The 144,179-nt window shown below is 37.0% G+C and overlaps 2 protein-coding genes and 1 pseudogene across 8 annotated transcripts; 2 read left to right on the forward strand and 1 right to left on the reverse strand.

Moving 5' to 3' along the window:
* Positions 1–6,046: 6,046 nt before the first annotated feature.
* On the reverse strand, positions 6,047–38,262 carry GLIPR1L1 (GLIPR1 like 1). Its single transcript, XM_070506603.1, has 5 exons — positions 38,086–38,262; positions 21,237–21,482; positions 17,587–17,687; positions 11,640–11,728; positions 6,047–6,120 (listed from the first exon to the last, which is right to left on the reverse strand). Exons 1-5 carry the CDS (start codon positions 38,260–38,262, stop codon positions 6,047–6,049), a joined length of 687 nt encoding a protein of 228 aa, XP_070362704.1.
* Positions 38,263–44,536: 6,274 nt separating this feature from the next.
* Positions 44,537–97,163, forward strand: CAPS2 (calcyphosine 2). Of its 7 annotated transcripts, XM_070507314.1 has the most exons (18): positions 44,537–44,755; positions 48,529–48,635; positions 52,721–52,770; positions 54,467–54,512; positions 54,599–54,721; positions 55,965–56,141; positions 67,924–68,046; positions 70,853–70,920; positions 73,735–73,854; positions 78,519–78,593; positions 79,388–79,483; positions 79,572–79,665; positions 82,423–82,541; positions 83,817–83,893; positions 85,461–85,615; positions 88,700–88,819; positions 91,003–91,099; positions 95,192–97,163. In XM_070507314.1, the coding sequence occupies exons 2-18, from the start codon at positions 48,558–48,560 to the stop codon at positions 95,365–95,367; spliced, it is 1,794 nt and encodes a 597-aa protein (XP_070363415.1). In that variant the 5' UTR covers positions 44,537–44,755; positions 48,529–48,557; the 3' UTR covers positions 95,368–97,163. The 7 variants fall into 7 exon arrangements, with proteins under 7 accessions (XP_070363415.1, XP_070363416.1, XP_070363418.1 ...); XM_070507315.1 differs by lacking the exon at positions 78,519–78,593; XM_070507317.1 differs by lacking the exon at positions 67,924–68,046.
* A 16,400-nt stretch (positions 97,164–113,563) lies between these two features.
* Positions 113,564–115,499, forward strand: LOC106831268 (cyclin-G2 pseudogene; annotated as a pseudogene).
* The last annotated feature ends 28,680 nt before the right edge of the window (positions 115,500–144,179 follow it).

The following is a 144,179-nucleotide window of genomic DNA, read 5'->3' on the forward strand; positions in this document are numbered from 1 at the left end:
TTTCTCTCCAAAAGGAATTTCTGCCCCTTCTGCCTTAGTCAGGACTGTCCCTTGTTGTGGGGGTTCTTTTTATCCAGTTTTCTATTTTCTATCCAGGGTAATTTTTCCAAAAATAGTTGTAACCTGGTTGTGTTCATGGGAGGAGATGAGTTCACAGTTTGCCTACACCACCATCTTGATGGGATCTCTAAATTTTCTTTTTAAATTTTTAAATTGAGTTCATAATAGTTTACATCACTGTGAGATTTCAGTTGTACATTATTTGTTGTCTGCCACCACAAAAGTGCTCCGCTTCATTTCCTGTGTGCCCACCCTGACTCCCCTTCTCCTGGCAACCACTGAATTGTTTTCTTTGTCCATGTATTTGTTTACATTCCACATATAAGTGAAATCATATGGTGTTTGTCTGTCTCAGTCTGGTTTATTTTGCTTAGCATAATACTCTCCAGGACTATCCATGTTGTTGCAAATGGGATGATTTTGTCTTTTTTATGGCTGAGTAGTATTCCATTGTGTGTATGTACCACATCTTCTTTATCCATTCATTAGGTTAATGGCCACATGAATTGTTTCCATGTCTTCGCTATTGTGAGTAGTGCTGCAATGAACATAGGGGTACATACGTTACTTTGGATTGTTGATTTCAGATTGTTTGGGTAGATAGCCAGTAGTGGGATAGCTGGGTCATATGGTATTTCTATTTCCAGAGTTTTGAGGAATTCCATACTGTTTTCCATAGTAGCTGCACCAGGTAGCATTCCCACCAGCAGTGTATGAGGGTTCCTTCTTTCCACACCCTTTCCAACATTTGCTATTTTTAGTCTTAGTGATTATAGCCATTTTAATGGATGTTAAGTGGTAGTTTTGATTTGCATTTCCCTGATGATTAGTGTTGTTGAACATCTTTTCATGTGTTTATTGGCCATTTGTATATCTTCTTTGGAAAAATGTCTGTTCATATCCTCAGCCCATTTTTTGATTGGGCTGTTTGTTTGTTTGTTGTTCAGTTGTGTGAGTTCCTTGTATATTATGGAGATTACCCCTTTGTCAAATATATGCTTTGCAAATACTTTCTCCCAATTGGTGGGTTGTCTTTTTGTTTTGATCCTAGTTTCTTTTGCCTTGCAAAAACTCTTTAGTCTGATGACGTCCCAATTGTTTATTTTTTCTTTTGTTTCCCTTGTCCAAGAAGACATGGTAGTCGAAAAGATCCTTTTAAGTTTGACGTCACAGAGTGCACTATGTATATTATCTTCCAGGAGTGTTGTCGTTTTAGGGTGCATCTTCAAGTCTTTTATCCATTTTGAGTTTATTTTTGCATATGGCATGAGATAATGGCCTAGCTTCATTCTTTTGCAAGTGGTTGTCCAGATTTCCCAACATCATTTATTGAAGAGATTATCTTTTCTCCATTGTATATTCTTGGCACCTTTGTCAAAGAATAGCTGTGTGTAGATGTCCAGTTTTATTTTTGGGTTTTCAGTTCTGTTCCACTGATCTGTGTGCCTGTTTTTGTACCAGTACCATGCTGTTTTGGTTACTATGACTTTGTAGTACATTTTGAAATCAGGGAGTGTGATGCCTCCAGCTTTGTTCTTTTTTCTCAGTATTGCTTTAGCACTTCGGAGTCTTTGGTTGCCCCATATGAATTTTAGGATTCTTTGTTCTATTTCAGTGAAGAATGTCATTGGGATTCTGATTGGGATTGCATTGAATCTGCAGGTTGCTTTGGGTAGTATGAACATTTTAAATATGTTTGTTCTTCCAATCCATGTGCATGGAATCTCTTTCCATCTATTTATGTCATCATTTATTTCTTTCAATAATGTCTTATAGTTTTCATTGTACAAGTCCTTCAGCTCCTTGGTTAAATTTATTCCTAGATATTTTATTCTTTTTGTTGAGATGTAAATGGAATTGTATTCTTGAGTTCTCTTTCTGTAAGTTCGCTATTACAGTATAGAAATGAAACTGATTTTTATAAGTTGATTTTGTACCCTGCAACTTTACTGTAGTTGTTAATTATTTCTAACAGTTTTCCAATGGATTCTTTAGGGTTTTTTATACATAAGATGATGTGGTCTGCAAACCGAGAGTTTCGCTTCTTCTCTTTCTATCTGGATTCCTTTTCTTTCTTTCTCTTGCCTAATTGCTCTGGCCAAAACCTCCAGTACTATGTAGAATAACAGTGGTGATAGTGGGCATCCTTGTCTTCTTCCTGTTCTCAGAGGGATAGCTTTCATTCTTCTTAAATTTATTGAGGCTTGCCTTGTTTCCCAAGATATGGTCTGTCCTTGAGAATGTTCTGTACACACTTAAGAAGAATGTGAATTCTGCTATTTTTGGAGGGAGTGTTCTATATATGTCTGTTAAGTCTAACTGGTCTAGCTTTTCACGTAATTCCACTGTTTCCTTGTTGATGTTCTGTCTGGATGATCTATCCACTGATGTGAGTGGAGTGTTGGGGTCCCCTACTATTATTGTATTATTATTAATATCTTATTTAGGCTTGTTAACAGTTGTTTTACATACTTTGGTGCTTCTGTGTTGGGTGGATAGATATGTATAAGTGTTATGTCTTGTTGGTGGAGTGGCCCTTTGATCATTATATACTGCCCCTCTTTTTCTCTCTTTACCCATCTTATCTTGAAGTCTATTTTGTCTGATATAAGTATTGTGATACCGGCTTTCTTTTGTTTGCCATTATCTTGGAGTATCATCTTCCATCCCTTCACTCTGAGCCTGTATCTGTCATTAGAGCTGCTATGTGTTTCCTGGAGGCAGCATATTGTTGAATCTTGTTTTTTAATCCATCTTGCCATTCTACGTCTTTTTATTGGAGAATTCAAACCATTTACATTTAGGGTGATTATCAATATATGAGGGCTTAATGCTTCCATTTTATCATTTGTTTTCCAGTTCTCCTGCATTTCCTTCTCATTTTATGGTTACAGGTCTTACAGTCAAGTCTCTAATCCATTTTGAGTTAATTCTTGTGTATGATATAAGATAGTGGTCTACTTTCAGTCTTTTGCATGTGGCTGTCCAGTTCTCCCAACACCATTTATTGAAGAGACTTTCCTTTCTCCATTATCTGTTTTTGGCTCCCTTGTCAAAAATTGGCTGTCCATAGATATGTGGGTTTATTTCTGGGATCTCAACTCTGGTCCACTGATCTGTGTGTCTGTTTTTGTGCCAGTACCATGCTATTTTGATTACTATAGCTTCATAGTATATTTTGAAATCAAGGAGTGTGATACCTCCAACTTTGTTCTTTTTACTCAAGATTGCTTTGGGTATTCAGAGTCTTTTACTGTTCTATGTAAATTTTAGGATTCTTTGTTCTATTTCCAGTAAAAATATCATTGGGATTCTGATAAGGATAGCATTGAATCTATAGATTGCTTTAGCGAATATGGACATTTTAACTATGTTGATTCTTCAAATCCACGGACACAAAATATCTTTCCATTTCTTTGTGTTTTCTTTTATTTCTTTCAATAACGTCTTACAATTTTCAGTGTACAGTTCTCTCACCTCCTTAGTTAAATTATTCCTAGATATTTTATTCTTTTTGTTGTGATTGTAAATGGGATTGTATTCTTGATTTCTCTTTCTGCTAATTCGTTGTTAGTGTATAGAAATACAACTGATTTTTGTATGTTGATTGTGTACCCTGCAACTTCACTATATTTGTTAACTATTTCTAATAGATTTTTGGTGGGTTCTTAGGGTTTTTGATACATACAATCATGTCATCCACAAATAGTGAAAATTTTACTTCTTCTTTTCCAATCTGGATACATTTTATTTCTTTTTCTTGCCTAATGGCTCTGGCTAGACCTTCCAATACTATGTTAAATAAGAGTGGCAAGAGTAGGCATGCTTGTCTTGTTCCTGTTCTCAGAAGGATAGCTTTCAGTTTTTCCCCATTGAGTATGATGTTATCTCTCAATTTCTCATATATGGCCTTTATTATGTTGAGGTGCTTTCCTTCCATACACATTTTATTGAGAGCTTTTGTAATAAATGGATGCTGTATCTTGTTGAATGCTTTCTCTGCATCTATTGAGATGCTTATGTGATTTTTTCCTTCATTTTGTTAATCTGGTGTATCACATTGACTGATTTGCAGATGTCGAACCATCCTTACATCCCTGGAATAAATCCCACTTGATTATGGTGTATGATCCTTTTAATGTATTGTTGTATTCAATTTGCTAATATTTTGCTGAGGAATTTTGCATCTATAGTTATGAGCGATATTGGTTTGTAATTTTCCTTCTTTGTGTTGTCCTTGTCTGGCTTTCGTATCAGGGTAATGGTGGCATTGTAAAATGAGTTAGGAAGTGTCATATCCTCTTCAATTTTTTGAAAGACTTTGAGAAGGATAGCTATTAATTCTTCTTTGAATGTCCGGTAGAATACATCAGAGAAGCCATCTGGTCCTGGACTTCTGTTTTTGGGGAGATTTTTGGTTACTGTTTCAATCTCTTTAACATCAGTCTGAGCAGCATCTTTTTGAATATGTCTCCTCAGGCAAGGAAAACAGAAGAAAATATAAGCAAATGGGATTACATCAAACTAAAAAGCTTCTGCATAGCAAGGGAAACCATCAACAAATCGAAAAGACAACCTACCAGTTGGGAGAAGATAATTGCAAATCATCTATTTGATCTGGGGTTAATATTCAAAATCTATAAAGAAGTCATACAACACAACAACAACCCAACTAAAAAATGGGCAGAGGATCTGAACATTTTTCCAGAGATGACATATAGATGGCCAACAGGCACATGAAAAGATGTTTAACATCTCTAATTATTAGGGAAATGCAAATCAAAACCATAATGAAATATCACCTCATGCCTTTTAGAATGGCTTTCATTAAGAAGACAAGAAGGAACAAGTGTTGGAGAAGATGTGGAGAAAAGGGAACTCTTATACACTGCTGTTGGGAATGTAAATTGGTTCAGCCACAATGGAGATTCCTCAAAAAATTAGAAATAGAACTACCATATTCTACTATTCTACTTCTGGGTATTTATCCAAAGTAAACAAAAACACTAATTTGAAAAGTTATTTGCACCCCTATGTTCATGTCAGCATTATTCACAATAGCCAAGACTTGGAAACAACCTAAGTGCCCATCAATGGATGAATGAATAGATGAATAGCTATAGCATATATATACAATGGAATACTACTCAGCCTTAAAAACAATGAGATATTGTCATTTGCAACAACATGGATGGACCTTGAAGGTATTATGCTAAGTGAAATAAGTCAGATGGAGAAAGTCAAATACCATATGATTTCACTTGTATGTGGAAGATAAGCAAACAAAGAAACTAGCTAACACACAGATACAGAGAACAGATTGGTGGTTACCAGAGGGGAAGGGGGGTGGGGAGAGGGCAAAAGGGGTACAGGGGCACATTTGTGCAGTGATGGATGGCAACTAGAATTTTGGTGGTGAACACACTGTAATCTATGCAGAAGTTGAAATATAATGATGTACACCCGAAATTAACATATTATTATAAAGCAATGTTACCTCAAAAAAAGGCATTACATTTAGATGAGACAGGAGTTCAGAAGTCTTAATAATTAAACCGATGAGAGTTACATTGAGCCATTTAGTTCCTTTATTGTTGTGTCTTTCGAATTTCTCTTGTATGTAAATAACAGTTAAACTATTCTTGGAAGAACAATAACTAGGTACAATAGTTTATACGCTGTCTGAGGAGGTGCTTCCCCAGGTGGTTTCCAGTTGGGATACTCTGTCGGTAAAACACAATAGTTAAGAGCTCAACGTAGTTTCAAGGAGAGAAAGTAACTGAATCAACACTGAAATATTTTGATACATACTTTGAAGTTTGTCACGTTCTTTATTATCTAAAATAGAAAAAATAATATAAAATTAAAAGCATTTACTTGCTTGTCTGACTTTTTGAACAAGATAATCAGCTTAGGAAACTTTGTTTGGCTTTTTACCTTAAGTAAGTGAAAGCTTCCTCCTCAAATCCCACAGGACTTAAAAATCTCAGATGCCCACTGCCAGCAATGTCATGCCCACAAATATTTCTAGAGTGCCTCTCCTATTGAAGGCACAAAGGCCTAAAAGAGGCAGAAGTATACACAGTAGTTAACTCTATTTTTGGCCCTCTGCCATGCCCATTTAAAGTTTTTGAAAAAGAACATAATTCTTTCTTGTTGAGTTTTGGATATGCAGAGTCCTTCATTAAACGTCTTGTTCATTTCTGCAGTGGCCCTTGCTCCACACTTTGCTTTACATCTTTCTCCCATCATATTTTTCTCCCTTATTTGCCATTTTAACAGGACCCTGAGATTTGTTAGAAATTCATTTATTTCATTTTTTTTCATTCATGTACTCATTTTTTGAGTGACTACTATGTCTGTATGGTTATCAGGAAATAATAAAGTTCTTTTCCTTAAAGAAAAGTGAAGGAAGAAAATCTATCATCAATTTAAAACTCAGATACATAAATAAAAATGATCATTTCAGAGAGTGATTCATGCTATGAAAAAAATAAACTGGGTCAATGATAGAAAATAATGAGGAACTTAACTATAATAATAGCTAAAATTTACTGAGCACTTACTTTATTTGGGGCTCAAATCACTTTGTATGATTTATCATACTAATTCTCTTAGTCACCTCCTGAGTTAAGCAATCTGACTCCAGGTCTAAACATTTAACCATTATGTTACATCTCCTCAAAAAAGAAGTTAACAGGGGCCAGCCAGGTGGTGCAGTGGTTAAGTTTGCAAGCCCTGCTTCAGCGGCCCAGGGTTCACTGGTTCAGATCCCAGGTTCAGATCTACGCACCGTTTTCTAGGCCATGCTGTGGTAGGCATCCCACACATAAAGTAGAGGAAGATGGGCACGGATGTTAGCACAGGGCCAGGCTTCCTCAGCAAAAAGAGGAGGATTGGCAGCAGATGTTAGCTCAGGGCTAACCTTCCTCAAAAAAACAAAACAAAACAAAAAGAAAAAAAAGAAGTTAACACAGTTAAAAGTTGGCTTTCTATAGAAAATGATGGACAAAAAAGAGGAAAGGCACAAACCAAAAGTCATAGGACTTAAACAAATGGAACATAGATAGAACAGAGATAAAAAGATAAGAGAATTTCATTAAAACTTGAATAAAACAGAAATTTGCCAATTTTCACTCAGAACCTGAATTTCACATAACATTTATTTATTTATTTTTGCTTGAGAAAGTTTGGCCCTGAGCTAACATCTGTGCCAATCCTCCTCTATTTTCTATGTGGATTTCCACCACAGCATGGCTAGATGAACAGTGTAGGTCTGGGATCTGAACCCTCAAACTTTAGGCTGCCGAAGCGGAGCATGCCGAACTAACCACTACACCACCGTGCCAGCCCCTCATAGAACATTTAAAGAAATTAAATTGGTAATTAAAAATCTACAAACACATGCACATACAAACCAGAGCAAAATCATTTTACAGAAAACTTCTCCCAGACATTAAAAAAATAAATAATCGGAATCTTACAAAAATTGTAACCAAAATGTTAAAAGAAGTAATGTTGCCAACTTTCAACTTCTTTTATGAGACAACTTCAATCTTGCAGTCAAAATCATATTAGGAGAAATGAAGAAGGAAAATTACAGACCAGTCATAATTTTAAAATTAAATGCAAAAATTATAAGTAAAATGTTAACAGGAATCTAGCAATCTATAAAAGAAACCTCATGACCAAATTGGATTTATCATGGTAATGAAAGAACAGTTTAAATTTGGATTACTGAGCCATCACTTGACTCCTGATACCTATATGAAAGTATAAATCTCACTGGTTAAGTTGTATACATTAAACACATGTACAGCTTTTTATAAGTCAATTATACTTCAATAAAGTGGTTTAAAATAATAACAAGGGAAGTTATAAATAAAAAATGGAAACAGGAAATAGAATATGATAAAAGACAGATTTTAAAAATTAAAAAACCAGCATGTACCTACCTCTTTACAATATTATTTATTTGTATACAATATTATTTGTAATACAATAATTTGAAAATATTAGTGAAATGGACCAATATTGAAAAAAAAATGTATTTACTCAATGTGGGATTTAAAGCACAAGTAAATTTTTAAAAATTAAAGTCGCACAGTATTACTTCCAAAATGGTTTCCAAAAAAAGGGAAATCTTTTGATGTAGTTTAAAACATTAAAACACTAAAGGAAAAAAAATTGGGGATCATTTCAAGAGAGGCAGAAAAAAAATCTGATAAACTTTCATTCAAGATAAAAGCTCATAGAAAAACAAGGAAAAGAGAAAACTTCCATAACCTGGCAGTGAGGATTCATTAAAAACTATCTAAAGCAAATATGCATAATGGTGAAACACTATTTTTAAAGTCAGGAACAAGAGATTGGTATCTACTATTATAGCTCATGTTCAACATTGCACTGGAAGATTCACTATTAATATTAGTAAAATAAATAACTGACAAAGATCAGAAGAAAGAACAAGACTTGCATTTTTTACAAATAACATGATTGTCATTATAGAAAATCCATGAGAATCAACAAATCATTAGAAATAATAAGAGAATTCAGTAAGATTCCTGGATAGTAGACTGATATAAAAATAATGTATATTTCTATAAATCAGCAGAAACCAATTAGGAAACATAATTTTAAAACATCATTTATAATAGCAACAAATACCTGTTACCAAGGAATCTAATTTGATGTCTAAGACCTTTACTGAGAACATTTCAAAACTTAACTGAAAATGTTTAAAAAGCCAGAATAAAGCATCTTTATTAATGGAAATAGTCAATGTGCTAAAGATGCTAATTCTTCCCAAATTTATCTATAAATTCAATGTAATTCCAACCAAAATTTCCAGGTCTTCTGTGGAATTGATAAGTTTACCTTAACATTAATATGCAAAAGCAAAGGGCCAAGATTAGCCAAATAATTTGGGAAAGGAACAAGTCAGGGAAACACCTGCTACCAGGTATCAAAGCTTTATTGCAGCCTCTGCAGCTTGTGGGTACTGTCTGGGAGACCCACTGTCAACAGCTGCTTCAGTCTCCAGGATGGAGTCTTTTATGACAGATAAAAGCTCTCATCAAGCACAGCTAGAAAATCCATATAACATAAAACAAAACAATGTTTAAGAGTGCTAAAGCAACAAAGACTAGAGGATCAAGATTTCAGATTAGGAGATCCTTGGAGAGGTGGGCTGATGTTATGAAAGCTATTCTTTTCCTGGGGCCATTTGTTTTTTCTGGGCCCAGGACTAGAGCTGAAAATCTGGTCTTTGCCTAGGCAGAGGTCAATTTCCAGGAAACAGAGAAATCAGCAGAGCTTTTGCTGGCCTTGCAGGGCTAGAGAGATATAATTGGAGAATTGCATAGTTCAAGATCCGGCTGAGGGGTAGAGGTGGAAGAAATGAGCCCAAGAGATGCCCATTTTGCACTCAAGCTGTGTGTTTAATTTTGAAGCTGTCGGGGGCAGGAGGCTAAAACACTAGGCTGAAAACCTCTGGAAATCAAAGCAGATTTTTCAGTAATTTCTGCATGCTAAAGCAGTAAGGATTTGGGTTCAGAACCCACCAGGGAAAGGCAACAATGAACACACCAGTCTTTCCGTGGTAAGCCCCAGAAGTCTACACCTGTGGAACAGGGGCGAACAGAGGTAGACGGAACCTTACATAAATTCTAACCAGCCTCAACTGAATTCCGTTTGGATTAAGGTGAACACCCCTGACTCTACTGTTCAGCAGAGGAAAAGGCAGAACGCTCTACATTTTTGTTTTACACATGTTGTTAAGCGTTTAATAAAAACTTACTAGGCACACCAAGTATTTCCAAAATCTACTGCTGTGAAACAAATCCAAGACTTAGTGGCTTAAAAGAATAAAAATTATTATTTCTCACAATGACCTGGGTTGGCTGGCTCTACTAGGCGATTCCTCTGCTATATGTAGTGTCATCAGGGTTCAAGGACATGGCTGCACTTAGCCAGAACTCATTCGGGGTTGAAACAGAAAAATGACCTCTCCTCTCCATGGCTTTTCTCAGTGTGACATCTCCAGCAGGAGAGCATGGATTTCTTAACGTGCTGGGGGGCTTCTAACAGCAAAAGCCAGAGCTGCCAGGTCTCTTAAAGGCCAGGCCCAGAACCGACACAATTATCAGGTCCTTATTCCAGGGGAGGAGAAACAGTGTCCCTTCCTGATGGGAGGAGGGGCTTGTGTGTAAAGGAGGGGAGAAATTGTTGGCAGCTGTCTTTAAACACAATTCACCACACGAAGAAACAGAGCATATTACCAAAACCAAGGGAAAACAAAACAGTCCTGAAACTAGAAACAGACCCACAGGTGATCTGCATGCTGGACTTTTTAGAAGGAGGTTGGAATGTTGGGAGGTAGAGATGATGGAGCTTACTATGTCAAAGAGTGGATAACAAAAAATACAATAGGAGAGAGAGACCAGAGACAGAGACGCTGGGCTTGTCAGCCACGGGGTGTAGAGTCAGGCGTGTCTTCAACTGCAGTAAGAAGCAAGTGATGAATTTTAAGAAAAGAAGTTATTTGATCTGATTTTCTTTATGTAAAACAGTTTTAAGTAGAAAGAGAAGTGGGAGACCACTAGTTCAGGTGGAAAATGATGGTGGTTTAGATACCAGGCAGGAAGGCGAGGTGAAAAAATAGTGCACCATTGTTGTCTTTATATCCCTTGACTGGAAAACATTAGTTTGCAAATACAAGATAGACAACAAATTTATTTTTAAAAATTCTTTGAAATCTGAAATTAGAGGGACCATACTTACAATTCATTCCGTAATTGAAATGTATGAATATAGAAGCATGCATACCTCATAAATGGAAAGATTGATGAATTACTACAAAGTGAGCACACCTGGGGAACTACAGCATAGGTCCAGAAAGTCCTTGGCATCCTCATCTAATTACTAACTCCTCTTTCCTCTCTAAAGGTAACCAGTATCCTGGCTCCAGATGTAGATGCCTTTTCATGATTTTGAACTTTGCAGAAATGGAATTATTTAATACGCATTTTTTGTGTCTGTCTTCTTTCAAGGCACCACCTTTTTTTTGAACAATTTTCAAATCATCTCCACTCTTCACCCATCTCACTCTGTCCTCAATCAAGAATTTACACACTTATCCTTAAAAAGTAACTCTGTTCTGAAAACTAAAGGCTGGTGATGAAAGAGAAGCATATTAGTTATAAATCACAATTAATTTGGACACTAATGTATTGCTTCTGAATGAGTCACTATTTTAGTAACAAGAAATAAAAGCAAGTGGATGGAAGAAAATACAGATAAGAAACACTTCAACTGATCGCTGTTTTGAGTGCAGCAGCAAACTCCATCAGTTCTGCCTGCCTCCTTCCTGTCCTTTAGCCTGAGAGGGGAAATAATCAGGGAAGAAGGGAGGGGCCATCTGAGTTTAAATATGATAATTTATGACAAATAATTTGTATCATATAGCAGCAATCAAATCTTGCCCGTAAATTCTCTATAAGCTTACGTAGCCAAATTTTAAAATATAGTGAATTTGTTCTCCAAACAGAATGTGATGATTATTTTTCCCTTTGGCTTACGGCAGAGCTTCTTTGCACAAGTGTCTCCTGCTGCACACATAGAGCAGGAGGCTCCTTTAGTGTAAGGGATGACATTTCGAATATTTCCACTGTAAAAAAGAGAAAGATTGATTAGCCAAATGGTTATTAATTTCTCTAATTTTGTGCATGCATTTAAGCAAGTTTTGGTCACTCACCAAGTTATGAATGTTGAAAAGGAAAAAATAACTTTTACCCCAATTTTATGTTCATTTCTTTTGTAAAAAGAAACTACTGAGACTGTCCTTTACAGGATGTCCCTGATCCATGTGGCAGTTATATTCTTGAATATTCTTTAGAACACAAATTAGATGTAAACCCAATATAATTATGCATGTGACCGTCACAACGTTTTTGTTGTAAACACTGTGATTACCTCTTGATTTTGTAAATGGAATAAGCAAGATTTAAATTGCAGATGGAAACATGCTTTATGGTTTAATTTAAAAGTACAATATCACAGTCCTTATCTAGTTCTACTTGATGATGTGCCAAAAAGATTTGGCAGCTATTATGCCTACTTTTCAATAATATAAGTTGATACATTTTGAAAAATCTCTTTTTTCCATCTCTGTGACAGTGGAAGACTTAAAAAAGTGTTATTTACCTAGAGCACACAAAGAAAAACGTTGATAACAGGAGCGGTATTCCACTAAAGAAGATGGCACAATTGGTTTATCCATTCATCCACTGACGGACATTTGAGTTGTTCTAGTTTTTGGCTAGTACAAATAAAAGTTACTATGCACATTTTGAACATTCGCATACAAGTCTTTATATGGACATACATTTGCTTGGATAAATACCTAGGATTGGAATGAATAGATCACATGATAGGTGCATATTTAACTTTTTAAGAAATTGCTGCACTGTTTTTACAAAGTAGTTGTAACACTTTATATTCCTACTAGCAGTGTGTGAGAATTCTAGCCTTAGGATCTGGAGCCACCTGTCTTTAGCCATTCTAATTGTTGTGTAGTGGTATTCATTGTGATTTTAATTTGTATTTCTCTAATGGTTAATTATTTTGAGTATCGTTTCATGTGCTTATTTTCCATCTGCATATCTTGTTAATCTTTTGTCCTTTTTGTTCTTGTTGAGTTTTAAGTTTTCCTAATATTGATTGTGGGAGTTCTTCCTATATTCTTGTCATAAATCCTTTATCATATGTTTTGCAAAGACTTTCTTCCAATCTGTGGCTTATCTTTTCATTGTCTTACCAGTGTCTGAATAGCAGTAATTTTTAATTTTAATGAAATCCAATTAATCTATTTATTCTCTTATGGATCATGCTTTCGGTGTGGTAGCTAAAAAATCTTTGTCTATCATAAGGTCACAGAAGTTTCATCTATGTTTTCTTCTGAAAGTTTTATAGTTTTAGGTTTTACGTTTTAGGTCTATGATCCATTTTGAGTTAGTTTTTAAAGGTTGTACGTTGTGCGCATCCTAGTCTACTTTGTTTTTATATGTGGATGATAAATTGCTCTGGCACCATTAGTTGAAAAATCTTTTTTCACTGCATTGCTTTTGTGCATTTGTGAAAAATCAGTTGAACATATGTGGTCAATCATGTATGGGTTTATTTCTAAACTCTGTTTTCTGTTCCACTGATCTTTTTGTCTAACTTTATATCAATATCACAATGTTGTAACTATTCTAGCTTTAATAATTCTTGAAAACAGTAGTGTTAGCCCTTCAAATTTGTTTTGTTTTCCACAGTTCTTTTGGCTATTCTAAGTCCTGTGCATTTCCATATGAATTTTATTATCAGTTTGTCAATTTCTACAATAAAATCCTGCTGGGATTTTTATTGGGATTATATTGAATCTGTAGATCAATTCAATGAAAAATTACATCTTAACAATAATGAGTCCTTTAACCCATTAATAAGGTGTATCTCTCTAATTATTTGTGTCATTGTTAATTTCTGTCATGAACATTATGTAGTTTTTCAGTGTACATGTCTTTCAAGTTTTCTGCCAGATTTATCCCTAGATAATTTATATATATATTTTTTTCTGATTCTTTTTTTATTAATTAATGTTATGATAGATTACAACCTTGTGAGATTTCAGTTGTACATTATTGTTAGTCATGTTGTGGGTACACCTCTTCCCCCTCTGTGCCCTCCCCCCACCCCCCCTTTTCCCTGGTAACCACCGATCAGATCTCCTTGTCAATATGTTAACTTCCACCTATGAGTGGAGTCATATAGAGTTCGTCTTTCTCTGACTGGCTTATTTCACTTAACATAATACCCTCGAGGTCCATCCATGTTGATGCAAATGGGCCAATTTTGTCTTTTTTTATGGCTGAGTAGTATTCCATTGTCTATATATACCATATCTTCTTTATCCAATCATCAGTTTCTGGGCATGTAGGTTGGTTCCACGTCTTGGCTATTGTAAATAATGCTTCGATGAACATAGGGGTGCAAGGGACTCTTGGGATTTCTGATTTCAGGTTCTTAGGATAGATACCCAGTAATGGAATGGCTGGGTCATAGGGTATTTCTATTTTTAACTTTTTGAGAAATCTCCATACTGTTTTCCATAGTGGCTGTACTAGTTTGCATTCCCACCAACAGTGTATGAGGGTTCCTTTTTCTCCATAACCTCTCCAACATTTGTCGCTCTTGGTTTTGGATGTTTTTGCCAATCTAACGGGTGTAAGGTGATATCTTAGTGTAGTTTTGATTTGCATTTCCCTGATGATTAGCAATGATGAACATCTTTTCATGTGTCTATTGGCCATATTTATATCTTCTTTTGAGAAATGTCTGTTCATGTCCTCTGCCCATTTTTTGATCGGGTTGTTTGTTTTTTTGTTGTTAAGCCGTGTGAGTTCTTTGTATATTATGGAGATTAACCCTTTTAGATAATTTATATCTTTGATGCTACTATGAATGGTATTGTTATTTTAATTCAATTTATGGTTGTTCATTGCTAGTATATGGACATGTAATTGAGTTTTGTATACTGATTTTGTATCCTTAAAAATTGCTAAACTTCCTTATTAGTTCTCCAAGAGTTTTCATAGATTCTGTTGGCTTTTTATATAGACCTATGGACCAGTAGTCAGCACAGTATGGCTCATAGGTCAAATAGGGTCTGTGGTCTGTTTTTATGGAGTCTGTGAGCTATGAATTGTTTTTTTTAATGTTTTTAATGAGTTATATAAAACAAAACAAAAACAAAGATGCATATGTAACAGAACGTATGTGGCATGCAAAGTCTAGCATATTTACTGTCTGGTACTTTACAGAAAAAGTACAGCAAAAGTACTGTAAAGTTTTTTCCTATTGATATAATGCTACATATAGGCTTTTTGTAGATGCCCTCTATTAGGTTTAAATAGTTCCCTTCTATTTCTAGTTTGCTGAGCACTTTTATCAAGAATGAATGTTTTGAGGGCTGGCCCCATGGCATAGTGGCAAAGTCCTATGTGCTCCACTTTGGTGGACCAGGTTTGTGGGTTCAGTTCCAAGATGCAGACATACACCACTCATCATGTCATGCTGTGGTGGTGCTCTACATACGAAAAATAGAGCAAGATTGGCACAGATGTTAGCTCAGGGCATATCTTTGTCACCAAAAAAGAAGAATGAATGGCTTTTTCTCTATTGAGATGATCATATGATCATATGATCTTTATTTTTAGGTTGATTAATTAATATAGTGAATTACATTGATGGATTTTAGAATGTTAAACCAGCCCTGTATTCCTGGAATAAACTCCATTTGGACAAGGCATATTATGCTTTTACTATATTGTTGGATTCAATGGCTAAATTTTGTTTAGAATTTTTGTACCTGTGTTCATAAGAGATATTGCTTTGTAATTTTCTTTAGATTTCATTTATCCTTTGTAATTTGTGTGTTTTGAGGAATTTTTCCATTTCATCCAAGTTGACTCATGATCAGTTAACTCCATTATTATTTTGAAGTGATCTTCTTTACCTCAGGTAATATTCTTTGCTCTAAAATCCACATTATCTGATTTTACTATAGACCCTGCAGCTTTATTTTGACTAATGTTAGCATAGTAAACATTTTTCCATTCTTTTACTTTTAATCTATTTGTGTCATTATATTTAAAATATGCTTTTTGTAGACAGAATATAATTGGTTCTCAATTTCTTAGCCAATCTTGCCATCTCTGCCTTTTCGTTTGGGTGTTTGTACCATTTACATTTGATGTGATAGTGACATAGTTAGGTTTGAGGCTGTCATATTCTTATTTATTCTGTTTGTCTCATCTACCCTTTGTTCCCCCTTTCCTCTTTTTCTGCATTCCTTTCGATTAGTTAAATATATTTTAAAATTTAATTGTACCTGCTTTGTTCGCTTATTTGCTATTACTCTTTGTTTTGTTATTTTAGTAGTTACTTTATGGTTTATAGTATGCATCTTTTACTTATCACAGTCAAGTTAAATTACTTCACTTAACATAGAGTAGAATAACCTTAAGGTAATACACTTCCATTTTCCCCTCCCAACCTTTATGCTATAGTTATCACAGATTTTAATTTTACATATGTTATAACTCTCATGATACATCACTATTATCTTTGATTAAACAATTCTCTTTGAAAGATAATTAAATAAGAAAAATATCCTATATATTTACCCATGTAGTTACCATTTCCAATGGTCTGCAAATATCCTTATTTCACTTTTATTTTTGAAAGATATTTTTATAGGATATAGAATTCTCAGTTGACAGTTCTTTTTCTTCCAGTATTTAAAGATATTGCTGTCTTCTCTCTTGCACTGCTTGCAAGGAGAAATCTGCCATCATCCTTAGCTTTGTTCCTCTGTATGTAGCATGTTCTCTGGCTGCTTTTAAGTTTTCCTCTTTATTACTGATTTTGAAAATTTGATTATAAGGTGAGTTGATATAGTTTTCTTCATGTTCCTTGTGATTGCGGTTTGTTAAGCTCCTTAGTTCTTCAAGTTTATAATTTTTCTTAAGCTTGAAAAGTTTAGGGCCATATTTCTTCAAATATTTTTATGTCCCCTCTTTCAGGAAATCAGTTCCCACTAAAGTTATCTCATAGCTAACTGATGCTCTTTTTATCTTTCTTGGATTCTTTTTTCTCTGTGTATTCTATTTTTGATGACAATAAATAAGTGTTCAGTAGTTCTGCAATTTCTCTGGTATTTATAAAAATTGTACTCTGCCCAAGCTTTAAGGCTATGTATTTGTCATTCTTGTTTTTGCTTCTAATTGAGAGGGAATGGAAAAAAACACAGAAAGAGATATATAGATTAGTACCTTTTCGTAGAAATTTTGGCATATCTCAGCTCCTTTTTGTCAATCCTGTATATTTATTCTTTACCTATGTTTTCATCTTTTGTACATTTTATTTTGAAATTTTTGTTTGTTAGAGAGTTGGATTATTAACTGATTTTATCTCTTTCCTTGTACAGACCTAGAGTTCCAGAATTTCATTTTGGAGACTCCCATTAGGTTAATATTATATTTCCATTTAGATATGCAAGTATCAGTGAGACAATTAAAAATTATGTATTCTTTTCTTAGACGAATGTGCTTTTCACCATCTTTCTCAATCATTTACTCATTCCAGTTACGTTATATTATATTAGAGGACCACTTGCCAACCTATTTTGTGTTCCAGTATTTAGATATTACTATGGCAATGCATTTTATGTTATCTTTTTTTTACCTAACAATCTCCATCATTTTCACTCTCAAGTTTAAATATTTCATGATAGATATAACTTTTTACACAAGGTAACATTCTCTCACCACTTTCTATTTTCATATATTTCTTTTGGTTAGCAGTATAGAGGGAGACTTCACTGATCAAAAATATACTTGTCTCTTTAGTATAAGATCCTATTTTTGGAAACAATTCTCAACATGTATTTCAATTTAAAGTATTTTTAACAACAAAATAACTTACGCAGGTCCATAGTTGCATACAAATACTGCAGTTTCAGCTCCCCCAAGGTTAGGACAAATTCTAACTGCACAACCAACTTTATATGAATTGGCCCAAACTACCTATAAGGAAAGGAATTTAAAAATAAAATATGTGAAAAAACTCTACACAAACAATGCATTGTGGGAACAGGTATAATCTTTGTCATGCTACAAAAAATGAATGTGCATAAATACTTATTGGCTATTCTTCCCTTAATTTCTAATATTTAGTTTAAAACAATTATTTTGTTAAGGCTGCTTTCATGAGTGCTACCTATTTTTCCCTCACTGATAATTCTCACAAATAAAAATATAATATATAGCAAAAAGCATAATTTCTCCCAGATGATTTATGAAACATATTTTTATTTTCTTCATGGTCATGTCATACAAACAATATTAAAATCAGATTATAAATGAAAACAATAATTAACTTTTATTTCTTTTTCTCAAAAAAATTCTACCTAGTTTATGATCACATTTTAAATTTTATGGTCTTAACTATATTCTTACTTTTGTCAAGTCATAAGAGACAGATAGAGATTAAAAACATATTGACTTTATTGCAAAACAATGCCTGCCATAGGGATGGTGAATCTTTATTTTTATCTAGTTGCAAAGAATAGAAAAGTTATTCAAAAGGAAGAAGATTCCTGTGGAAAACTAGCCATGGGGAGAGAGAAGGAAGTGAAGAATGTTACTACTCCTTTGTGACAAGGATAGAATAAAATTTTCCTCCTTTCTCCAAATGAACAAAGGGAAAATACTGATTTACTCCATTTGGAAAACAAAAATAATCCAAGGAAAAATGATAAAGATTTTGACAACATAAGTGAATTTTCTGAAACTTATTTTACAATTCTACTAACAAAATGTATTAACATTTTTTATAAATGATATATTAGTCACTATTTCCCATGGCCTGGGTGTAGCCAGAATCAATAGTTTTGCAAAGTATATTTTAATGGCTCTTTAATGTCTGGCAGTCAGCAAAGTGCAGTAAAATCACAATAAATCGAGAAGTAAGAGAGTTTTGCTTCTAACCATTTGTGTGATTTGGGAGAATGACAGATCAATGATAAGCTAGTTTCCACTTAATAAAATGAGATTAAGCTAGATCTTTAAAAGATCTCTTTCCTTTTGAATACTTTAGAAAGTTAATAAATTATATGACTACAAGTGTATATATTTTCAAGAAACCATGTTTGAAAATTTGGTTCATGAATAACTATGCCATGAAATTCTATTTGCTTATTATATCTAAATTGTGAATTTTTTTTGCTTTGAGAATGGTAAAAATAAATATTGACTATATGTAAGTTAAAAATGTATTGCTTTCACTAAAGGGACTAGATGTAACATTAATATGAACACTGGTTGTAATTTCAATATGAATATCTGCAGAAGACAAATGAAGAAATTTTTAGCTCATTTTGTTTAGAACATTGAACAATATAGAATTCTTGAACCAATATGAAGAATGTACCCATTCCTAATTATTTAAGCATATATGTAAATTAGCCAGTGAGGAATGAGCTCCCGTTTCTGATGTAGCAATGTTAAGGGAGAAGGGTTATCTGGGAATAGGTTCCTTTTTCCTTGCAACAATAGAGGAAACAAAGGATAACACAAAGGCTGTGATTCAGCCTTGATGTCATATTAAGGATATTGCTTTCTGCTTATTATCAGGATACCTGACGTTTGATTCCATTCTCTCAATTTTCCCAGCAGTAACCAAACCATATTTTTTGCTAACAACCTATATCCTGAGAAGGGTTTCCAGTCTTATTGCAAACTGTTATTGGACAAAGAGTCAATAGACAGGGAGCATGGAAGCTGCTAATTTCTTTGTTTGGTGCACTTCTGGTAAAAATGACTTGCTTTAAGACACTCTATCTTAATTCAACTTATACAGATGAATAAGTTTGGAAAACAAAGTTAGCTCTTTCTGTTGCTTAAATGGGCCTTTCTAGGAGCTCAGTGCCATCTCTAGGATTAGCTTGGATAAAAAGTGACTATTACTTCTCACCAAACCTCCCATCTGAAACAACAAAAAGAATTGGAAAATTATAGGAAATAATATTTTTCAAGATACTGGACATCAGACAACAAAGAATAATGCCCCCTGAGAGTTGGGGAGGAAAGATGTGAGCTGTACAATTGTCCCAGCTTATTGCTTTGAGAGAGTTTCTAGGCCATGGCTGGGGGTGTGGAGTGATGGGGAAATCAGAAGAAGCTTGATGGATTCATATAGTTGAGAGACAGAGCTGAGAGTATGGGGAGACCAAGGAGGCAGGAACTCAAAGAGGATAGCATAGGAGAGGAGAAAATCTTACAGTGACACAACTGTGCATATCTACAGGGAGTCCTCATCATCATTTCAGCAGAGCAGTGATCAGAGCATGCACGTGAAGACTCACCTATAAAAACTAGAGGTTCCACAGGGCCAGGAATAGGGCCTGTTCCCACTAGCCAGACTGGAAAATTTCATAATTTCTGGGGCATTGGGTACAGTATGCATAGGAACCATGCCTCACTGGTGAGAGATAATTAGCCCTAGACTAAACTCTGCTTTCATTCCACCCAACATATTTTGAAAGCAGAAGCCAAAAGGATCAAATAAATTCCAGATAACTGTATCCCAGAAGACAGTTCAGAAATATTTACAGGTATATAAATGATTCCAGCATCCAATAAGGCAAAATTTACAAAGATGGGAATGCAACAAAATTTACCTAACATGATAGGAAGCAGGAAAATTTGACCCATAAGGAAGACGAAAAATCAATCCATTGAAACTAACCCAGAACATAGATGCTAGAATTAACAGGGAAAACATTAAAATAATTATAATTGTATCCCATATGGTTAAAAAGCTAGATGAAAGATTAAACATACTAGGTATAGTCACTGATGATATAAAAAAGAGAAAAATAAAACTTTTAGAGATGTAGACTTTAATGTTTAAGATGAAAAACAAACAAAATATCATTAATAGTAGATTAACATTACAAAGGAAAAGATTAGTGAATTTAAAGATATAACAATAAGACTATCAGGAATTAATTACAGAGAGAAAAAATTCAAGAAAAAAGAGAAGAGATCATCAATCAACTGTGGGGAAACTTCGAGCGGCTTCTACATAAGTAACTGGACTCTGGGAAGAGAGGAGTGAGGGAGAGTAACAGAAATAGTTCAAGAAACAATGGACAACATTTTCCCAAATTTGACTTAAACTGTAGACCTACAGTTCCAAGAAGCTCGGTAAACGGCAACACAAAACACGTGAAGAAAACTGTGGTACATTATTATGAAATTGCTCAATACCTGTAACAAAGAAAAAATTGCAAAGGCAGTCCAGAGGAGAAAAGATATGTTAGCGCAGAGGAACAAATAAAAGGATTACAGAAGATTTCTTGTTGGAAACAATGCAAGTGAGACGACAGTGGAGTAAGGTTTTTAATGTTCAGGAAAAAGAAAAACCTCACTGCGTAGGGTTGTATTCCCAGTAAAAGTATCTTCCAAATGAAGGTGAGTTTTCCATAAACTCAAAAGAAAATGCTAAGAAAGTTGTCTTATGATTGAAATGTGCATGAATAAGAACTAGTCAATAAAATGTCAAATATTTACCTGTGTATAGTGGCCACAAACTCTGGAACATGACGGACTATTAATATCATAAAATTTATTTTCATTATACCAGGCAACAACAGCAGATTTTGGTGTAAATATTCTGAATCCACCTAACCACATGTTTTCTCCAACAAATTGAAAAGCTGGATGGCATTCATATGATTTTGATAAACAGGTGTTGTGTTGGAATTTGCACTTCTTTGTCCATGCCTCAGCAATCTGCGCTAAACCTTCATCCCAAGTCTGAAAGATAAAAATCATTTAAATTGAATTGTGCATATTTGTTTGGATTAAAGTTATTTTAATGATTGTAATCAATTGATTTTTGTTTAAATTTTTATTTTAATAAAATATAGTTTTTATTTTGTATTTATTATGTTCATAGTTAGTCATTTCTTTTTAGTTCTGCTTCAAAACCACTCATTTAGTGCCCACCCTATCACAGTTCATCTTTGTATTTCCAGGACCCAGTTGATGGCCTGGTACAGTAAAGGCACTCAACAAATATATTTGAATGTGATTTAAATCAGTCAGAGTTCACAGATTAGTAATTCAGAAGGTCATGCAAATGTCATAAGTAAAGGATGAGTGTCCATTTATAATTTAAAAGAGAAAAAGCCTCTCAGTCCTCTAAGAATAAAATTCTCTTAATTTGATCAAGGGTATCTATAAAAAAAACCCTGCCACAAGCATCAGTATATAATGGTGAAATGTTGAAAGCTTTCCCCCAAGATTGGGAATGAAACAAGATGTCTCATTATTTCTATTTAAAATGTATTGGAAGATAGGTAGTACAATAAACTATGTGAGCTATAAATATATAAGACAAAAGATATAAAATATATAACGATTGGAATATATCATTATTCACAGATGACTGGGTGCATAGAAAATTCAAATGAAAACACAAACAAAACTATAAGAAATAAATGAAAGTATCAAAGTTGCCAGATACCAGGAAAATATACAAAATTGTATTTCCGTATACAATCCAGAAACAAATAACTTCAAAAACATCAAATATGTATAAATAATTCTAGTAAATGATTTAAAAAAAATCTCTACACTGAAAACTACAAAATATCACTAAGAGAAATTTTTAAAGACTGAAATAAATGGAGAGAAATAAAATATTCATGGACTAGAAGATTCAGTATTGTAAAGAATATAGATCTTAATATTTAGTTAATTTATTTTTTTAATATTTATTTATTTATTTGAGGAAGATTAGCCCTGAGCTAACTGCTGCCAGTCCTCCTCTTTTTGCTGAGGAAGACTGGCCCTGAGCTAACATCCGTGCCCATCTTCCTCTACTTTATATGTGGGACGACTACCACAGCATGGCTTGCCAAGTGGTGCTGTGTCCACACCTGGAATCCGAACCGGCGAACCCTGGGCCACTGAAGAGGAATGTGCGAACTTAACCACTGCGCCACCAGGCTGACCTAATTCACTTCTAATGGAAATCCAAGTAGCTTTTTTCCCTGGAAATCGATTATGAGATGTATATAGAAATTCAAAGAGCCAACAATAGCCAAGCCAATCTTTACAAAGTAAAACAAAGCTGGAAGACTTACTCCACCAGATATCAAGACATCATAAAGCTACATTAGGACAGTGTAGTCTTTGCACAAAGGTAGACAAAGAGCCCGATGGAACGGAATGGAGTCCAGAAACAATTTTTAACAAAGGTGACCTTGTCTTAAGGTTGCTATTATTAGCAAGATGATTTTAAAAAATTTTTATTTTAAACTAATTCTAGATTCACAAGAAGTTATAAAAATAGTACACAGAGGTCCTGTGTAAACTTCACCTCGTTTCCCCATTAATAATGTTTTATGCTACTATAGAATGATATCAAAATCAAGAAATTGACATTGGTACTATTAACGGATTAAGATTACAAGAGGTTTACGTGCATCCACTTGTGTTTGTCGTTTTATGCAATTTTTTATCACATGTATAAACTGAAGTAACTGCCCCCATAATCAAGATATACAACCTTTGCATGAGCACAATGATCCTTAAAGTCTTACTCACTCCCCGCCCTATCCCTAACCCCTGGCATCACTAATGTGTTCTCCATCTCTATAATTTTGTCATCTCAAGAATGTTATATAAATAGAATCCCACAGAATGTAACCATTTTGAAATTGGCTTTTTTTTCACTCAGCATAATTCTCTTGAGATCCACCTACACTGTTTCTTGTGTCGATATTTTATTCCTCTTTACTGATGAGTAGTATTCTATGGTATGGATGTACTGCAGTGTGTTCACCTATTGATGGAAATTTGGATGTTTACAAGTTTGGGCTTTTACCAAAAAAGCGGCAATGAACATATGTGAAAAAGTTTTTGCATAGCAGTTAAGTTTTCCTTTTTCTCTCCAGTATTTGGCATTGTCACTATTTTTTATTCTAGCTTTTCTAACTGGTCTGTAGTGAGGCCATATTGTGGTTTTAATTTGCATTTCCCTGATGGTTAACAATGTTGAACATACTTTCATGTGTTTACTTCCATCTGGATATCCCTGTGGTGAAATGTCTCTTCAGTCTTTTGTTCATTTTCTAGTTGAATTGTTTTACTTACTGTTGAGTTTTGAGAGTTCTTTATGTATTCTAGACAGTTCTTCCCGAGATAAGTGGTTTGTATATATTTTCTTCCAGTCTGTAGCTTGTCTTTTCATCTCTTAAGAGGGTGTCTTAAAGAGCAGAATTTTTTAATTTTGATGAGATTCAACTTATTGACTTTTTCTTTTATAGCTTGTGGTATTGGTGAGATGTCTAATCAAAGTAACCCACCATATTAGGAAGCCTCATCTAGCTGTAGGTGTTGAGGATCTTCTCCACTTTTTCTTGTAAAAGTTTTATGTTTTGCATTTAAATATATGATTCATTTTGTGTTAATTTTTTATAAGTTGTAAAGTTTAGGGCAAAGCTCATTTCTGTTTTTTCTCTGCTTATGGACGTCAAACGTGTGTAGAGTCGTCCATAGTATTTGTCTGCAGGGTCTGTAATGATACCCCTGATTCATTCCTGATATTGGTAATTTGTGCCACTGTGTATTTCATTAACCTTTTCAAAGAATCAGATTTTTTATTCTATTGATCTGTTCTATCATTTTTCTGTTTGCAACTTCTTTGATTTCTCTTATCTTCATTATTTTCTTCCTTCTTTATGTTTATTTTGCTTTTTTTCTTGTTTATTTGGGTAGAATTTAGATTATCCATTTAATAACTTTCCTCTTTTCTTTTTTTTTTCTTCTTCTCTCCAAAGCCCTCTAGTACATAGTTGTGTATTCTAGTCACCAGTGCCTCTGGTTGTGCAATATGGGACGCCGCCTCAACATGGCCTGATGAGTGGTGCCATGTCCGTGCCCAGGATCTGAACTGACGAAACCCAGGGCCGCCCAAGCAGAGTGTGTGAGCTTAACCACTCAGCCACGGGCCTGCCCCCTCTTTTCTAATATAACCGTTTAGTGCCGTACATTTCCCTCTCAGCACTGCCTTAGCTGCATTGTATAGGTTTTGATGTATTTTCGATATATATTTTTAAAATTTTACTTGAGACTTTCTCTTTGACCCATGGGTTACTTACAAATGTGTTTAATTTCCAAGTGTTTAGAGTTTCTTGTTATTATTATGCAGTGATTTCTTGATTTCATTATGTTCTAAGAACATACTGTATACAATTTCAATTCTCTTGAACTTACTGAGTTTTTATTTTGCGGCTCAAGATATGGTCAATCTTGCTTAATGTTCCATAGGCTTGATAAGAATGTGTATTCTCTAGCTATTGAGTGGAGTGTTCTATAAATGTCAACTAGATCCTAGTTGATTAATGGTATTGTTAAGTTCTTTATCCTTTATCCTTGCTGATTTTCTGTCTTATTGTTGAGAGAAGAATTTTGAAATCTCCAAATGTAATTGAAGACTTTTCTATTTCTTCTCTCAGTTATATCAGCTGTCCTTCCTGTATTTTAAAGGTCTGCTGTTTGGGGCACACAAATTTTTTATTACAATTTCTTTGTGATTGATCATTTTATCATTATGTGATGTCATTCTCTGTCTCTGGTAATTTTCTCTGCTCTGAAATCTGCTTTATTTGACATTTATAAAGGGAGTCCTGCTCTCCTTTGATTCACACTTCCATGACATTTCTTTCTCCATACTTTTACTTTCAACCCACCTATATCATTAGTTTTGAAGTGAGTTTCTTGGTTACAGCATATTTTTGGCTCCTGTTTGTTTGTTTGTTTTTAATGCACTCTGTCAATCTCTGTTTTTTAATTGATATATTTGGACTATTTACATTTGCTGTACTTATTGATAAGTTAGAGAATGTCTACCATTTTATTGTTTATTTTTAATTTGATCCCTCATTTTTCATTCCTGTTTCACTTTTCCTGTCCTCCTGTGAATTACTTGAACATTATTTATAATTCATTTTGATTCATCCACAGTATTTTTCAGTATATATCTTTATACAGCTGTTTTAGTGGTTGCTATAAGTATTACATAACATATGTAGCTTATCACAAACTACTGGTGTCAGCTTTTACAAGTTTGAATGAAATGTAAGAATATTACTTCCATTTAGGTCCCTTTACCACTCACTCCACCAATAATATAATTATCTTAAATATTTATTCTACATATATTAAAACCATATCAAACAATGTTATAATTTTTGCTTCAATTGTCAAACATAATTTAGGAAATATGAGAAGAATAGTTTATTTATTCATATTTTCACTCTTTACCTTCTTCTTTCTTCATTCCTGATGTTCCAAGAGTCCTGGTTTATTATTATCTTATTGTTTACAGAATTTTCCTTAGCTAGTCTTTCAGAGTAGGTCTGCTTATGACAAATTATCTTAGTTCTCCTGAATCTGAGAATGTCTCAATTTCACCTTCACTCCTGAAGCGTATTTTCTTTGGATAGAATTCCTGGCTGACTCTTCTTTGAACGTGAAATTGAAATTGAAATTGAAGATGTTGTGCCACTTCCTTCTGGCCTCCATGGGTTTGGGTGAGAAGTTTGTTGGCATTGAAATTGTTGCTTTCCTATAGGCAATGCATTGTTTCTCTCCAGCTGCTTTTAAGTTGTTTTTCTTTGTCTTAAATTTTCTGAAGATTGATTATGATGTATTTTGGAATGAATTTCTTTGAGTTCATCATATTTGGGCTTCACTCAGATTTATTATTTATGTCTTTATCCAAATTTTGGAAATTCTCAACCACTATTTCTTAGAATATTTGTTTTGCCTCTCCCCATCTTTCCCCTATCCTTCTGGGACTCCAATGACATGAATGTTAGGAATTTTGTTATTGTCACATAGATCCCTGATGCTCTGTTCATTTTTTTTTCAGTTAATTTTCTCTCTGTTGTTCAAATTTGGTAATTTCTGTTGTTCTGTTTTCAAGTTCACTGAGTTTTTCCTTTGTCATACTCATTGTGCTTTTGTGCCCACCCAATGAGTTTTTAATTTTGGTTATTATCTTTCCAGTTGTAAAATTTCCATTTGAGACTTCTTTATAACTTCCACTTCCTTGCTGAGATTCCTATTCTTTCATTTGTTTGAAGCATTTTTATAACTTCTCTTTGAAAAATTGTTATGACGACTACTTCAAAATCCTTGTCAGATAATTCTAACACCTATGTCATTGAGCGCTGGCATCTGTTGTCTTGTTGAGATTTTCTTGGTTCTTGGTATGATGAGTGATTTTTTATTGTATCTTTGACATTTTGAGTTTTATGTTATGATGCTCTAGATCTTATTTAATCCTCCTGTTTTAGCAGATCTTCGCTGACATTGCTCCAATGGGGGAAACAGGGCACCACCTGTTTATCACTGGTTGGCGGGTGAAAGTCCAGGCTCTCCGTTTACTCTTATTAACCCTGCTGTGGGGAGGGATGCCTTGTTACTACCAAAAGGAGATGGACATCCAGGCTCCCCCTTTGCTTCTGCTGATGTCATCCCATGGGGGGAGGAAAGGGTGTATTGTTATCACCAGGTGGGGATGAAAATCTAAGCTCCCAACTTGGCCTCTACCAACATCACAGGAGAGGAAGGGGTACCTCATTACCATGGGACGGGGCTTGAAGTCCTCACTTTCCACATGGCCTACACTGATATGGTAGGTGGGTTTGTTGTTGTGAGGGCCACTTCATTACTGCTGGGTGGTGGTGAAAGTTCATGCTCTATGCTCGGCCTCCTCTGACACCACCCTGGCTGGGAGGGGGTGCGGCACCTCCTTGCTGCCTGATGGGGGCTGGAAGTCCCTTCACTTAGCCTCTTCTGATAGAACACTGGGGTAAAGGAGGTAGGAGGGGTGCCTCATTAGTTTCAGGCAAGGATGGTAGTCTAGGCTCTCCACTTGGCCTTGGCTGAAAAGGATAGATGTTTTCCTGTGTTGTTTGTCCAGAGTAGGATGGTCATTGGAAAAAAAGGTTTCTGCCTTACTAGACTTCCCCTTTCCTGGTTCACTGGCAAGAGAGAGCAGGCTTTTCTTGAAGCTTTTATTTTCTGCATCCATTGGAATTTCTGGGTTTCAGGCTTCTTTGTACCAAATCTGGAATATATGGGAATCAAACAGGAAATCCAGGGAAGTCACCTTGTGTCATTTCTTGAGTCTTGGAGTCTCTAATTAATCTGTCTTCTTTCTTCTTTCCAACTTTAAAGTCTTATATTTCTTCTATATATAATATCCAAGGTTATTAGCTGTACTTAATGGGAGAGAGAGGGTAAATGGATCTACCTCATCTTGTCAGGAAGGTGATTTTTAAAGGTCTTTGCTTGTTGTATTTCCCATTCTTGTCTCCACAACTCCAAAGAAGACATTCCCAAGAGGTAGATAGACTCCCTATAATTCCTTGCTTCAAGAATTTGGCATGGTAGAAAGTTTAAGTAGCTAAAAATAATGGATACTACCAGTATCAGAATCACAGCCTTGAGCATACAGCAAGATTTCAGAGGGGAAGGCAGGATGATGGACTAGGCAGGTAGGCTATCTAACATGGTTCTCCCAGCTCCCATCAAGAGTTCTGTGCTATAGGACTGCCACGGGGGCAGTTGCATGTCCAAACGTGGATGGACAATGTCACTGGCATCCCAGTGGTGACTAGTTTGGAAGGACAGCGATGATTGTTGACTTGATTCCTAAAGATGCTTCTCCTATCCTTTGGAACAAAGACCCCAGGTTTTTCGTGTAATGATGGAGGAAGAGGAGTCCCCAAAATGTTAAAGATCACAGGTTTAACCCCCTTGTCAATGTGAGGACTAAAAATTAAACTGAAGGTGATTTAATGAAAATAAATAAATGTCATCTTAAGATTTTAGATTTAAATTCATACTACTAACTTCAATGGTTAATTTCCTATATTCTTTTTTTTGACATTTTAATCACTCATTTTCCTTCAAACTACAAAAATAGCTGTATTAAAAATTTTGTTTTCAGTAGTCAAGAGAGACTTCAGCAGCTCCCCGAGCATAGTTCATAATTTACTCTTCTGAAAAATGAATAAACTAAGTGATGAGTTCTCAAATACCACCCTCTACCAAAAATATACATACTTGGAACAGGTAAAATATCCCAAAGACAGAACTTCCATTTTTCTCACATTTACTGTAAGGCAGATACGATTCAGAACCAAACAAACAAGAAATCAACAACAGTCAACAAATGTTTTCAAGCCAGAGCATTTCATTTAGTATATTCCTAGCTATAGCTTTTACACAATTCATTCCTTTTCTAAGCTATCTCAGTTTAGCTATAAACTCTAGAAAACTTTACCTCCCCTTAAGCTTGTGAGAGTCCTTGTGTTTTGTCTGAATCATTGGGAGATTTCCCTCCTTTAAAAGAAAAACAAACAAACAAACAAAAACTAGCTCAAATCTGGTACATATTTTAAACGAAAAAATATTAATTAAAACATAGTTCTAATGCTTTACTGTAGAATAGCTTGTACCAAGTCATCTCCTATCCAAAGTATGGTACAAGAGAAAATTGTTCTATCATTCTAATTAAGACCTAGTCTTATCCAAATGGCAAACACCATGACCTTGAAAGAGTAGGAATTAACATCTGATAGCCAAGGAATTATATGCTTTCAAACAAGTATTTCAAGCCAGTTCAAACAGACATATACTATGTACATGTGTATGTACAAATTGTAACCGCTTAGATGTGTTTATAACTAAAAGTATTTATTTGCATTTTAGAATTCCCAAGGACCTTATAATTAAAGCTCATTTTTTTTCTGATTAAACAATGTAATCAAAAACTTTTCTAGATAATCTATTTTAATCACCCCTTAGATCTGGCAATACTTTCACTTAAAACTTAATGCTAGTAAGTCTCTGGCCCTGGGGGAAACGTTTTATTGAGCAGTATTCTGCCTTAACTTGTAAACGGAAGAATTTGACATGCTTATGGACATAAATTTTAATGAAGCTCAATCACCAGTCTTATGCCTAGTAACTAGTGACTCCAGTACACTCCAGAAGCTTTTCTAATCAAAGCTCTCATGTAGTGAGTTACATCTATGTAGTTTCTCTACACACAAAGAAGAAAAAGCCCACTAAGGAATTCTTCAAAATATAAAGTAAAAACAAAGATAATTAAAACAGTTTCATCTGATGGAGAGTTCCCACACAATCTTTTTAAGAATATGCTCATATAATCATGATGCTTTTGCTTGTGCTGTGGCAAGAAACATTATATTGTGCACAGGGTTGAGGACAGGAGAATACTGGGATGTGTCAGTGTGTTACTGAAGAATTTACACTATACATGGATAGTGTAAAAAGGACGATGTTGAACAATAAATAGTACATAGTCAATGTCCAAAAATTCCTGAAAGGACTATAAGAAATAATGCAAATGAAAAAATAATACTTTAAACAAATGATTTATTGAGGTAAAATTGATATAAAGAACTGCACATATTAATGTGTACCATTTGATGAGTTTGGACATATGCAAACACCACAATAGCAATACCACAATCAAGGTAATAGCCATAACCAATACTTCTCAGAGTTTCTTTGTATCTCTTTGTTTTTGTTTGTTCGTTTTTGTGGTAAGAACACTTAACATCAGAGCTACCTTCTCACAAAGCTGGAATGCACCATACCATACCATGGACTATAGGCACTATGCTATATGGCAGATCTCTAGAACTTATCTAACACAGCTGATGTGACTGAAACTTTATACCCTTTGAATAACAATTCCCTAATTCCCCCACCCCCCACTTCCCAGCCCCTGGCAACTACTACTGTATTCTCTGCTTCTATGAGTTTGACTATTTCAGATACTTCAAATGAGTGGAATCATGCAATATTTGTCCTTCTGTAACTGCCTTATTTCACGTAGCATAATGTCCTGCAGGTTCTTCCATGTTGTCACAAATGGCAGGATTTCCTTCTGTTTTAAGGTTGAATAATATTCTAAAATATGTATATAACACATTTTCTTCATCCATTCATCTATTGATGGACCATTGGGTTGCTTCTACAGCTTGGCTGTTGTGAACAATGCTGCAATAAACATGGGAGTGCAGAATATCCCTTCAAGACAGTGATTTCAACTTTATTTGATATATACTCAGAAGTGGGATTTCTGGATTATATGGTAATTCTATTTTTAACTTCTTGAGTAATCTCCATACTGTTTTCTATAACTGCAACACAATTTTACACTCCCATCAACAGTGTACAACAGTTTCAATTTCTCCACAACCTTGCCAGCACTTATCTTAAAATTTATTTGTGCTGTTACCTCCAACATGACAAACATTTGCAATTAAGAAAAACAACAATCTGCATATAAAAGTTATATTAATTCAACAAAAAGTGGGGAAGAAATGAGAAGAAACTAAACCTCTTACTTTTAGAATTGCAAGAGAATCAGCAGATACCCTCTTGTTCTTCCTTATTCTTCACATTTGTTGTCAGTGCTGTTGTGTCCATTCTGACTCCTAGTGACCCTGTGTGCAGCAGAGCTGAGCCCTGCCTGCGCTTTTTGCTCCATCTTCTCACCTTCCGTCCCTGTATGAGACAGTGCTCTGCTGCTGTTCACAGAGTTTTCATGGCCAACCTTTGGAAGTGGGTGGCCAAGTCCTTCTTCCTAATCTGAAGCTCCACTAAAACCTGTCCACCATGGGTGACCCTACTGGTATTTGAAATACCAGTGGCATAGCTTTCAGCATTACAGCAACACACAGCTGCCACAGTATGACAACAGACAGTCGAGTGGTGTGGTTCCCTGATCAGGACACCAACACAGGCCACAGTGATGAGAGCCTTGGATCTTTACCACTAGACCACCAGGGCTGGCTTTTCTTCACATTGGTAAAGCAATTATCCAATGAATGACTTTGGAAGCTCTTATTATACTGCCTGTCAATGAGCTAGCTAGGGTTGGGGGCTCCCCCTTGTCCAAGCAAGAGAGGTTCAATTCTAACTCACCTTCTCTACAACAGGTACAAGTAAGAAATGAGACTTTCTTTTGTTAAGCCGCTGAGATTTCAGGGTTTACTTCATATCACAGCCTTGCCTAGCCTCTTATAAAACTTATTATTGGAAGTAGGGTGCAGTCAGAACACAAGTCTAAACGTATACCACCCTGAGACCTAGGCAGGAAGGATCCCTTCCTGGGTCTAGATTTGACAGGACATCACATATTACACACACACACACACACACACACACACACACACACAATTTATTATAAAAGACTTTCCTCATTCTCCTTAGCATAGGCTCAGTGTGACCCATGACACTGAATGTCTCCATCTTTTGCCAGATGTTTTCAAAACAAAAGACATCTATAGCTGAATGGTAAATAGGTTTGTGAATATTGCTGCCAATGACATTGGAGACAGACACTGCTTCAGAGTCCAAGAAAGATTTGAAATATGGAAGCTTTGGAAGATTTGAACTCTTACTATGAACTTTGGTAAGAGAAAAGATCAACTTTCCTTTCCTTTCTGCATGAAAGCAGTAGATTCTTGCAGAATATAATATTGTTTAGCAGTACCTTTGAAGATCTGTTTCCTCAATTCTCTCTTTATGTTCCTGTCTTGGGGGTAAGGGGCACATTTTGCAATGGGAACCATTTCCTTCACTGTTAAGTAGGGATAAATGTAGATCTGTATGTTATCAAAGTGGAGCATGACATCAGTTATTTACATTGGCCACCAGATGGACATGAGCACTAGAATGGTGAATAATTTTATATTTAGAAAAATATATAAAAAGACAATTGAATTTTCTAAAAAAATTTAAAATACTTAAAATTAATACTTATCCATTATAACTTTGCCTTTTAATTTTAATAGACAGTTTTGGTTATTTTAGAAGAAATGAAAATTTAGTTACTGATAAGATCAATGCAGATTTGCAAAATTATTCTGATTAAATCCAAATCTGAATGGGTTAGATGAAGTTCCTGAAACCACACATTCCTTACTAAATAAAGATTTAATTGTTAAGCAAACAATGAGACTGTATGTAGGCTTCCATTTTTACTCTTCCTCCAGCCCACAAATGTTAGTGGGGAGCTTGCCTGAACCATGTGCGAGAACTTTTCAGTTAGCTGACAAGCCGTGAGGAAACTTATGCCAGAGGCAGGAACGATGACAATCCATGTGACTCAGAGGCAAAACATCTGACAAAATGTGATCTATAACTCAGGAGGCAGGCCATGAGTCCATTGAACTTGGAGCTCCAAGCAGAGGTTGGAAAACAGAACATTAATAGTGTTTGTTCGTTATAGTGTGGGTTCAACAAGATATTACAAGAGTAAAACACTGGCCAGTTTGGAAGCAGAAATGAAAAAGAGAATCAAGAAATGTGGGACTTTTTGAGATATGGAAAACGAATTGCTTCTATATAGCATATAAGAAGATATAAGATTTTTAAAAGGCTTTGACAAACAAATGGAATAAAACTTGCATGTGATTAAAAAGCCTCAGGGCAGAGAAGAGACGAAGTACATGACTCCAAGGAAGTCCTCTTAGTTGATTAAAAAGTGCCTCAGCAAATGGACCAGGTTAAGGGTGTACCCATTTCCCCAAAAGTCTTGTTTCAAGGTAACTGGCATTAAAATGAGAAAGAAAAGCACTAGGGTGAGAAAACAAAGGAATAAAGGCTTGAAAATTTCTCCAAACTGTACTTGAAGTGTGGGTCCTGGTACCTGGAACTGATTGGAAGCATATAGCTGAAAGACCTTCAGAGTTTTTGAGAGAGACGTATTCCCAAAGGTATTGTAAACCTCTTGTGAAAAAGCCTGGGAATGCTGAATACTTTCAATGACCTTTGGACCTTAAACTTCTGTGGGCAGAAAGCAGTCTGAGAGGCTATGCAGCCCTCAAAGATGCCATTCCCAATGCCCAATTTACACTGGGCCAAGAAGGACGATGGATGAGCAAGAACATTGCAGAGGAAGAAGATAGGGACCACAGAAACCAATGGATAAGGGAACTCTTACTACCTCTAATTAAAGAAATTTCTGACCCCCAGTCTAGCAGGTCTTCACAATACCTGCCCTACAGATTTCAGAATTGCTCTGAACCAATGATTGCTGTGTGGCTCCCATTCTTCCACTTTCTGAATAGAAGTGTTTGTTATGATTGTCTTCTCTTTGTGCTACTATTGAATATTGCTTATGTGGAGGGCAGACACAGTCACTAGGCCAAGAGTGCCCACAACCAACCTTGTTGGAGAGATTGTTGCATACCACTCAGAGATGTTAGACTCTGATTCAGTGGCTGGATAGGATATTGGGTTTTACCCTTTGAGGGAGGCCTTGAATTTGTTCTGCGTACAGGAGGAAAGGAATAAAAGAATATTTGATGGCCACAGAAGCAGTTCTGTGGTAGAGACATTTAATGCAAGCAGGCTAGGGTCATCAGACTAATTTTGCTGAGAGGAATATGGGTAGGAACGACATATCGCCTCCAGGCCGGATCATAAACACTCCTGTGCAACCCTGTAGCTTTCTCAACGGTGACTCTGAAGAACATGTGTTGGCATGATGGCACCAAGATGTAAACAGCTGAAAGCACTGCATGGAGAAGAGGTGATGCGGAGAGTGGTGCAAGTAAGATACTAAACATGTATTGTTTAGTGGACTTTGTGTGAGTGAGATATTAAACTTTTGTTTGAAGAATTCTAAGTGAAATAAGGCAGACAGTGAGAGACAAATACTGTAAGAGCTCACTTATACGTGGAATCTAAAAAAACCAAACTCATAGATACAGAGAACAGATTGGCGGTTGCCGGAGGGGGAGTTGGGGGCATGGACAAAATGGATGAAGATGGTCAAAAGGTACAAACTTCCAGTTACAAGATAAATAAGTTCTGGGGATATAAAGTACAGAATGGGGACTACAGTTAACCATGCTGTCTTGCATATTTAAAAGTTGCTAAGAGATTAGATCTTAAAAGTTCTCATTACAAGAAAAAATTTTGTAACTATACGAGATGATGGACATTTACTAAACTGATTGTGGTGATCATTTCACAATATACACATATATCAAATCATTATGTTTTATAGTTTAATGTCAATAAAAAATAAAAAATGGGAAATGAAAGCCTGTGCGATTTCAGGATTTATTTGTTAACAGAGCATAGTCTATCATTTTCTGACAGATACAGAAATTGATATGAGAAATGAGGCACCTGGTTTTCCTGGATGATTTAGTAGTGGAAGACAGGGCAAACTCCTGTTGAAGACTTAGTCAACAGTCAGCACTTCTGCTTCTGGCCAAGATGGGGTAACAGGACCAGCTTTACCTTCCCACTTGAAACAATAAAAACAAAATATGTGAAAAAGCAGCTGTCAAGACACAGGGCATCAGGCAACAATGAACAGTGATCCCTGAGAGGAGGGAACCAGCAAGGGGAGCCCTCCGAGTGCCTGAGCTTACTGCCTGGAGAGAATTTTCAGGCCATAAAGGAGTACCAGAAAGGAGAGACCTGCACAGAAAGAGAACTCCGAAGACGTTCAGAGGGTCCCCTGGAGTGTTTAGCAGAGTGCTGATTAGCATATGCATATAAGGAACCTACCCTAGGCCAGGGAATGAATTACTCAAAAGGATAAGAGGGAATATTACCTAAGGCTCACACAGTATTCGGTATAATGCCTCTTCCCACTAGGCAGATTGGAAAACCTCACGGTCTTGGGAATTGTGTAGAGTACTCAGAAAGGTCTTGCCTTAATAGTGGGTGATAATTACCCCTAGGCTAAACCGCTGCTTTTGTCCTGCCTAACAAATCTTAAAAACAAGACACAAATGGATCAAAATGCTAAGTAACATAAATGCAAGGCAGGAAAAAAAGTCAAGAATATTTATAGAAATACAAAAATAACCATCACCCAGCAAAGTAAAATTCAAAGTATCTGGCATCTGATAAAAAATTATCTGCAATGGCTAAAATTTTCCTAATTTGATTAAAATTTGCAGATTCAAGAAGCTCAATGAACCCCAGGGAACATGAACAATACTATACCAGGGCACATCATAATCAAATTGTTCAAAACAAAGGATAAAGAGAAATTCTTAAAAGCAGCCAGAGGAGAAATACATATGAGGTACATGGGAACAAAGACAATGATCCAGCAGATTTCTCATCACAAACAATGTGTAAGAAGATAGAAGATAGTGGGAAAACATCTTGAAAGTTCAGCCTAGAATTCTATACCCAGTGATAATATCTATCAAAAATTAAGAAGAAATAAAGACTTCAAAGACATAAAAAGTTGATAGGATTAATTACCGACAGACTCACAGTATAAGAAATGTTAATGTCCCTTAGGTGGAAAGAAAATGATACCAGGTGGAAGTATGGATTTGCACACAGAAATGAAGAGACCCAGAAAATGCTGTAGGGGAGGAAGACATTTCCTGTAGCCACTCTAGGTCTTTCTGGCTGGACTATGAATTAATTTCACATGAGACAGAATAACAGGAGAAAATTAAACAAAGCTTTATAACATGTATACATGAGAGAGACTCAGGCAAACTGAGAAACTTGCCAAAATGGCAGAGGTTCTCATCTTAAACACCTTTTTCAGCTAAAGACAAAGGAGGATGTTGGGGGTGGTGGTTTGGGGCTTCAAAGGAGAGGAAGGCAATTCACATGGAGATGGAAAAGCAAATGTTTGGTAAATAGAACTTTGATAAGAGTGGGCTTAGCAAGGGTCCTCCCAGTCTGCCGAAACCCAGAGTTATCTATGGTGATGGCCTGTCCTGGGGACAGGCCTTTATTTTAAATTTATTTTAAGCACTTAGAGGGAAGGTCATAGTTTCTTTCAGAGTCTTTTGTTCTTAAAAATAATCAAGGCAAGGCAAAGAGACATATTTTGGGGTGGCCAATTCTGATCCCCCACAACGCAAATGGTAAAAACAACAAAGACTTTTACACGTTTACAAAGTCAAACTACAAAACAAAGTGAGTCCAAAGAAGGCTTGTTTTCATTCATGTATCCTCCACCCTACTCCTTTCTTCCCTCTCTCCTGCAGGTAGTTATGTAAATTTAAATTAATTTTATGTTTACCCTTTCATTGTTTCCTTTGGAAAATATAGCATATATATGTGTTTATATAGAATATGTGTATATATATGTAAATATACACACACATATTTAAGTAGCATTTTTATAACATAAAATAGTTCTTAAAAAAAGATACTGAAATATAGAGCAAACTGCATAACAAAACATGCCATTGACCGTCCCAACCTGTTGGAGATTAAAGTATGTGTTACATATCAAAACATTTTAACAATTCTGATTAAAGAGATGGGTTTATTTTTGCTTAATCCAATATTTCCTAAATTTACATCCTTTTCTCATGTAGCAGCATAGTGCAGTTTTGAGCTTGTTTTAGCGCCTGAGTTGTGACTTTATAACTACTTCCACTTTATTTTCTGCTGGCTAGACAGGAAGAAAGCTGGAGCAGATATAAGAGTTACAGTACAGCTACATCTGCCTAGTACATACATAAGCAAGACTAATGCTATCCACAGTTATGTTCATAATTTCATGATGACATCCTATTTACATGCAAGAAAAAGTTATAATGCAAGGGAAATCTCCAGCAGTAAAATTCATAGTCAATTTGTTAAAAATTTGTAAATTCTATGGATTACTTTAATAATCCCATGTTCTTTATGCTCATTCTTCAATAGAGCACTCTTGTTTTGCTTTATTGTCTATATGACGGAGATCTACAACAATCAGTCAAGGTTTTTGAAATTAAACTTCACATATTTATTTTTTTTCATGAATTGACAATCTGATATTCTTCAAGCAGTGATTTCACTATTTATATCCTTGTACAACATTGTTTTTTTCAGATGAACACCACACATGTACTGTTGTTTCAACCTTGACTTCATAAGATATAAAAATAGATAAGAAAACAAAGCAGACTCTCCATGCCAGTGCTAGTTCTTTTATGCACAGTACCTTGACTGTGTGGTTTGGGAAGCGCTAGCCAAAACGGAGCGGGCGGAACCCGTGCAGCGTAGAGAAGCCTGAACCATAAACCAAGCAATTCACAAACACGGCCCTCCCCAACCTCCTTCTCTCCCCGTCCCGACCGCCACACAAGGGAGCGAAATCCACTAAGTCTTGGCAAGGAAGAGCTTCAAGCTTTCCTTTCCCATCCACTCCTATGCTACCCTGGAGGAGACAGCCCAGCCAACCTGTGATTTTTAACTGCATGCTGAAAGTCCAGACTTATTTCATACAAATGAGTCTATGAATTTATCCCCCAGATGTCTTAGGACTAACCAGAGAAATAAGATCCCGGCCCGAGTTCTTTCTCACCATGTGTTTCATGTTGGCCGCGGGGGGATCGACTTTGCCACGCATTTCGTTGTGACTCTTGACGCAAGCGTCTATAAAACTCTGGTCTGTGATGGAGGGGACTTTGGGAAGCGATTTACTGGCTACTAGACAGAGACTTAAGGTCCATAAACAATTGAGTTTCTTCCTCAGAACCATGGTGGGACGCAGAGAATGCCCCGACTGCGCAGACCTTCAACGGCTGGGCCAGTGAGTGTCCCCCGCCCCCCGCCTCTGGGGACCACGCTCTCGCCCGGCTCCGTGCGTCCGTCCGCACAAGCTTGAGGCCAGGGAGGGGATGCGCAGCGGGCCGGGCCGGCGGGCAGGGACAGAGCCGAGGTGGGACAGGCGGCAGGATTAGCCCGCTCCAGAACTCTGGGCCACAGGGAAACCCTGAGTCGCCCTCTGGTGCAGTTTTAACCGTCCGAGGAGCTTTCTGCGGACCCAATCCTGAATCGCTGCCGAGCGTGCCTGGATTACAATCCAGATTGTAACATGCAGGCAGCACAGTGTTATGTAAAAGGACGACATGTATTAGATGCTGACACTGGGCCAGGCCTGTGCAAAACCCTGTATATTAGTTTCACAGACTCAGTTTCTGTGTAGAGCTTTTTTACTGTTTTAAATAAACTGCAGCATCATATTGTCCGTTTCCTCAGAGATTGGGAATAAAGCAAGAGTAGACATTTTGAACACTCGACGACATAATGTGATCTTAAATTTTTACTTTGTAAAAATTTAATAATTTATTGCCTTTTTCTCATTTGAAGAGACTGACCTAGAAAGATAAAAATAGATACTGGAAAAGTGTAGCCAAGTAGTTCTCTGGACAAAATCTTCTCTTGGTACTTAAATCTGGAACAGACCTGCTTTGGTGACTAGTGAACTTCAGATGAAGCTCTGCCTAGGTTGGCGTGCTAACGACTAGGACAGAGGACACTGTTATTTTACCTACGTTGCAATATAAATCAGCTTCATGTGGCTTAATGTTTTAAATCCATTATATCGGTTATATTGTTATTCAATAATAAACCGGCACTTTTTCTGACTGACATTTCTCACTGTTTCTGTGTTTCAAATAAATATCTTTATTGGATGATTTGATGTTGTTTACAATGCCATTTAATTCAAGTGAACACATATTTACACCTACTGAATGTTCTAGTCAATTAGCCTTGCCATTAAGAAAAACAACTTTGATGCAACTAGTTACCACTTTTTAATAGAAAGCAGAAAACTAAGTTATAAAATGGAGAAAAATACAAGGATCCTAATGGAAATTCGACTGAGCAATAGAGAAAATATTTCTGGTCCATTATCTACTAATGAAGAATTGCAATATATGTGACTTCGGAATTACATACACAGTCCAAACTGAGCTTCCGATATCCCACACCCCCATCCGGACCCTCCCATGTCTTCCCTGTCTCAGTTCCTGGCAGCCCCATCCTTCTGATGGCTCAACCCCCAACTTTGGAGGCTTTAGTCCTTAGTAAATCCTGTTGAATTTGTCTTTGTATTTTCCGACCTTGAGCACTGCTCACCATTCGAAATGGCACCTCCTTGATTCTGTGCATAATTGCAGTGGCTTCTTAGTGGCTCCTCCTGCTCCCATTCTTCGCCTCCTGTAGTCTATTCTTCAGACGCAGACACTGTGATCGTATACAGGCTTTAGTATACGTAAGTATTTTGAGTGACTACTATGTACCAGGTGTTCTTCTTGGTGCTTGGGATATAACCATAAAAAACAAAACAAAACAATTGGCCTTTCTAGAATCCTAGTGAAGGGAAACACAATGCATGACAACATAATAAATAAATGCTATAGCACGATTTAGAAAGGTGGTAATATCTATGGAAAAAATAAATGAGGCTAAGGAGTTTAGGGACACTGAGGGGGGTGTGGAGGTGGGGGTGGCAGGTTGTGGTTTTAAATAGGATGATGAGTGTGGATGTCTCTGAAAAGGTGGCTTTTGAGCAAATACTTGAAGGAGATGCAAGAGGAAAGCATGTGGATACTGGAGAAAGAGTATAAATACAAAGTGGAACTGTAACACCAGGCAAAAATCAGATGGAAGATGGGAACGCTTAGTGATCACAGTTGAACTATTCCAAGGTCTTGTATTGCTGGGGGAAGAGTGGAGATGCTAACTTTTGATTCTGTTAAGTGATGCATACGTATTAAAATTTAAGAATAATTATTAAAAGAAAGAAATACCAAGCTAGTAGAGGGAAAATGACAAAAGAAGGATATTTAATCAACCCAATAGAAGTCAAGAAATCAGAAAGAGTTTTTACTTTTTTCTTTCTTCATATGTATTTAAGATTATTGATGTTTCTTGAATTACAACTTGAGCTGCAACTCAAGGTTTGAAAGTATACTACTTTTATTGGTATTCAGTTATAAATATAGTCATGTGCCACATAATGATGGAGGATACATTCTGAGAAAAGCATCTTTAGGTGATTTTTTCAGGTGCAAACATCACAGAGTGCACTTACACAGACCTAGATGGTATAGCCTGCTACACACCTAGCTGTACGGTACTAATCTTATGGGACCACCATCCTATATGCAGTCCATTGTTGACTAAAATGTCCTTCCGTAGTGCATGACTGTAGATAGAATGAAAAAATAGTCAAGAAGTACCCCTATGTACCTCTCAGAACTGGTATACAACAGAGATGGCATTTTTGATGAGTTAGGTGATATGGGCTTCTTAAAATATATTCTCATATAATTACTTATCCCGTGGAAAAATGTACGATTTAATCACTTCCTTTTCGTTACACAAAATTAAATTCCAGATTAAGACTTAAATGTGAAAAAAATCTCTAGAGGAAAATAAGAGAGTATTTCTAAGACCTCATTCCATTGCCTTTATCTATATTTATAATCTTCATATTCAAATATTTAAATAATGTTCTCAACACAGCATCCAGAGTGATGCTGTTAAATGTAAGTCAGATCATGTCACTCCTCTGCTCAAAACCTTCCAATTATCAGTTGCCCAGGCACTCACAGCAAAATCCCAAGGCCTCACAAGGGCCTCCAGGCCCTTACACAGTAGTGCCCCTCTCTGATCTCATCTCCTGCTTCTCTCCCCTCCTTTTCTCTCCTCCAGACACTCTGGCCCCATTGTTGCTCCTTGAAAAAGCCAAGGTGCTCCTGCCGCCGGGCGCTTGCTCTTGTTTCTTCAGCTAGAAGTCTCTTCCCTGAAAGCTCCACGGCTCCTTTACCACCTCCTCCAAACATCTGCTCCAATTACACCTTTTCAAAAGACCTGACAGTGGGATTGTATGTTACCCATCCTACCCTGTCACTTCCCATAAGCCTTTTTCTGCCTTACACTTCTCCATAGCCCTTATCCTCACATCTTATGATGCAATTTTCTTATTTTTATTGTCATCATCTCTCCCCTTAATTGAATGCAAGCCCCAAGAGGAGGGACTGCTTATTTGCTATTTTTTTACTACAGTATCCCAAGCATCTCAACAGAGGAGTTCAATATTTGACGAACCAGTTAACAAATGAATCTTTAAGACTGCAATCAAATGTTAGTTCCTTTTACAAGGTCCTCCAATTAGAAGGAATCTCCTGTCACTAAATCACCTCATGTTCCTGTGTCTATTTCTCTTTTTCCCTCTGCATTAGTCAGGGTTATCCAGAGAAAGGAACACCAGAACATATGCCCCCCACTTTACACCCACACACACACACATACTCACAGACAGAGATTTTAAAGAAATTGGCTCACACAATGGTGGGGCTGGCAAGCCCAGTCTGCATGGCCAGCAGACAGGTGGAAGACTAGGGGAGAGCTGATGCTGCAGACTTGAGGCTGCAGGCTGGAAACTCATGCAGACTTCCCATGTTGCACTCTGGAGGCAGAATCCCATCTTCTTTGTGAAACTTCAGTCTTTGCTTTTAAGGCCTTCAACCAATTAGATGAGGCTCACCCACACTTTGGAGAGTGATCTACTGTACTCATAGTCCATTGATTTAAATGATACTCACATCTAAAAACTATCTTTTTGAAACATCTAGACTGGTATTTGACCAAACACCTGGCCACCATCATCTAGCCAAGTTGACATATAAAATTAATCATCATACCCTCTTACTCCTCCAAACACTTCATGTGCCATATTACTTTATTCTTCCTTTCCTCTCATTCACTGCATTCAATCAATTTACAAATCCTGTTAGCTCTACTTTTAAACTATATCCTGAATCCAAACACTTCTTTCCATTCTGCAAACTGCCAACATCCTGGTTAGAGCCACCACCATCTCTTACTGGACAAAGGCAGTCACATCTTTCTACTCAGTTTCTCAGTATCCATTCCTACTTCATTACAATTTATTTTCCATAGAACAGCCAGATTTTAAAACATAAGCCCTCCTCTTTTCAAAACCCTCTAACGACCTCTTACCACACTTATAAAATCTGAAGACCTCAATATGGCCCCCAAGGCACTACAGAACCTGACCGCAGTTAATCTCGGGTCCCTCTCCTACATTCTCCCCTGGCTCGCTCTACCTCAGCCACATCTGCCAGTTTGACGAGGATGCTGTCTCTTCAGGCCTTTTGCACTTGCTGTCCCCTTTACCTGCAGAATTCCCCCCATTGAAGCCATACCTGATCATACAGCTACACACAACATACACTTCCTACATGTCAGTGTCTATCCCATTAGCCCACTGTATTTTTCCTCACCGTGTTAATTGCTACTCCACATTGGACATTTGTTTATTTAATGCTGTTGCTTCTATGAGATTGTAACCTTCACTAAAGCAGTGCCGTTGTTTGCTTCACTGCTCTAGCAGCACCCAGAGCAGATACTGAGCCTGTGTGCCCTCAGCAAATATTTGTTGAATGAAGAAATGAGCACGCTTTAACTTTCTAATAAAGTTGTATACAATTGTAAGCTCCTTTAGAAACTATATCTCATTTGTCACAGACACGCTAGGGGCTCAATAAATATTTTAGACTTAATAATTTAAAAGGCAACGTTGAGTAGGCTTATATACTTCACTTTTTCTAACATTGCATTTATTTGCAGATAGCAGGTGTTCAATGGATGTGTCTTGAGCTTCAAATGCAAATTATTTTGGATCTGCAAATAATATGGGTTAACATATAGCTAATTTAGTTCCATTTTGTATACAGACATTAATTGGCTGTAATAACAACAGAACTTTCATAGAGTAGTTAATTGTTTTGAAAATTGACTGAAAAGTACAATTTATATAATCAAAACATAGATCCATGATTATTGCTTTTATAATAGATGTTTTAACACAATATCTGAATTGTGTAAATGTGTTTTTTTAGACCATGTTCCTAATAGCTTAAAGAAGTGTATTCAGAAATACTGGAGCAATTTATGTGTACTGAGCCTCCGTGCCAGGAACAGACAAGGACAGGTTCTAATGCTCTTGTCTTCAATACCTATTTGTGGAAGGGGCAAGGTTAGTTGAGTAGTAGAATTTTTTAAGGTCTTTGACAAGCTTATAAAAATTGAAGTTCAGTTTTTGTTTCCTTTTTCCTTTTTTTCTCAGTTTATCTTTGGGGGGTGGGGGAACTTCCTGGAGTGTAGGAGAGAAACAGGAGTGATTGCCTGATACCCATTGACCTCACTACTGTTATGCTTTTAGATATATTTGTATTTTTACTCCAAAACTGCTCCCACCTGCAAATTGAGATACATGCATTTTGAGAGAAGCTAATTTTGAAAAGACACTGCAGATTAGAGAAACAAGTTGATTGTCCGGGAAGAGAACTGGATCAGGCTTCAGAAGATCGTAGTCCCAATTCAGGTATCTGACGCTTGACTGTGTAATTCAGGAAAGTGACGCATATTAGAGGGGAGTGGAAGCTCAGAAACCTCTCAAACCAGACTATTCCTTTGATTGATAAGGAGCTGACACCCAAAGACATGGTGTGCAGAGCAAAGAATACAACGGAAGTTTCCTGATTCCTTGGCCCGTTCCTTTTCCATTATATAAGTATTTTCATTTGTAATTATATACATAATTACATATGTGATCATATATGTATATGTGCATGCATATTTAAAGTAATGCTGTATAAAACACATTAAGCAGAATTCCCTGAAATGAAGAATTACATACGACGCCAGCGCGTACGCCCGGGCTTTGCCCTTCGCGCTGCGACGGCGCCTGCCAGCGAGCGGCCCCGCGCCCGGCGGGGTCGGAGGAGCGCGCGCGGGCTTCCTCCGCGGGGCGCCGGGGTCGGAGGGGCGCGCGCGGGCTCGGCTCCGCCGGGCGCAGGACTCTGGGGCGGGGCGGCGGGCGGGACGGCGAGGGGGAGGCGGTGGCAGCCGGTGGACTTCTTTTCCCGGGAAGCGAGAGAGGGACTGGAGGCCCCCGGGGAGGCGCCTGTTGCCGGGCAACCGAGGACGCCGGCCTGCGCGGCCCGAGCCTCGCTGAGGACTGTGTGTCTGAAGCTGTCTCAGGAGGGTTCTCGGGGAGCCGCCCTGGTTTGTAGCTTTCCCAGCCCTCCCACTCCGGACTTGGTCTTTACCCAAATTGTTGGTCAAGTGAGGTTGGTTGCCTCTGGTGTCTCATCCCAGTCCGTGAATTCCAGACGGGAACAAGGTGGAGCATCCCTCTTGGTACATTGCAGGTACTCTTAAATATAATCTCAACTTTTCGGGGAGTCATGGGGGCGGGGGCAATTACTCTGCTGTGTTTGAAATTAGGAATGATGCCAGGTTCAATTCAAATACTTGGGTTTGTAATCACTTGGTCTCCTGCGGGGGGCTTAGATATTAAATTGTATTTACAAATCTCTTTCCTCTCCTTGATTATGGACTGGTTTTGATCAATTTATTCTTTGCTTTCTACTGTCTTCTGATTTGGTAAAAGCAACATTATAGTCACTAATGTCACTAGCCAAGAGAGAAGTGATGGTAATTAGAATTGAAAATAATCATCCTTAAAAAATGAGGGAAGGGGGAGGCGAGTTCTGTTCTTTTTGGTAGCTCTAAAGATAATATGGTAAGTTGTGGATCTGTTAGTCAGCAACATTCATTTCATGTTAGGAATAACATCTAGCGTCTTGGCAGCAGTTTGGGCGGAGACAAACCATTCGGAAGTGCTCTTCCCTCCTTCTCCCCCCATCCTCCCCCACCCTCAACACACCCCAGCTGGATGGTCAGTGTTTTAGGACAAAGACAACCCTTGGCATCCATTCCAAAGATGGGCTCACGGCCCATTTGTTTGAAATGCTGATTCTTTTGCCACCAAGTTTAGGTTTCCGGTGTTCTTTAGTCTCTGCGGCTAATTCCCCTCCCCTTCTTCTGACTATCACCTGTACCAGGAGGGGTGCAGAACTGGAAAGGGGGCTGAAACGTGTGAATACAGGGTCTGTAATAACTGGCAAATAATTTGGCAAAGTAAAATTCACTTTTCTGGGTCTCAGATTCCTCAGTGTGGAAATCCGAAGGTTGAGCTGTTCTCTCTCTGACACAGGGTATCGCTGAGCTGAGTGCTCTGTGCTGTGGGTCCTGGAGGCCCCCTATATGATGACGGGCCCTTTGAAGGCTCCCATATCTGAATGAACCATTTGTGTGCTAGTAATTGTAGTTTTGAAATAACTCATATCCGAATTGACTGAATTCACTTATTTAACAAATATTTAAGTTCCTACTATTTTCTAGGCTTTCTGCTAAGTGCTGAGATATAGGGTGAACAAAATGGTAGTCCTTCCTTTATGAGGCTTACAGTATAATGGTGAAGAAAAATAGTTACCGCTCATGCTATAAACATGTTATCTAATTGTTTGAAGACAATTTATATGTGGGCATTGTGATGATGTCATAATTATAGGTGCAGAGAAGTGAAACTGATATAAGAATATGTTTAAAATGTGTACAGCTATTACACATACTATGCATTAATTTATTGAGACTACACATTAATTTATTGATTGACTAAGTAAATATTTATTAAGTACCTGCTATTAATATAGCACGAGATACCAACATTATTAGGAGATGAAAAGAACTAATTACAGTGAAGCGTGATGACTGTCATGCCGGAGGAAGTCCAGGGACTAGGATAACCTGGTCATTTGAGGGTTTAAATTTTGTTGTTTTTATTATTTCCAAATGCATTATAATGATTTAAAGTGACCTCTAGTGATTTTAAATGGCTGTAATGTTACTAAGGTATAAATAATTGTGACACTGATGTGTGGAGAAAATCCCTTAGCTGTTTGCTGAGCATCTGTGTCTCAGCTTGGGTTGTTGGCCACTAACCCTCATGACAAATAGAACAGCTCTTTTGATGTGGTTAAATGTAAACAACTACTCCCTCCCCCCATCCAAACCAAAAACAAGTTTAAATACTGGCTTCTTTGTGAAAGATATCCCTGAAAAGAAAGCAATAGGCTGACTACTGCTATAGGACTATTTTCAAATCCGATGATTTGTGATGCTTTCAGAACATGGTTACTGTTGGTTGGTAAGTCATCTTGACTTTGCTCTTATAGTAGAATTCCAGCTTAGAGCAAGGAGTTTGTAGGGGAGGGGCTGTGGAAATAGGGCGAAGGGAACTATATAGATAAGTTAGTAAGGAACTGAGTTATCGTTCCTTACTTCATTGAGTATAAAATAAAACTATGTTTTTATGATAATGATGATGGCTGCCATGTATTGAATGTTAACCCTGTTCCACAGGGTAGAGGAGGATGAGAAAGGTGCTAACATTAAACTCATTTTAGAAATATTGGCTCAGAAAGATTAAAGTTCTTATCCAAGCTTACACTATGGGAAAGTGTCAGAAATGAGGATTTTAATGTCAGTCTATCTGACTCCAAGCTGATGCTATGCTGTGCTATCTTTCCTTAAAAAAAAAAAATTACTATTCGAATAAATCCAAGTCTAACAATAGAAAAAGAAGGTATGAATGAATCATTGGGCACAAATATATCCTTGGGAACATAAGGTCGAAGTATAAAATAAAATATACAAAATTTGGGAGGCTGGCCCAGTGGCATAGTGGTTAGTTGCACGCTTCGCCTCAGGAGCCTGGGTTCACAGGTTCGGATCCTGGGCACGTACCTACGCCACTTGTCAGCCACACTGTGGTGGCATCCCACATACAAAACTGAGGAAGATTGGCACACATGTTAGCTCAGGGACAGCCTTCCTCACCAAAAAGAAATATATATATATACACACAAAATTTGGATGACTGAGATAGTCATGTGATTTTTGTTTTGTACATATTTGCAAGTTGCATATTTTCTTGCAAGCATTTTTACCTATCACTTCATAATTACTAATTGGACCATTCACTCCACTTTATTCTTTGTATTAGATACAGATTCTGTTTGCTAAAAATATTTTCATCAGCCTACTCTGGCAAAAATCAAAACTCATAAAATTTTAGGAAAAGAGTAAAGAAAGTAAATTTGTATTGCTTTGTGGTGGAGATGAGGTACGTGCATGAGTTTCCTTTTGCTGCTGTAAACAATTACCACAAACTTAGTGGTTTAAAACAAATTCATTATTTTATGGTTCTGAAAGCCAGAAGTACAAATGAGGCCTGCAGGGCTTAGAATCAAGATGTCCGCAGGGCTGGTGTCTTTGCAGACTCTGGGGGAGAGTCCCTTCCTGGCCTCTTCCAGCTTCCGGAGACTGTTAGTGACCTCTCCCTGCGTTTGCAGAGCCAGCTCCATAGCATCTTCTCTCCTCTCTGACCTGTCCTCCATCCTTATGTCTTCTCTTTCTCAGTCTGACTGTCCTGCCTCCCTTTTATAAGGACCCGGGGGATTCATTGGGCCACCAGATACTCCAGGATAATGTCCACATTTGAAAATCCTTATCTTTTTATTTTATTTTATTTTTTTTAAAGATTGACCACCTGGGCTAACAACTGTTGCCAATTTTTTTTTTTTTCCTGCTTTATTTCCCAAACCCTCCCCCCGGGTACACAGTTGTATATCTTAGTTGCCGGTCCTTCTAGTTGTGGGATGTGGGATGCTGCCTCAATGTGGCCTGACGAGCAGTGCCATGTCCGCGCCCAGGATCCGAACCCTCGGCCGCCGCAGCGGAGTGCGCAAACTTAACCACTTGGCCACGGAGCTGGCCCCTAAGATCCTTATCTTAATCATGTCTGAAAAGTCCTTTTTGCCATGTAAGGCAGCATATTCACAGGGCCTGGTAATTACAACATGGACATCTTTGGGGGGCCGTCCTTCCCACCAGTATCTGCCCCACATCTGTTGCCTCACGTAATGTAATTGCCTCACAGAAAGTTGATTTTGTTGAAAGAAGTACAAGTGATTAACCACCTCATTTCTTTCCATGTAGTATTATTATGTAATTTGCATGGCTTATTTAAAATTAGAGTAATAATTTTCATTTTATGTTTATTTTACCTTTTTCACAGTATCCTGCATGATAAATACGTGAACTTTAATGGAGTTAGAGGTTAAAGGAATTGCTGCTTCTCCAAGTCAAACTCAGCCATTCTCTGGAAGAAAGAAGCCACTACGAGTATGTATGCTATATGATTTTCCCCTTGTAGGATAATTCGTTAAATAATTTTCTGATTCCTTTCTTCGTGTTTTTATGGCTACTTATACTCCCAAATATTTAGGATCAATATTTCCTAGACTTGAATAATTGAAGCACCAAAATTGAAGATAATTATTACTTAAAAATTGGTCACTACTTGAATTAGCTTTATTTTTTTAAATGAAGCTTATTGTTTCTTCTTATTATTAAAAAACATCTGTATGTCGGCAGAAAATATAAAAAAGAAAAATAGAAGAAGAAAATATCAGTATGCATTTTGTGTTAGCTAGATAGGAAGAGAATCTGGGCTTCTATTATTAGGACTTTTATTCTTCTCAGCCTTCATAATGTCACTGTTGTGTATATCATTGATAATTAAGTGCAAGTTTAAAGCTACTTTGTTCCTGTATCCACCACAGGATTGGGTAAATACAAAATTTAGTTTAGAAACATAAAAATGATGTGTATTTCCTTGCTATTCTTATTATTTCAAATATTGAATGCCTATTGCTTATCAGTGACCATGATATGTGTTTCAATTATTCGTATCACTTAATTCTTACAACAAACCTTTGAGGTGGGTATTCTTATTACCCTGCTTTAAGATAGGGAAGAACTAGAGATTCAGTGACTTGTCAGGATTTTGAACTCTGGTTCTGACTTCAAGATCTGTGCGCCTTACTCTGTCTTCAACCATCTCCCTTTGTATGGATCAGTTAGTGCCTTGGGGTTCCTGGTCGCAGTATTATGGGTTAAATCCGGACTATTTGGTGATTTGAATCAAAGCAGCCCTTCCTGCTGGTCAGAATGTCAAGGACAGTGTTATCGCCTTTCCTGCTGATTGTTTGGTTATCATGTTGTGGATGCTTCAGCTTTTTTCCTGGTTGTTAGGAAAAGCTCAAGGTTTAAGTCCTTAAAAAAATGATTTCTAAAATTACCTTTTTCTGCCAAAATCATATCTTTATTTAGGTCTTAATGCCTTCGTCTCTGTATTAGGAAGGTCCAGCTAGTGGTAGAGTTAGGGAAAAAGTTTATGTTTATCTTAGAACCCTTGTTTCTTAAGAAAACAATAATCCCAGATATCAGGTTATCATCTCTTAGAGTTTGTCAGCAAAGTATCGATATCATAGCTATCAGCTGCCATTTCTGGAGTCTTCTAAAAGCTAGAATTAAAAGTGAGAAATAATATGTAAACTTTTTAAAAAATGATACTTAATGCTTTAAATGTCATTATAAACACCAACAACGATAAATACATGTGGGAGATAAGAATATAAAAAGTTCTTCAGTTCCACTGATAAGGAGATGAAAATTAACATAATCATATTCTTTTATGTGTCTATTAAATTAGGGGAAAAATGTAATATTGAGAGTATTCAGAACTAGAGTTGGTGCATTGTAAATTGGTACCACATTTTTGGAAACGAGATTGGCAGTGTGTATTGAGCTACAAAAGTGTTCAAATTATTTGATGCAAAAAATTTCATACCTGGTAATATGTCCTAAGGAAACAATTCAAAATATAGAAAATGCCAAATGAAAAGAAAGATATTTTTTGAAGTGTGTTTTTTAATAGAGCAAAATATATTGAAAAATATGTAGCAATTGAGAAATATTAGATAAATTAACGTACAACTTTTAGATGGAATATTATGTAGACATAAAAATGATGATTTTAGGGGCCAGCCAGGTGGTGTAGTGGTTAAATTTGCATGCTCCAATTTGGTGGCCCATGGGGTCACAGGCCTGGATCCCAGATGTGGACCTATGCACCACTGGTCGTGCCATTCTGTGGCAGCGTCCCACATACAAAATGGAGGAAAATTACCATAGATGTTAGCTCAGCGACAATCTTCCTCACCAAAAAAGTAAAAAAATAAAAAAGATGATTTTAAGGAGTAGCATAGAAATAGCTTATAATAAAAGGTGAAAAAGACAGTATATATGTCAGTATAAATTTGTCTAAACTTATAAAATGTACAACACCAAGAGTGAACCCTAACATAATCTATGGATTTTGGATGATAATGATGTACAGTGTAGATTCATCAGTTCTAACAAATGTATCACTCTTGTGGGGGATTTTGATAATGGGGGAGGCTATGCATGTGTGGGATCAGGGGCTGTATGGGAAATCTTTGTGCCTTCCACTCAGTTTTGCTGTGAACCTAAAACTGTTCTAAAAAATAAAGTCTATTTTAAAAGGTGTATTTTAAATAAAGTCTTTTTTTTTTTTTTTTTTTTTTTTTTGCTGAGGGAGATTCACCCTGAGCTAAAATCTGTGCCAGTCTTCCTCTATTTTGTATGTGGGTCACCACCACAGCATGGCCACCAACCAGTGGTGTAGGTCCATGTCCGGGAGCCAAACCTGGACTGCCAAAAGTGGAGCACACCAAACTTAACCACTAGGCCATGGGGCTGACCCCTAAAGTCTATTTTTTTTTAAATGAGAGGATACAGAAATATCTAACTTTTTAAATAAAGGGCCAGGTAGTAAATATTTTTGGCTTCATGGGCTGTGTGGTCTCTGTTCCAACCACTCAACTCTGCTGTTGTCGTGAGAACATATAGACAGTTTGTAAAACAGATGAATATGGCTATGTTCCAATAAAACTTTATTTACAAAAACAGAGCTGGGTCATAGTTTGCTGACCCCCAGCCTAGGGATGTGTAAACTAATTTGTCTATTCTGGATTGGCTAACACAGTTTTGTTGGAATTAGACAAGAAAAGTAAATGCCATTCTAAAATATTTATGCCTATGACTTCAGAAGACTGTCTATAGGTCTATTAAAACACTTTCTGGGGATAATAATGATGATGATCATGATGACTATGACAACTACAAGTATATTCTATTTAGGTTTTCTCCCTAACGTTAGATGAGGTCATAATGTTCCCCAAAAGCAATTAAGAAAATCTTTGATGGATAATGGAAGTATGCTGCTATATTAGGCTACATTTTATATATATACACACACACACACAAACATAAAAAATTATATTTTATTTTATCAATTTAATATAATTAATAAATTATATTTATTTTTATTTTATTATATATAATAAATATATATATTTAAATTTAAATGATCATCTTGGATTTTACATTGCTATATTTTAATTATTTATTAGGATAGTATCTAAAACAACGCCGTATTAAATTTGATTCTGAGCTGAGTTTGTTTTCTCTTACTCTTATGGCCAGAGTGATGAAGCTCAGTCTTGAATATAATTTCTGTACCTGCTGTCAGTATCACAAAAATGACCAGTTAGATAACATTTCAGAAGTAAGCTGTAAGTGCTGGTGAGTGAGTTATTTCCTGCTTTTATTTATTTGAACTTTCCCTAAGATTCATACATATTTCTCATTCCATGGTGACTAAGCTCACTGTAATTTTCAAGTCTTTGCACAATTTTTTGGCATTAATATTGAACATTTACAAACATATACGTGTATATATTTGTCGCTTCCTTGCTGAAATCCTGCACCACCTGCCCTCCCATTACCTTTAGGGCAAAGTCCAGGTTCCTCAACCTGTGTTATAGTGTAACAGCTCTGACCTCTACCTCCTCACACTCAGGATTTCAGCCCTTTCCGACAGCTGACTCTTGTCTGTTTGTCCGTGCCGCACAAATTGTTCCTCCTGGCTGAAGCGATTTTCTCCCTTCTCTCTTGATCTGGCTAACTCCTACTCATCCTTCAGAGCTTCATTTAAAGGTTACTTTTTCGTTTTGAAAAACCTCCTCAATTTCCTAGACTAGGTTGGGTACATGCTCTGTGCAGCTGCTCTGTCACGGCACGTGTTTTCTGCATTAGTATTTGCAGGAATGTCTTCCCCAGCAGACAGAGTGCTCTGAGGGCAAGAATTACCTCTGTTGCTAATCATCCTGTCTCATGTCTCAGGCACAGTAAGGAGTGCTTAATAAATACTTCTTATATAAAGTGTACTGAGAAAAATTGTAATTAGCCTTATTGCATTGACGCACTGCTTGTCTTTTAAGGTATAAATACGGGATAATACGGGATATATGCATACTGATTCTTTTTCTTTTTAATTAAAGCAAGGATGGACTTCGAGATCATGGGCAATCCAGAATCCTTGCCTACCTGTGTAAGTCACATTTCTTCACCTTTGAGCAGTATAATGGGCAAATATTTATAATACATTGAGAAGCATGAAAAGAAAGCAAAATGATATATGTAGCTGTGATTGTGAACCACAGAAAAAATTTTATGCATGTGGATGGCCTGCAAATGACCCTGCTAAAATTAAAGCTGCTCTTGTGATAGGATGGTCGGACTAAGGGAAATATGTCTCTTGTTTTTGTTTTTTTTTCTGTTTTATCTCCTCAAACTGCCCCCGTACACAGTTGTATATCTTAGTTGCAGGTCCTTCTAGTTGTGGGATGTGGGATGCCGCCACAACGTGGCCTGACGAGTGGTGCCATGTCCGTGCCCAGGATCCGAACCCTGGGCCGCCACAGCAGAGCACGTGAACTTAACCACTCGGCCACGGAGCCGGCCCGTGTCTCTTGTTTTTTAATTTTCTTTAATATTATTTTTATATTATCTTGAAAGAGTTAAAATGTTGTTTTATTTAGAAAATTCAGCTACATGCATTCATTAAACAAATATATGAAATCTTGCATTTTATAATTGGGATAGTCAAAATGAACTTAACGGGGGTATATCTGTGCTTTGATCTTGTCTTGAGGAATATGACAATTTTATCAATCTTACTAAAAGGATTTTATTTTGGGACTAGAATATATTAATTTATGTTTTATATTTTACATTTTTGCCTTTTAAAATTTGGAAGGATGTGATTTTTGTATTGTTTTAAGTATGTTAGACTTACAAGATTTCTGGAAAATAGAAATTAAAAACTATAATTTATAAGGCTGAACTGTATAAAGTCGACATTTTTACAGATTGAAAATGGGCAAATGTCAGCAATTTCCTATGGTTCCACATAATAGACCCCTGCATGCTCCTCTAGACAAAAAATCAAGCTAGGTACACATGCTGTGTACAAGGTACTGAGGGTGTGAGGACCGTCAGTTGGGTGCTGCTGGATGTTTAATAAATTTTACTTGGGAATTATAAATAAAATTAGGTATATTTTAACTTGATTATAAATTTTACATGAAAATATCAACCAAGATGAATGTTGTTGTAGAGTGAAGTGATTTCTTTGCTGAATCACGTAATAGTTTTGAATAGTGAAACAATATTTCCTCAGTGTTTGTCACGCACAATGTGCCCCTTACAGACATGATGCACTTTCAGTTTCATGGGCATATTAACGTTTGCTCCACCATTCTTTCAAGTCTCAGCAATCAACAGAGTAACATATCAAGTCCTGCCTCATAGCACTGGTTCATTCCTGTGCGAAGGGCCCACTGTGGCGATTTCAGGCTCTCCATGTGGTCTCAGAGCTCTGAGTTGGAGAGGGATGTGCACCCTTGTGTTACCCCATGCTACGGTAGATAGAAGGAACCTCTAGAACACAGGTGACAGCAAAGCATAGTAAAACCATTAAGAAGTGATGACTTTTCAGTATTTATTACCTTTGTTTTTAATATAATATACTTAATTGTGTTTATATAATTTTATTTTTAATAATTCTTTGGTAACAACCAGCTCAAAAAATTACTGAACATTTAAGAAAAGCCTGTCACAGCTGCTGGGAGCCAGCTCACCAATGGCTTCAGTGTACCTGTTTATATAAGATGGAGTGTATATGGTTTGCAACTTTTAAAGTCTTATTTTTAAAAGTTATGGGATGCATAGATTATTTCTTTCAGGGTCCCACGACTTGATTTGGCAAGCCTTATTGACTCTGCTGATGAGGTAATTTTTACTTGGTATTTAATATGATAAACATTTGAACACAACATTACAGCCAGCATATAATTGTCATTTAATTTTATTTTCAGGATGATTTTTCATATGTTCCACTTAGTACAGCACATATTTATTTTAACCCACCAAATTCTTCTGCTTTTGGTTGGGTCATACCATGTCACATTCCATGTACTCAGCATCGTCTAGGTGAGCTGGTTAGTATTTATTTCTCCTTACCAACTTTCAGGATTATAGTATGTATTTTAGCGTTGTACTTAATCCAGAAATGTCATTATGTTCAGTCTATGCTTTATCCAGTGTAAGTATTTTATATATTAACATCACAAACAATAATATTGGTGGAATAATTTTACTTTGTTTTACGTTTTTCCTCATGTAAGAATGGTATTTTTAAAATATCTTATAAAATTGGTCAAGTACAGGTTTATACTAATAGGCAGTCCAGGGATTAAAAATTATGGCAGAATATTAGATAAGATCTTGCTGGCTTAGCCATATAAAATTGGTCTCTTGGAAACTGACTCATAATTTAGGCTAGTAGGATGCTGTGGAGAAGTAAGTAACTATTCTTATTCCAAGATGCCTCCTCGGGACATATTTATACCTCAAACGATATTCAGTGTCTTATTCCACATTATAAATACAAGTTCTAACCAGTATCCTGTGAGTAGCGCTTGCTTTTCTGTCTTTGTTAGTCTTTGTCCTGTAGTGGGCCGTGTGCCCGGTCTCCTCAGTTTCATTTTGGGTGAATTGCGGGAATAGGACCCCGGTCTGGACCGTGCTGCAGTTTTCACCCTGAAGCTTTGCATCGCCCTTCCCTCTGGATACAGACTGTGATGTACTCCTTTTGGAGCACCTGTCTCTCTCTGGTGCATGTGTTTGCTTACTGTGCTGGTTAGGTTTCTCTTATCCACTGGCTGTGTTATCTCTTGTCCCAAGGAAATGTGGCAGGGGACCAAATAAAACCACAAGGTAGAATATCCCAATATTCTAGAAATGGCAACGAGTGCTTCTCAGTATTAGTCTCTTCAATTCCTATGACTATTATAGAAGAAATGGTTGACAGTGGAGTTTTTCTGGAGCAGGAAAAAAAAAAAGCCTATCTAAAATTCCTAAGAAGAAAGAAAAGCCATTTTTTCTCCTCTCAATTTGTTTTAGAACCAGGACTGACTTTCAGCTGAGAACAAGAGACAGACTCGCTGGTCTTAAAGGCCGGTAACCATTCTGAGCAGTTCTGTGAGCTCTGATTGCTCAGAGATGTTGTACCAGCTAAATGTTTTAAATATCACCTCTGTTTAGAACATAGGTAATAACGGTCTCTGCCTTGGGCATAATAATGCTAAGGTAAATGATAAGTCTGATAATGTTAATAAGGAAAGTTAATAATAATTTTGTTTTTTTTCTGGTGGATAGCATACTTTTTCTTTTTACTTCCAGGAGCAGGACGTAATTCCTGAAAACTTGCCAGCCCCAACAGACAAATATAAACTAAAATATCAGCAATACGAAACTGAAATGAAAGAGGCATATAAACAGTATAGTCAGAGAAAAGCAGAAAAGGCAAAATCAAATGTCACACATCAGCAGTCTCCAAGGAAGAGGATCAATGACGAGGTGATGTATGAGGCTTCACAGAGTTCTGATAAAGTTGAAAGCAAATAGGGCGTGTGTTATGGAAACGTCTTTTTGTCTGATATGGCTTGCTATGGGTCAGAGTAAGCGTAATAGCTGACGTTTCTGTCTGTGTGCCAGGGACGGTTTTAAGTATTTTGCTTACATTAACTAGTTTTTCTTCACCACAACCCTAAAGGGTTATTATCACCATTTTCAGATGTGAAAACTAGCCACGTGACCTGGCCAGCTTTTCTCTGTTAGAAGCTGTGCACTTGCCCTGGGATTGGAAATAAGACAGTGCTATATATCTGTTTTTGATGTAACTGTCTTGAACTCTGTTGCTCTTATGGTCTACTTTTTAAAGTTGAAAAGTGATTTCAGACTTTATAGTGACCCTGTTTTATTCTAAAACTGTCATCACTCCATGATTGTCTTCTGCCTCATTTTAGATGTTTTTTTAACATCATGAATTATAAAATTGTTATGCTTTTATTTAATATTAATTACATGTAAATTCACTATTCATGAATATAAGAGCAAAGAAAACATAGTAAATTTAATGGCTTTCCATAAGCATACAGGAAAGGCCAATGATGAATTTTGGAAACTTTTGAAAGGTTTGAAAACAGTTTGTGATACTTCTGGCTGTAAAGAAGAGAGCACTTGGATGCAATTCTTAAGTCAGTTAACTTTTAGTAAGAATAATGTGTTTTTAGGTAAGTTTGACGGTTGTATTTGCTTAGCATTTTCCTGTAGGAAAAAAAAGAGAGAAAAGTAGATGTGGCACATCGCTGCTTTTCCTATCCCTGTGGGAACTGTCTAGAAATAACTGAGTCACATGGTGTTTAGCTGAAAGAGTAACAAAAGCTATGGGATTATTTGGTCTCTTATCATCAAACAGATTTCCCAGATCCAAATGGATGCACACAAATGTAATCTTCTAGTATCTTTGATTAAAGCTAGGCAGGGTACTTTCACAGCCCTGCAGCATCTGGCCGTGTATTATCTGCAGGACCTACCATGTGATATTTAGATCATTGCAATAATGTCAGAAAAATAGAATGAGGGTTTCTGAAAGCACATGCTTTATTTGCTGTGGCAAAATCATTCAAAATATTTTTAAAGTGAAACTTTGATTTCCTAAAACACAAGTTCAAATGAGGACATTTGTTTACTTTTGGTTTAAGAGAGGAACAAATCTTGTTTGAAAATCTTCCCATATGATTAATGTAATGTAAATATTTACAAAGTATCAATAAAGAATTTTATAAATAGAAGCCAATATGTGTGTATTTTCTTCTGGAAAAGATCCTGTTTTCCTTCTTTGATTTTTTTAACCTACATATTAAAATTTTAATATGCTCTTGATAGTCTTGCAAAAAGCCCTGGTTTGTATATAGTCTCTATATAATAATCTTGTGCTTAAGGGGTTTGAGCAACTTATTTGCTGACTTTTTAGATGTATATCATTATGAGAAACAACGCTGCCATTAGAAATCCTATTACTGTCACATCAGTTAACACTGGAATAGGAACCTCTGGAAGGAGAAGAGGTCCCTGATACTAGAAATGCAAAGCAGGGAGCGACATGCACCTTGATTCTATTTACTGATAAAAGCTACAGTTAAATATATTTAGGATCCAGGACAATAACTAAAAGCCATAGTTGCTAGTTAATTGGGCTGATACATCAGTCAACTGATAATGTCAAATACGAAAATAAAAGTGGCATCTGCTTGATTCTAATGGCAAATTTTCTTTGTTGAATTTCCTTCTGTTTAGTATAGAGAGATGATGGATCTCTTGGCAAATTGTTTTAGTACCTAAAAGTTAACCTTATTTGTGTGTGTGTATATGTATTTAAATAATGAAACATTTGTAAATAAAACATGAAAATCATTAAACTTCGGTTTTACAGGAAATATGAATTCCTTAATTGTACTTATTATTAATCATTCCAGATATATTCTTTTTCACCAATTCTATAAAAAGACAAAATACCTTTTGGTTTTAGAAATTATCACCCTAAATTTATTTGCTCATTGTTTATTCTTTCAAACAAATAGGTATTGAATGTTTAACTATATGCAAGGTTTTCTTCCAGGTACTGATGATAAGTCAGTGAATAAAACACAAAAGTTTATACCCTTACAGGACATTTATCCTAAAGGAGTTAGCAAGGAAAACAAAAAATCAATCAATCGATCAATTAACTCGTCTGGTTTGACGAATGGTGTAGATTGAAGGGAACTGGGAAGGGCTGGAGGGTGGGCAGCAGTGTGTATAGGGTCCCTGGGGAAGATCTTTTCCATTAGGTGGTGTTTTAGCGCACATCTGAAAGCGGGGAGAAGCTAGCCAGTCAGGAGAAACTCTGTCATGAAGCAGGAGTAGGCATGAAGTATTTAAGAAATATCAAGAACAGTGTGGTGGGAGGAGGGAGAGCAAGGGAGAGATGAGAAGAGATTGGGCAGAGAGGAAAAGGGAGGCTGGGAAACAGAACAGGGAGGCCTTATAAACCACGGCAGGCCTTTGCCTTTTATTCTGAGGCAGAAAGCTACTTTGTTCTGTTGAGAAAAGGGTAACACGGGAGGCAGGAAGCCCTTTGAGGGGGCTCTCACAGTATGCAATCTAGGGAAGAGATGAGGACGCTGGCTTGGACCCAGGTGGTAACAGCACACTTGGATAAGAAGTGGTCATGATGAGAAGCCACGTTCTGGATAGATTCTGAAGGTGGGGCTGAGAATGTTTGCTAATGGATTGGTTGTAGGCGTGGGAGAAAGGGAAGACGAAGAATGCCTCTAAAGCTGTTGGCCTGAGCAATTGAAAGGGTGGTCTTGCCATTAACTGGAGTGGGGAAGACCACAAGGAAGTCTGGTTTGGGGAGTTTAAATTGGAAATACCAGTGGGAATGTCACTGTTTCCCTTTTTGTAAAAGATTAGAAACAAGCCGAAACAAAATAAAATGCTTTTGAAAGTTTCTTCCAACCTACAGCATAATATAGACAGCCCTGGTTGTTCAGTGGTTAAGACCTGGTGTTCTTACTGCTGCGGCCTGGGTTCATGTCCCAGTCAGGGCATCGCACAACCCATCTGTCGGGTTGTCGTATTGTGGCGGCTGTGTTACTGTGATGCGGAAAGCTCTGCCACCAGGATTTCAAATACTGGCAAGGTCACCCATAGTGGACAGGTTTCAGCAGCGCTTCCAGACTAAGATAGACTAAGAAGGAGGACATGGCCACCCACTTCCAAAAAAATTGGCCATAAAGCCCATGAATAGCAGCGCAGTGTTGTCTGATAGAGCCCTGAAAGATGAGAGGACCAGGCAGGGTTCCACTCTGCTGTCCAGGGTCGCTAGGAGTCAGAATCCACTGACAACACTAACAACAGATGCATAATGCAGAGCTTGGCTTATACTTAAACATATCAATCTGTTTAACATACCTTATATAATGCTAAACATCTTTTTGGTGCTTGTTAGATCACTATTTAGGGAAAACAAATATATTAGTGGGTAAATAAAATTATAAAGTATCTTCATAAATTCATTTCCCAGTAGTAAACGTGTACTTAAGATTCACTGTTGATTTGCTGAGTAAATATTTATCAAGTGCTCACGATGCATGGTCTTGTTCTGGCACCAGGGATACTGCAATATAAATGTCAGACCAGGTTCCTGCCCTCATGGAACTTATAGCAGGAAGCCAGGCAACACATCTTAAACATATGTATCATAAAATTCATGTAGAAATTCAAAAGTCGTGAAGACAGAGCAGAGTATGAAGATGGAGTGTGACCTTTTAAGGAAGATCTGATGTAAGAACAAGCCTTTGGGAAAAAAGCTATTGAAACCTATTAAATTTATTTATTTATTTGATAACATTGATTTATAACATTATGTAAATTTCAGGTGTACATCATTACATATTTTGTTTTCTGTGTAGGTTACGTCATGTTCACCACCCAAAGACCAATCACAATCCATCACCGCACACATGTGCCTAATCAGCCTTTCTCCTCTTCCCTCCCCCTGCCCCTCTGGTAACTACCAGTCCAATCTCTGTTTCCCTGTGTTTGTTTGTTTGTTGTTTTTATCTTCTGTTTATGAGTGAGATGATATGGAATTTGACTTTCTCCCTCTGACATTTAACTTAGCATAGTACTCTCAAGGTTCATCCATATGGTCGTAAATGGCCAGATTTCATCATTTCTTTTGGCTGAGTAGTATTCTATTGTGTATATATACCACATCTTCTTTATCCATTTGTCCATGATGGGCACCTAGGTTGCTGCCAAGTCTTAGCTACTGTGAATAATGCTATGATGAACATAGGGGTGCATGTATCTTTATGCATTCGTGTTTTCATGTTCTTTGACTAAATATCCAGCAGTGGAATAGCTGGATTAAATGCTAGATCTATTCTTAATTCTTTGAGGAATCTCCATAAGGTTTTCCATGGTGGCTGTACCAGTTTGCACTCCCACCAGCAGTGTATGAGGGTTCTCTCTACATCCTCTCCAACACTTATTGTTTCCTGTCTTGTTAATTATAGCCACTCTGATGGGAGTGAGGTGATATCTCATTGTAGTTTTGATTAGCATTTCTCTGATAGCTAATGAGTTGAGCATCTTTTCATGTGCCTGTTGGCCATCTGTATATCTTCTTTGGAGAAATGTCTATTGAGATCTTTTGTCCATTTTTTAATGGCGTTATTAGTTTTTTTCTTCTTGAGATGTATGAGTTCTTCGTATATTTTGGATAGTAACCCCTTATCAGATATATGGTTTGCAAATATCTTCTCCAAATTGTTCGGTTATCTTTTCGTTTTGTTGATGGTTTTCTTTGCTGTGCAGAAGTTTTTTAGTTTGATGTAGATCCATTTGTTTATTTTTTCTATTATTTCCCTTGCCCAGCCAGACATGGTACTTGAAAATATGCTGCTAAGACCGATGTCGAAGAGTGTACTGCCTATGTTTTCTTCCAGAAGTTTAATGGTTCTGGGTCTTACATTCAAGTCTTTAATCCATTTTGAGTTGATTTTTGTGCATGGTGTAAGATAATGGTCTGCTTTCATTGTTTTGCATGTGGCTGTCCAGTTCTCTCAACACCATTTATTGAAGAGAGTTTCCTTTCTCCATTGTATCTTTTCAGCTCCCTTGTCAAAAATTAGCTGAACATAGATGTGTGGGTTTATTTCTGGGCTCTTGATTCTGTTCCATTGATCTGTAAGTCTGTTTTTGTGCCAGTACTATGCTGTTTTGGTTACTATGGCTTTGTAGTAGATTTTGAGAGCAGGTAGTGTGATACCTCTAGCTTTGTTCTTTTTTCTTAGGATTCCATTAGCTATTCAGGGTCTTTTGTTGTTCCATATAAATTTTAGGATTCTTTGTTCTATTTCTGTGAAAAATGTTGTTGAGACTTTGATAGAGATGACAATGAATCTGTAGATTGTCTTAGGAAGTGTGGACATTTTAACTATGTTGAATCCAAAAGCATGGAATATCTTTTCATTTCTTTGTGTCTTCTTCAATTTCTTTTAACAATGTTTTATAGTTTTCAGTGTACAGATCTTTCACCTCTTTGGTTAATCTTATTCCTAGGTATTTTGTTCTTTTTGTTGCAATTGTAAGTGGGATTTTATTCTTAATTTCTCTTTCTGCTACTTTGTTAGTGTATAGAAACACAACTGAATTTTGTATGTTGACTTTGTGTCCTGCAACTTGACCATATTAATTTATTATTTCTAAAAGATTTTTAGTGGATTCTTTAGGGTTTTCTGTATATAAAATCATGTCATCTGCAAATATTGACAGTTTCACTTCTTCCTTTCCAATTTGGATCCCTTTTATTTGTTTTTCTTGACTGATAGCTTTGGCTAAGACTTCCAATACTATGTTAAATAAGAGTGGTGAAAGTGGGCATGCTTATCTGGTTCCTGTTCTTAGAGGGATAGCTTTCAGTTTTTCTCCATTGAGAATGATATTTGCAATGGGTTTGTCACATGTGGCCTTTATTATGTTGAGGTACTTTCCTTTTATTCCTATTTTATTCAGAGTTTTTATCATAAATGGATGCTGTATCTTGTCAAATGCTTTTTCTGTGTCTATTGAGATGATCATGTGATTTTTATTCTTCATTTTGTTAATGTAGTGTATCACATTGATTTGTGGATATTGAACCATCCCTGCATCCCTGGAATAAATCCCACTTGATCATGGTGTATGAGCTTTTTGATGTATTGTTGTATTCGGTTTGCTAGTATTTAGTGGAGGATTTTTGCATTGATGTTCATCAGTGATATTGGCCTGTAATTTGTTGCATTGTCCTTGTCTGGTTTTGGTATCAGGTTGATGTTGGCTTCGTAGAAGGAGTTAGGAAGCCTCCTCTCCTCTTCAATTTTTTGCAACAGATTGAGAAGGATAGATATTAAGTCTTCTTTGAATGTTTGGTAGAATTCACCAGGGAAGCTGTCTGGTCCTGGACTTTCAGTTTTTGGGAGGTTTTTGATTACTGTTTTGATCTCCTTACTGGAGATTTGTCTATTCAACTTCTCGATTTCTTCTTGATTCAGTTTTGGCAGGTTGTATGTTTCTAAGAATTTATCCATTTCTTCTAGATTATCCAATTTGTTGGAATATAGCTTTTGATAGTATTCTGATATGATCATATGTATTTCTGAGGTGTCCATTGTAATTTCTCCTCTTTCATTTCTGATTTTATTTATTTGAGCCATCTCTCCTTTTTTCTTGGGGACTCTATCTAAAGGTTTGTCAATTCTGTTTATCTTTTCAGAGAACCAGCTCTTGGTTTCATTAATTTTTTCTATTGTATTTTTAGTCTCCATTTCATTTATTTCTGCTCTGATTTTTATTATTTTTTTCCTTCTACTTATTTTGGGCTTGGTTCTTTTTCCAGTTCCTTTAGGTGCACTGTTAGATTATTTGGGATTTTTCTTGTTTGTTGAGATAGGTCTGAATTGCTATAAACTTCCCTCTTAGAACTGCTTTTGCTGTATCCCATAGATTTTGGCATGTCATATTTTCATTTTCATTTGTCTCCAGGTATTTTTTGATTTATTCTTTGATTTCTTCATTGACCCAATTGTTGTTCAGTACCATTTTGTTTAATCTCCACATTTTTGTGGATTTTCCAGTTTTCTTCCTGTAGTTGATTTTCAGTTTCATACTTTTGTGGTCAGAAAAGATGCATGGTATTATTTCAATCTTCTTAAATTTGTTGAGACTTGTTTTGTGGCCTAATACGTGACCAATCCTGGAGAATGTTCCATGTGCATTAAAAAAGAATGTGTATTGTTTTTGGATGGAATGTTCTATATATATCTACCAAGTCCATCTGGTCTAGTGTGTCATTTAAGCCCAATGTTTCCTTATTGATCTTCTGTTGGATATCTATCCATTAGTGTAAGTGGAGTGTTAAAGTCCCCTACTATTATTGTGTTACTGTATATTTCTCCTTTTATGTCTGTTAATAATTGTTTTATGTATTAAGTTCTCCTATGTTGGGTGCATAGATATTTACAAGTGTTATATCCTCCTGTTGGAATCTTCACTTTATCATTATGTAGTGCTCTTGTCTGTTGTTACAGTTTTTGTTTTAAAGTCTATTTTGTCTCATATAAGTATTACTACCCCAGCTTTATTTTCTTTTCAATTTGTGTGGAGTATCTTTTTCCATCCTTTCACTTTCAGTTTGTGAGTGTCTTTAGGTCTGAAGTGTGTCTCTTGTATACAGCATATATATGGGTCTTGTTTTTTTATCCAATCAGCCAGCCTATGCTTTTTGATTGGAACATTTAGTCCATTGATGTTTAAAGTAGCTATTGATAAATATGTACTTATTGCCATTTTCTTACTTTTTTTCTGGTTGTTTTAGTAGTTCTTCTCTGTTCCTTCCTTTTTCTCTTGCTCTCTTCCCTTCTGGTTTATGGCTTTCTTCAGTGTTATGTTTGGGTTCCTTTCTCTTAATTATTTCTGTATTTATTATAGGTTTCTCGTTTTTGATTATCATGAGGTTCATATATAATAATCTGCGTATATAGCAATCTGTATTGAGTTGAAGCTGTCTTTAGTTTGACCTCTTTCTAAAAGCTCTGCTCTTTTACTCCCCTCCTCCAACATTTTATGTTTTTGATACCATATCTAACCTTTTATTTTTTGTGTGTGTATCCATTACCCTCTCATCATTAAAACAGGTAATTTTCATACTTTTGTCTTTTGACCTTCATGTTGTCTTCATAGGTGGTTGATCTGCTACCTTTACTGTATTTTTACCTTTAACAGTGATTTTATTGCCTTTTTTTTTGGATAATTTTTTAAATTCCTACTTGTGGTCTTCTCTTTCCCACTTAAGTCCCTTTGGCATTTCTTATAAGGCTGATTTCTTGGTGATAAACTCCTTTAGTTTTTGCTTGTCTGGGAAACTCTTTATCTCTCCTTCCCTTCTGAGTGATAACCTTTCCAAGTAGAGTATTCTTGGCTGTAGGTTTTTTCCTTTTAACTCTTTAAGTATATCATGCCACTCCCTTCTAACAAGTAGGGTTTTTGCCAGAAGTCCGCTGAGCCTTATGAGGTTTCCTTTGTATGTCACTTGTTGCCCTACTCTCCTGGATTTTAGGATTCTCTCTTTATCTTTAATTTTGGACATTTTAATTATAATGTGTCTTGGTGTAGGCCTCTTTAGGTTTATCTTGTTTGGTGCTCTCTGTGCCTCCTGTACCTGGTTGTTGTTTCCTTCCTTAGGTTAGGAAAGTTTTCAGCTGTTATTTCTTCAGATAGATTCTCTGCCCCTTTGTCTCCCTCTTCTCCTTCTGGGACACCTATAATACAAATGTTAGTGCACTTGATGTAGTCCCAGATTTCCCTTGGACTGTTCTTGTTCTTTTTAATCTTTTTTCTTTTATCTGTTCAGCTTGGGTGATTTCCTCTAGTCTTTCATCCAGCTTGCTGCTCCGTTCTTCTGTATCATTTACTCTGCTATTGAGTCCCTCTAGGGAGTTTTTCATTTCCAGTATTGTATTCTTCATTTCTGACTGATTCTTTTCTATGTTCCAGTTCTTTGTTGACATACTCACTTTGTCATCCATTCTTCTCCCAAGATCAGTGAGCATCCGTATGACTTTTTGTTTGAACTCTTTCTCAGGTAGATTGCTTATTTCTGTTTCATTTAGTTCTTTTTCTAGGGTTTTATCCTGTTCCCTTGCATGTAATGTATTCCTTTGCCTCTTCATTTTGTCTCTTTCTCTGTGCTTATATCTATGTAGTAGGTGGGTCAGCTGTGTCTCCTTATCTTGGAGAAGTGGCCTTATGTAAGAGATGCCTTGCCTTTTGAGGCCCAGCTGTGTGCTTCCCTCCTGTCACCATTCCAACTGTTCCAGGGGTGTCCCCTGTGTGGGCTCCATGTGTCCTTCTCTTGTGGCAGGGCTGCTGTTGCTGCAGGTGGCTAGGGAGGCTAGGCAGGCTAGGCTGTCCCCCTAGCCCACTGGTTGTAATGCTCAGCTATGTGTGGCTGCTATGGTCTTTTCAGTCACTTTATCAGGTGTGGGGAGCCCCAGCACAGTTGGGTGCAAGGTCTAATAGTATGTTCCTGTTTTCAGTTTTTCTGTTAAGTGAGTAAGCCCTCAGCATGTCTGGTTGGTAGCTTCAGGGTCTTACAATTGCTGTAGGCCTCTGGCCTGCAAGGCTAATGTCAGCTCCCTCAGTATTGCAGGTGAGTGGGGCCGGCCCCAGGCATGGGAGGACCCAACTGTTTCAGGCTTTGGAATGTGGGCCCAATTCCCTCTGTGGCTGTTTGAGAAACACAGGTCTTCTGCTGCTGATAAGCCCCATGGCCTACAGGTCCACACACACCTTCGACACAGTCCTGGCCTGTGTACACTTCCCGACCCCTTGGAGTGGACCCAGTTGCCCCACTGCAGAGGCCCCCACACCTTCCACCAATGCCCCATACCCTCCACCCTTCCCCACAGGGGCAGACCCACTCACCTGCCAGCAGAGGATCTAGGCACCCAGTCTATGCAGATCAAAGAGTTGCCTGAGGGCTTGCTGTTTTGTGGGGTCTGTCCCTAGGGCAGGCTGCCTGCCCTGGCTGAGCTGGATTAAATCTGTGCACTAGTGGGTGTGGCAGACCCTGGGCTAACAGGCCAGGGGAAGAACTCCAATGGCATCTGCCAGCATGTGTGTTAGCACACCTGTACTAGGTCACAAAATGGCTGCTGCCAATGTTTCAGTCCCTTGAGACTTCTCACATCTCACCGAGAGGCACCCAGACCTTATTCAGTGAATCTCTTTTCACCAAAGGACTGTGCACCTTTCTTTCTGGTGATTTTAGGTTGTTTTCCAAAATGGGTAAATTTGTGTATAGGCCCTTTAGAGCTGACTTTATTCTTCTTGTGTCCAATAGCTTTTCTAGGGCTATTCCCTGTTGTTGTTAACAGCCAGCAAAGCCAGATATTATGAGACTTGTCTCAGTTGTGCTGAATCTGAAGGATGCTTATGCTGTAACGCACCCCTGTTCAGGTCCCCTGCTCCTCCAGGGAAGGCTGAGTACCTTAGGGTTGCTCCTGCCTTGCCATAAAGGTCCACAGCTCATGAAGGTGGCTTTTTTCTCTCCAGACAGGAATTTCTGCCTCTTCCGCCTCAGTTAGGACTGTCCTTTGTTGTGGGCATTCTTTTTATATCCAGTTTTCAATTCTCTCTCAGTGGCAGTTGTTCCTAGAAAAGTTGTAAGTTGGTTGTGTTCATGGGAGGAGATGAGTTCAGAGTCTACCTACCCTGCCATCTTGACACCAACTACCTGTTAAATTTTTGATAAGTTGCTGTCCTATTGGAGCATTATTTTTTGTTAAGGTACATCTTATATTCAGAGAAAAATTTAGTGTTTATTTCTTTAGGATCCCGAAGGATCCTTTACCTTGTCAAAAGTTCAGAAATAGCAGAAGTAAAACCAGTGAATCACCAAAATAGTAATTAGTAAAACCTTATTGTACACACACCAAAAGATCGTGAAGCAGGAGCACTCAAACCAAGCATGGAAGGAGGTCGGAGGATATTGTTATAAAGCAGCTTATCTAGTGAAGAGGCAGAGACTATTTATTCTTTGCAGTGATTGATTATACTATTAGAATTTTCTTAAACAATATGGAATTGGTTAGTGTTTATCTCATCAATTTTGGGGAACAGTTCAAGTTTTGCTTCTGATTTCCGAGGCATAAACAAGAAGTGACCCAGGTCAAGTTAGTCTTGCAAAACAAGCTGAATGAAGCTTTGCTGTGTGACTAAACTGGTTTTGTCTGCTCAGGAAATTTCAGTGTCGCTGTTTGTGTTTGATTTTAACAACCTCAAAGGATACACCCCGTCTATTAGTACTTTACTTTTGAATTTAATTTTATAAAGGAGTGACAAACCCACATTAATTAACTTTACAAAGACTCAAAGGACAATAATAGTTATAATATTTGCTACCTTTTATTTAATGCTTACTGTATGTCAGGTACTTTTATAAGTGTTGGACATGTATCATCTCATTTAATCATTTCTTGTGTGTGAAGTAGTTGCTATTATTAATTTCCATTTTATCTATGAGTAAGCTGAAGCCCAGAGAGGGCATCTACCTAGAAAGTGGAAGAGCTGGATTCAAACAGGCAAACTGATTGTTAAAGCCTGTACTCTTAATCCCCATATGTCAGTGGTTATTTAATCCTTCATTTTGTTAAAAACAAATATTCTAAATATATGTATGAGAGTTCACTAGTTGTTTCACATACAGTGTGTCCAAGGTGAAGAAGTCATCATGGGTGACCTCACAACTCTGGATAGGAAGGCCCTTCTCCAGCAGGGTTATGCAGACAACAGGCACAGTGCACAATGGAGCACAAGAAAATCTGATGCTGTAAGTTGTTAGTGATTTTACTTATTTGATAAGCCATTGAGATAATTTTCTCTCCAAGATTTTACAGACCAACAAATGAATTAATAATTGCAATAATTGAATTTGGACTAAGGTGCCTATCCATTAATGTGCAAACTGAGTCCTCACTTTTACAACCCATTGGTGTTTGATGTATTTACTGTGGAAAATTGTCTTGAATCTTTAGGAGTTGTTAAAAATGTAGTTTACATTGTTGAAAATGTTAATTGGCTGCTGTTTATATCAGTGGAGTTATTTGGCATCGTCACTCTCCACCCCAAAGAAGTAGGCTGGTTATTTTTTTTGAAAGTCATAAGCTACTAAAACTAGAGAAATTCAGGCCACTTAAGGAAAAGGGTAGGCATAAAGTAATTTTTCTTTAGGAAAAGGGAAGCAAAGATCTAGACTCTCAGTATTAACTTTAAATTGTATATTTTACAAAATCAGATTATTTGATGACTATTGCTTAGGCTACTTCTGGTGCAAATAGGTAATTATAATATAATTATAATTTCTGTGATGTCCTGGGATAGGCAAACCAAGCTGCTTAAAGTTGCAGTCCACTGGCCACCCAGACACCTCAAGGTGAGTCATATCTTAGACACACCTGTAATGGATTGATGTAATAGCAGTGTGTGGTGGCTCAAAAGTTGGGAAAACTCTGGTTTATATGGCCTAAATAATAATAAAGCAGTCTGGATTTAGCTAGTCACATTATTGCTATTACTGAGTAGAAATTCAGTATATATTTTATTTGGATAACGATCATCCAGCATCAATACATTCTGAATTGATAGCAGTCTGTAATTAATCTCTGGGTCAGGTGGACTGATTTTCTGTGGATGTCTCAAGTTGCTATAGTTCTTTTACTAAAACCACATACACCTTATTTTCTATGCCTATTGTTATATAGATATTTATGCTTAATTGAATAAGGACTATTACCAGGATTATTCTAAAAGTAAAAAAGCTACTTTATAAAGCAAAATTGTGTCTTATTTAAGGCTCATAGGGTATTGTTCTTGGTACAATCCAAAGCCACCTGGGTGTTAGTGGGTTTCTTTTCCTCACAATTACTTATTGTGTCAGGGTGTCTAAACTCACTGTCAAGTGCATGTTACTTTATTGTGGGAGCACTCATCTGTTTTTTTCAAGGAAATGGTTATGTGAGTAAACTTTGCATCTGAAATTAGTACACGTTTATTTTTTTAATATAAGTGGAAGCTTTTTAGTTTAATTTTTGGCTGCTTAAGTGAACAGCAGAACCAGTGAAACTGTGGTTTTTATATCCATCTTTTCTAGTTTGCTTGTAATTTTTCAGTATTATCAGATCCTTCACGTCAGTGTGACTTCTGCTTCTATTCTGCTCGTGTTTACACAGACCTCTAAGTCAGTGAGCCTGAGGGTGGTTCTAACCCTCCCTCCAGACTGTAAGCCACCGTAAATGCCACCCTCAAGGTGGGCTGTCTGCCTGGGCTCGGGGTCTTCATTCAGCTCACCTCTCTTCCTTGCTTCTGGGGTTTACATTGATGTTCTGGCTGATGTGGATATTTTCTCTTTAAAATTTCGTGTTTTAATCAGTGTCCACTTTCTGAATCACCCTTAGGTCTCAAATATACTTACTTGACCTGCAAGTTACACAATTTTTCTAACTTTTTAATTGCTGTTTTAATTTACTACCAACCAACAATCCTTATAAAGTGTCACTAGCTTAGAGAACACAAGATGCAGTTTAATATAGTTATGTATTAAATATGAACTTCATATGGGCATATTTGAATATGTAGCTATACATCTTAAGTTTCTACCAAACAATAAAACTAAATTCAATTATAGGTTAACATTTAAATCATTGTGCCCAACGTGTCCAGGTTTCTTAGGAGTTTCTACCTTTTCTTTCTATTGTTTTAGTCATTCTTATTTGAATTTCGTGTCAGTTTCAAATACAGCACTCTTCCTAAGGCTGCAAAGCCTTTATCTTAAGCAGTATCATCTTACTTGATTTCATTCATTAGAGTGATCAATGGGGATGACAGTGATTTACATTCTAAAACTAGAACAGCTTCATTTTGATTTCTTAATTTTTTAAACGTTTTATTATCCTTCAAAAGTAACATTTTAGTGATTATAGTTGGATGATAACCTAATTGGAATTGAATGATTACAAATCTTCCAATTGATATGACCTAAAATGTAGTAAAGATACTTTTGGATGAGTTGGAAAAGCAAAAAATAGTATGAAGACAGTTTAATCAAACCAGTAATTGAGAAAAGTTGATCAAGTATTGTTAATGAATTATATACACAGAAAAGATTATTATCCTTTTAATGGTGGGAGGCCTTTTTGTTTGTTTTTTTAGGTTTGTGCTGTATGTTTGAATGATTCGGATTCAGTTTCAGCATCACCTAATATGAATGGTTTTAGACCGAGTTATCTGTGTCAGCAGTGGGATTCTTCCTGGAGCAGGCTAAGATGACTTTCGCAGGGCATCTCTCGAGGGGAGGGAGGTCATAGTCTCCTCCTCCTTTATTCTGGTTCTGTAAAATGCAAATGCAGTTTGTGGAAATCTCTGAAGATTTCACCTAAATTTAAGTGCATTACGTTTTAGGAAATAAATAGTACTTTTAGATTAAATAATTGGAATTTGAACTTATTAATCATGCATATAGTAATCTATATTTAAGAAGCAAGTATGAAATGTTTAATTTATATTTTAGGGCTCTTGTGTTAACTATTGTATTGTTCTGCTTTGGGGACAATGACATCTTCTATATTTTCTCTTCTTAGGAAATTGTGGCTGCAGAGAAGAAGAAACAGACTGTTGCAGAGCAAGTGATGATAGACCACTTATCCAGGTGAGACTGGTAACTGGGAATACAAATCCATTCAGAAAGTTTTCATTAAATTTCTTTTTTATACATTACACACATATCCTTGGTCAATCAACAAGTGCCTAACTCAGAGGGTCCCAAACTTGCTGTGTTCACTGAACGTGTAGTGTTTTAGTAATTTTTTCATGGCACTCCTAGGCCAATAGAAATACCTAATAGTTATATTTATTAAGTATTTTTGTCTAAACAACTTAATAAGTATTTACTTCCTAACAACTTAATGACAATTTGAAAAAATACACATAAATTGAAAGAAAAATATTTTACTTTTATGTTATTTTGTGTGGTATCCTACAAATATTGGGTATCACTGTTGCCCTCAAAAATTAAAAATATCCTGCAGTGTCCTTGTGAGTTCCCTGTGGCCTCCCAGAGTGACTCGGTAGGCGGTTTGGGAACTGTGGGACTAATTGTCAAGAATTTTAAAAGCTAATCTAAAGTTTCATAGCGCTTAGAAAGCTATATAAAGCTTTAATACCTGCTGTGCTAAATTGCATGACAACATGTAAATATTGTATGGTTTCAGAAGAGGCTGGAATGGTCTAGGAGGTCTTCCAGGAAGAAGTGAGACTAAATTTAGCTTTAAAAAATTACTGTTTAGTTAGGTGGCAGTTAGAAAAAAAGCTATTCTACATGCATGTTTTTCAGTAAATTCTTTGAAATAATTATACTTAAAGTCTTCAATGTGTCTCCTTCCAGTATCTCATGAACTCACTGCGTTTATGTTTCCACCCCCCACCCCCATAGGCCACCACAGCATCTCTTCCTAAGAAAACTAGTGACATCCATTTTACCAGACTATGGTGATTTCTCAGCCCTCATTTACTTGACCCATCAGCAGCATCTGTCTCAGTTGAAGACTTTCTTCCTTTGAAACACTTTCCTCTTTCCCGCTTGGCTCTCTGTACACCACACTAGGCTGGTGTTCCTTCTGCCTTCTGCTCCTTTCAGTCTCTTCTCCTGCTTCCTCATCTCCTCACCAGTCTTTACACGTGAGTGTACATGAGGGCTTGTTCTCGGACTTGTACATTTACCTCCTAGGTGATCTCATCCAGCACCATGCCTTTAAAATCCGGCTATATGCTCATGCTTTCCTGATCTAAGATTCCAACGTCACATTTTCTAGTCTGAGTTCTTGAAAGTTGTTTCCATTCCCTCTCCCCAGAACCAAATCCTCGTTAGTTTTCCTCTATGGCAACCCCATTCTTAAAGTTATTTAGACCTAAAATCTTGGTGATGCCTTTGATCCCTCTCTTTCTCTCAAATCCTGTATCTAGTTTGTCTGGAAACACTCTTGCCATCAAAATAAATTTGCTCCCTCTGCTACCACCGTCTCTGTTCAGACTGTCATGTTCTGTCTCCTGGATTATTTCAGTCACTTTCTAACTGGACTTATTGTGTCTGCATTTGCCCCTCATTGGTCTATTCTCAACCCAGCAGCCAGAGTGAGTCTATTAAAAGGCAGGCAAGGGGCCAGCCCCATGGCTGAGTGGTTAAGTTTGTGTGCTCTGCTTCGGCAGCCTGGGGTTCATTGGTTCAGATCCTGGGCGCGGACCTGACGCCATCATAAGCCATTCTGTGGTGGCATCCCACATAGAGGAGCTAGAATGACTTACAGTGAAGATATACAACTGTGCACTGGGGCTTTGGGGAGAAAAAAAACAAAAAGGCAAGATCAAACCCTCCAGTAATTCCCCATTTCAATCAGAGTAAAACCTAAAAGACTTTGGTATTGGTTATGTTTCACCACAAAACTTAGTAGCTTAAAACAACAATCATTAATTATAGCTCATATATCTTCAGATCACCCGTCCAGGCGAGGCTTGGCTAAGTGGATATACTTTCTACTTACTTTGGCCAGTTATATATGATCAAAAACAATGGTCTTAGTTCTGAGCTTAGGCCTTAAGAAACTTCGTGTGTTTCAATTTGCTGTTTTGTGCTTCTGCCATCTTTGAAACGGAACACAGGTTGGCCAACACACTGGCCTCAAGAAGATGCCTCTACAAATGCACCTGAGCCATTTAGCCAAGATTATCCTAGATGAGCAGATCCCCAGCCAACCCACACTTACATGAGTTAGTTCAACTGAGATCAGCAGAGCCATCCAGCTGTATGTAATTGGCCAAAGCAAGTCAAATGGCTAAGCTCAAAGCCAAAGGGTGAGAAGGTACACTACAACTATAATGATGTTGTGGCGAGGATGTGGATCAGGAGTGCTAAAAAACTGGAGTCAATAATACAGTCCACCCAAGCCCTACATGATCCATGCACCATTAGACCTTGGACCCCTTTTCCTATTTCTCTCTGTCTTGTCTACTCTGCTCCCTCATTTGGCTTCTCCCTGTTCTGAAACATACTAGGTTCACTCCTGTCTGAGGTACTTTGTGTTTATTTTTTCCTCTGCTTGGGATGCTTTTCCCCCAGAAATCCATATGGCTGCTTGCTTACTTTGCTTCATGTCTTTATTCAGAAGTTACCAGCACAGTGTCTGCTTGTTTGAAGAACAGTAGGAGAGAGAAAGACATGAAGCTCTGAGTTCTCTCAAAAATTTCAGTTTATTTTTATTTAACACTTACGGAAAAAGAGACAGGAATATTCACTTTTTTATGGCTAGTATTTTGTAGCTATTAAATTTATTCATTCACTACCTGACAAATATATAATTCTGACAGTAGCGTAAATTTGCATTTGTGTATGAGCTTTTCCAGCTGTTTATAAATGAGTGCCAGAGCCGTGCATTGTGGCCTTCATTGGACTTTGCATTTTCCTGTGTAGGGCTGTGATCAGCGATCCGGAGCAAAACGTAACCATTGAGAAAGAGGAAAGTGCTTCCATCCTTCCGGATGCCAGGAGAGCCCCTCTTCGATTTAGGAGAAGAGCGTTGCATGAAACAAAGTAAGAAGGTTTTACTTATGTAAAATGAGGGTGTAGTGTGTTATAAATGTATTTTTTAAAATGTATTTTTGTGTCTAACGGAAAGTTTTTCTGCTTCTTTTTGCTTTTTTTCTATATAAAGGGAAGTGGAATATTTGGAGTTCAGATCCCAGTTCTGCCACTTTAAGATATTGGGGTAAACTTTGCCCTCTAGATTTTCTATTTGTCATTTAGGAATAATAGCCACAGTTAGGTGATAATATATGTGAAAACATATAATATAGTAACTGAGACGTTTGTATGTGCACATTTATGTTGGCAGAATCTCATTGATATAATATGTTCAAAATTAGTATTGTTTAAAATTTATTGTTATTTTTTGCATTTCACTTTGTAGCTTATAAAGTCTTTGGGTCTGTATGGACTTTGACAGTCCTCTGGTGCAGTCCACTTAAATTTCCCAACACCTTTGCTGAAAGTTGACATCTAGCCTCAGCTTTAATAGACAGAGGAAACCCGCCAGTCCCTGTGGCAGATTTTATGTTTTCAGATAGCTGTAGTCATTAGATGGTGCTTTCTTATAACGTCTGTCTTTTTGTCTCATTCTTATTTTCTGAAAGCCTTTGTTTCTATGCCTTTAAATATTTGAACTTATCACATATTAATTTCTTATTGCTGCTGTAACAAATTACCACAAACAATGCAAATTTTAAAACAACACCAATTTATTGTCTTACAGTTCTGGAGGCCAGAAGCCTAAAATGAAGGTGCTGGCAGGGCTGCACTCCTTCTGGAGGCTTCAGGGGAGAATCAGTTTCCTTGCAGTTCTCAGCTTCTAGAAGCTGCCTTTGTTCCCTGGCTCATGGCCCCCTCCTCCATCTTCAGCGCCAGCAAGGGCTCATGGCACATCATTCTGACACTCCTCTTCTGTCGTCACATATCCCTCTGCTTTCCTCTTATAAAGACACTGATTGCATTGAACCTATGTGGATAATCTTGGGTAATCTTCTCATCTCAAGATCCTTAAGTTAATCACATATGCAAAATCTCTTTTATCATAGCATGTAAATTAACGTATTTCCATGTTCTGAGGATTAGGAGATGAACATCTTTGGGGGGCCATCATTCAGCTACCATATATCTAAACTTCTCTTTTTTGAAGTCAACTTTTATTGAAATAAAATATGCATTCACAAAGTGTACACATTTTAAGTGTACAGCATAGGAATGTTCACGAACTGAACAATACTCATGTACCAAGTTCCTAGATCGAGAAATAAGACCTTACCAGTACCCCAGGAGCCCACCTGTGCTGCTTCCAGTTACTGCCCACTTCCTCTGCCCTACCGGGTTAACCTCTCTATCCTACTCTCCTGGATTATAGCAGCCTGGTTATAAATCTATATGAAATCACAAAAGTTGGATTCTGTATCTGGCCTTTGTCACTCAACATAATATGTGTGAATTTTATCCATATTGTTATTTGTAGTTGTCCTTGATTGTCATTGTGTACAGTATTTCATTGTATGAATGTGCCACAATTTGTTTAGTCCGAGATGATGGACTCCATGGTAGATATTTGGCTATTTATGGATAGTGTTCCCATGAACTTCTGTGCATGCATTTTGGTGAACATGTTTGCTCATTTCTGCTCAGCACATGCTTAGAAGTGGGATTGCTGGACCATTTTGTATGCATATGTTCAGCTTTAAAAAACACTGCCAAATAGGGGCCAGCCCATTGGCACAGTAGTTCAGTTCACACATTCTGCTTTGGTGACCCGGGGTTCGCCGGTTTGGATCCTGGGTGCGGACATGGCACTGCTCATCAAGCCATGCTGTGGTAGGCGTCCCATATATAATGTAGAGGAAGATGAGCACGGATTTTAGCTCAGGGCAAGTCTTCCTCAGCAAAAAGAGGAGAATTGGTGGCAGATCTTAGCTCAGGGCTGATCTTCCTCAAAAAAAAAAAAATACTGCCAAACAATTTTCCAGAGTGGTTGCTGCAGTTTACACTCACACCAGCAGGGGCAGTTAAGAGTGTGCTGGTAGCACCCTGTCTTTGCCAGTGCTTGGTATGGTCTAAATTTTTCATTTCGGTTCTTCTTATGGGTATGTGTTGGTAATTTTAATTTACATTTCACTGGAGACTAATGAAGTTGAGTACTTTTGTATATGTATGTTGGTCATCTAGATATCTTTTTATATGAAATTTCCCTTCAAATATGTTGGCTTATCTATTTCATATTGATTTTTGGAACTTATTTATATATTCTAGTTACAAGTTCTTTTTCAGTTATATTTGTTGGACATATCTTTTCCTACTCTGTGGTCACCTTTTCATTCCTTTGATCATGTCTTTTTTTTTTTTTTTTTAAAGATTTTATTTTTTCCTTTTTCTCCCCAAAGCCCCCCGGTAGATAGTTGTGTATTCTTCGTTGTGGGTTCCTCTAGTTGTGGCATGTGGGACGCTGCCTCAGCGTGGTCTGACGAGCAGTGCCATGTCCGCGCCCAGGATTCGAACCAACGAAACACTGGGCCGCCTACAGCGGAGCGCGCGAGCTCAACCACTCGGCCACGGGGCCAGCCCCTGATCATGTCTTTTGATGAATAGGAGTCCCTAATTTTAATGTAGACCAGTGTACCAATCTTTCTGTTTATTTCTAGTGTCCTTTGTACCTTCTTTAAGAAATCTTTGCCTACCACAAACTCACTGGCCCTTTGACTTGTAATGCCACATAGTGGTATATCCAGTTGTTATAAATGCATGGTTGGTTCCCAGGCTTTTTCTTCAGTCTCCTCTACCTGTCTTGTATCCCTGTACCAGTATCATCCTGTCTTCATTAGTCTTGCTTCATATTGGAGTAAATGCCTGCTACTTGTTTACCTTCAATATTGTCATGGCACCCTAGGCCCTTTCCTCTTCAATATAAATTTTCGATTGAGCTAATCTAGTTCCATCAAAAATGCTGTGGGGTATTGATTAGAATTATTGAATTTGTGGTTTTACATCCTCATCATTCTTCCCAGAGGAGGAGGAGAGAGTTTTGCTCCCTGGAGTTGGAAGCAGGAGGTGGAGTGGCGCCCTTCCTCCCGTCTCTTCCATGGGAGCCAGCTGCCTGAAGAAGCACACATTCTGCCCTACCCATTACATTTTACAGGGTCCCTCCCCAGTGGGAATGAGTGGGTTAGTCTGTCTAAGTCTAGTGTTAAGGACTTAGCTTATTGTGGTTACATTCCTAAGCCGTGGTTTCCAACAGCTTTATTGATAATACAATTCATGTTTTGGTCTTCATCTGCCTGATTTTTATTTCTGTATTAGTTAAGAACTTGGGTAGAGAGAAGTATTGGTGCTACATATTGGATACCTAAAACCCCAACATGGAACCTCCCATTTATAATATAAATGCCTATTGACTTATCTTTTCAAGAAGACTCTAGACCTCTTGAAGCTGTCACTGTTAAACTGAGTTCTGCTCACCTTTGAGAATCAGTATGATGTAATGGCTATGAGCAAGGTTTTTTTCTGGTTCTTCCATGTACTAACTGTATGACTTTGTAAAGTTTATTTGTGAAATGAGGATAATAGTACTTACTTTATAGACCTATCGCAAGCATTAAATGAACCAATGCACATTAAAGTGATTTTAACACTGGCTAGTGTCTAGGAAGTTTTTAATAAATAGTAGCTGTTGGTATTGCTGTTATTTTCTCAGCGTTTAGAGTTGTTTTAGGCACTTAGTTGGCACTCAATGAACCTGTTAATACTGATGGATTAAATGGAGTCAAGTTGACCAAGCTTTTGTGGCTCCACTCTGTGTTCACAAGCTCTCATTTAGTCTGCAGGCTCTTGTTTGCTGTGTCCTGCTTACCTTTCACAGAGGCTGAGCTTTGACAGAGGTATCCCTCTTCAAGATCCCAATGACCCACTCTTCTTGCAGTTTCATTATACCTGCAGTTTTAGAGGAATGTCATAAAATTATTTAGGAAGGGGAGTAAAAGATACGTCACTGAGTCTTCTGATCTCTCTATATAAAGGAGATTATTAGTATTTGGGTTCCAAAGATTGTGCATTTGGGTTTTGCTTCATATTATTAAACAGAGTTTTAGGATTGGCAGTCTTTGTGAGATTGCTCAGTGCTATCTGAAGGCCATAAAGATTCAATCACTGATCTGAGGGCTCTCAGCTGAAACTCTGTCAAGACTGGAATCTCATCCAGCACTCTTTTCTCTATTCTTACCAAAGTAAGGAATATTTTCAGCTCCCCATAACTGAAAACCTAACTGATAGTAGCTTTAAAAAGTCAGGATTTATTTTTCTTGTATAACCAGCTGCCTGGAGTAGGCAGTTGTTGGTTTCAGTTCAGTGGCTCAGTCATGGCCCAGCTCTGGGCTGGCTTCCTTGAGATCTTATTGGCCTGACCTGGCTGCCTGATGCCTGCAGTGGCTCCTAGCATCCTATTCCTGCCACATTCACAGGTGGGAACGCTTCTCATGCCCCTCTCTTGTCGGGACAAAGGAAAGACTTTCTTGGAAGTTTATTGGCAGAACTGGGTCTCTTAGTCACCTCTAATCACAAGAAGCTAAGAAGGCGAATTCTGTGGTGGGAGGGAGGCAAAGAGAAGAGGCTTAGAAATTATTTAGAAGAACTTTAAAATAATTATTGACAATTGTTTTTGTTAACAGGATAAGAACCCATTCTACATTAACTGAAAATATGCTTTCTCATAAAGTACAATTTGATGGTAGGATCATATCAAGGTAATTGTGATTTTATTAAACTTTTTAATATTATGATTAAGAAAAGGTATTCTCGGGGCTGGCCCCATGGCCGAGTGGTTAAGTTCGCGTGCTCCGCTGCAGGCGGCCCAGTGTTTCGTCGGTTCGAATCCTGGGGCGCGGACATGGCAGTGCTCGTCAGACCACGCTGAGGCAGCGTCCCACATGCCACAACTAGAGGAACCCACAACGAAGAATACACAACTATGTACCGGGGGGCTTTGGGGAGAAAAAGGAAAAAAATAAAATCTTTAAAAAAATATATATATAAAAAAAAGAAAAGGTATTCTCTTTTTAAATAGAAATAATAATGAGATTAAATTTGAGTGAAAAATGTGAATTTAGAACAAACATTTTTAGGTCATGTGTATTATTTGTATGTTACAAAAATTATAGGAAGTATGAACCTACAAGAAAAACATTTTAATTAGAAATTACTTTAAAAGTGATTTTAAAATGTCTTTCAAAAAGAAACTCAATATTTTTTTAAGTTCTTTTACTTTATCTTAAATGCCTATGTTGAATTAGTAATCCATATTGTAATATATCCATATTCATATCAGTGTAAGAAAAAGCTATTTTCTCCACCCAAATCTTACTTGACTTGACACTTCAGGAAGCTCTGTCATGTTTTCCCTGTGCCTTCCTGTAACCCTTGCTCATTGGTACACATTTGAAGGAATTTATGCTGTCTTTGACATACACAATTCTGGTTGATTATTTAATTTGAAAGTTATCCTATTTGAAAATCTTTTGATATCATTCTGTTTTTCTAGAAATGGACATGATGCTTGCAGAGAGCTGATTGGGTTCTTTTTCACTCATGACCAGTCTCTTACAGTTTATGAATATCGGCAATTTGGGAAAAATAGGTATGCCATAAAGCATTGTTACAACTCTCAAGATGACTATTTCTGAGAGAAGCTGAATAATTTCACATTTTTGTCCTTTAATTTGTAGAACAAATGTGCTTCCTTTCATTCAAAAAAATGTTTATAGTCATCAGCGTGGACGAAGAAAAGGAAAACAATACCAACTTGGTGATTTTTATATTGTAAGTTGTGTGCATACGTGCAAACATTTTAGTACCAGATGTTGGGTGCTGTGGGATCCTGTGGGCTGGAGGAGCGGGGTTTCTAACCTTCACTTTATTTTCTCTCCTCCTTCCTGAGCAGGGGCATTTGTGTGAATGGCTAATGGTTGATGTTTCCCCATGAGGTTCTGCCTCTCAGGTCCAGATCCCCATGGTCTGAATCTAAGCATAGTGTGTATGCCCTGTAACACTCTCCCTGCCCAAATCTGCAATATAAGCCCAGGAGAGCTTGTCTCTCGGTACTTTTACGGGCCCTAAAAGGCATCTGGTATATCCCAAGGATTCCCTTGAATGGGTCAATCATAGGTAATGTTACAATTATTGCTCTTTAATTTTAAGTTATTACATCATGTTATCTCATGATCAACAGGCAGCAATATCTATGGTGATCATTCAGGTAACAAATACATACTCTTAGGCTAAGCATTGGAGATAGAACAGTGAATAAGTAAAATCCATTCCCTGCTTTTGTGGAGCCTACAGTCAGATAGGAGGGGCCAGAAAGGAGGGTCAATGACCCAGTTTTGTGGGGTTAAAGGAGGCTTCCTGGAGAAAGTGCCATCTAACCTTGACGTAGGGAAGGAGTTAGATGCGCTGGGGTAAGTAGACAGAAGGGTGTCAGGACGGGCTTCCAGGTGGAGGACACAGCAAAGAACAAAAGCATGAAAGAACGTGGCTTATTTGGAGAACTGAAAGTAGTTCAGTATAGCTGAACTCCAGTTCAAGGTGGGGGTTGGCAAGAGATAAGTCAGAGCTTATCAAGAGCAGTCTTATGTTAAAGAGTTATGTAAAATGTACTGAGGAGATATTGAAAGAGAGAGGTGGATGAATGAGGGGAGGTGATATTACCAGGTTTGTGATTTAGAAAGATCTCTCTGGTTACAATGTGGGGAATGGATTGAAGACTAGTACAAAGAACCGGATTGGAGTGAATTATATTAATCTAGGAAGGAGGTTATGGCAACCTGAACTAGACAAGTGACAATGGCTATGATGCTAATTAGAAAAATAAAAAAAAATCTTCAGGAGGTAGAATCAATAAGATGTAGTGACAGGTTAGGTGAGGAGTTGGGGGTGCGGAAAAACTTCACATCTTAAACTTGGATTGAATACACTACACATATGTCACTCAAGCCTGCCTCTTGAGATCTAGAGAAAATCAGCTCCAACTCCCATTTCACAACCTGCAGAGAGGATGTTTAATGCCTATCCCAAGATTAAATGTTACCCCTAGCTCTGGCTGCTGTCTCCAGTCATTTAGTGTGTATAGTTGATGATTTATTCTCGCTATCCCTGTTCCATATTACTTGAGCCAGATGTGGAACTCTGCTCCTTTTTATGATTTCTAAGAAAGAAAGAGAAGAAGCAGGGGCTGGAGAGAAACAAGGAAGGAAGGGAGGAAACCATACACAAGCCATATATATAATGCTTTGGGTGTGTGGTAGACATTCTGACAGGGATCTAGAGGGAGATTTATCTTGCAGCAGTGTAAGCAACTTACTATCTATTATCCGACATTCTTAGTCTTAAAAATATGTTCCTTGAATATTTCCCATGGTAAAAGCCTTCCTCTCCATTTTCTGACTCCTTCCATCTCTTGCTGCTCCCCACATTATTCCATTTCTTTATGCAGAAATATTTGACCTTCTTCTTTTTTGGGAGGGAGGGGCGGGTCTCTTCTGCCTTCCAGATGTTACTCTGGAACTTATCTTTTCATTTCTATATGCCCCTTCAAGGTCTTTTTCTAAACATTCCCTAAAAAAATTTTAGTGCCAGCTGTTAAGATAATACACATATAAACATGCACACGTGCCCATAGACACTCATGCATTGAAGTGCACCCACATATGTTCACTCATACGCATGCATATACGTATTGTGTGAATGCACAGACTGCATAGATGTACCTTTATGCACACACGTACGCATACACACATATACTTATATTCATAACACTGCTACGCATATCATATGCTCTCTTTAATTGCTTAATATGATAATTTCAAGAGAACTTATATACATTTCAAAGAATGGATGAAGTACTTATAGTTACAGGTTTTCTAAAGTAAATGTTCCAGGAAAAAGGAGGGGAGAGAAATCTCTTCCTTAATTTTCAAGAGAGATAATTAAGCCTCTTATTTTAAATTTGTATTTGATCATATTTATTTGAGCAACTCAGAAATTAAAATAATAATTTTCTAAGTTTAGATTAAGGATTTTTGATAGGAATTTTTTCACCAAAGCCTTGATGCTCTAATTAGGTTAAAATTAGTTTTACATTTATGTGATGTTTGTCATTAAAAGACCAGGTGAAAGAGGGTGAGGAATCTATGATAGTTCAGTCCGTTTGCAGTACATCTTTCTGTGGGTCGATAGCTCTGTTTCTGTGTTTAGGGATGTCATAAGTTCAATTGAAATAACTTGTCCTTTCTTCCTCCGATTCTTATAAAAATTTGGAGTTCTTATTTTTTTCACATAAATTGTTAAATCTAAGATTGTTCTAATTGAGAGATTGATTGGGAAATTAGTCCTTTTTTTCCTATATTATTAGCTGAAGGCCTGTGTACTTTCTAAATGTTCTCTAAATGTACTTTTTTATCGGTATAACAGTATACCATGTCACATATAATGAAAATTGAATATTTGAAATTAGTATTAGTTTCTTTTACTTCTTATATACTTTCTAGCCTTAAATAATTAATGTATTAATTTCTTTAGGGTGGAAACTTAACATTTTTGAGTTCTGATCATCCCAGACTTCCAGAGAGCATAAGAGAAAACACATTACTTATACTTCGAATCACAAATATTGATCAGATAGCTTTGGATTCTCTCAAGTAAGTCAAACATGCATTTGTCATTTTGAAAGTAAACAAAAACACTATTTTTATTGTTAAAATGAGATTCTATCCCAAGGCTTTTTCTTTTCTTTTTTTTTTTTTTTGAGGAAGGTCAGCCCTGAGCTAACATCTGCCGCCAATCCTCCTCTTTTTGCTGAGGAAGACTGGCCCTGAGCTAACATCCGTGCCCATCTTCCTCTACTTTATATGTGGGACGCCTACCACAGCATGGCGTGCCAAGCAGTGCCATGTCCACACCCAGGATCCGAACCTGCGAACCCCCAGCTGCTGAGGTGGAACGTGCGCACTTAACTGCTGCACCACCTGGCGGGTCCCCTAAGGCTTTTTGACTTTAGTTAAGGTTTATATTTTTTAAAAACAAACCATAGCTATATTTGTCTATTTTATGTGCTGTCTTGTACTGAAGTATACTCCATATATGGGAACAGTTACAATCAAGTAAAGATAAAAAATATGCCATTATGTTAGTTAAAGATACTTTATTAATTTGCCTGTGCTAACACATGTTTTACCAAATGCTACCAAGTAATAAATTTTAACAGATGGAATATAGTAGCATATTATAAGAACTTTTCCCATGCTTTTAGTGTGATGCTTTTTTATTAAGCATTAAAAAAACATCTTGGGTCCCACATGCTTATAGTATGCATTGATTGATAATATGCATAATGAAAAAATAGTGCTATGAATCAAAAAATATTTTTAAATGAATTTGAGTTTTTAATCACAGAATATATATATGTGTCATTCTTGCTGAGTGTTTCTTGGTACTAAATATAATTCAAAATGACAATAATTGGTGTACTATATGTGCATTAGAGGCCGTATTCCACATATTGGCTGGAGGGAGTGTATGTTTCTTTGTCATTTACTGTATTGCTCAAAATGAATGCAATTTTTTGTTTTTTTTTAAATAGATTTTTACATTTTATACTTTGCAAGGTAAAACTGCTTTTAAATTTAATAAATATAATTAAGTAGTTTAAGAGAACATTGAAATAATTACAAACATGAATATAATTTTTAAAGGTAGTCTTGGAAGGCTGTAAGGATCTGGGCCCTGGTTTAGCATATTTAACCCCACTGGGCACCGAAGCCGCAGGTGAGGGCGGGACTTGAGAAATCTCAAAACTGCCTTCCTACTTTGCTTGAGAGTTTCTTTGAGTCTAAAGCAAAGAAGAACTTAGAGTTTCCATACTCAAGATTGCACAATGGAGTATATTTTTTTCACTGTGAACATGGCAATTGCAGAGCTGATTCTGTGGAACGTGAGGATGACATAACCAGTCAAGAAGCCAGTGATAAGCTGGTGCTCAAGGCTGTTCAAGGTACGTGTCATTGCTATGTTCGCAGGTAGGTTTAATTTTCAGCCACTTGCTTTGCAAGTGGAAAAGCAGTATTTTCCAGATATTTTTTAGTTTTATGGCACTTGATTTATGTTTTCTATTTGCTTATCTTTTTATAAGTTTATATAGATAGATAGATATTTAAAAATATTTTTAGGATTTCTCCTACTTTAATGATCCTATTTATATGAATTATGAATTTAAGAATTTAAAAAAGTACTAGATAGTATGGGTTTTATTCATGAAATGAATACAATGGAAGTGATTTTTGTAATATAATACTTGTCTTCTGCGTTAGATGATCTCCTAGAGAGATTGTGGTGGCCTAGTGGAAGAGAAAAAATGCTGGACCGGGAGTCAGTATCATGTTTGGGGTCTGCCATTCACTAGACATATGACTTTGTGTAAATCTCTTGCACCTCTTTCTTTATCTCTAAAATGGGGATAATAACCTATTTTATTAACTTTCCAGAGTTGTTGTAGGTAATAAATGAAATATATGTAGGTTTTGGACACTAATACATTTTATAAATTTTGTTTTTAGAGTCCAATCTTATATCCACTACAGTTTACTAGGCTCAAGTGGACAATTTCTTTGCTGAGTCTCATAGTCAAGAATGGAGGAGGGCATTAACCAACTAATCACAGAAGTCAACAAATAATTTATAAATTTTGATAAATCCTGATTTATCATTTAAAGATGAAATGGGAGTAAGAAGGCTAGAAGCAGATTTAAAAGTTGTCTGGAATTGGTGTTTGAACTCTCAAATATCCTTGATGCCACTGTTAGTAAATCATTTTCTCTATTCTGTCATGGTCAACACAATATTTGTCCCTATTGTATCTGGTGACATTTGTTCCTTCTTCTGATGATTATATTTAATACTTGCTTTAGTAAAGCTACCTAGATTTTCTTAAGTAAAGATGGCAGAACTGCGTTAAAGGAAGTCGCTGAGCCACACAAAGAGTGCTAGGGGCTTGAGTATGATTTCTGATGAATTCCTGTAAGAAAGGGTTACTTTAATGCACTGGTATAGGATAGCACCCCAAAGCCTTGATGCTATTTAATGTGTAAGTTACAATTTGAAGATTTCAAACTATTTTAGAAATTTTGAACTGATGATTTTTGAGTAACTTGCCTGGCATCAATTTTGTAATTTGGTTGGTAACAGCAAAGAAAGAGGAAAGAGATTAATGATGTGGGATGAAGAGGAAACCTGCAAAATAAAAACTAAAATTTTATTTGTAGCATCTAGATTGTTTTCATGCTGATAAAGTGAACTATTATTTTCCTGTATTTAAGATATAACACTTTCACCACACAGTGGTGCTATGGTTCTGGTGTATTTACTTGTGATTTTATATATAACCCCCTTTACTAAAAGCTTTCTATTTTGCAAAGTCTCTCAGTCATGTGTATGATCTGTTTGTATATTCACATATGTTATATCAGTTACATTGACTTTAATTTTCTTACAAGAAAACCACTTGCAATTGATAAATTTGTGCATAGGAACAATTACTTTCTATCTCTCTTCTTCCTAAACAGATATGCTAAAAGAACAGCTACGTAACAGAGGTGTTCGCATTTTGACTGGATTGGGAAAATACCTTCAACAGTTGGACAAGGAAGGAAATGGACTTTTAGATAAGGCAGATTTTAAACAAGCTCTAAAAGTATTTCACTTAGAAGTATCTGAAAATGTATGTACCACAGATAATTCTCTGCAGTGAATGACACATTATTCTTAAATGGTATTATTCATTTTGCTACTGAAATTTTAGTAGTTCCTTTGTCTCCTTCTTCTTTATGCCTCATTATCAGTGTTAAGCTGTCAGGCAACAAGTCCTGTTGATTTTTAAAAGTCCAACATTGACTCCTCCCTCACATGTTTATTAAGAGCCTTATAACCAGGCATTGTTCTAAGCTGTGAGAAGGCATACTCTGTACTCTTAAGGTCTTCATAATCAAAGGAAAGAAACATATAAAAGATTACAAAACAATATGATATGTGTCAAAGGGAGAATGCTTTCAGAACACATGGGATAAATTCCAAGCCAGGTTATGGCGAAGGAGGGAAGATCACAGGATTCCTGGAGGAGGATCGTCCGCACAGAGTTTTGAAGGCTGAGAAGGAGTCAAGCAGACAAGAGGGGAGGAAGGGCATGGATCAGACAGAGGATACTTCCTGAGGAGAAGGACGTGTGAAGGCATGGAGGGGAGGAGTGTGGCCTCTTCCGGGAATTGCAAATCCCCACACCACGCCCCGTCCCAAGCCTTCGCAGCACTGTCCCCTCTGCTCTGAGGGATCTTCACTAGACCTTTGCAGGGCTGGGATTTCTCGTCATTCAGGCCACACGTTTCTCTACTGAGAGCACTACCCTGACTCCTCTGTCTGCGGGAGCACCCCGTCTGATCCCTGGTCCTCTCTATGCCATTAGCCCATTTTATTTTCTTCATGTCACTTTATAAGTATCGTCTGGCTCTGCCTGTAAGTAGATTGTGAGTCCTATCAGCACAGGGACCAGGATGCTTCTGGTTTCCTGCTCTATTTCTGTCACCTCGAATAGAACCTGGCATATAGCAAGTGCTGAATCAACAGATGACACATTGGTTTAAAGGGATAGACGGAAGGAAGGAAGGAAGGTAAAGAGAGGAATGGAGAGAAATAAACCCAGCAGTGTCCGTTACAATGAAGCCTTGCACGTCACGCTGAGAAGTTTGGATTTTATCCTAAAAGCATATGAATTTGAAACCCATTTACCTCAAAGGTTTCAGATAAGGTGCTCTCTTGCATTGTTCTCTTTTACTTGAAATGGTCTTATCACAAGATACAGTGTGTTTTGTGGAGGGAACACTGGAAATTGAATTTATGAGGTATAGGTTCAGTTCTATCCTTGTGACTTGAACTGTGTGATCTTGAATACGTCTTTTGACTTTCTGATTGACAGGCTCTGCCTAGGCGATCCAGATATGATGCATATAGTCAGAGTTGCTTTGAAGCTCAAAGGAGGAAATTACATGGGAACATGCCTTATCAACTATAAAATCTGTGCCAATATGGTGTTGCCTATCATTGTTGTGACGTATCTGTCTTCCGTGTTTTTTGCTGAGTTTAACCTTGTGGCCCACCTAGTGACACACACCAGGGACCATCTAACTTCATCTCTTCCTTTCATAAATAATCATAATAATAAAAAGCAGCAATAGAAAATTAGAAAGCCTTGGTGTCTCTATCTACCGTCACACATGTAATTATTAACTGAGATAGAACTAGAACCCAGATAATCTGGGCCAGGCTAGTACTCTTTCTGCATCACCACAATTCTTCTCTTTTTGTTGATTTGCTAAATTTTTATGATTGGATTCAGGGATAAAAACTAAAATAATTATATAAGACTTCTAACATAGGGACAACATATATTATGAAGATATGAGTAAGCTTCCCCTTTTTCTTAAAAAATGATATCCCCTGTTATTTTCCCTGTAATGTCCCTGGAGACCGTCCGTGCAAAGATAAGCAAACACAAGAACATAAGAATCCCCAGCCTGGGCGAATTGTGGAGCTAGTTTCTGGGAAGCCATTGTCATTCTCCCTGATGTGAAATAAAAAAAACATTGATATGCTCCCTAAATAGCCTAATTTATATAGAGACACTATCAATAAATTTACCTCAGTTTTTTCCCAACTGAATGATTATTTTCCTTTCTGTACCATATCTTTGAAAGGAAGAGTTATATAAATTTGTCGCCACTTTTGGTACATTATTCAATTCTTGAACACTATTTCTTATAAGCTTCAAGCAGTATCTTTTAATTCTAGTATTCCATGAGTTGGGTGAACAAATTCATCTTCTATCACTATTACTTATGATTTTAAAGGTCAAGCTCATTTTCACACTTAACGCTCACTTTACAGATACTTATAGTCTGTACCATGTACAGGGATTAGGATAGACAAAACAAAAGTGTGGATTGTTGAGAACTGGGGGGAGGCAGGGCACCTTAAGATGTAGTTTTTCTTATTACAGTTTTAATTGAAAAAATTAGAAGAAAGTGAAAGAGAATATTTTTGAGTACCCATTATTTGTCGTCACCTTGCTAGATGTTTTATTTACATTCTCAGTTACAGCTAACAACTGGACTGAAACATTGAAAAGATATTCACCTGAGTTTAAGAAACTCTCATGCTGTATTGCTGGGTTAGGAACTCTGTGAATAGAACATTCTGTTAAATAGTGCATTTGCCAAAGAAGTCAGAGTCGATGGTAAATGAACAAATTGGCATAGAGGTTTACTCACAATAACACCTTTTAGTGTAAATTATGGAATCATATTAAAGTCATTCAGATCTTCCATACTTTCAAGCATGAAGACTAGCAGAAATACAATCAGTGGACCTAATGTTATTGGAGGCATTTCAGAACCTGGAGTGACTTTTTAATTGTCACAGATAGAAAACATTAAAAATAATTGTGCTCAAATTCAAGTAAATGGTAAGTATTTTTACGTGTGTGTGTATAGAAAGGAATTGAACTTAAAAAGATAGATTTGGGATTTATTGCCATTCCTAAGTGGCTCTTTACAGAACTGTCCACCACAGAGTTCCTTTAAATAGCTTTCTTAGTACCTTTGCTTGGATTTTTATTTAACTTTTTGGAATTTTCTTATTAAGTCTGCCGCCTTGTCTGGGGCTACAAAGATGTAACAAAATGCTATTATGATGATTATTGTTGTGGCCATATATAAGTTAAAGGTGTAACAGTGGTCTCTGTGATTATTTCTAGGATTTTGAGTCTTCATGGCTAATTCTGAATGGCAATGGCAATGGCAAGGTTGATTACGGAGAATTCAAACGTGACGTTATTGGTGAAATGAATGAATACAGGAAATCATTTGTTCGGAAGGTAACTTTCTTAAGTAATCTTTCAAATAGTTATTTATAATAGGTTGTTAGGTTCATTATTTTAAATGAATTACCATGTAAAATATTTTAAATCCCTTTAGCTGTCATGTATTTGGGTTTAGTAAAACACAAACGCATACAACCAGCCCAGAATAAAGCAAAATAGTTTATGCATATGTTTTTGGAAAATATTATAAAAGGAAAATAAAATCTGAAATCAAATTTTGTTCACAAATTACTAGTTCTATAAATTGTTGGTTCCATAAATTACTAGCTATATGACTATATCTGTTATTAAATATCTCCGAGTCTCAGTTTCTTGTCCCATAGAGGTGGTGTAAGGATTGAATAAGATAATACATGTTAAATTCTTAGCATTGGTGGCTGTCCCAGTGTCAAGGCTCAATACATGTTATCTTAGGATGGTTTCTCTGGTTTTTATAATATGCATGCTAAATGTTAAAATGAAGATGAAAGTTACCATCTTAAACTGGAATTAAAAACAGGAGTCCTGATTTTCTTAGGAAAGTACATATCACTTGGATTCTGGTAGCCATTTTTAGAGCAGACTTTTGAACAATGTAGTTTTCCTTTTCTTTTGTGTATGTACCTGATATAAAATGTATATGTATGTCATATTGAAACAAAGCTATTGTGTATGGAGTAGTATAAACAGTACATCAGGTGTAAATCTCAAATAGAGAATATCAAAATCTTTACTGGCCAAAAGACACAATAAAAACCCCATGTGAAACAAATTCACCACATAATATTTGTAAATTTGCATTTATTTGTGCTTTGCATGTGCTAGTAATAGGTTTGAGTGTCCAGAGTGGAAACTGGAGGTTGTCTCTTTCATAAATCTTGGTGCTGGCAATAGAGGACACACATAGAGTTATAAAGTAGGGCTGCCCTAACAAATACCACAGACTGGGTGCCTTAAATGACAGAAATGTGTTGTCTCACAATTCTGGAGGCTGGACGTCCAAGATCAAGGTGTCGGCAGGTTTGGTTTCTCCCTCAGCTTCTCTCCTTGGCTTGTAGATGCCTGTCTTCTCCCTGTGTGTTTACGTGGTCGTCCCTGAGTCTGTGTGTCTGTGTCCTCATCTCCTCTTCTTCGAAGGACGCCAGTCAGATTGGATTAGGGCCCACCCTGATGATTCCATTTTATCTTAATTACCTCCCTAAAGGCTCTATCTCCAAATACAGTCACATTCTGAGATACTGGGGTTAGAGCTTCAACATATGAATTTTGGGGGATACAGTTCAGCCCATAAAATGCACCGTATGCCTGTGAACACACTGTTGTGAATAGACTAACTTGATTCTAGTTTTGACTCTTCTGTAAATGTGGGATGTTGCTTTGGTCAGTTGTGTGTTTCTGTGTATCCACTTCTCTTCCCAATAAAATATTTTATATTTTATGATACTCAGAATTGCATTGAATTAGAGGAGCAATGAAACAGCTAGCATTTCAAAAGGTAGTGTTAAATTTCAGGAGATAGAGTGATTAACCCATTTATAAAGTATTTCACTTTCTCATTGATTTTGCACTTTTTGAATCAAAATAGTCCTGGTAATTTGTCTTGGCCATTTATCAGTTTCACGTGAATCCTAGGGCTGGAAGCTACCTGAGAGCTTTTACCCAGCTCTTCAGTGTGCAGAGCAGGAAAGCCAGGGTGGCTGAGGTTTTCTCAAGGTCAGGGTGCTGGAAGGTGGTAGAACTAATACTTGAGTGCAGGTTACCTAGTGCCTTTTTTTTTTTTTTAAAGATTGGCACCTGAGCTAACAACTGTTGATAATCTTCTCTTTTTTTCCCCCCTAAAGCCCTCCAGTACATAGTTGTATATTCTAGTTGTAGGTCCTTCTAGTTCTGCTATGTGGGACGCTGCCTCAGCGTGGCTTGATAAGCAGTGCCATGTGTCCGCACCCAGGATCTGAACCAGCAAAACCCTGGGCCAATGAAACGGAGCATGGGAACCCAACCACTTGGCCATGGGGCCAGCCCCTAATGTCTTGCTCTAATATCTTTCTCCCTGTGTCCATGATGCTTCCTTCACACACCAGTTTAATACTTTTAAACTGTCTTGTTTAGAGCTCAAAAATAGCCTACTGTAGAATAGAAGATTAGGTTCACATGTCTAATGATTTCATACAAAAAAATAACATTTCTCTCTTATTTAGGCCTTTATGAAACTGGATTTCAATAAAACAGGCAGCGTGTCTATTATAGACATAAGAAAATGTTACTGTGCAAAGAAGCATCCTCAAGTAATTTCAGGTAATTATTATAAGTCAGACTGCATTAGATTTCTGAAATGTTAGTTAATAAAAATATCTTTAAATCATATTAATTTATAATGTGGACTTGAGGCCATTAAGGGAAGAAATAAATAATTATTTTTTAAACCAGAAATGTGAGAGCTATTTGACTTTTTTCATTTATACTTCTTAGGTCTATTGTCTGTACTTATTTTTTTCTTTTATGTTTGTAATCGAGATTGAACTTTTATTTCTTGTTGAGGAGATAGTGAGGGGTTTGAATTAGAAAGAATAGAATAGACTGGGAGAATGGATAATTACATGTGCAGGTTCTCCAAGTCAGTTTTACAGCATCTGCTTATACCTGAAGATTGACGTCAGAATGAGGGAACGCCTTTCTCTAGTGATGGGGCTATACATACAATGAACATACATACATCTATCAAAATTTGAGGATATAGAAAATATTGAAGTGATTCTAGGGATTCATTACCTACTATATTTCTTCTGACTTTTACTTTTACATAACTGATTTATAAATGAATTCTTATTGTGAAGAACGATTTAGCCACAGTAACTCTCCTCTGTTCACTGTTTCCCTCCATAGACATGACGGTGATTACCATTTAATATGTATATATTTCCATCCCTACTGTATGAATTTTCATAGCTGTATTGTACTATAAATATCTAAGTTTTTTGAAGATTTTTTTTACATGAAAGGTACACTAAATGTATTGCTCTGTAGTTTGCTTTTTACACACCAAAGGAGCCGTCCCTGGGTGGGCTCGAACCACCAAGCTTTCTGTTAACAGCCAGATGCACGCACTGACTGATTGCACCACGGAGACAAAGATTTGAGCACCTTATTTTTATCTGCTGCGTATCTTTTTAAAAATCAGTATACTACGGTTTACTTAGCTAGTCTTCTATTGGTAGGCTAATTTCTAATTATTGATGTACAATTAGTGAAGCAATGAATATGCTTATTTATGACTCCTGAAGCCCATTTTCTATTATTTTCTTGGGGTAATATCAAGACCTAGAACATCTACATTACAAATTTTAATTGATCCTCCCAACTTGTGTTGTAAGATCGCTATGCCAGATTACCCTGCCGTTGCTGGAGAATTCATTTCCCCCACAACCTGACAATGCCTTAGATTTTTGCCAATCTGATAGGCTAAAATAATATTTGTATTTGCATTTCTCCAGTTACTAGGAAGGTTAAACATATTTTTGTATATTTATTGACCATTTGTAATTTATATTTTGTGAATAGTTTCTAATTTATAATTTTGATTATATACTGGTAAATACTATGGAATACTATTATTCTAGAATTTTCCTTTTTTAATATTAAGAGAAGATGCACTGGGAGCTGGCCTAGTGGCATGGTGGTTGAGTTCATGTGCTCCCCTTCAACCACCTGGGGTTTGCAGGTTCGGATCCCGGATGCGGACTTGCGCACCACTCATCAGGCCATGCTGTGGCAGTGTCCCGTATATAAAATAGAGGAAGATTGGCACAGGTGTTAGCTCAGGGACAGTTTTCCTCACAAAAAAATTAAAAAAACGAAAAAGAAGATGCACTGTAATTACTTTGGTTTATTATCATCATTAACCTTTGTAAATGGTTTATTTATAACTTTTAATTGTGAAGTGAAAAAAACAACAGAATTTGTTATGAAGATTAAAGCTAATCATCATTGGCTTCCCAATTTGTCATAATGTATTTCAGGTCAACATAGTTTCATTTGTTTATCAATGACTTTGAATGAACTACAGTTGCCGTAAGAATTTCTAGTATTATTTAATTGTACTTTAGCGTATCTTTCCCTTTAAATCCATGCCATTCTCTGCTTTTTTCCTTTCACTAGTCATACTAAATATAAAAACAAGATAGTTTGTTTATTTCAAAATTAGGTGATTTCAACACTTTTTATTTTTTTTCTCTTTGTCTTCTCTAGTAATCTTAACTAAGTTGCTTAAGTAGCTTTAGTATGCGTCACTGAATCGGCAAGGGTTCTGTTTTTGTTGTTGTTGGATAAGCCTTTGTTAGTTGAAGAAATTCCATACCTCTTCTTTGCATTAACATTAAGGAAGATAAGCTAGAAAGGTAAACAGTCTTAAAAAAAGGAAAACCTGTTACTGTTTTTAAAAAAAGAAAGACAGAAAACATTTATTGTTATCTATCATTACAAATTATAATCTATTCACGCACTCATCTCTGCGATATAGATTGTTTACAATTTATATTTAATTTCAAATTAAGGCTTTTCTATCACATATAATTTAACCATAGAAAGTATTTTCTTTTTACTTTGCTTAAATAATTTATTAGAAAAAAGCATTTTCAGCTTAAATAGAAATGAGATTTCCCAAATGTATTTCTGTGTAATGGTGTTAAAAATCTAACATCATTTATTAAAATACCTTCTGGTCTCTGAGAGGAGTGAAAGAAAGCTTAGTTACAAATGAGAGAAGGTAGGTATTTTCTGGGTGGGGGATACAAAGGAGGCATAAAATTCTTGAGTATTTGAAACATACATTTAGATAAAACTTGTTTTTCTTAAGTGTTAAACTCATCTGTTCAAAAGTATGCATGGTATAAGGGGAAATCTCTTCTGCTGACAGGTAAACATTTTTATATAGATTAGATCTCGATTAATTTTTATCCTTGACTAGCATTCAGTCACAAATTCACTTTACTGTTTTATATTACCATCTCTGCATAGCATAATTATTCGGTCCTTGTTTATTCAACTTGTTTTTTTAAATAAAATAATCACTTGTTCTCTATTTCTCGCATGTTTTTAAAAGACAGCAAACATCTTGCTATCCAAAGCAGATTTTATTGTTTTAGTTTGAAAGGCACTGTACAATGATTTATTATCTAAGTCGGTTAGAGAACCTCTGGCTTTTGAAAAAGATCCAACTCTTACCATAATTTTGCCCACCCTGTAAGAAACAATTAAAGGTGGTATTCCCATTTTTTTATTTTAAAATGCAACTTGACTTTAAAACGATTTAGAGAGTCACATAGATTTTTCTGACCCTTTTTCTTCCTTTGTATATGGGCCTCTATTTTCTTTGAGTATTATACGACCATTTTTTTTAAAGCTTCTTTTCATCTTTTAATTCCTCTTTTCTTATTAAAAAATTAATGAATGTCTTTTCCCCTGTGTCATGTTAGGATCCTGGGAGTAGATCCCTGCAAAGAGGGTGGGGATGGGGGCGCAAATTAGTGAGATGAGTTCTGTGACAGAGTGCCTACATGTGGGTGGTCGCTGACAGCTTCTTAAGGAAATGGTGTTTAAGCTGAAATCACTCCTTCCCTTTAACTGGGCATAATATAATCAAAGCGACTTATTTAAATAACTTATTGTTCTCTTTGTGGATTAAAAATCAAATGAATTTTTAAAAGGATGAATTAGATATGTTGTGTTCTTTCTTTAAGACACCGATCAAAGAATTAGAATTTTCTTTTACACATGTGATTTTCAATAGCGTCTTTCTATAGGATAAAATTAATCATATTTAATATAATCCAGTGGAAATAGCCTACTGAAAGTTAGAGATTAAAATAGAATGATTTAATCAAGTGAAAGTTCTTCCAGCAAAGGTTTTCAAAGGCCTGTAAATCCTGTTTGCAGGAGCATTTTCTAGCCTCAGTCATGAGTAACGGACCCATAAAATAAATAACCAATGCCTGAGCGTAGGGCCGCCTTTCACACAGTGCGTTACTGTGTCAACAGCCTAGCAATCGTTGAAATTATTCGCTTGTTTTCTTCTTTCCTCATTTCTAATGGGAATGAAGGCAAGTCTTCTAAAACATTAAGAAATATAAGAATATCTATAGTAGTAACTATTATTTTGCCTTTCCGTATAGGATAGCCCCATCAGAAGCTTAAAAGATGCCTCAAATGTGTATTAAAATCACCATTAAATTCTATTTCACGTAAGAAGATGTTTAAATAAATTGGAGGGCAGTTTGACATAAAAGTTCAAATTGTTGAAAAAATTTCCTAAGGTGATTAAGTATTTTTTTATCATCATCAGTCATTTTACTGGACTTTTAAGGAGATTGTTTCATTGTCACTATTTTACAGGCCATTCTACAGAAGAAGAAGTCAAATCATCTTTTCTAGAAACCCTGAAAGATGCCTGCAGCAAATCTGATGAAGTGTCATATGGTGAATTTGAGGATTTCTATGAAGGTCTAAGTATAGGGATAGCCGATGATGAAGACTTTGTCAATGTCTTACGTATTCCATGGGGAATTTAGTTTTTTAAAGTGAATATGCCGTTCGCACTAAGCATTTTAAGGGAGAGATGAATTGAATGTAAAGTATGATCAAACACTGGAATATATTTGTCTAAAGCTCCCTTTATTCAGGTTTTTTTTTCTCGAAAAGTTGAGGATGGAAAGAGAATATTCAGAAGGACAGATGCTGGGTGTGTGAAAGTTCCTGCACACGTACAAGTGCTCGCTTGTGTATAAGTTGTTGAAGCTCTGTCTTTCTGATTTATTACTTATCTTGAATATATTTTAGAGGTCAATTTTTAATTAGCTTTCATAAGAAAGTTACATCTGTATCAAACTATATGACAGCATCTATACAGTAACCACATTTCTTGTCTACTGTTTTTTTGCTACCCATTCCCCAAAATATAATTGCCACTATTCTCAATTTGATGAATTGGAATTGGACCCAAAACCTGTGAGACGAAAATAGTTCACCTTGTTTCAAACATATGAAAATGTTCAAGGAATTAAAGTACATGCAAGAGAAATTTTCCATGCAGCATGATTATAGATGTTTTCTGTAACAAGCATTTAGAATGATGGAGGCTCACCCCTAAAATGCTTATTTAAACGCTGATTTGTCTTGTGAATTCTTGTCTTCTAAATTATGTGCTTCTATTTGTTCAGTAGAGCACAAGGTAATTATTCTAGTGACCAGTTCTGTTTGTTCTTTTATTCTGTTTTTAACTACAAATCTTATTACCTGCACAGAATTGTTATTTAGCTAGAAACAATACAAAATGGGAGGGGGAATGTTTTCTTAGATTATTAAATAAGGATCTAAAAACGTGCATTATCCATTATCACATATATGGACTAAGGGATAATTTAGCAATTCTTATCCAAAATGTAAAGAGATATTTTCTGTCCCAAAATTAATGTATGTTATTGTAAGCATCTCCTTTTGGTATATTAAACAATTGAAAATTTTCTTCTAAATAGATATTATTTAACGGTTAGATGTGTGAGAATCATTTTGTCTATTCTATGTTTCTCACTTGTCCTTGGAAATACAGAGAGAAGAGAGAACTTTATAGAGTTGTTTCCAAGTTCATAATTTTAAATTTTATATGTTAAGATTACATAAATTAGAAAAAATAGCATCAAGCAAAATAAGTGGTTCAAAAATGAAAAATCTATTCTGTAGAATATGACTTTTGTCTATTCCCTTGGCAACATTATCAGAAATGTGATGTGTGTGAACCCAATAAATTCAAAGTAGTACTTTTTCAAGATCTGAGGAGGTGTTAAAATTCACTACTAAAATATCAGAAAGAAAACATATATAAGTATATGTAACGTTTCAGTGCTGTCTTCACTAGCTAAATTTATACCTTGGAATTTCTTTTTTGTTCAGGTTATTGTGATTAAAACAATAAGCTGGAAGACATTTTGGCAAAAATAAGTCTATAACACCATTTCTGAGTCATTTTCTCTTTTTTCGGAAAAATTTATCCCACTGTAATCATCTTAAACCCTACAGAGGGTTCTCATATTAAAATGACTACTACTGTGGTTGCTCAGCATGCGTGTAGTATTTTCCATTGATAAATTTTTCTTTACTTCTCCTTAACAAATCTGTTCTCAATATTGTTGTGTTATATTTTCCTGTGAATATAATCAGAAAATATGTAGGCTGTCATATTGTAGAAAAAGGGGAGATTCTTCTGGGATCTAACATTTTAATAAGACAGCACACTCTGAAACAAACCTCTTTCTTCATCTAAATACTCAGTGTGGTCATTTGTAGAAGTTTTTCCCTTCAGGAGATGTAACTTTTTTGTAGTTAATTTATTATTTTACACTATTATTTCCATGTAGAGTTAGAAAATACATATCCAATACGTTATTTGCTGTATTTTGTTAAATTACAACTGGTGGCACAATAAATCATTTTTATTTTGCCTCACTGTCTGCATTTTTCTTTGACTTTGGTATAGTAAAATCTATTTTTTAGTATTCAATTTACTGGAAGTTACATTCAGACATCCACAATGTATAATAGTTGACTTTTGAAATTCTACTCTTGATAGTCTTCAAGATTCTAAAATATCTCATGACTAAAATATTGAATTATATGTTGTAATGATGTTACATGAATGTTACAGTTAAGTGTATTTCATCATTCTCAAGATCTTTGAAAAGGAGGCACTTGTTTGTTGTATAGAATCGCTTTCCCAGATAACCATACTGTTCATTGAATTCTATATGTTGATTTTGTGATTTTATTAGAAAACAAGGGACATTATTTAGGAATTTTTAGCTATATTTTAATTAGAAAGAATACACATTTGCCTGATGGAGCAGCTAGAGTATTGTATAGGCAAAAGTACATGTTCCTGTTTTAAAGGTTATTGTACATGAACATATGTGCTTAGTGACCCAGTGACTGCACAGGGAGAGTCACTTAGAGTAATTCATAATTGGATAGTTCTAAAACACATCTTATTAATTACTTTGGATTTCCATTCAGTTTAAGTTGTTTTCAGTTATGTTAGGAGAGAATTGTATACAATAAGCTATGCTTACTGCAGAGAATTTAACATACATTTGTGAGGTTATAGTTTGCAGTGCTTGCATAAATAAGATATATACTGTGATAAATTGAAATCACTTCCAGGTTGACCAGCAAGGACAAACATCTGTAGTGAAAGTGCTTAAAGAAGTGGAGGGAACTGAGCCTCTGTAACACAAGCCAGGTAAGAGAAGAGCAGAGAGAATCCAGTGGGTTGACATGGGTGTATTAGTATCTGATAATGAGAAGAAGCTCCTGTCATATAGCCTTCCATTTTTATTTTATGGTTATACAGACTTTTAAGGAAAACTTATGTATTGGATATCTTCATATAATAAAGAATAAATGCACCATATTGAAGCCACTGTTAATTTGATCTTTACTTCATTCATTCGGTCGTTTATACTTACTGTGTAGCACAATCTGTGCAATTGCCCAAGGCCCTGAGACATTCTAGATTTTTCTCATTCTCTGTTTATCCACTCAGTCGCGAGTCCTTTAGTTTCTTACTTTGGAGTCTGTCCCTTTCACTATTCTTGCACTCGCTATGCTTACTATATATCTCAGTATGCTTCTGCCTTTGCCCAAACGCTTACCACTTGTCATGTGTATTACCCCCTTATCGACTCTGCCTCCTCCCCAATCCTACTTCAACTCATCCTACATATTGTTGGAACAATCCTTCTAAAATCTACATTGCTTGCATGATTCAAGTTCTTTCCTGGTATTCCATATCTTTCAGAAAATTTCAAACTCCTTACCTTAACACGTAAGCCTAAATGAGCTGGTCTCCCAAGCTCATCTCCCTCCACTCAGTCTCCGTGTCCTCCAGCCACTCTAAACTACTTACCGTTTTTAAAATGGATTGTGGGGTTTCAAACCTCTGCCTTCAGAACTGCTCTGCGACTTTTGTTTAAAATTATTTCCTCCATGTAGTGCATCTAAATTAATTCATACTGGTTTTCTAACACTACATCAAGAACCATCTCTTCTAGAAAGCTAAATCAGACAAACTCTTGAGTCTGATGTAGTTGCCCTTCTTTGGGATCCCATTGGCACCCTGGGTGTGCTCTTAATCCAGCTTTTATCACTTTATACTATATTGATTACCTTGCTTATGTTTTTCCCACTAGATTGTAAACTCTTTGAAGATAAGAATCATATCTTGTTTAACTTTAGGACCCTGGTGTCTAGCACAGCATCTGACATGTGGTAGGTGTTCCATCAAAATCTGTTGACTGGATGAATGTATGATTTATTGAGCAGCAATTGTTCTGGTACTTACATTTGAACACTTTTTCATTAAAACACTTTAGCATAGACTGTGTAAATATTATGAATGTGCAGTTTAGTGTAAGCATCAATTATAGGGGCAGTAAGTTCCCCTAATAAAGAATGCACAGACCAAAGGTGGGTCGGTTAGCACTTTTATTACGGAGGGCTCACTGCTCAGCGGCTGCTGTGCTCCCTTCAGTTAGCTGGAACTCAGGCAGGATCTGATGCCTATAGAATTAGCCTCCTAGGCACGATGAGTTTTATTCATGAAGACAGTGTCTCGTTAGAGTCCGAAAAGGCCTGGGGGGCCGTCTGTGGATGAGAATGACTTCTGGTTGCCCAGCTGTAACAGATGCCTGCCCTGGAATGTTGCCGCTGCTTCCTCCGCTGAGCCTTTCGTGCTCAGTGGGGGTGGGAACTCGTGAAAGGACAGGCCGCCGGGATCCACTGAGCTTACAGAAGAGCTGTGTAGTCTCTGTGCCTCCTGCTAAAATGTGCTTGTTTAGTAAATGTCTGTATATGTGGCAGAGGTTGGTCTGAAAATTTATTTTACTATAACTGAGGAGTGAGGTTAGAAGTAGCTAATGCTCACCTACTGCAAAGATGTTAGTGAGGGTCCCAGTTAACCACCATTTTAAAAACCTATTGCTTGTGCACAACTAAATTACTCCTAATTCACTCGTCAGTTCGCAGCTGCAATTTTCTGTCAGACCCTGCAGGAGGCATCACTGAGCCCAAATGGCAGGCTCAATGCCTAATGTAGTAGAGTTAAAAATTTCAGCCCTGCCCGTGACTGAGGGAGCACAAGCGTGAACCAGGTGCAGTGGAGTGGAGAGGACTGTCGTGCCCTCCCAGGGGAGGAGGCATTCGCCACTCTGAAAACACTGCTTTGTGAAGGTATTATTGAGATGGCGATTATACAGTTCTGTGTGAAAACTGAAACAGGAAAGATTTCAGAGATTGAATTGTACAGAGTGTAGAAAATTATTACTGGATACACATTTTCGAATTTCTCTCTTTAATAACGTGTGTAAGATGATTTGTATACTTTTTAGATATCCAAGCAAGATAAAGTTATCCAGAAGGATTTGAATTTAAAAATTGCCTCACTGGTAACAAATTTTATGCAAGGCCCGTGTTGTGTTTAAGTATTCTTTTTATCAGGTTAGAATTCTGATTTCTGTGTGATGGCTGAATGAGTTTAGGTATAAGTGAAAAGATTCTTGCTTTTTGTAACTGTATGTTGAGTTTCCTGGGATTTTCAGATGAAACAAATAACTGCACTTCAAGAAAATAATTTTGTGTCACTTATAAAAGTTGCACAATTATCCAGTAGTTGAAGAGATTCTTATCGAAGAACTTTGCAGAAAATATATGTTGTCAAAGAAAAGTAATTTTGAGGAAGTGTTCAGATGACCGCTCCATCAAGAAAAGGTGTGTACTAATAGTAAAAAAAATTTTTTTGAGGAAGATTAGCCCTGAGCGAACATCCATGCCTATCTTCTTCTATTTTATATGTGGGATGCCTGCTGCAGCATGGCTTGGCGGGTGAAGCGTAGGTCCATGCCAGGAATCCACACTGGCAAACCCCAGGTCTTTGAAGTGGGGCGTGGCAACTTAACTGCTATGCCACTGGCTGGCCCCAATGTACTCATAGTACTATTTTAATAAATGATATTCTGGAAAGAACACAAGCTTTGAAGTCACTGCATACTGATGTCAAACTTGAGTTCTGCTACGAATTAGCTGTGCTACTTTGGGAAACTACTAATGTCACCAGGTCTCTACTTCTTCATTGGAAGGTTGATATGAGTATCTAATAGAGACATGGATATACTTAGAGATGTATATGTAGATATATATCTAGATTTAGTGCTTAGCACAGTCTAGCAAACAAATGTAACTCAGTATACATTTATTGCCTTTGTTTTCTTCCTTGAAATAGAGAAATTAATGAAAAGTTTTCCTTATTGTTTTCTTGATTAATCCCTGATTAATCCCAAATGGCCATCACAAGAATCATTCTTTTAAAAGATATATTTTTATGGGTAGGAATAATTTGTATGTCACCATTTCCTCCTCCAACCTATAAACTTTCCATTATTATCAAGTCTCTTCCTTCGTTAGAGTCCATAAAGGAAAGACAAAATCTTGCATTAAGGCTACCAACTCTTTTCCTTCAAAGCATATAGCAAAGTGATTAGTAACAAAACTTATTGTTCTTCAAGTTAATTGGAAGATACTACATGTGGAAGCCTAATTTTATATCGGTAGAGACTTTAGGGAACGTTCCTAATATCTTTAGGCACTAATACAATTGATTGCCTTGAATCCTGTAAGACATTGTGTTTTACAAAGATGGCTACAACAGTATCTCTCATCCCCTATTGTGTTCTTACATTGTGAACTTGACTTCACATCCAGAGATGGGGTCTATTTTTCCCTCTCTTTGGCTCTGGGTGACTTGTTACTTGTTTGCCACAATAGATGTTGGCTGCAATGATGCTGTGCTACTTCTTAGACTAGGCAAGTGAAAGCTACATTGTTTCTGCCTTGTTTGTTGGGATGTTTCAGCTATTAAGGAAGAAGTCAGGCTATGTGGGATTGCTAGGTTGGAGAGTCTACATACAGATGCCTTGGCCAACAAGCAGATCTGAGGTCCCAGCTGATAGCCAGCATCAGATGTCTACAACGTGAGTGGTTGCAGCTGAGGTTGATTGCAGCCCAGGCCAACGTGTCACTATAGTCATATGACACCCCATGTGGGAACCACCCGGCTGAGCCCTTCCGTCTTCTTTTTAAAACAATTTTTAGATTTACTGAGGTATAATTGGCCCATAACTTTGTGAGAAAAAGAAAATGCTTGCTTTAAGCTGCTAAATTTGGGGGTTATTTTTTATACAAAAATAGTAGGTAGAACAAACCCTTAATCAGAATTTGAATAAAGCAAGGATGTTAAAAACACTTTGTCAAATATTCAGGCGATTTAAATAATATGGCCCACAGTTTATAGAAGTCTTTTGAGACATAAAGAAGAAATAGGCACGATAAGTGTAGATCTCAGCTGTTTGGAGGAAAGTGCTATGATGCCATGTATGATACTCAGAATGCAGAAGGTCGTACTTTATTAAAGATAAGCCAATTGAATGGCTCATCTAATGTAAAGTCAAAGTTGTGGAACATGTGTTTTACCACTGCAGCGATTACTCATTATATTTTATTAGTTCTGGCAATTAGCGAGTTTATTTATTGCAATCTTAAGTATCGTATAATTTTATTACTGAAAAAATTTGTCCATTCCATCTAATGGTTTCACCAGTGACTCTAATACATATGGCAAGATAATTTGTAGAGAATATAATTTATGTTTGGTTCTTATTGCTGTAAGACACAGAAAAGAATAAAAGACATCCCTCCAGTCCCATTGCAAGAAGACAGGCAAGCTTCTGTTTTTAGTATCCTGGAATTGGAAGCAGAAATGCCAAGAACTCAACTCGGGATCTGACCCTCATCCACCTTTCAGTGGGGGGTGTGCATGTGTGTGTGTGTGTGTCTGTGTGTGTGTGTCTGTGTGTGTGTGTGTCTGAGGGAGTTTGTTTGAGTAGATTATGATGGATATAGGTCCACCCGAAGCAGAAGAGGAAACCTTTGAGAGTTTCTAGTGAGCAGAAGGAAAGGGACCTGGTGTGGGAGCTCCCAGTGGCGCAAAGCAGATAAAACATGCTTTCCATCCTCAAGGAGCCTCATGGGCTCTGGACACTGCAGACCAAGAAGTCATTGACTGTCAGAAGTGTGATAAGTGGTTGGCAGCATGAATAGACATAGAAATAATACTCCTGGTCAGTGTGTGTGTGTGTGTGTGTGTGTGTGTGTGTGTGGGCGGGGATGGGTGGGTGTGTATTTGTACATATGTGATGAAAATGAGAGGAGACAGGGAAGATGATGTTTGAGTAAATTTTAATAGAGTTCCCTGGTGCAACGAAGGTTGGAAGGCAGAGGGAGGCACAGATTTTGATGCATTTCCTATTTCTGTTTTTCTTTTTTATTCCAATATCATTCAGAAGGTAGCTATTCTATTTCTGAAATTCGAAACACATTTTCAGGTTTCACCTGTAATGCCAGGAACACTAGGACTGCTCCTTCCACCTTCCGTAGCATTCTCTCCATCCTTCCTATCTCTTTGCCACTTGCATTTGTGTCGGTGATTATCTTCCGTGAGAGGCAGCTGGCCTTGTTTATTGCTCATCACTGTGTTCTCTCTGTCTAGCGCAGTTCCTGGTTTTGTGTCTGACATAAATGCACAATAAATATTTGTTGACTGACATAATACATAAAATTGTATCTGCCTCAACAATCCCAATACTTTTGGATCATTTTACATCAGATGTTTTGTGTTTTTGACCTTTTTTATTTCTATCCTGTCACATTCTTTACTATTTCTATACAAAGAACTGATGTTTTTTAAAGTATGATTTTGCCAAAAATTATTGGAGTTATTTATAATCCACACCAAATTCTTCTCCTTCCGAGTGCTGGTATTCTACCCTTTTTAATGACCATTCTTTTATCATCTTCTCATTATTTATGTCTCACTAAAGTGAGTAGTGAGTTTACAAGACATCTGAAGATTTTATTTAGTGTTTTCTTGTAATCCTTTAGTTACTGGTGTTCTAAGTACCATATTCTACTGTTCTCTGAAGAAAGGTACATGAGGAGGAAACGTGATGGAGTCGGCATCTAATAGCTCCTGTCGCCACCAGGCAGCAGGGACAAATTGTGCACAGCAGTCTGTGATCACTGCTTTCTCTTTCTGACTTCTGGAGATGCCACTCCACTGTCAGGTGGTCAGAAGCATTCTTCAACTTGGTTTCCTGACAGTAATCTGTTTACTTTCCAGCTGCTTTTGAAGTTTAGAGAATTCTTTATTTTTTTTCTTGAAATTTAGGGCTTTTATTAGGACATATCACAGTACTGACTTCTGCTTGCTCATTTGATAGCAGACACGTTCTCTGTTTCCATTTCTTATCTTTGTTATTTTTAATTTCAGAATTTTATTAAATGTTGATGATCACTTTTCATCTATTATTCAGGTGTTTTCTTTGTGTGTGTGTGTATATATATATATATATTACTTTTTATTGAGTTTGTGATAGTTTACAACCTTGTGAAATTTCAGTTGTACATTATTGTTTGTCAGTCGTGTTGTAGGTGCACGCCTTCACCCTTTGTGCCCCCCCACCCCCCTTTCCCCTGGTAGCTGCTAATCTGTTCTCTTTATCTACATGTTTAACTTCCACATATGAGTGGAGTCATACAGAGATTGTCCTTCTCTATCTGGCTTATTTCACTTAACATAACAACCTCAAGGTCCATCCATGTTGTTGTGAATGGTATGATTTTATTCTTTTTTATGGCTGAGTAGTATTCCATTGTATATATATACACCACATCTTCTTTATCCAATCATCAGTTGATGGGCAGTTGGGTTGCTTCCACATACATCTTGGCTATTGTGAATAATGCTGCAGTGAACATAGGGGTGCATGGGACTTTTGAAATTGCTGATTTCAAGTTCCTTGGATAGATACCCAGTAGTGGGATAGCTGGATCATATGGTATTTCTATTTTTAATTTTTTGAGGAATCTCTATACTGTTTTCCATAGTGGCTGCACAAGTTTGCATTCCCACCAGCAGTGTATGAGGGTTCCTTTTTCTCCACAACCTCTCCAACATTTGTTACTTGTTGTTTTGGTTATTTTTGCCATTCTAATGGGTGTAAAGTGATGTCTTAGTGTGGTTTCGATTTGCATTTCCCTGATGATCAGTGATGATGAGCATCTTTTCATGTGCCTATTGGCCATCCATATATTTTCTTTGGAGAAATGTCTGTTCATGTCTCCTGCCCATTTTTTGATCAGGTTGTTTGATTGTTTGTTGTTGAGTTATGTTAGTTCTTTATATATTATGGAGATTAATCCTTTGTTGGATATAACTTGCAAATATTTTTTCCCAATTAGTGGGTTGTTTTTTTGTTTCAATCCTGTTTTTCCTTGCCTTGAAGAAGCTCTTTAGTCTGATGAAGTCCCTTTTGTTTATTCTTTCTATTGTTTCCCTGTCTGAGAAGACATGGTGTCCTAAAAGATCCTTTTAATACTGATGTCAAAGAGTGTACTGCCTACATTTTCTTCTAGAAGCCTTATGGTTTCAGGTCTTTCCTTTAGGTCTTTGATCCATTTTGAGTTTATTTTTGTGAATGGTGAAAAAGAATGGTCAATTTTCATCCTTTTACATGTGGCTTTCCAGTTTTCCCAGCACCATTTGTTGAAAAGACTTTCTTTTCTCCATTGTATGCCCTCAGCTCCTTTGTTGAAGATTAGCTGTCTATAGATGTGCGGTTTTATTTCTGGGCCTTCAATTCTGTTCCATTGATCTGTTCACCTGTTTTTGTACCAGTACCATGCTGTTTTGATTACTGTAGCTTTGTAGTATGTTTTGAAGTCAGGGATTGTGATGCCTCCAGCTTTGTTCTTTTTTCTCAGGATTGCTTTAGCAATTCGGGGTCTTTTGTTGCCCCATATGAATTTTAGGATTCTTTGTTCTATTTCTGTAAAGAATGTCATTGGGATTCTGATTTGGATTGCATTGAATCTGTAGACTGCTTTAGGTAGTATGGACACTTTAACTATGTTTGTTTTTCCAATCCATGTGCTTGGAATATCTTTTCCATCTCTTTAAGTCGTCATCCATTTCTTTCAGGAAAGTCTTGTAGTTTTCATTGTATAGATCTTTTGCTTCCTTAGTTAAATTCTTCACCCCAAAGTATTTTATTCTTTTTGTTGCTATATGAATGGTGTTGTGTTCTTGAGTTCTTTTTCTGTTAGTTCGTTATTACATTATAGAAATGCTACTGATTTATGAAAGTTGATTTTATACTCTGCAACTTTGTTATAGTCGTTGATTATTTCTAAAAGTTTTCCAATGGATTCTTTGGGGTTTTCTATATATAAGATCATGTCATCTGCAAACAGCGAGAGTTTCACTTCTTCCCTCCCTATTTCGATTCCTTTTAGTCCTTTCTCTTGCCTAACTGCTCTGGCCAAAACCTCCAGTACTATGTTGAATAAGAGTGGTGATAGAGGGCATCCTTGTCTCGTTCCTGTTTTCAGGGGAATGGCGCTCAGGTTTTGCCCATTGAGTATGATGTTGGCTGTGGGTTTGTCATATATTGCCTTTATTATGTTGAGGTAATTTCCTTCTATGCCCATTTTGTTCAAAGGTTTTATCATAAATGGCTGTTGGATCTTGTCAAATGCTTTCTCTGCATCTATTGAGATGATCATGTGGTTTTTATTCCTCAGTTTGTTGAAGTGGTGTATCACATTGGTTGATTTGTGGATGTTGAACCATCCCTGTGTCCCTGGTATGGATCCCACTTGATCAAGATGTATGATTCTTTTGATGGATTGCTGAATTCGGGTTGCCAAAATTTTGTTGAGAATTTTTGCATCTGTGTTCATCAGTGATACTGGCCTGTAGTTCTCCTTTTTCGTGTTGTCCTTGTCAGGCTTTGATGTCAGAGTGATGTTGGCCTCGTAAAATGTTTTAGGAAGTGTTCCATCCTCCCTAATTTTTTGGAATAGCTTGGAAAGGATAGGTATTAAATCCTCTCTGAAAGTTTGGTAGAATTCCCTGGGAAAGCTGTCTGGTCCTGGGGTTTTATTCTTTGGGATGTTTTTGATTGCTGTTTCAATCTCTTTCCTTGTGATTGGTCTGTTCAGATTGTCTGCTTTTTCTTGAGTGAGCTTTGGGAGGTTGTAAGAGTCTAAGAATTTATCCATTTCCTCTAGGTTATCCATTTTGTTGGCATATAGTTTTTCATAGTATTCTCTTATAATCTGTTATATTTCTGTGGAATCTCTTGTTATTTCTTCTCTTTCATTTCTGATTTTGTTTATTTGAGCTTTCTCTCTTCTTTTCTTTGTAATTCTGGCTAGGGGTTTGTCAATTTTATTTATCTTCTCAAAGAACCAGCTCTTTGTTTCATTGATCCTTTCTACTGCCTTTTTTGTTTCAATAGCATTTATTTCTGCTCTGATTTTTATCATTTCTCTCCTTCTGCTGACTTTGGGCTTTGTTTGTTCTTCTTTCTCTAATTCAGTTAGGTGTAATTTGAAATTGCTTATTTGGGATTTTTCTTGTTTGTTAAGGTGTGCCTGCATTGCGATGAATTTCCCTCTTAATACAGTTTTGCTGCATCCCATATGAGATGGCATGTTATCATTTTCATTTGTCTCCAGGTAGTTTTTGATTTCTTCTTTAATTTTTCAATGATCCATTGCTTGTTCAATAGCATATTGTTTAGTCTCCACATTTGTCCCTTTCTCAGCTTTTTTCTTGTAATTAATTTCTAGCTTTATAGCATTATGATTGGAGAAGATGCTTATTATCATTTCAATTTTTTAAAATTTATAGAGGCTTGCCTTGTTTCCCAATATATGGTCTATCCTTGAGAATGTTCCATGTGTGCTTGAGAAGAATGTGTATTCTGCTGTTTTGGGATGGAGAGTTCTACATATGTCTATTAACTCCAACTGTTTTAGCTTTTCGTTTAATTCCACCATTTCCTTGTTGACTTTTTGTCTGGATGATCTGTCCATTGATGTGAGTGGGGCGTTGAGGTCCCCTACTATTATTGTGTTATTTTTGATATCTTCTTTTGGGTTTGTTAATGGGTGCTTTATGAACTTTGGTGCTCCTGTGTTGGGTGCATAGATATTTATAAACGTTATTTCTTCTTGTAGAGTGTCCCTTTGATCATTATATACTGCCCCTCTTTGTCTCTCTTTATCTGCCTTATCTTGAAATCTACTTTTTCTGATATAAGTATTGTGACACCTGCTTCTTTTGTTTGCCATTAGCTTGGATTATCGTCTTCCACCCCTTCACTCTGATCCTGTATTTGTCATTGGAGCTGAGATGTGTTTCCTGGAGGCAACAAATTATTGGATCTTGTTCTTTAATCCTTCTTGCCACTCTGTGTCTTTTTATTGGGGAGTTCAATCGATTTATATTGAGGGTGATTATTGATGTATGAGGTCTTAATGCTGTCATTCTGTCACTCGTTTTCTGGTTTTCCTGCATTTCCTTTGTTTCTTGCCCGTGTGTTTTGGTCTACCCATTGACTTCTGCAGTTTCTTATGCTGTGTTTCTTAGTTTTTTCCTTATTTATTTTTTGTGTCTTTGTTCTGCTTTTTAGTTTAGTGGCTACCTGAAGTTGGTATTCAGAATCTCATGCATAAAATAGTCCATTTTCTGATGGCCACCTATTTCCTTAGTCTAAACTGATTCAGTCCCTGTCATCCTCCCCTCCTAAGTTATTATTTTCCTATCTTATTCCAACTTGTGTTGTGAGTTATGGTTAAAGTGACAAAATTGTCTTCGTTTTTCGTGTTTTCCTCCCCTTTATCCTATTGCTATAGTTGAATATTTGCTATCCTATTATGATTCTATTTATTTGTCTCCTTACTCTGTGTTTGATGACCCCTTTCTCTCCTTTTTTCATGTATGAGGGCCTTCTTGAGGATTTCTTGTGTGTGTGTAGGGGGGTATTTTGGCTATGAAGTCCCTTAGCTTTTGTTTGTCTGGGAAAGATTTAATTTCTCCCTCATATCTGAAGGATATTTTTGCTGCATAGAGTATTTTTGGCTGAAGATTATCTTTTAAAGTTTTGAATATGTCATGCAGTTCTCTCCTAGCTTGGAAGATTTCTGCAGAGAAACCTGCTGGAAGTCTGATAGGGGTTCCTTTGTAGGTTATTTTCTTCTCCCTTACTGCCCTGAGTATTCTTTCTTTGTCATTCATTTTTGCCAGTTTTACTACTATATGCCTTGCAGTAGGTATTTTAACATTGACATATCTAGGAGATCTGGAAGGTTCCTCTACCCACATTTCTCTCTCAGTCCCTAGATTTGGGAAGTTCTCTGCTATTATTTCTTTGAGCATGCTTTCTGCTCCATTCTCCTTCTGTTCACCTTCTTGGATACCTATAATTCTTATGTTGCATTTCCTCATTGAGTCAGATATTTCTTGGAGACTTTCTTCATTTCTTTTTAGTCTTAGTTCTCTCTCCTCCTGTCTGGAGCCATTCAATATGTTTATCTTCGATTATGCTGATTCACTCCTCTATGGTGTCCACATGAGCATTCAGAGAATCCATATTTTGTTTTATCTCTTCCATTGTGTCTTTCATCTCTAGTATTTCTGAGTCATTCTTCTTTATAGTTTCGATCTCTTTTGTGAAGTAGCTCCTGAACTCATTGAATTGTTTCTATATATTTTCTTTTACCTCATTGAGTTTTTTGATGATAGCTATTCTGAATTCATTGTTCTTTAGTTTACTTATTTCTGAGTCCTCAGGACATAATTCTGGGTGTTTATTGTCTTCCCTCTGGTCTGGAGATTTGATGAATTGCCTGATACTGAAAGTATGATTTTTCCCTATTGTGATATTATTCAGTTGCAGTTACAGCCTTCGCCACTAGATGGGGGTCAAGAGCCACGTATTCTGAGCCCACTGCCTTCCGCGGAGATGGCGTGGCACAGTGAGGGTTGGGGGGGGACATTTTCTGTTGCCTGCAGCCCCGGGTTTCCCATCAGCTCTGGCTCTCTGGTCTCCTGGGGTCTTGGCTTGATGAGGTCACCCCACGTGAAAACTTTCGCCCAGTTAGAGGGCTTCCCTTTAGGCTGCAAGGCACTAGGGAGTCCTGGGTGATCCTGCGGACAGGCGGACCCTCCCCCGCTCATTCCCTCATGGATCCTCCTGCGGCAGTGATCCCAGTCTTTGCGGGAGGGAGCGAAGTTCTCTCTTACCCCATTCCAGCTCCTCCGAGCGGGGCGCCAGCCTCTCTGCCCTCTGTCATTTGGCTGCTGTGACTCTCCAAGGATTCCTGTGCTGTTAGGATATTTTCTTTTGGAATGTGGTTGCTCCTTTTTGTTGTGTATTGGATGGGAGAGAGTCCCAGGCAAGCTCACTCTGCCATGATGCTGACATCACTCCTTCTTTGTATATTTTAATACACAAGGAAAAAATAATATTTTTATTTAAGGGTAGATTTCAATGCTGTAATATCCATATCTATATTCTCTTATATTCAATTTTTGTTGTTCTCTGTATTTTTCGTGAATTTCTATCTTCAGTTTCATAAAGGGCATGTTTATGTAGCATTCTATCCTTTTCTCATACTAAAGACCTTTTTTCTTAGTGGAGTCAGGTTAACATTTCGCTGTTTTCCTCTGTTACCTGGCAAGCTGCCCTCTGCTATCCTCAGTTGAGGACCCACCAATTGCATCTTCTGAGCCAGCTTTCCCTCAGAACTCAGTAAGAAGTTATCTTTTAGAAAAATGGAACAAAAGAATATGTATATGTGTATACACACACACACACACCAGAAACATTGATTTTGTACACTCTCTGTTTCAGTGTTATTTCCCAATTAAAATATTGAATTCTAGTTTCTTCATTAAGAGTCTCACTGGTCTTCCTTATATATATAATTCTGAAGCTGTTAGATTAGATAAACACTAATCTTAACTGAAAGTATTTAGACTAATGGCTTTTTACCCTTAAGCAAGCCCATCATTCTTCTCATTTGTTCTTTCCTTCCACAAATATATACTGGGTACTTACTAGATGTCAGGCACTCTGCCAGGCACTGAGAGTATGCAAACATGAACCACATAGTCACTACACTCACGTGACTACTTGTCTAATATGGGGAATAGTCATGTTATAAAAGTATAAGCTAAACTATAAAATATAAGGAACTAAAGAAGCTCTAGCAATGTGCTGGTGGTGACTGATCAGAGAAAACTGCTTATAGGAGTTTAAGCCAGAGATGCTTCTTAAAGGACAAGGAGGTGTTAGCTAGCGAATATCAGGAATCGAGATGGGAGAGGTGAAGAGGAGAAAGGCATTCTAGACTGGCCCAGCAAGAGCAAATGCACAGAAGTGAGGGAAAGCATAGTATGTGCTGTGTCTTTGTGCTTACGTGTGTATACACGAGTGCATGCTTGGTACAGTTCAGTTTTTGCTGGAATTTGACTAGTCCCATATGGAGTAGTAGAGTCCTAGAGGGACTGGTAGAAGCAGGTCCTGGAGGGCCTTGTATGCTAAATAAAGAGACTTGCATTCTGTTCTGAAGGGGAGCAGTCCAGATCAATGGGGAGAGACTTGAGAATATTCATAGATTGAAGGGCTTCTACTCAAAATAGCTCATATCCTTTGCCCCCATCTTGAGCAAATGACAAAAAACTAAACTAAATTAACTATTAGCCATAAAAATTATTTTTTGTGTGTGTTTAAAATAATGGATAAAATGAAAACTCTAAACAACAACAACATTCTGTGGGAAGGGATTGTGACAGATGGTGTCATTGGCTGGGGGTAGAGGTAGAAATACTGTTAAATTTTGTTAAAAATTATAGTTAAGTATTCATGTCAAAATTTTAGCAGAAACTACCAAAAAGAATAAAGATGAAATGTAAAGTTTTGAAATTATCAGAGAAAAAAGGAAGCATAAAGATGTTAAACAGAAGAGAGGAAAGGAATCTAAGAAAAACCTTGGTTAAACAGAAATCACAAAATAGGACTGTGGTAAAATTCTAATAAATCAGCAACCATGATAAACACAAGTGGGCTAATTTCACCTGGAAGATTTTATCATACTGGATAAAAAGAATAAATATTTTAGCCACATGTTACTTGTAAGGGATACCCAAATTAAATAATTAATTACCTAAATTAAAACCATACAGAAATGTTGATGAAATACACACCATTTAAAAAATGACCATAAGAAAGTTGATAAAGCTAAATTAATATCAGACAAAATGGAATTTAAGGAAAAAAGCATCTATGAGGATAAAGCAAGGGTACTACTTAAGAATAATAAAAATAAGAAGGCAAAAGGGAAGGTGATTAAAAAATAGGAGGTACTGATGGAGTAATAGGAAGCTGAGGACAAGATGCAGTCAAGGGTGCACACAGATGAACTTGAAGACTTTTTGGAAAAAGAGTGGAGATGGTTGAGAATGGATGTAACTTAATTGTGGGCAGGCCTCTCCCATTTGTGGTTAGAAAAATGGGGGGACACAGTTATGTCCAGGGGCTATTAGCATGCATCTATTCAAAAAGCACTGATCTTACTTTGAAGCTTTCCCAAGTTATTCTGTGAGCCTTGAAACTTATTTCATATGTTCGCAGAGCCCATTCTACAAGCTTGCATTGACTGTGCTTGTGGTCACCTGTTCGGGAATAAGGTCCCACTCTGAGTACTGGATCAGCTACCTACTCTCAGACTGGGTGGTTCACATTTTTCTTTATGGGCTTGCTGAAAGCAAAAATAGGAACTGCCACTACACAATGAGTGAGAGGAGGTTGATTACTCAATGAACGGTTACTTCATTTATTTTGAAAAAACTACAAAACGTCATCCAAGATGGTTCCTGCCAGTGGAAGTTCATGGGGCTTTCCTCTCCTTCATTCTATATTCTCTTCTTCTTGCCATGTAAGGGTTGTTGGGGGTCTAGACCCCCTCTATAGAAGGCAGCCATGGAAGGAAGTTAAGAGGCTGGTGAGCACACATGAAGGTAGCAAATGAATGTTAGGTTGGATTTAAATCTGGGGGAAACTGATAGCCTCTTACTTAAAATGACTCCTAGGCATTTACTCAGTGGACACTATAAGCGTGAAACGGGAGCTCTCCAAATATTAGCAGGCACAGTGTGGGGCTGAAGTCACCTATGTGGCAGGTTTCCACTGTTGTCTCTTATGTTCTCTTTGTCCTTGTGGTTAATAATCTTTTTTATTCTTGAATGATATTTTCATGAAGTTTTTGGAGAGAGAGTTGATGGACAAGGGTGGTCAATCTGCCAAGTTTAACTGGAGGAGTCAAATTGGGGGCCAACTTGCCTTAACTATACTCAGTCTGTTTGCAAAAGCAGCTAGATAACGCATTACTAAAGCCCACCCTATAGATGACATCTCTGACACTTGGGTCACCATGGTAACAGGTGCTTGAGTTTTTCAGGAACTGAGAGTCAACTCTTTGCCCAGTTCAGGCTGGTTAAGACCACTAACTCTTCAACTTAGGAGACAGAGACAGAAACAAACAGAAAAAAAAATTGAACAAAAACTAAGACAATCAATAGAACAGAAGAAACAAAAAAAGGTCATGGTTAATATCACCAAGGATATAAGAAAAGAAAATCTGCCTATGAAACAAAAACAGTGTCCTATGAAAAAAGAAAAATCAGAGAGCAGTTTTTAACTTTGGAAATTAAAATATGAAGAACAAGAAGAGGTCTGCTTCAGCCTCTGCTGGTGCATGGCAGGACCCCGGGCTGAGGGGCAGACCAGCAGTCTGGAGGCAGAGGTGTTGCCAGCAGGGTGCTGGGCCTGGGAAGTGGCGTAAAGCTGGGGCTGTGAGGCTGAGCAGGAGATGGCAGTGGCAGTGGCCTTTTGGAGGGTACTGCTGACCCAGGAAAGAGTCCCTCATGTTCCTCTGTGCTCGGCCCCCACTAGGCCAGATGCTACAACTCCTAGCCAGTGAAGGATCTGGGGGCAAAGGTCCTGGCAGTCTGGAATGAATCCAGCCATCTAAGCTGTTGAAACTCTACCTTGAATAGGAACAGAAATTCCAGCCACAAGAAAAAAGAACTGAGCTTGATGAAGGCTACCCCTGAGAACAGTAACATTTTATGTGCAAGTCAGAGAAATGTCAAGATCTAATGGATTTAACCAACTTTTTTTGGATCTTGCACGTAAATTTTTATCCTGGATGCCAATATTTTGGACAGATCCTTGGCTTTTATGAAGGTGAAACCTAACATTTATCTTGCATTGGAGTCTGCGGTTTTTGCTGGCTGCCAGAATAGTTGAAGAAGAATGCAATGTTTCATCCACTCATGAAGAAGTCCAGATTAGTCAATGCAAATGCGCTGCTTCTGACAGAAAACAGAGGGGAAAAAACCAGTCTTGGAAAAAATTCAGAAACAGGAAATGGAACATACTGCTGTCTTAAACTTTTTTTCCACTCATATAAGACTATTATACATTGTCATATTTTGGAAGGAAAGAAATATTAAGCCTCGATAAACTGGAGGCTCAGCTGAAAGCTTGCAGTTTTCTACTAGTCTTTTCAAAAGCAAAGCCATCCATATTAGCTTTGTGCCTTCTCGATCTGGAAGTATAAACATTCATTAAATTATTCATTAAATTATTGCAAATTCTTGTGCTTGTTATAAAGCATTCCAAGATTAATGACACTGAGCTCTTTTGCTGGAGGGACGTAGTTTCTAAATGACTAACTGAATATTTTCTCTTGAATGTTGCAAGAAGTTGGTTTGGCTTGTTTCTAGGTGCAGAGCCCAGACCCTCCAGGACAGTAACTGTGGTATCCCTGAGTTGGCAATAATGTCAGCAGATCTCTGTCTTGATGAAAGTGAGGACTCTGAAGGTGTGAATTGCAGAGAATGAAGTCTCAGCAGCTCTCTCTCCACCAGAGTGATCAAAAATTCACTGCCTCTTTCAGCTTAAAAGTGGCACAGTCTCCGTGCTTGGCACTTTATAAATCTCATTGTACTATGTCAAAATTTAAAGTATGTGTATAGTTTGGAAGCAATAAACGGGGCGTAGGTAGTTTTTTGTCCAGCCCGCATCTAGGCAGGAACACATAGAGTGGCACACCTGTTGTCTATACGTATTCAGACGAGATCTGGTCTATTTTCATATTCTGAGCTACCAAATGGGTTAGGTCCTCTCAAATGATTGAAAATAATTTAAAAAATAGACACTTGGTTTTTTTCTTTGAATAAAAATAATATTTAGCTACTTATTCATGTGGATAATAGATTTTGTGGATGAGGATGTAGGGAGTCGAAGGAGAGAGCCTTTGTTTTCTTGATGAAGTATGAAATAGGAAACTTTGAAATCTGCCAAGAATAAAAGAGTCAGGTCTGAGCGGAGAGGAGGTTGGAGGAGAACGGTGCAGGTTCTGAATAGGTTCCCATGCGAATGTTGGAGGGAACTAATCAAGGACAAGGAAGAGGACTGAGGTTGATGCTGAGGTCCCAGCCAAAGCTGGAAACCATGAATTTATAGTAGTGCAAAATCAAAGAATTAGGGGCTTTTTATACAGTATTCTGAACTTCCCAAATGTAGAAACAAAAAGGGTTAACTGTTACTGCTCAAGGATTTGGGTTTGGCAGGTTGCTGGCGATGTTGAACTTCAGATGAACAACCTTGAAGTCCAAGCTCAGTAAGGAAGGAAGGTAGCCTAGGATGGAACTGATAAACTCAGGGAAAATGGAGAATCCAGGAACTGGAGTGTTTGTCAAAATCGTTGTGCAGATCTGGTGGGAAGGATAGTACGAGAGAGGTGAAAAAACAGGAATTTGTTTTCGAAGAATGGAAGTGACCTTTTAAAGGTGTGCCCCTTGGAGGAGGAGTGTGGCGCAGAGGAGGAAGAGGTAAGGTGAAAGACGTCCAGAGAATTTGAAATTAGGGTGTGATCATCTGTCTACATGAATGCTGAAATCTTCTAGAATTGTGGCAGAAATACAGCAGAAAATGACTGTGAGCCAGGTCTGAAAGTCTACGTTAAATGAAATGAGCTTAAGAAGGATGATAAAAGATAATAGCCTTAAATGAGGATGGACTTTTATAGGCAGAAGGAAGAGTAAAGGTCAGGAAGCCGAATTAGGGATCAGGGGAATGTCCCCACTTTCCTGTGGAAATGGGAAAAGGAATAGGTTTCATAGGGAGGCTTATGGGAGGGCTGAAAGCCGTAATTCATCAAGGCCTGTCTTCCTAGAGCATCGATTTCCACGCTTGGTAAAGAATTTCATACATCTCAGATGAACATTTTGAAGTAGGATAGAAAATCCACGTACATGTTAATGATAATACAGCAAATGTCAAAGAAAATTTACACTTTGAGGCTGCTTAGGGCTAGTCCTCTGGCTCCTTGGGAAGACTGTTTTTCTGCTGTCAGATGTGTGGAAAACTTTAAAATTATCTAGGAGGTAAGGGAGGTGAAGAGGTCTTGAAAGGAAGGTTAAGGACACAGGGCAGTTCATTTTCCACAGAAGAGTCTTGTGTGGCGAAGGAGAAGGTAGGGGTTTAGGTCATTCAATAGAAAGATGAGGAAGAGAAGTCTGAAAACAGTAGTGGTGTCCTGGAAAAGAAAAGAGGAGAAAGTGTGTGCTGTTGACATTTTTCAGTGACTAAGAAAAACAGGAATGAAGATTGTTCGCAGGTGATTGCCCCCAGATATTTTCTAGTCTAAATTTTGCACACATCATATTTGTCTAGAAAGCATTGTACCCTCCCTGTCTAAGGGAGGTGGTAAGGACTATGTGTGAGGAGATTTCCACCAAGTATCAAGAGTTCTGATAAATCCAGGGCTTTTTCGTGGTGACAGAGCAGGGAGGAGTCATTGGTTCAAGTCTCTTCATCATAACCCTCCAAGTATCTTATAATGAATTCAAGGAGACAAGATCAGAGACAACCAATGAAGACCCAAAAACAGGAGTTTACTTTTTCTCTGTTTGGTTTCTATGATGCTTGTCTCTTCGACCTCTTTATGACAGTAAATACATGCAAACTGCTAAACAGCACTGAGTTCCTCAGCAAACGTAACTTTTAAGGCCCCAAATATCAAACCTTTTCATCTTCCACTTACAGTGTCTTAAATCCTGGGGTTTTTTGTTGTTGTTGGAACTATTTACTTTTATCGACTATTACAGCAAGACTGTTTTTCCCCTAACTATAAGGGCTGCTTCTTCCTCATGAGAGATCTCTAAAAACGCATCAAAGACACACTTCAGAACCCTTGAAGCTCTTTTCCTATGGTGCCAAAATGAGTCTGTTATTTTGAAATTATATAGCACTTTTAGTCTAGAAAGCTTTGTGAAGAAATACTTTCTTCTTCAAATTTTGTTGGATAGTGAATTATAGTCCCTGTCTTTCCTGTCCACGAAAGTGATCACATTACCTTCAGATGAACTAATTGCATGATTTATTAATGATCATATGGCAGTGATCTGACCTGGTATGGCTTTGAATGGTGAAATAAAAGAAAGTTTTTATGAGAAATTCTGGAATTTAAAGAATTGTATTTTTGATCTAGCCTGAAGGAGCTCCAGTCTTTTCCAGAAGGAACTGAGGGTAAGCCAGATGAAAAAAATTGGAAGTTTGGAGCAATTGACAAAGAGGAATTTTTCTAAAAAGGGAGGCAGTGGCCTCAGGAAAGGAGAATTGCTAAAGGTACTAGGTATAGGCAGGAAATAATAGAATTGCCAAATCGGGTTCTTGAGGATATCAGGATGAGGCTTAACCTGGAATTGTTGAATTTAAGTCTAACAATAAAGGACAGAGTAAAACCTGGGGCCATTATCAGTGGTCTGCTGGCCTGAGGGGGTAATAATAACCTTGGGATGAATGGCTTAATTTTACTTTTAAGAGTTACTATTCTCACCCAGGTACAATAAAGCATCAGCTGACATCTATTAAACAAAATGTGAACTTATTCAATCAGTTAAGCATCAAATGATTTACTGAATTTTAAGAAAGACAACCTAAAATTGTCCCAGAAAACGTCACAACTGTTTTGAGAGGAGGTGGGAATTTGTGGCAGACCCTTAAATATGATGTGACTTAGATAGTTTGAAAATGAAGAGTATTTGTGACAGAAGGACCAGGATGAAGAAAGGCAATGGCTAAAAACAAAGAACAGTGGAAGTCATTTTACAAACATGAGGAAGGTATTTGAATGACAGATTGATTGTTAGGACTTTATCTGAAAGATCACGGAAAAATACTGTACCTTCTCAAACAGAAAAGTAGCACTGACGTAGGAATCTTAATCAATGAGGTCATGTTGGATTGCCAAGGATTAGTTGGACAATGGGGTGGTGGTGGTGGCTATTGCAATTATCCAAATATTAAGTGACCTCCCCTGCAGGGCGAGTTTTGTGCTTACGGAAAAGTAAAGAAGGAACAAGTATGAGAGGCTGTGACTGCAGTTAAGTGTGTTTAAGCCCAGCTGTATCCACCATTGGATTCCGATAGCTCTGGTGTGTGTGACGGTGATTAGGTCTAGCAGAGTATACCAGTCCAGCTGAGGAGACTTCTGGATGAAAACGCAACCTAAGGGAAGGGGTAGTCAATAGACTCAACCTGTAGGTATAAGAACCAAAACTTGGCATTTGTCATTCTTGGGGAATAGTGATGCTGAGTCATATCATTTTTACCAGTTTGAATTGTCTCCTCTATGGACCTATGTTTTCAAGTAAAAGTCAAGTTTTATTTAAAAGGCTCTAAGATGGGAACAAACAACTCTGCTTTGTGATCCTTTAGTAGAAAAAAACAAAAAGTGGAAAGAAGCATTTTCCTCCAATTCAGAGATTTTATCCTTCTGAATTTGAGTGCCATTGCTGCAGCATCAGCAGAAATGGTGAGCAAGGCTGAGAACAGTGATCCTCAGAGGTTACGTCACTAACCAGAGGACAGTCTTGTATTTAGTGAAAAAGGCTGAGGAAAAATGAGGGATAATGATACAGGTGGCATGTTAAGAAACATGACTTTGTTTGAGTACATGCAAGATACCTGGTGAGGGCCCCAGAAGTACTTGGGAGGAAAAGGATTTTGCAGAGGATTGGTCCTAAATTATGAAATAAGGAAAAAAAGCAAGAATACCCAAAAAGGGTGCTACTTGAATTGATATGGATTGGATATTGTGGCAGGTAGAATAATGGCTCCAAAAAGATGTCCAAGTCCTCACCCCCAAAACCTGTGAATGTTACCTGGCAAGGGGGAATTAAGGTTGAGGAAGGAATTAAGGTTGCAATCAGCTAATCTAGGAAATTATTCTGGATTATCCGGGTGGGCTCAGTGTAATCACAAGGGTCATCGAGGAAGAAGGAGACAGAAAAAAGAGAACCGGAGAAATGGCAGCGTAAAAAAGACTCAACCAGTCATTGGAGGCTTTGAAGATGGAAGGGGACCGTGAGTCAAGGAATGTGGGCAGTCTCTAGAAGACGAAAAAGGCAAAAAAATAAATTCTTCCCTAAAACCTTCAGTAAGAAATGCAGCCTTGTTGACACCTTGATTTTAGTCCAGTGAGATCCATTCCAGACTTCTGTCCTCCAGAACTTAAGATAATAAATTTACCTTATTATTAAGCACTAAGTATGTAGTAACAACAGCAATAGGAAACTAACATGGATGTGATTTTATGGGAATTGATGTGATTGATAAAGGAGAGAGAAGAGCAAAACAAATATACGAATAATTTTTTTTTTAGCTGAAGTGGTCAGTTGGGATAACAATACATCCACAGAAGACAACTGTAATCAGCAATGGGAGATGTTTTTGGGAAGAAGATAATGAGAGTCAAGTGATTTATGCTGAGTGTGAGGTAGTAAAATGATATGAAAGCATAAATATCCAGATGGAAAAACAGATTTGGAAATTGACAATATAGAGAAGCTATGAGAACAGAGGATTAATCTAAAGAATATTTTAGGCAAAAATATAACGGTTGTGTTTTGGAGATTTTCAGATTTAGATGTAGGTTAAAATTTTGAAAAATAAAATAATGGAACAATCAGAGAAGTGGAAGGGGAATCAGTAAAGGACAGGGGTCAATTCTAAGAGAGTGTGGCATGTAACTGGAGTTTGGTAAACATCACTTGAGTGAATGAAAGAGAAATATCTTAGAAAGTAGATAGAAGCTAAGACTGAGGTGGTTAAAAGTGGCCTTGCTAGTCAAGAGTGGTCAAACCTGCTCCCATACATTATTATAGTCTTGGGAATTGACCAACTTATTATACATTCCAGAGAACACAGATTGGAGTTCTTGTCCTGAAAAGTATCACCTAACAGCACAGCACGTGTGAGTGCTTGTCTCGCTATGGCCTTGTCCGTGCTCAGTGTTGCAATTTGAGAAGGAGGATCTCAAGTGCACCCCACCACACTGAGGTGCACTCTTCAGTACATTGTCAGTCAATGTATGACAAATTTCTATTTTATATTTCCATGCCCTTCATCTCCCAGCATGATCCCATTCCCTTGTGCTTTCCCTCTCTTTTGTGCTTATGTCCTGCTGATCCGTACCTTCCATACTTTCTTTACTTATATGTGTCAATGTAAAATATACAATATTGTTTCATGTAATGCATATATACGTATATGTGAATTGTATGTCTTATATAAATATCAGATTCATATGTAGCTACATGTGCTGCATTATATTTCTTATGTTTTTCACTCAACCATATAGAACTGGATATTTTTTGACAGATATATTGGAATTATCCTTTTTTAGTTTCCACCTGAGTTATCTAGTCTTCTTATTGACTGATATCTAGAATGTTTCCAACTTTTTACTGCAATTCTACTCCAATGAGCATTTTAATCCATGCCTATTCATGTACCTGAGCAAGGCTTTCTCCAGGGTTTTCTTGTTGTTGCTGTAGGATACGGATATACCCTTATTTAATTAACCAATGGATTTTATTTCCAAAATGAATGCCACTGATTACCTCCAAGAGTAGTGCATCAGGGTTTATATTTCAGTGCATCTGCACCAATACTTGATATTGTTTGAATTTTTGCCAATATGATGAACATGCGGTGTATGTCATTGTTATTTTTACTTGTGTGATTAACACGTGGTTGGTTTTTTCTTCATATATTTATGATGTTTGCATCTATAAATTGCCTATTTGTATCCTTTCCCAATTCTTTTTGGTCTCCTTATTTCTTGATAATTTATAACACTTCTTATATATTCCAGATCTTAATTTTTTGTCTGTTTTGGATGTTGTAAATACCTTCTTACTGCTAATTTCATCTAAGGGGAACTTGTTTGAGGAAATCTTTGCTTTTAATGTAGTGCTATACATGATTTTCCTTTATATCATTAATGCCTTTTGGTGTTCTTTAAAAATCATCTTCTATATATAGAGAAAAGATATTAGAATACACTTTCTACTAATACTGTTATTTTTCTTTTCATAATATGCCTTCAATCCATGGAGCTTATTCCTGTGACACAGTGTCGTAATTTCATTGTGTTTTCCACATAGTGAACCCATTATTTCAACGTCGTTCACAAAAGAATTCATACTGTATCCATTATATGCTATGTTAGTCTTTTATCTTTTTACATCAAATATTGCAATTTGGAAACCTCAGGTCAATGATTCAAATTTAGGCTTACTGTTTTCACTCTAGAAACATTGAGGATTTCTCTTTGTGTTCAATGTTTTTGACTATTTCTGTACCATGTATACATTTGTATTGTTTTATCTTTTCTGCCCTACTCTGTAGTCCTATGAGGCTTCTCGACTAAGGGCATATCTCTCTTTAGTTACAAAAATTCATGACTGTTCTATCTTCAGTTCTTTCCTCTTCATTTTTAAATTTATTTTTCTTTTTCTGGGATTTCTATCAATTGAAAATTGATACTTCAACCTTTAGTCTTTCTATCTCATAACTTGCATTTTTATGGAGTTAGGGTTTGTACAAGTACATAAAAGTCTGTCTCATTTATTTAAATAACCATGTAATATATTACAATATTATTAAAAAATAATTCATTGATGGACATTTAGGTTTCCAATTTTCCACAACAAAGAAATCATTCTACTATGTACGTTTTGTTGCCCATCTGTGAATATTTCTTTTGAATTGTTTCTTAGAAGTAGAACTGCTGAGTCAACGGGCATACACAATTTTATTTTGACAGGCTGTCAACTTGTTTTCCAGAATGGTTTCTCCAATTTATACTCCCACTAAGACTGTACAGAACTATTTCTTGTATACTGGCCAAGGCTGGATATTATCACTGTAATTCTTGTCAAACTTATGAAAAATAATCACTTTTAATTTGCATTTTTGTTATAACTAGTGACGTTGAACATCTTTTTATATGTACTTATATAGACATTTGTGATTATCCTTTGTGACTTGCCTGCTTATGTCCTGCCCATTATTTTTTAATTTTTTGTTTTTTTTAAAGATTGGCACCTAAGTCAACATCTGTTGCCAATCTTCTTTTTTTTTCTTCTTCTTCTTCCCAAAGCCCCCCAGTACATAGTTGTATATCCTAGTCGCGAGTGCCTCTGGTTGTGGCATGTGGGACGCTGCCTCAGCAAGGCCTGATGAGTGGTGCCACGTCCGCGCCCAGGATCCGAACCAGCAAAACCCTGGGCCGGTGAAGCGGAGCGCGGGAACTTAACCACTCTCTACAGGGTGGCCCCTGTCCTGCCCATTATTGCTATTGTTTTTTTAAAATTCACTTTACGCACTGTAAATATATTCTGGATAGTAATCCTTGTCAGTAATATATGGTGCAAAAATTTTCCCAGAACTTTGTTGAAATTTTAACTTTATTTAGTTTTATGGGGTCTTTAATTTGTATAAAATAAAATCTGTCAGGTCTTTTCCTCTAGCTTTTGTGCTTAACTTACAAAATATCCCTGCCAATATTAACTTATATTTTCTTCTACCATTTTTGTAATATGAATTACCATGAAATTTACACATGCATACAGGTCTATTCTATTTTTCTTCAGTGTGTAAATCCAATTATTCAAATACAATAATTGAATAGCTCATATTTTCATTTTTGTTTACAATGCTGTCTTGCCACAAACTAAATTAAAATACATACATGAATCTGTTTATAGATGCTGTTTGTAATCTATGTTAACTTCTGTCATTCATGTCCTTCTTCGTTACTATTATCAAAAAAAATTTATAGTTATATTTTCCATAGCATCTTTAGTTTACTGTTTTAATGAACCTTATAATTAGTTTTTTGTTAATGTCTTTTGTCATTAGTGGAGGTGATGGTCAACATAGATTTATTAATTGTTCCTTTATTGCTCATGATACATCTCTCCCTTTTCCAGCTTTTCTTTTAGATCTGTCAGTAAACTTTCATAGTTTATTTTGGTTCCTCACTTGTTTTTTTTTTCAGTTTTTGTTATCATCGTTGGTTATTTGTATTTTCAAATTTTCTGATTCTTCTTCAGAAACATTTGATAATTAAAATAAAATCCTTTTCTTTTCATATTCATTAGCATGAAATGTGTAGTGTATTAGTGTATTTCTTATAATTTATCATCTCCTCAGTGTATTATTTTCTTACTTATTTTATTTATATTTGTTTCTCTTTTTTTAATAGAATTTATTATTGCATTTTATTTTACTGTTATTGCCTCAAAAAGTCAGCTCTTGGGGCCTGCCTGGTGGCACGGCGGTTAGGTTTGCACATTCCGCTTCAGCAGCCTGGGGTTCGAAGGTTCCGATCCTGGGTGCGGACATGGCATCGCTTGGCATGCCATGCTGTGGTAGGTGTCCCACATATAAAGTAGAGGAAGATGGGCACAGATGTTAGCTCAGGGCCAGTCTTCCTCAGCAAAAAGAGGAGGATTGGCAGCAGATGTTAGCTCAGGGCTAATCTTTGCCAAAAAAAAACAAAAGTCAGCTCTTGATATTAATTGATTCTATTTTTTTTTGTTTTAGGTTAATCAACTCATTTGTAATTTTTGTTTTTACTTTTTATTATTCTTTGTTAAGGTTTATTTATAGTGATTTTGAACAGCAGATAAATATATTTTTAACTTATTTTTATTATGTATTTTAAAGTAATGAAAGCTATGGAATATATGCTGCCATTACAGCTTTGATTGCCTTCTATATAATTTGATATACATTTTATTGTTAATATCCTTAAGATGTATTCCTCTTCTTTAGATTATAAATGTAAAACTTGTATTTAAATATTTATAAATTTTAAACGCGGATAAATTAAATTAAACAAGCATTAGTTTATTCATTTACTGATTATTTGAGGGTCTAGTATATGAAACATATTGAAATATAAATTTATATGACATTTATAATAAACGAAAATAGAAGGTGAAAAATTACATGTCTATTACTATGACTTAAAGTTGCATTTCTCTAATTACTAAAGGAGTTTACCATTTTTCATGTATTTTATTGCCATTTTACTATTTGAAAAAATACATGTTTTTATTGTTTTTCCTTAATTTTCTACTTGGATAGCATCTTTTCCATATTGATTCTCAAAATTTCATTAGTTAAGATTTTGACTTTGTTTCATAGACTGCAATTTTTTTCAATTTGTTTTGTTTTTTGTTTTTGAACTATTGCTTTTTAGTGAAGATAGTTTCCATAACATTTATTTTTACATATGAGAAATGTTTAATCTCATAAGTAATCAGATAGCTGCAAATTAAAACCAAAATGCAATACGATTTTATACCCGCCAACTTGGGGTAGGGGGAAACGTGTGCTACACAAATGTCGGTGAGGGGTGAAGTAAAGCAATCATACCTTCGATTATAGACTGGGTGGATTGCCAAGTAGTTCGATCCCTTGAACATTCACATACTCTGTAACCTCGCAATTTTATTTTACTTTTTTAACTAATTTATTTGTTTAATTAATTAATTTCATTTATTTATTTATTTATTTTTCTAAGATTGGCACCTGAGCTAACAACTGTTGCCAATGTTCTTTTCTTTTCTGCTTTATCTCCCCAAATCCCACCCCTGTTACATAGTTGTGTATCTTAGTTGCAGGTCCTTCTAGTTGTGGAATGTGAGATGCCGTCTCAACGTGGCCCAAAGAGCAGTGCCATGTCCTCGCCCAGGATCCGAACTGGCGAAACCCTGGGCCGCTGCAGCGGAATGCAAGAACTTAACCACTTGGCCACGGGGCTGGCCCCTAATTTATTTTTTTAATATCAGTAACATTGGATTATAATATTACATAGCTTTTGGCAATACATCATAATATATTTTGAGTTCTGTGTAGATTACATCATGTTCCCCACCCAAAAACTGATTATAGTCCATCCCCTCACATGTGAGCCTAATCACCCCTTTTCCCCCCCTCCTTCCCCCCTTCCCCTGTGGTAACCACCAATCCAATCTCCTTTGCTATGTGTTTGTTTGTTGTTGTTTTTATCTTCTAATTATGAGTGAGATCATATGGTATTTGACTTTCTCCCTCTGACTTATTTCACTCAGCATAATACCATCAAGGTCCATCCATGTTGTCATAAATGGCCGGATTTCATAATTTCTTACGACTGAGTAGTAGTCCATCATGTACAAATACCACATCTTCTTTATCCATTCGTCCCTTGATGGGCACCTAAGTTGCTTGCAAGTCTTGGCTATTGTGTATAATGCTGCAATGAACATAGGGGTGCATGTATCTTTATTCATTTGTGTTTTCAAGTTCTTTGGATAAATGCCCAGCAGTGGGATAGCTGGATCATATGGTAGATCTATTCTTAATTTTCTGAGGATACTCCATACTGCTTTCCATAGTGGCTGCACCAGTTTGCACTCCCACCAGCAGTGTACAAGGGTTCCCTTCTCTCCACATCCTCTCCAACATTTGTTGTTTCCTGTCTTCTTAATTATAGCTATTCTGTCTGGAGTGAGGTGATACCTCATTGTAGTTTTGATTTGCATTTCCCTGATAGCTACTGATGTTGAGCACCTTTTCATATGCCTGTTGGCCATCCGTATATCTTCTTTGGAGAAATCTCTGTTCAGATCCTTTTCTCATTTTTTAATTGGTTGTTGGGTTTTTTTGTTGTTGAGCTGTATGAGTTCTTTGTATATTTTGGATATTAACCCTTATCTGATATATGGTTTGCAAATATCTTCTCCCAATTGTTAGGCTGTCTTTTCGTTTTGTTGATGGTTTCCTTTGCTGTGTAGAAGCTTTTTAGTTTGATGTAGTCCCATTTGTTCCTTTTTTCTTTTGTTTCCCTTGCCCGGTCAAACATGGTACTTGAAAATATGCTGCTAAGACCGATTTGAAATAGTGTACTGCCTATGATTTCTTCTAGAAGTTTCATGGTTTTGGGTCTCACAATCAAGTCTTTAATCCATTTTGAGTTGATTTTTGTGTATGATGTAAGAGAATGGTCTACTTTCATTCTTTTCCATGTGGCTGTCCAGTTTTCCCAACACCATTTATTGAAGAGACTTTCCTTTCTCCGTCATACGCTCTTGGTTCCCTTGTCGAATATTAGATGTCCATAAATGTGTGGGTTTATTTCTGGGCTCTCAATACTGTTCCATTGATCTGTAAGTCTGTTTTTGTGCCCATACCATGCTGTTTTGGTTACTATGGCTCTGTAGTATATTTTGAAATCAGGGAGTGTGATACCTCCAGCTTTGTTCTTTTTTCTCAGGAATCCTTTGGCTACTCAGGGTCTTTTGTTGTTCCATATAAATTTTAGGATTCTTTGTTCTATTTCCGAGAAAAATGTTGTTGGAACTTTGATAGGGATTGCACTGAATCTCCAGATTGCTTTAGGAAGTATGGACATTTTAACGATGTTAATTCTTCCAATCCAAGAGCATGAAATATCTTTCCATTTTTTTGTCTTTTCTTCTATCTCTTTCAACAATGTTTTATAGTTTTCGGTGTACAGATGTTTCACCTCTTTGGTTAATTTTATTCCTAAGTATTTTGTTCTTTGTGTTGCAATTGTAAATGGGATTATATTCTTAATTTCTCTTTCTGCTACTTCTTTGTAAGTGTGTAGAAATGCAACCGATTTTTGGATGCTGATTTTGTATCCCGTGACTTGGCTGTATTCCTTTATTGTTTGTAAAAGTTTTTTAGTGGATTCTTTAGGGTTTTCTAGATATAAAATCATGTTGTCTGTAAAGAGTGACAGTTTCACTTCTTCTTTTCCAATGTGGATCCCTTTTATTTCTTTTCCTTGCCTGATTGCTCTGGCTAGGACTTCCAATACTGTGTTAAATAAGAGTGGTGACAGTGGGCATCCTTGTCTGGTTCCTGTTCTTAGAGGGATACCTTTCAGTTTTTCTCCATTGAGAATGATATTTTCTGTGGGTTGCTCATATATGGCCTTTATTATGTTGAGGTATTTTCCTTCTATACCCATTTTATTTAGAGTTTTTATCATAAATGAATGCTGTATCTTGTCAAATGCTTTCTCTGTATCTATTGAGATGATCATGTGATTTTTATTCTTCCTTTTGTTAATGTGGTGTATCATGTTGATAGATTTGACGATGTTGAACCATCCCTGCATCCCTGGAAGGAAACCCACTTGATCATGCTGTATGATCTTTTTAATGTATTGTTGTATTCGATCTGCTAGTATTTTGTTGAGGATTTTTGCATCGATGTTCATCAGTGATATTGGCCTGTAATTTTCTTTTTTTGTGTTGTCCTTGTCTGGTTTTGGTATCAGGGTACTGTGGGCTTCGTAGAAGGAGTTAGGAAGCCTCCCCTTATCTTCAAATTTTTGGAAGAATTTGAGAAGGATAGGTTTTAAGTCTTCTTTGAATGTTTAGTAGAATTCACCAGGGAAGCCATCTGGTCCTGGACTTTTATTTTTTGGGAGGTTTTTGATTGCTGTTTCAATCTCCTTACTGGTGATTGGTCTATTCAAATTTTCTACTTCTTCTTGGTCCAGTTTTGGAAGGTTGTATGTTTCTAAGAATTTACCCATTTCCTCTAGAGTATCCAATTTCTTGGCATATAGCTTTTCATAGTATTCTCTTATTATCTTTTGTATTTCTGAGGTATCCATGGTAATCTCTCCTTTTCATTTCTGATTTTATTTATAAGCCTATAAGCCTTCTTTCTTTTTTTCTTGATGAGTCTAGCTAAGGGTTTGTCAATTTTGTTTATCTTTTCAAAGAACTAGCACTTGGTGTCATTAATTTTTTCTACTTTTTTTTTTTTAGTCTCTATATAGTTGATTTCTGCTCTGATTTTTATTATTTCCTTCCTTTTGCTGATTTTGGGCTTTGGGTCTTATACTTTTTCCAGTACCTTTAGATGCACTTTTAGATTGTCAATTTGGGATTTTTATTCTTTGTTGAGGTAGGCCTGAATTGCTATAAACTTCCCTCTTAGAATCACTTTTGCTGTATCCCACAGATTTTGGCATGTTGTATTTTCATTTGTCTCCAGGAATTTTTTGATTTCTCCTTTGATTTCTTCGTTGACCCAATCATTCAGTAGCATTTTGTTTAATCTCCACATTTTTGTGGCTTTTCCAGTTTTCTTCCTGTAGTTGATTTCTAGTTTCATAGCCTTGTGGTCAGAAAACATGCATGGTATTACTTCGATCTTCTTAAATTTATTGAGGCTTGTTTTGTGGCTTAATGTGTGATCAATCCTAGAGAATGTTCCATGTGTATTTGAAAAGAATGTGTATTTTGTGGTTTTTGGATGGAATGTTCTGTATATATATATTAAGTTCACCTGGTTTAAAGGTGTCCTTTAAGGCCAGTGTTTCCTTATTGATCTTCTGTTTGGATGATCTATCCATTGGTGTAAGTGGAGTGTTAAAGTCCCCTACCATTATTGTGTTACTGTCTATCTCTCCTTTTATGTCTGTTAATAGTTGCTTTATATACTTAGGTGCTCCTATGTTGGGTGCATAGATATTTACAAGTGCTATATTTTCTTGTTGGATTGTTCCCTTTGTCATTATGTAGTGCTCGTCTTTGTCTCTTGTTACAGTTTTTGTTTTTAAAGTCTACTTTGTCTGATATAAGTATTGTTACCCCCGCTTTCTTTTCTTAGCCATTTGCATGGAATATCTTTTTACCTCCTTTCACTTTCAGTTTGGAAGTGTCTTTAGGTCTGAAGTGTGTCTCTTGTATGCAGCATATACATGGGTCTTATTTTTTTATCCACTTGGCTACCCTATGGCATTTGATTGGAGCATTTAGTCCATTGACATTTAAAGTAGCTATTGATAAGTATGTATTTATTGCCATTGTGTTACTTTTCTTTTTCCAGGTATTTTAGTAGTTCTTCTCTGTTCCTTTCTTTTTCTCTCCCTCTCTTCCCTTGTGGTTTGATGGCTATCTTTAGTAATCTGTTTGATTTCTTTTGTCTTACTTTTTTGCTTGCTTATTATAGGTTACTGATTTGTGATTACCATGATGATCCTATTTACTATTCTTCATATATAACAGTCTATACCGACTTGATAGACTCTTTAGCTTGACCTCTTTCTAAAAGCTCTGCTTCTTCACTCCCCTCCTCCCACATTTTATGTTTTTCAAATCATATATAGTCTCTTGTTTAGTGTGTGTCTATCCATTACCCTCTTATCATTGAAATAGGTGATTTTAGTACATTTGTTTTTTAACCTTCATATTATCTTCACAGGTGGTTGATCTGCTACCTTTACTATATTTTTACCTTTACAAGTAATTTTATTGCCTGGTTTGTTTGGGTTTTTTTTTTTTTTGATAATTTTCTAATCCCTATTTGTGGTCATCACTTTCCCACTTAAATAAGTCCCTTCAGCATTTCTTGAAGAACTGGTTTCTTGGTGATAAACATCTTTAATTTTTGCTTGTCTGGGAAGCTCTTTATCTCTCCTTTCAATCTGAATGACAACCTTGATGGATAGAGTATTCTTGGCTGTAGGTTTTTTCCTTTTAGCACTTTAAATATGTGGTGCCATTCTCTTCTCGCCTGTGGGGTCTCGGCTGAGAAGTCTGCTGATAGCCTGATGGGTTTCCCTTTGTATGTCACTTGTTGCCTTTCTCTTGCTGCTTTTAGGATTCTCTATTTATATTTAATTTTGGACATTTTAGGTATAATATGTCTTGGTGTGGGCCTCTTTGGACTTATCTTATTTGGAGGTCTCTGTGCTTCCTGTACTTGGATGTCTGTTTCCTTCCTCAGGTGAGCAAAATTTTCATCTATTATTTCTTCAAATAAATTTTCGGTCCCTTTGTCTCCCTCTTCTCCTTCTGGGACACCTATAATCTGAATGTTAGCACACTTGATATTGTCCCAGAGTTCCCTTAGACTGTTCTCCTTCTGTCTAATTCTTTTTTCATTTTTCTATTCAGCTTGGGTGATTTCCTCTGGTCTTTCATCTAGCTCGCTGATCCGTTCTTCCGCATACTCTATTCTGCTATTGAGTTCCTCTAGTGAATTTTTCATTTCTAGTATTGTATTCTTCATTTCTGATTGGTTTTTTTTTACATCTTCCAGTTCTTTGCTGATGATCTCACTGTGTTCATCCAGTCTTCTCCCAATATCTGTGAAGATCCTCATGATATTTTGTTTGAACTCTTTGTTGAGTAGGTCACTTGCTTCTGTTTCATTTAGTTCTTTTTCTGGGGTTTTCTCCTGTTCCCTTGTTTGGAAAGTATTCCTTTGTCTCCTCATTATGCCTCTTTCTCTGTCCTTATTTCTGTGTATTAGGTGAGTCAGCTATGTCTCCTGATCTTGGAGAAGTGGCCTTATGTAAGAGATGCCTTATGAGGCCCAGCAGTGTGCTTCCCTCTTGTCACCAGTCCAGAAGATCCAGGAGTGACCCCTTTGTGGGCTACTTGTGTCCTGCTGTGGCAGGGTTGTTCCCACTGCAGGACCCAGGGAGTCTAGTCTTTCCTTCCCTGGCCAGCTGTTTTTGAATCTGGTTTGGGGAGCCTCAGCACCATTGGCTACAAAGTCTATCAGCATGCTTCTATTGTAGTTTTCCTGTTAATTGGGATGGTACCCAGTGTAGCTGGTTGCTAGGCCCAGGGGCTTACAGTTCTGATAGGCCTCAGGCCTACAAGGCTGTTGTCAGTTCCCTTAGGAGTGCAGCTGAGTGGGGCTGGCCCGAGGCAGGGAGCACTCAATTGTTTCAGGCTTTGGAAGGTGGGGCTGATCCTTTTTATGGCTATTTGTGAAGCACTGGTCTTATGCCACTGATAAGCCTCACCCCTCACAGGACCACATACACCATCAACACAGTCCTGGTCCATGCACACTTCTCAACCCTCTGGAGCATACCCTGATGCAACACTGCAGAGGCTCCCACCTCTCCACCAATGCCCCCCACAGATCACCTGGTCCTCACACAGGCCCTGCCCCACAGAGGCAGACACCCTTGCCTGCCTGTAGAGGATCAAGGCACCCAGTCAATGCAGGCTGAAAGGTAGCCTGAGGGCTTGCTGTTAGGTGGCGCCAGTCCCTAGGGCCCATTGACTGCCCTTGCTGAACTGGATTAAATCTGTGCTCTAGTGGGCATGGCAGACCCCTGGGCTAACAGGCCAAGGGATGAACCTCAATGGCATCTACTAGGGTCTGTGTCAGCACGCCTGGAGCAGTTCAGAACAATGGCCCCCACCAATGTCTCAGTCTCTGGAGAGGTCGCTCCTCTCACAAAGATGCCCCCTGGAGCCCACCAGATGAGTCCCTTTTCACCAAAGGACTGTCAGCCTTCTGTCTGATGATTTTAGGTTGCTGCAATGAGTGAGTTTGTGCGTGGGCCCTTTGAGACCCGAATCTTTTTGGCTTTTGGCCGATAGCTTTTCTGGGGGTATCCTCACTGCCGTTAATAGCCAGCAATGCCAGACAGTAAGACCCCCATCTCAGTTGGGCTGACTCTGAAGGATGCTTTTAGCAGTATGGGCCCCGCTCCAGACCTCACTCCTCCAGGGAGGGCTCGTACCTTATGGTTTCTCCCAGCTGAGAAGCTCTGCTGCTCCCAAAGGTGGCTTTTTGTCTCTCCAGCAGGAATTTCTGCCTCTTCTGCCTTAGTCAGGACAGTTGTGGGGGTTGTTTTTATCCAGTTTTCAGTTTCCAATCTGGGGTAATTTTTCCAAAAATAGTTGTAACCTGGTTGTGTTCATGAGAGGAGATGAGTTCAGAGTCTGCTTACGCTGCCATCTTGGTGAGATCTCTCCATAACACTTTAAATTGAGCTGTAATTTACCTACAGTAAAATGCACAGATCTTAAGAGTACTATTCAAAGAATTGGCAAATATATAAATCCATGTGACCAACATACAAGCCATTGTACTGTTCAATTCTGTCACCAGAGGAAGTCCCTTTCTACTCCCTTCCAGTTGATCACCTATCCACTGCGTCGTGCCAACCACCATTGTTCCGATTGCTATCACCATTGGTTCATTTTCTGTGTTCTAGAAATGCATATAAATAAAGTCATACTATCTACTGTGACTACATCTATTCTGACTGTATCTACTCTGAATGGTGTCTGACTCCATTCACTCAACATGGTTTCTGTGAAATTCTTCCATGTTTTTGTATGTATCAGTAGTTTGTTCCCTTTTATTGCTGAATAGCATTTTATTGAATAAATATACCAAAAATTGATTATCCATTTGGATTCTTTTCCAGTTTTTGACTACTATGAAAAATTGGCTCTGATAATGTTTTGTTAAAGATTTTTAGGGGACATATTAGAATTGAATTTTTTTTTAATATAAAGAGAATTTTAATTAATCAATAGAACCAACTCAGAAATTGTAGAGACAAAGGAATTAGCAGACGAAGTCATTACAACAGCTATTTTAATTATAATCCATATGGACAAGAAGGTAGAGAAAGACATGGTCATGAAAAGGAGAGCATTGGCAAATATAAAAATGCAAACTTTTTGAGATTAAAAATATAATACCTGAGATTAAAAATAAAATAGATCATACTATAGATTGTGCCCACCCCACCAAGTTCATATGTTGAAACCTGATCTCCTATATAACGGTATTTGGAGGTGGGGTCTTTGGAAGGTAATTAGGTCATGAGGGTGGAGCCCTCATGAATGGAATTAGTACCTTTATAAAAGAGACCCCAGAGAGCTCCCTCACTCCTTCCACCATGTGAGAACTCAGTGAAATGGCCATCTATGAACCAGGAAGTGGGCCCTCAGCAGACATCAAATCTGCCAGTGCCTTAATCTTGGACTTGTCAGCCTCCAGAACTAAGAAATATATCTGTTGTTTAAGCTAATCAGTCTATGGTATTTTTTTTTATAATAGCCTGAATAGACTAAGATAGATCACATTCACATTAAATTAGGTACAGTGGAAAAAAAGATCAATGAACTTAAACACATAGCCATAGAAATTATACAAAATTATGCACAGGCACACAAAAAAAGGCAAAAATGGACCGTGCATCAGTGACCTATGGGATAATATCAGGTAGCCTAACATACATGCAATTGTGGTCTCAAAATGAAAGAAGAGAGAGAGAGGATGAGAGAAAAAACATTTGAAGAAATAATAGCTGACAATTTTCCAAGAGTGTGGAAAACTATAAACCTACAGACCCAAGAAACCTAATAAACTTCAAGCAGAGTAAACATGGAAACTACACTAAATTATATCTTAATGAAATTGTTGAAAACCAGTTGTAAAGAGAAAATCTGAAAAGCATCCAGAGGAAATAAAGACAGAGGACTTCACTGTGGTAAAATTTAGGAGAATATAATATTTGAATTAGTAGTATTTAATTGCCTTAGCATTTTAAACATAGATTATAATAAAAGTGTAAAGTATTAATTGTCACGTTTTAAGCCCCATTCCATTCATCTTTCATAAAATCATATTAAATTATGAAGCAAATATAATAATAGTAAAAAATACGTATTAACAATGAAAATTGGGAAAGAGTGTGGTTCTTATTTCAAATATTTGAAGGGTCTACAGGCTATGGAAGGGGTAGAATGTATTGAGAACTTGTGTTATCCTATAACTCACTGCATATAAACTATAGCCTATCTCAGAAAGAACTGATGGACCTATTACCACCACCTAATTTTAAATGGCAAGATCTCGATGAAAGTGGGTTGCAGAGCAGTTGGTAAGAAGCATAACTTGATCCTAATTAAGCCTAGCATCAGAAATTTCCTGGATGCCAGAGTTTATGCAGGGGAGGGAGCCTGCTGTACAGATTATTCTCATATTACACTTTCCACAAAATCAGGACGACAGCTGAGGCTAGTTCCCAGTGAGAGCTGTCAAGCCAGTGAGAATAATTTTATAGAGAGAGTTGAGACTACCCAATAATTACAGAGGAGAAACTCCAGCAAAGAGAAAATCCATGCTCTGATTGCATCCAAGTATAATGTCCTTGACCGCTAATCTTCCAAAGCAAAATTATCATAAAACTACATTTTTCTCTTCTTGCTCTTATGTTTTGCATAGGGGCTCGTTCAGTTTCTTACAATTCATCTCAGTTCCAATATTGTTCAAATATGAGCTTCTCTCTCTAAGGTTAAGTAAACCAAAATGTTGACCAATGTATTGAAAACTGTACACTTTTAAATTAGACTAATCTCAGGAGGTAAAACAAATGCCCACCAGCAAAACAAACTCATTATAAGAAACTAGAGAAACTTTAAAAAATCCATGATCTGTAAATGTATTAAAGTTCAAGAAAGCCAGAGTAAGGAGTCATTAAAGATCCAAGAAAGATATTTGAGATAAAAATATGACTGCTGGAGTTTGAAAATGCAATAAAGGAAAAAAACTGAATATTGGATTGTACAGAATACTGACAAATGGATTAGTATTTTTATACTCCCAAATTAAACAGAAAGAATGTAATCATAAATGAACAGAGATTACCTGAGAACACAAAAGACTAAGTATATACTGCCAATATTTTTATATGTGTCTGCTTCAGCTAGATGACTTAAGACAATGTCTTAGTGTTTCATTATGATAGTGATGATAGGTACATAGAAACTTCCCAAACTCAATTGTATAGAGAATAAGAATGAAAACAAAAAAGACAAGAACGTTCAAGACTGTGGGGCAACTTCAAAAGATATAACATACATGTAATTGGGATAGCAGAAGAAGAAGAAAGAAAACAAAGCAGAAGAAATATTTGAAGTCATAATCTCTGAGAACTTTTTAAAGTAAATAACAAACGCCACAGATCCAGGAAGTTCATAGAACATAAATACCAAAAATCCACACCTAGGCATATCATATTCAAACTGGAGAAAACAAAGACAAGGAATAAATATTGAAAACACCCAGAGGGGGACTCTTATTATAGAGCAATAAGTATAAGAATTACATCTGACTTCTTGTCAGAAACCATGCAGGCACGAGTGATGTCAGCAAGATGGCTGAATAAGACGTCCCTCATTCGAATTCCGCCCCCCAACAAGAATAATTTAGTATCCATCCACAGAAAAAGGTGCCTTTGTGGGAGCTTTGGGATCCAGGTAGGAGACTGTGAAAACTTAGTGCAGTCCAAGACCAAGGAGAGCTGTTTTGAGACACATGCTCACAACCAGGCAGCTGCTTTGCCAACCATGGTCCCAGCTACAGACCCAGAAATACCTCCATATACACTGAGAACTTGGCTACAGCCCTGTTTGACTTTGGTTCTGTCACTAGCACCATACACTAAGGGACCTGGAAGGAGTCATGCTGACCTGTGTGTTAGGTAACGGGCATACAGAGCTCAGTCCTGGCTGTAGACTCTGAAATGGCCTGTAACCAGCTCCAGCTCTGCTCAGCTGTAGTCCAGGAACCCTAGAAGTAATCCTTCCAAACTTTTTCAGACTGTAGATTCTGAATGGGCCTTGTCTTGGGCTCCAGCCTGTCCCAGGCATAGCCCATGCACAGTCCTGCTGGCACAGTGATCCAGCAGGAGATATATCTATACCCCTAGGTATCCTGAAAGGGCCCTATACAGTCATGCACTGCATCACAATGTTTCAGTCAACGATGAACCGCACATACAATGGTGTTCCCATAAGATTAGTATCATATAACCAGGTGTGTAGTAGGCTGTACCATCTAGGTTTGTGTCAGTACACTGTATGATGTTTGCACAATGGTAAAATCACCAATGATGCATTTCTCAGAAGGTATCCCTATTGTTAAGTGACACATGACTGCAATGGGCTGTAGCTTTCTCACAGCCACAGTCTGCCTGCAGGCTTGAGAGTCTAGGATTTCAGCAGGAGATACTGTCATCTGCACCCCCAGATATCCTGAAAGGGCTCTGTATTTGACTATAGGCCCCTCCCAGCCACAGTCTATGAGCAGAAATGCTGGCAAAGGGACCAGACAGGAGAAATTCCCAGGAGGTCTATGATTTGCCTGACAAAGATTTCTAAATAATTAGCTTAAAGAAACGCAAAAGAAAACTGATAAACAATTTAAAAATGGGGAAAACATTGCATTAACAAAATGAGAGATTTAGTAATAAAATAGAAACCATAAAAAAGAAATCTTAGAGCTGAAGAACACAATGATAGAACTGAAAACTTCAGTAGAGAACTTCAACAACAGCCTTAATGATGCAGAAGAAAGAATCAGTGAACTCTAAGACAGATCATTTGAAATTAGCTAGTTAGAGGAACCAAAAATGAAAAAGAGTGAAGAAAGCCTACATGAATTATGAGAAACCATCAGGCAAAGAAACATTTGCATCATGGGAGTCCCAAAGGGAGAAAAGAGAGAGTAAGGGGCAGAAAGATTATTTAAAGAAATAATAACTGAATATTCCCTCAATCTAAGTAGAGATATAGTTCCAGGTGCAGGAAGCTCAAATGACCCCAAGCAAGATCAACTCAAAGATGATCAGTCTGAGTTACAATAAAATAAAAATATTAAAAGTCAAAAACAAGGAGAGAATTTTGAAAATAGCAAGAGAAAACAGCTCATCACGTACAAAGGAAGCCCAAGAAATCTATCAGTGATTCCTCTGCAGAAAGTTGCAGGCCAGGAGATCAAGGGATCCAAGAATGGAATGTAAAAGTGACAAAAGAATCTATCTGTGTTTCTAATGTATGAAACAATTTCACTGAAGAGGGTGGGGAAAAACCTGTTGACCTGAGTAGCTTTGAAAATGAATAGAGTCTATAGGATGAAAGGCAAAGCAAACTTTACATAAGCATCATGCTTTGCTTCAGAGATGTTTCCCACATGTATGAGGTAACAATTCTAAAACCACTATACATGTACACTGGATTGAACGATTAAGTAAATAAATGGTACATAGTGGGAGCCAGGTTTCTCACTGATGGATTGAGAGGTTACAGATAATAAGGAGAGGAGGCAAGAATAATTCATGTGGTAAGGAATTAGTATTGAAGACCTTGGTATGAACTCATATTTAGCTTAACTTATACAGATGGCTACATATAGAAATGTTTATAGATGTGTGTACATACATGGGTTAGTCCGTATACACATATTTCCTTATTCTGTCAGCTGAGAGAGCCTAGAAGCAATGACACCCAAGTAACAATGAGCACACTCAAATCTTCGTTTTGAGTATCACTCTCCAATAAAAGAAACCAGGCCTCCTTGGGAGAGATGACTGATTCCAGGACTAGAGCAGGATATATTCAAGATGAGCCTGGGACATCCTGTAGTATTAGAAAGTACTACAGAAAGTAAGTAAGTAAGTAGTGCTCAAAAACAAAACAAAATAAAACCAAAACCTCACAATGATGGGATAGCTCCTAATGAGCAAAGCTTGAAACATATGAGCAACAAAATAAATAAATATTAGATTATAACCCAGAGTATGAAAGAAATATCCACGAGTCTATACAGATATAAATAAATGATTGAATAAATAAATAAATGGGGAGAATAGACAAATCTTCCAAGCAGAAGAATTCCATATAATTTATGTAGATACTCTGTCCTTAGGAGTTGGGACATAATTTCCCATTTCTTAAGTGTGAGCTGCGCATTGTGACTTCCAAAGAATATAGCATGGAAATGGGGGGAAAAGAGTGGCTTCACAGTGGAAAAATTTGACACATACTGTCTCAGTCAATTGATCAATATCAATAGCAATAAGACATATTGATCATGTTTACCATTAATATGATGGAATGAGAATGGGAGTTTACCTCTGTGGTTTTTCTCCCCAAAACCTATAACCCCAGTCTAATCATGAGAAAAACATCAGATAAATCCCAATTGGGACTTTTTACAAAATATCTGACCAGTACTCCTCAAAACTGTCAAGGTCATCAAAAATAAAGCCTGGGAAAAAGTCACAATCAAGAGGAAACAGTGGACATGACAACCAAATATAACGTGATATCCTGGATGGGATGCTGCAACAGGAAAAAAAGACATCAGGTTAAAAACTAAGGAACTATGAATAAAATATGGACTTTCTAATGATAATGATCAATATTGGTTCATTAATTGTGACAAATGTACCATAATAACATATGATATTATTATTAACAGTGGAAACTGGGTATAGGTGTAAGGAAATTTTGCTTACTACCTTTTTAATTTTTCTGTATATCTAAAACTATTATAAACTAAAACATTTACATATAAAAAAATCTGTTCTTTGAGTAAAATTTTACCCCACAGTAAAATGTTTCCTTTGATCTGTAATTCTATCCTGCGTGTCATTTATATAGTAGCCTAAAATAGAAAAGCCACCAAGATGAATTCTTACTAATGTAGTTTGTAACTGAATATGCCTGAGAGAAAAAAGATCAATGGGAGAAAGAATGTCCTTGTAACATTACAGCGAGAGACCCTGCAGAAAACCACAAAATTCTTAGAAAGTTTCCCTAAAGGGAGAGTATGGAGAACCTCATGAACCTGAACAGCTGGGAGTGGGGCCCTGAAGTTTATCTTTTTTAGCAAGTACAAAGGTGATCCTTATTCACATTAAAGATAATGAATCACTGCTTAATTGTGTGATGTGACACTGGACACGTAATATATACTGACTCCAGACTCTCTTTAATCTCTATCCCTCAGATATAGTCATTTAATCCAAGGTTGCTATTCAATCTAAGTCAACCATGACCAGCTCATATTTCTCCATCTTTTCTTAGAGGTTTCTCTAAGAGACCTTGCTTAAACCCACAAAATGCCCTGCAAAGAATTTATGACTAGCAAATTTCCCTCACCTGGATGCTTGGAGTATAGAGATGAACAAGACAGACATCTTCCTCATCCTGATAGAGATTGAGAAAAGGTGAGAAAGGCAAATATTAAACAAATAATTACCCAGACACCTAATCAATTATAAAGGTGGTAAGTGCTACAAAAGAAGGACTAAGGATGTAATGGGGAATCTGCCTAATGTTTGCATTTCTGTGTGGAGGCGGTGTCAGGGAAGGATACCCTAATGAAATAATGCTGAACCTGAGACATGAAGGATGAATTGAGTTAGCTAGATGAGAGCTGTGGGGTTTAAGGGAGTGTCAGTCAAGAGAGTGAGGGGTTTACAGGCAGAGGGCACAGCATGTGCAGGAGCCCTGTGTGGGAAAACCCATTGGAGGATAGCATCTTTTTTTTTTCCTGAGGAAGATTAGCCCTGAGCTAATATCCACCAATCCTCCTCTTTTTTCTGAAGAAGACTGGCCCTGAGCTAACATCCGTGCCCATCTTCCTCTACTTTATATGTGGGACACCTGCCACAGCATGGCTTGCCAAGCGGTGCCATGTCCGGATCCGAACCGGCAAACCCCGGCCAAAGAAGCAGAACGGGTGAACTTAACTGCTGCACCACTGAGCTGGCCTTTGGAGGATATCATCTTAGAGAAACTGAGAATTGAGAATTGAGTTATCCATTCAAGAAAATTATTGAGTTTCTATTACGTGTCAGGGTTTTGGATGAAAAGGAGCCGTCTGTGCTGGAGCACAGAAAGGGAGAGAAGGAAAAATACGTTAGTATTTTTGTCGTTAGTAAACTTACTATTTTATAGTAATTACAGCTTCATTTCTTAATGCCTGTAAATTATACCTTTATAACCTGTTCTAGAAGTGTTCTTCAGATGGGACAGTCTTCAGGATTTTTTACTTTGTTCTCTGCCTTTTATTAGAGAGACATTAGATTCTCTCCAGGCTTCTAGTAGCCCATGAATTCACTGGAATTTCTTGAGAATTAATGCCTAATATGTATCCTTCAGCAAATTCATTTGCAAGTTGTTTTATCATTCTTGGGATAATTCACCAGGTGTAAGACAACTGGCCTCATTTTGAGATGTTACTGTGCCTCTTTAAATCTCTTATGTCCTGGCTTTCAACTCCCTCTTTTCGGTAGTTTATTCTGTTCCTTAAATGTATTCATTCACCTTGCAGGAGAATACAAATGCAAAATAATTAAGTTTCTTTTTATTCATATGGTAAATCAACATTTCCTCAAGCTTCGTTGTCTTTGGTTGTCCTTTTTGCTCCAAAAATGAGCAAAGAGTTGTTTTAGTTGTCTTTAATATTTCTGTAATTTTAAATGTATTGTGAACAAGACTTCCTGAAAACATTCTTAAGGGCCACTATTTTGTCACTGTTACTAGTTAGTCTTTTTTTTTTAAAGATTTTATTTTTTTCCCTTTTCTCCCCAAAGCCCCCCAGTACATAGTTGTATATTCTTCTTTGTGGGTCCTTCTAGTTGTGGCATGTGGGACGCTGCCTCAGCGTGGTTTGATGAGCAGTGCTATGTCCGCGCCCAGGATTCGAACGAACGAAACACTGGGCCGCCTGCAGCAGAGCACGTGAACTTAACCACTCGGCCACGGGGCCAGCCCCACTAGTTTGTCATTTTAAATTGAGTATATCAGAAAGGTTCCTTTGTGGAAATATCAGCCTCATTGTTTCTGCCTCCATATTTTTCCTCATCAAAATCTCTTCTATAATGATATAAGCAGAATTACATTTTGTGGAGCCTTTTGAAAACTCTTGACGTCTTCCCTCTTAGGTTCCGATGGCCTGAGGCCATTTTCACTTTGTCCTTAAACAAACTAATAAAAAATATTTCTTTCAAAAACTTAAAGAATGTTGTCTGAATGAGCCCAGGATTTTTTTTGTTGTTATCTTAAAACTCTAAGGTAGCATTGCTTCCTGTCCCCAGAGTTCTTGTCACTTCTACTTTACCAACCAATTTTTTCTTCTTGGTCATTATTAAATTCAGAGTAGCAGTTTCCCAGGTTGCTTCCACTGCCCTCTAAGAGACAAACCTGTCAGTAGAAACAATCTAGTTACTAACATTTTGACAGTCCAGGGCACTCTTACCAGCTTAGTGGCCTGGGATCATTTTTTGTAACCAGTTGGGTAGCAATATTATGGCAATTAATGTAGCTCTAGGACAGCACCCTAACTCATATTGTATTCCACTAAAAAAGTTATAGAACAAAAAAGAGTTGTTCTTATTGCAGCCTTGAGGGTTCTACATGATCCAGACTCTGTGTTCCTCTCCAACTTCAACTCACACTAATCTCCTCCTCACACACCTGACTTTAGCCGTGATCTGCTAACTCAGCAAACTGATCTTCCTTAAGTATTTGTTTACTTCTCTTCACCTGGACACTGTCTTTTCAATATTCTGCACAGGGAGTTCCTACGTAATCTTCAAGTTTCAGTTGTTTTCTACAACAACCTGCTGTTTATTCTGTTTATACCACTTATTATAATGTAAAGTCATTATACGTATCTCTGTGTTTATTATATTACACCAATGAGAAAGTAAATGCTGAGAGGTAGGAAACTTCTGTGTTTTTATTATTGCGTGCTCATTCATAGCAAATCTTCAATAGATAACTGTTAAATAGGTGAATAAAAGGGATCCTGAAATGTTAAGTTCTTTGTGAAAATGAATTAAATAAAATTGTTGAGCAGTTCTTTGTCACACGTAATTATTAAATCCGCACAACCCATTCATACTGTTTAAAGTAATCTTTAGGACAAGTTCATAGAGAAGTGATTCTGGTAATAGAAGGCAAAGAAATTCAGCCATTCTAGAGCATCTAGAAAAACGGACAAAATATAAAACCAAAATTGCTTGAAGGCATAGAAAATTAACAAGTCACTGAAGAATTATGAAGCAAAGATTCAAGAATACAGAGAAAGGACCCTGACACTTGGGGCAGCCCTTCACTGGGGGATATCTGCCAGTTCTGAGAAGGGTGTCTCAGAGGATGAGAGCCCAGCAGATCTTTGAATAGTCTTATAGCACAACAGGGAGAAACTGGTATCCAGAATTTATCAAGAAGGAGTAGCATTGGCAAGTCTCCCACCTTTAGTTTAGAATTTGAAAGACTACACCCTAGAATAAGGTTGAACCAGAAGAGAATAGCCCTTCAAGAAACCTGCGCCAAGTGTGAAGTCATTTTAATCCCTGTAAAGGTATCTGATCTATGATTATTAACTTTCCTAGCTGCATGGATCTAATAATAATTTATTTAACAATAAAAGTTGTTAAATGGATAAAAGTTATCCTAAAGTATCAGATTTTTTTCAAAATGAACTAAATAAAATAGTTGAGCACTTCTTTGTATAATTGCTAAACTAGAATTGCCAATCCATATTTTTGCTAAGTAACTCTTAGCAAAAAAATCACAGAGCAGTAACAGAGAAGCTAGCAAAAATAATTCCTCTCTAGAGGAAGTTAATGTCATCATAGGCCCCAGGTTACTTCATAACATTTCATATATGATATTTGCACATATGATTTCAATAAAAAATAGAGTAACTCAAGGAGGCAATCAACATGATTTAAAAAGAAGAGAAACAATGTAATATAGAAATAAGTCAATAAGAAATAAAGAAAATGGAATTAACACAGACTTTAAAATAACTATGATGAGCTTGTTCAAAAAATTAAAAAGATTGGAAACTTTGACAGACTTGAAACTATAAAAACTAATAAAATGCATATTTAAAGAAAATATTATAATAATCAAAATTAAGTACTTAATGTAGAATTCAAACAAGCATATTTTTAGAAAATTATTATGATGATACGTCAAAAGAAAACGTTCATAATGAACCATGGAGAAACGACATGATGAAAAAATACAGAAAGTAATATGAAAGATATAGGAAATACAGAGAGAACAGATCTACTGTAATTGTAATTGTATTAATGGTAGAAGAGAAATAAGAAAACAGAGCAGAAGCAATATTTCAAGACCTATTAGCTACAAAGTTCTAAAATTAATGAAAGCCATCAATACACAAGTTTGAGAAGCCCTTCCAACACAAAGAGGGATGAATAATAAATAAAAAGACTTACTTAGACCCCTCACTGTAAAACTGCTAAAATATGTTAATAGAAAGTTTTCTAAACAACAGAAAAATAGAAGAATGACACTTGGTTTCTCAAGAGCAATTAGAAGCCAGGATATAATGAGATGATATCTTCAAAGTAATGAAATATATAAGTGCCAAACTAGAATTCTATGTCCAATAAAAAATATCCTCCAGAGGGGCTGGCCCCGTGGCCGAGTGGTTGGGTTCGCGCACTCCGCTGCAGGCAGCCCAGTGTTTCGTTGGTTCGAATCCTGGGCATGGACATGGCACTGCTCATCGGACCACGCTGAGGCAGCATCCCACATGCCACAGCTGGAAGAACCCACAGCGAAGAATACACAACTATGTACCGGGGGGCTTTGGGGAGAAAAAGGAAAAAATAAAATCTTTAAAAAAAAAATCCTCCAGAAATGATACCAAAATAAAGATATTCATAGACAAATCAAAACTGAGAAAATCTATCATCAGTTGATGGTCTGAAAGAAATACAAAAGATTGTTATTCAGGAAGAAGGAAAAGAAACCTACGGCAGCTCTGAGATGTGGGAATGAATTAAGAGCGATGGACGGGAAAGGATGTGGGCCAATATAAATGAATGGTGACTGTACAGAATAATAATAATGATATTTTGTAGAGTTTAATATTCGTTATACACAAAATTATATATTACAAATTCAATATATTATATATGTATATATGTTATAGGTCTATATCTCTATATATGTAATACATGACAATAATATCATTTAAATCTAGACTAATAGATTTAAAATATTCTAAAATCCTTGCATTTTCCAAGAGGTTGAAAATGTTTATTATCTTAGGCTTTCATAAGTCAAGGATACCTGTTGTAATTTCTATGGTAAGCACCTTCTCAGCTGACAGAAGGAAAATATTAAATATTAAAATTTCCCCAACTCATAAAAAGGAAATAAAAGGAGAAAAATTAACATAGAACAAGTTGGATCAATATAAAGTAAACAGATATAAATAAAAAGATATAGTAAATGCATTAAAAGTAAAAGGAACAAATGTTTCAATCAAAAGATTGTTAGAAATTAGTGGGTAAACTATAAACA

Source organism: Equus asinus, chromosome 4 (assembly GCF_041296235.1).
Source record: "Equus asinus isolate D_3611 breed Donkey chromosome 4, EquAss-T2T_v2, whole genome shotgun sequence".
Lineage (NCBI taxonomy): Eukaryota > Metazoa > Chordata > Mammalia > Perissodactyla > Equidae > Equus > Equus asinus.

Bases quoted from the DNA above. Each gene is read 5' to 3' on its own strand.
- GLIPR1L1 (XM_070506603.1), bottom strand. From the start codon at position 38,262: ATGGTTCTGAGGAAGAAACTCAATTGTTTATGGACCTTAAGTCTCTGT. The intron at 21,483-38,085 runs GTGAGAAAGAAC...TTTATCTTTCAG, and splicing joins CGGCCAACATGAAACACATG to ACTTGGGATGAAGGTTTAGC. The intron at 17,688-21,236 runs GTAAATATTTGA...CTTTCCTTATAG, and splicing joins TTTGTGGCCACTATACACAG to GTAGTTTGGGCCAATTCATA.
- CAPS2 (XM_070507314.1), top strand. From the start codon at position 48,558: ATGGAGTTAGAGGTTAAAGGAATTGCTGCTTCTCCAAGTCAAACTCAG. The intron at 73,855-78,518 runs GTAAGAAGGTTT...TTTTGTTAACAG, and splicing joins AGAGCGTTGCATGAAACAAA to GATAAGAACCCATTCTACAT. The intron at 78,594-79,387 runs GTAATTGTGATT...CTGTTTTTCTAG, and splicing joins GATGGTAGGATCATATCAAG to AAATGGACATGATGCTTGCA.